The sequence below is a fragment of the Homalodisca vitripennis genome, chromosome 1 (assembly GCF_021130785.1).
Source record: "Homalodisca vitripennis isolate AUS2020 chromosome 1, UT_GWSS_2.1, whole genome shotgun sequence".
NCBI classification, from domain to species: Eukaryota; Metazoa; Arthropoda; class Insecta; order Hemiptera; family Cicadellidae; genus Homalodisca; species Homalodisca vitripennis.
This window is the reverse complement of record NC_060207.1, coordinates 64,750,041-64,862,438: the sequence shown is the minus strand read 5'-3', so window position 1 is coordinate 64,862,438 and position 112,398 is coordinate 64,750,041. Positions and strand designations below refer to the sequence as shown.

General features: G+C 33.8%; 2 protein-coding genes across 2 annotated transcripts; one reads left to right on the top strand and one right to left on the bottom strand.

The window, feature by feature from the left end:
• Positions 1 to 7,194: 7,194 nt before the first annotated feature.
• On the bottom strand, positions 7,195 to 86,620 carry LOC124363326. The gene is made up of 10 exons (XM_046818606.1): positions 86,245 to 86,620; positions 68,174 to 68,347; positions 57,290 to 57,461; positions 55,744 to 56,029; positions 53,562 to 53,640; positions 30,021 to 30,289; positions 18,541 to 19,099; positions 15,961 to 16,116; positions 14,834 to 14,998; positions 7,195 to 8,676 (listed from the first exon to the last, which is right to left on the bottom strand). The coding sequence occupies exons 1-10, from the start codon at positions 86,603 to 86,605 to the stop codon at positions 8,138 to 8,140; spliced, it is 2,760 nt and encodes a 919-aa protein (XP_046674562.1). The 5' UTR covers positions 86,606 to 86,620; the 3' UTR covers positions 7,195 to 8,137.
• Positions 30,863 to 39,121, top strand: LOC124363399. Its single transcript, XM_046818652.1, has 4 exons — positions 30,863 to 31,690; positions 32,877 to 32,975; positions 36,599 to 36,763; positions 38,385 to 39,121. Exons 1-4 carry the CDS (start codon positions 31,261 to 31,263, stop codon positions 38,933 to 38,935), a joined length of 1,245 nt encoding a protein of 414 aa, XP_046674608.1. The 5' UTR covers positions 30,863 to 31,260; the 3' UTR covers positions 38,936 to 39,121.
• Positions 86,621 to 112,398: the final 25,778 nt, after the last annotated feature.

The window sequence follows — 112,398 nt, the reverse complement described above, 5'->3', positions numbered from 1 at the left end:
AGACGTCATCATCACCCAGACGAAAAAATGCTATCAAGTCAGATCTAGTGTCAAAAAATGCTCATTTGTATTTTTGATGTAAAGGGAATTGTCCATTCAGAATTCGTTCCACCAGGCCAGACAGTAAATCAAGTGTTATATCTTGAAGTCTTAAGAAGACTATGGAACAGCATTCGTCACAAAAGACCTGATTTGTGGCAAACAGGGGATTGGTTTTTTTCACCACAACAACACGCCTGCGCACACAGCAATCTCTGTCACCCAGTTTTTGGCTAAACACGCCCCTTACTCACCAGATCTGGCTCTGTGTGACTTCTTTTTATTCCCATGGAAAAGTGGCATTAAAGGTCTCCGATTTGACAGTGAAGATGACGTCAAGAAAAAAACCACAAAGGAACTAGCAGCCATCACTGACGAGGAGTACAAAACAGGTTTTGAACAATGGAAACAACAATGGGATAAGTGTATAAAGTGCAATGAAGAATACTTTCTAGAATACTACTGAAGGTGATTAGTTTGTTTTGGAAAAAAAAATATATGTATATTTAAAATAAAATTCCGGTTTTTTTTTGGGTACCCCTTCGTACGTTGTCCACCAATCATAGACAGGCTTATAGTTACACTACCCCAAGTGAACACATGTGGGCATTTCCTGATAAGTCTGACTGTCAAATCTGGTATCCAACAATCATAGACAGGGCCATGGTTATACCACCCCGAGTGAACACATCTGGATATTTCTACTTGATTCTATCTGTTGTAACTGGTATGTATGTACAATGTCCACTCATCTTATACAGGACCTTGGTTGTACCACCCCGAGTGAACACATCAGGATATTTCTACTTGATTCTATCTGTTGTGACTGGTATGTATGTACAATGTCCACTCATCTTATACAGGACCATGGTTGTACCACCCCGAGTGAACACATCTGGATATTTCTACTTGATTCTATCTGTTGTGACTGGTATGTATGTACAATGTCCACTCATCTTATACAGGGCCATGGTTGTACCACCCCGAGTGAACACATCTGAATATTTCTACTTGATTCAATCTGTTATGACTGGTATGTATGTACAATGTCCACTCATCTTATACAGGGCCATGGTTGTACCACCCCAAGTGAACACATCTGGATATTTCTACTTGATTCTATCTGTTGTGACTGGTATGTATGTACAATGTCCACTCATCTTATACAGGACCATGGTTGTACCACCCCAAGTGAACACATCTGGATATTTCTACTTGATTCTATCTGTTGTAACTGGTATGTATGTACAATGTCCACTCATCTTATACAGGGCCATGGTTGTACCACCCCGAGTGAATACATCTGGATATTTCTACTTGATTCTATCTGTTGTGACTGGTATGTATGTACAATGTCCACTCATCTTATATAGGACCATGGTTGTACCACCCCGAGTGAACACATGTAGATATTTCTACTTGATTCTATCTGTTGTGACTGGTATGTATGTACAATGTCCACTCATCTTATACAGGGCCATGGTTGTACCACCCCGAGTGAACACATCTAGATATTTCTACTTGATTCTATTTGTTGTGACTGGTATGTATGTACAATGTCCACCCATCATAGACAGGGCCATGGTTATACCACCCCGAGTGAACACATCTGGATATTTCTACTTGATACTATCTGTTGTGACTGGTATGTATGTACAAGGTCCACCCATCATAGAAAGGGCCATGGTTATTACTACCCTGAGTGAATATATCTGGATAATATTTCTACTTGATTCTATCTGTTGTGACTGGTATGTATGTACAATGTCCACTCATCTTATATAGGACCATGGTTGTACCACCCCGAGTGAACACATCTAGGATATTTCTACTTGATTCTATCTGTTGTGACTGGTATGTATGTACAATGTCCACTCATCTTATACAGGGCCATGGTTGTACCACCCCGAGTGAACACATCTGGATATTTCTACTTGATTCTATCTGTTGTAACTGGTATGTATGTACAATGTCCACTCATCTTATACAGGGCCATGGTTGTACCACCCCGAGTGAACACATCTGGATATTTCTACTTGATTCTATCTGTTGTGACTGGTATGTATGTACAATGTCCACTCATCTTATACAGGGCCATGGTTGTACCACCCCAAGTGAACACATCTGGATATTTCTACTTGATTCTATCTGTTGTGACTGGTATGTATGTACAATGTCCACTCATCTTATACAGGGCCATGGTTGTACCACCCCAAGTGAACACATCTGGATATTTCTACTTGATTCTATCTGTTGTGACTGGTATGTATGTACAATGTCCACTCATCTTATACAGGGCCATGGTTGTACCACTCCAAGTGAACACATCTGGATATTTCTACTTGATTCTATCTGTTGTGACTGGTATGTATGTACAAGGTCCACCCATCATAGAACAGGGCCATGGTTATACCACCCCGAGTGAACACATTTGGATATTTCTACTTGATTCTATCTGTTGTGACTGGTATGTATGTACAATGTCCACTCATCTTATACAGGACCATGGTTGTACCACCCCGAGTGAACACATCTGGATATTTCTACTTGATTCTATCTGTTGTGACTGGTATGTATGTACAATGTCCACTCATCTTATACAAGGCCATGGTTGTACCACCCCAAGTGAACACATCTGGATATTTCTACTTGATTCTATCTGTTGTGACTGGTATGTATGTACAATGTCCACTCATCTTATACAGGACCATGGTTGTACCACCCCAAGTGAACACATCTGGATATTTCTACTTGATTCTATCTGTTGTAACTGGTATGTATGTACAATGTCCACTCATCTTATACAGGGCCATGGTTGTACCACCCCGAGTGAATACATCTGGATATTTCTACTTGATTCTATCTGTTGTGACTGGTATGTATGTACAATGTCCACTCATCTTATACAGGACCATGGTTGTACCACCCCGAGTGAACACATCTAGATATTTCTACTTGATTCTATCTGTTGTGACTGGTATGTATGTACAATGTCCACTCATCTTATACAGGGCCATGGTTGTACCACCCCGAGTGAACACATCTGGATATTTCTACTTGATTCTATCTGTTGTGACTGGTATGTATGTACAATGTCCACCCATCATAGACAGGGCCATGGTTATACCACCCCGAGTGAACACATCTGGATATTTCTACTTGATTCTATCTGTTGTGACTGGTATGTATGTACAATGTCCACTCATCTTATACAGGGCCATGGTTGTACCACCCCGAGTGAACACATCTGGATATTTCTACTTGATTCTATCTGTTGTGACTGGTATGTATGTACAATGTCCACTCATCTTATACAGGGCCATGGTTGTACCACCTCAAGTGAACACATCTGGATATTTCTACTTGATTCTATCTGTTGTGACTGGTATGTATGTACAATGTCCACTCATCTTATACAGGGCCATGGTTGTACCACCCCGAGTGAACACATCTGGATATTTCTACTTGATTCTATCTGTTGTGACTGGTATGTATGTACAATGTCCACTCATCTTATACAGGGCCATGGTTGTACCACCCCGAGTGAACACATCTGGATATTTCTACTTGATTCTATCTGTTGTGACTGGTATGTATGTACAATGTCCACTCATCTTATACAGGGCCATGGTTGTACCACCCCGAAGTGAACACATCTGGATATTTCTACTTGATTCTATCTGTTGTGACTGGTATGTATGTACAATGTCCACTCATCTTATACAGGGCCATGGTTGTACCACCCCAAGTGAACACATCTGGATATTTCTACTTGATTCTATCTGTTGTGACTGGTATGTATGTACAATGTCCACTCATCTTATACAGGACCATTGGTTGTACCACCCCAAGTGAACACATCTGGATATTTCTACTTGATTCTATCTGTTGTGACTGGTATGTATGTACAATGTCCACTCATCTTATACAGGGCCATGGTTGTACCACCCAAGTGAAATACATCTGGATATTTCTACTTGATTCTATCTGTTGTGACTGGTATGTATGTACAATGTCCACTCATCTTATACAGGACCATGGTTGTACCACCCCGAGTGAACACATCTGGATATTTCTACTTGATTCTATCTGTTGTGACTGGTATGTATGTACAATGTCCACTCATCTTATACAGGGCCATGGTTGTACCACCTCAAGTGAACACATCTGGATATTTCTACTTGAGTCTATCTGTTGTGACTGGTATGTATGTACAATCTCCACCCATCATAGACAGGGCCATGGTTATACCACCCCGAGTGAACACATCTGGATATTTCTACTTGATTCTATCTGTTGTAACTGGTATGTATGTACAATGTCCACTCATCTTATACAGGGCCATGGTTGTACCACCCCGAGTGAATACATCTGGATATTTCTACTTGATTCTATCTGTTGTGACTGGTATGTATGTACAATGTCCACTCATCTTATACAGGGCCATGGTTGTACCACCCCAAGTGAACACATCTGGATATTTCTACTTGATTCTATCTGTTGTGACTGGTATGTATGTACAATGTCCACTCCATCTTATACAGGACCATTGTTTGTACCACCCCCAAGTGAACACATCTGGATATTTCCTACTTGATTCTATCTGTTGTGACTGGTATGTATGTACAATGTCCACTCATCTTATACAGGGCCATGGTTGTACCACCCCGAATGAATACATCTGGATATTTCTACTTGATTCTATCTGTTGTGACTGGTATGTATGTACAATGTCCACTCACCTTATACAGGACCATGGTTGTACCACCCCGAGTGAACACATCTGGATATTTCTACTTGATTCTATCTGTTGTGACTGGTGTGTATGTACAATGTCCTCCCATCATAGACAGGGCCATGGTTATACCACCCTGAGTGAACACATCTGGATATTTCTACTTGATACTATCTGTTGTGACTCGTATGATTGTACAATGTCCACTCATCTTATACAGGGCCATGGTTGTACCACCCCGAGTGAATACATCTGGATATTTCTACTTGATTCTATCTGTTGTGACTGGTATGTATGTACAAGGTCCACCCATCATAGAAAGGGCCACGGTTATACCACCCTGAGTGAATACATCTGGATATTTCTACTTGATTCTATCTGTTGTGACTGGTATGTATGTACAATGTCCACTCATCTTATACAGGACCATGGTTGTACCACCCCGAGTGAACACATCTGGATATTTCTACTTGATTCTATCTGTTGTGACTGGTATGTATGTACAATGTCCACTCATCTTATACAGGACCATGGTTGTACCACCTCAAGTGAACACATCTGGATATTTCTACTTGATTCTATCTGTTGTGACTGGTATGTATGTACAATGTCCACTCATCTTATACAGGGCCATGGTTATACCACCCCGAGTGAATACATCTGGATATTTCTACTTGATTCTATCTGTTGTGACTGGTATGTATGTACAAGGTCCACCCATCATAGAAAGGGCCACGGTTATACTACCCTGAGTGAATACATCTGGATATTTCTACTTGATTCTATCTGTTGTGACTGGTATGTATGTACAATGTCCACTCATCTTATACAAGACCATGGTTGTACCACCCCGAGTGAACACATCTGGATATTTCTACTTGATTCTATCTGTTGTGACTGGTATGTATGTACAATGTCCACTCATCTTATACAGGACCATGGTTGTACCACCCCGAGTGAACACATCTGGATATTTCTACTTGATTCTATCTGTTGTGACTGGTATGTATGTACAATGTCCACTCATCTTATACAGGACCATGGTTGTACCACCCCGAGTGAACACATCTGGATATTTCTACTTGATTCTATCTGTTGTGACTGGTATGTATGTACAATGTCCACTCATCTTATACAGGACCATGGTTGTACCACCCCGAGTGAACACATCTGGATATTTCTACTTGAGTCTATTTGTTGTGACTGGTGTGTATGTACAATGTCCTCCCATCATAGACAGGGCCATGGTTATACCACCCCGAGTAAACACATCTGGATATTTCTACTTGATTCTATCTGTTGTGACTGGTATGTATGTACAATGTCCACTCATCTTAAACAGGGCCATGGTTATACCACCTCGGGACTACATCTGAGTATTTCTTAACGAGTCTTTTTGGTATGTATGTCCAATAGGGACGCACCGCTGATGGGGGGTGGGGGGAGACGAATGGGATCAGTCCCCCTTAAGAGCATTTTGTTTCTAAATTATCAATTGTTTAATAGACTTTTCTCTGTTAAAAAGATCACTTATTTTGCATCTTTTAAACAGTCATAATAAAATATATAAATTCAAACTTTACATATTTATTAATTTGCCACATACACAACACTACACATATAATAAAATCAATTTTGTTCAATACACGAAGTATTTGAATTGAACCGTCATGCCGCAACTAAGAAAGTGAGGCTAACTTTTACTATTTTATGTGGTTTGTACCTACTCTCGGGACTGACGAATATCCGGTACAAAACATCTGTTATTGTAGTTCCTATGTTCCTATTGTAGATCAAGTTGTCTCAGTAGTGACTGAGTTTCCCGAGTATGAGCAGTTCTGTACTGTGTTAGTTGTTATTATTTGTGTAACCACAGCAATACCGCCCTGGGTGCAGTTTAGCAATTTGAATGTTCAATTAAGCAGTTACTGTAAATTTTAAAAATCCTGCTCAATTTACACTGTGTTAAAAATAAAAGTTTTAAATATTGGTTTACAAAATTGCACACTCATGATAATGTCTCTTGGCTCCATAACGTGGCCATTACACAATGATATTAGTTTCTATCAATTTTTTAAATTTTATTAGTATTCTAAATTTATAGTTTAATATGTTTTCTAGTGGTATATGTCAATGTGTTATATTTTACAACTTTTCTTTCTTTGATTGTTAGTTTATTTCATTAAATGTTGAGTTATCTTATTTAAACTGGTGTATATCTTTTATTTCAGTGAAGATAAATATTTCTTAATGGTTACTGGTCACTAAAAAATTAAAAATTGTGTTCCTAATTAATAATTCTGTCCTCCTGATACTAATATACACATGCAAGAAACTCCAGCTCTTTTAACATTTGCTTTTAAATAATACATTTTAATTTTCTTACATTAAAACTATGTGATTTGATTCAAATACCACACTTTACATTTTTTTCCTATTTATTACAGAAAATACACAGAAGTTCACAATGCCTTTTATAGAAAATGAAATAAGTATAACGTTGTATGCCTGTAATCAACGATGGATTCTGTCATTTCAATCAGCCTTTCTCCGTCTCTCAGGTATCTGCAGTAGTCACAACTGGCTCTGATTCCTTTTTGGCTCCTACCCGCAACACTCACATGTGCATTCCCTGTGATTTCTTATTTAATTAAATCATTTATATTTACAACATTTTTAACTTTTACAGCAAAATATAATAAATTAATTTAAATACGATTTACAATACTTATAAAATAGTAAAACTGACATTTAAATGTAGCAGCTATAAATGGACTGACATTGAGTTATACCAAAATCATCATTAGAATATTTTAACATGACATTTATGCAGTGTTTTATAATTTTTTATGGAGGTAACATATTGTACAAAATTAGTCTAATATATTACAAAATAAAAAAGGAGTTTTTGTACATAGTAGTGTCGTTGATGACGCACATTAGGCAGGGGTTGTGTAAGTAAGTAGAGTATGTACACTGCCAGTGTTGAGCCCAGATGTCTTAACTTCTGGGTAAGCACTTTACAGCTGCTTTTAACCCTTTGACGGCCACGGGCCGATATACTGGCTCTCGAATTTTTTTTCCGAAACGGCCATGAGCCGAGATATTGGTATATAAAAATCAGTTCGAAAACGGCATCGCACCGAGAAATCGGCACCCTTCATTTGATAAAATTAAATTATATATATAAAGAATTCTTTGTTTTATGTCAATACACCAAACCGTTCCCCCACTATATATACTGCAAGGTGGTGTGCCTCACCCGGTATATACACCCTAACTTTTTTTATTTTGATCTATTATTTATTTTTACTTGTTTTAGTCACAAAAATTTTAAGTTGTTTGTTGACTGAAATTGTTGGATTACATAATGGGGTAAGAGGATTCAAAATGAGGCCATTTGGCTAACTCCTCAGCAAGCTTGCGCTCCGGTGACCAAGTGTGTTGCAGTTGACATTGAGTGATGAGTGAATAGTTCTCTTTTATCTTCTTCATTTTCACTCCCAATTCCAAGAGCTTGCGGAGTGCTGTCATCTGTCTGTCATTAGGCAACTTGCTGGTGAATGTACCGATCATGGCGATCCCTAGGGTGCCGACATTATGTCCCTTAGTGTGAGCCCCTTGCCAGTCCCAACCCCGACCGAAGTAGACGCTTCCATCACCCCCTATGAGGAAGCTGAAGCCTATGTCGAACCACTGTCGAGCCTCTATATGGTTCATCTGGATGTTCCGGATGAGGTTGCAGCATTCAGCTAGGGTCAGAGTCTCTTCAGTTGCTGTGTGACCGATTATCACTGTGTCTACTGGCAGCCTATTGGGGTTCAGCTTTCCTGTCGGGGGTTGTGCTAGCCACACCGACCGACTCATCATCCTGGGAGCTTCCAGCAAGAACTGTTGTGGAACTGTGAAAAGAGAAAAATAGTATTGCAAAATGCACCATGAAACTTTGTTTATCACTATTAAATCTTTAGAGATGAACCATTAGTGATGAAATTTATTTAATGTACAACATGAGATGAAAAAGAAATAATCAAAAGAGTTCAAGTTCAAAAATCTTTATTTAGGAAATCGTTGAATACATGTAAAACATAAATTCATGCAGAAGATTTTGGCAACTAATACATGCAGTTTTTTTAACACTCCCATGCACCTTTTTGGTGCGTGTGGGAAGTAAGTTGGCATAACTTGATAATTATAATAATATACTTAAATCTAGGCAGTATCAATTAATTTTATATGGTTAGTTTAGTTTTACTAACAATACTATTAAATATAGACATTACAACTATATGGCAATGTATAAATAAATAAAACTATAACAATGTAAATATCAACAAAAAAACAACAAACAACTACAAAGAAATAACAATAAAATATATTTTTAACTATTTAGAAACGTACAGTGATAAAATTTAGTAAAAACCTATTGGTATTTATAAATAGATCCATACAACTGGTTTCACCATACATACTATCTCTAAAGCTAAGATCTAATTTGAAATATAATTCAGTACTTTCATTTAAAATTTTGGTTTTTTGTCAAAAATAATTTCATTTCCAAGGCATTTTACAGTTTCATTAAATATTTTTGGTCCAATGTATCAAAATTGGTGTATGCTGGCTTCTTTATTAAAATTTGGAATAAATCATAAATTGTATAATCATATAAATAAATAACTGTATAAATTGTGATGCTCTAGTTTCCCTACCAGCAATTTTAAGATAAAATTTATTTAAATGTTTATGAACGTACATTAAGCAGCTTTGTTTATAAATTTGATCAAAAGTTAGAATTTTGTTTTCGTTAAAAAGGTAACTTATTCTATCTCTCCTGTTATTTACGTTAAAAATAATTTTGAGTGCTTTTTGTTGGCAACCAATTACACTTTTTAGAGTGTTGGGTAGGTTCGATGGTAATGAATAATCCTGTATCGCAAAGTACTCTCAAGCCAAGATCAATACAATCTTATTAAATATTTCAAAATAGCTCCTCATGTGATATAAAGAGTAATTAATCGATCTCAGCTTCCCACTCAACTTATTCATATTCTGATCCCATTTTAGCCTATTGTCAATAACCATTCCCAAATAGTTAACAGAGTCTACAATGCTGATAGGTGAACATTTACATGCATAAATACAACTGTGTGAGTGGCAATAAAGCTTAAGAAAGGTCCTGGTTCTGACCAGAGAATAGAACCTATTTTGATTTGGAAGAGTTTATTATCAGTTTGTTATTAATTAGCCAATTTGATATTTTGTTTAGATTATCTTGAATCCTTAGTTTTAAAGAATTTTTATTAAACGCTGAGCATACCAGTGCTGTATCATCGGCGTAAGCATATATATTTCAGTTTAATTGCAGTTCTAACAAGTTATTAATAAATATTAAAAACACTAAGAGACCCAATACACCACCTTGCAGTACCATATTTAATTTCTATAGTGTTACTTATAATATTATTTATTTTAACCATAATATTATAATATAATTTCCTACCTTTACAGAAAGACATCAGCCATTTGAGAGCATTACCCCCTATCCCATACTTTTTAAACTTATAATTTAAAATATTGATATCCAATACATCAAACGCTTTCTAGGGTATTACCACAGTTATCAGAAATTTTTATAATTTCATTAATATGTTTATGCACAGCTATATCAGTTCCTTTTCCTGGTAAAAATCCAAATTGATTTCTGGACAAGATGTTCCTATCACTAAAAAATTGTAAAAGCCTGTATTTAATTATTGATTCAAATATTTTAGCTATTGTACTGATTACTGAGATAGGACGGTAAGAGCACACTTCTTTGATTTCTCCTGACTTAAATACAGGAACAGCAGCTGCCGTTTTAAATTTATTATTAGCAATGACTTGTTCTGTGAGGAACAGTTTGGTTTTATGTCAGGAAAAAATACAATCAATGCGGTAGAAAATGTGGTCAGAAAAGTTCTGGCAAATTTTGAAAATAAACTGTTGTCATCTGCGTTACTGATTGATCTGTCAAAAGCTTTTGACTGCATTAATCCTGAGATTCTAAAACAAAAGCTTTTTGGCTATGGTATAAGGGACAAGGAGCTCAGTCTATTGATATCATACTTAAGTGACAGGAAACAAATGGTTGTCCAGGGGGAGGATAAATCTGTTTTTAGAAAAGTAGAGATGCGAGTTCCATCAGTCCTTGGGCCTCTACTTTTTATTATCTCTGTAAATGATTTTCCTTTCAATGTTCCTTGCCCTTCAATTCTATATGCGGATGATACAACGCTTGTTAATTGTAATAAAGATTTAGATAAGCTTATTATTAAAGAAAAACATGCCTTAGACATAGCAATAGAATGGTTCTACTCTAACTCTTTGATTGTAAATGACCAAAAAACTGAAACTATTGTATTTTCACTGGACCATTCTATTTATAAAGAATACAAGCCTGTTAAGCTGTTAGGTATTCATATAGATAGTAGGTTGGGACTGTCATATGGAACAGTTATGTAAAAAACTATCTAGAGTTATCTTTCTTCTTTGAAAACGAAGAACCTGTGTCACTCTTAATACACTGATAACTGCATATTATGCTTTCTTCCATTCCCATATGAGGTATGGGATAACTCTATGGGGCAACTCTTGTGGGGCACAAACTGTTTTTAAATGGCAGAAAAAGGCTCTGAGGGTAATTAAAAATGTATCTGCTAGGGAATCTTGTGTGCCATTGTTTAAAGAGTATCAAATAATGACTCTCCCTAATCTTTATATTTACTGTTGCGTGATGGATATCAAGCAATCTTTGAATAATCTTCCTACAAGACGAGAAACACATAATTATCCTACTAGGCAAAACTACCTTCTCGAAACAATACCAGTAAGGTTGGAAAAGACTAAATGTAGTCATGTGGGTATGAAAATAAAATTATTTAATAAATTGCCAAAAGAATTATGGTGTTTGCCCTTGAAGCAGTTTGAAATAAAACTAAAAAAGTTTCTAAAGGAAATTGTTTTTTATTCAATCGACGAATATTTGGCCTATGATATTGACATTAGTGTCTAGAGTAGTTTTTAGAGAATACGAAAGGTGTCTGAATCTTGTTGTTATTTATTTATTTATTGAGTCCTAGTTGTTAGTAAATAACTGTTGTTGAATAATTTGTTGATTATATTGTTACCATTTAGCTCTACTGTTGTTAAATTTTCTTTTTCGAGCATTACTCATGTAAGTCGGATTTGTTAATATTATTATTATAAGGCTTGACTTTGTTAATCGCACATTGTGTGTTTAAAAACAATAAATGATTCTGATTCTCTTTCATCAGGTACCACCCCTTCTACTAATGACTTAGTGAATAAATTATGCAAAGTCGGTGCAAATATGTTTACATTTTCTTTTATCACAATTATATTTATACCTTCAAACCACAACTAAACTTGTTTTTCATACTATGTATCTTATTCACTATATCCACGTATTGCACTTTAAAACCAGTAATTATGACATTATATTGTGTTTGATCCTCCAGAAATACATCCTGGCCGAACTCTTCATTCCTTAATCTAGAAACTATGCTAGTAAAATACTCATTAAAAGTATTTTCAACTAATCGCTCATTCCCCACCACATTCACTTCATCATCACCAATTACAATACTATCCATGCATTTCTTTCTTCTAATAGTAATATTTTTTACAACATAGTATTTTTTTGAGTCGCCATTACACCTATCTATAAGGTTGGAATAGTAATTCTTTTTTTCTTGTTTTATCTGCTTAGTTACTATTTTCGACAGTTGTTTAAATGTATATTTAAGAACTAAATTATGTCTATTTTTGGCATATTCTTTATACACACTATTTTGACGATTCATTAATCGAATCAAATTATTAGTTATCCATTCACTCCTCTTTTTGTTTCTACTGTTAATTTTTTTTAAGGTATACAACACGGTAAAGCATTTATTATAAAAACTAAGAAGTTTTGAATTGCCACTATTTACGTTTGGGCTGTTAATTACTAGACTCCAAGCGGCCAACAAAAATTGTATTTTTAACAAACTAGCATCTGATACCCGTACAAAGTTGTCATTATTTGTTTTAGTCATTGCACCCGACATACAAACACTTAAGGCATAGTGGTCGGTTATGCTCAATTCCCTGACATCACACTTAATTGCTTTGGAGTTACGTATTAATGCGTGATCCAGACAAGACATCACTTCCTTATCTACTCTAGTCGGGGAATTAACCAAATTTACAAAACCATATGAGGTGAGAGTGTTTAAGTTGGATCATGTTTTAATTCTAAAATGGGCGTTAGATCATTTTTTAATTCAAAAATGTTTTCCAAATCAGGTTTAAATTGATTATAAGTTAATTTGCATTGTCTATAGACTCCAAAAATTGAAAACTTAAAATTACGGTTATTGTGCGGAGCATCAACAATGACATTGATAAGCTTAGCTGTGGGCAGGAGGACTAGTAGGTGCGGGTAGGGCGTCAGTGTCAACGTACATGACAACGCCACCAGCCTGGCCGAGGTTGGAACAGCAGGTCGTAGCCTGGGATATTGTACCGCCCCTCCTCGCACTCCTTTACCCACACTTCTGTGAGTATTTATTATCTTATATTTAATTACAAGGCTATTTAAATAAACTAACAATTCATCAAAGAGTTTTCTAATGCTACGAATATTTAGGCAAAAAATATTGAAATTTAGATCTCGATTTTGATTCATAAACATGGTAAATAATTAATTTGGAAAAAACTTTAAAAACATTACGGCTGTTACTTATACTTAAGTGCTAATTATATCAAATCCAAGGTTGCGTAGGTCTTCCATATTAGTAATTCGGAATTTCTTGTCATTTTTGGACTTCCTCATGTAGATCTTGCCTTCCGAGAGCTATACGAATTTAAATCCAATTTCTCTTAGTCGTTTTGATTGGTAGAACAGGTTCTTGAAGAAAGGTGTTAGGTGCTCATTAACGTAAACATTTGTTTTAGGTACTCCTGCTATGATGTCTGTTGATTTGATTTCTTGATGTTTCGAAGCGGCTTTACTCTTTTGAAGAAATCTATCACGCTTCTGTCTGCTGGTGAACTGGAGTACAATTGTTGGGTGCATTTACGCGTTTTGTTGGATATACGATGCGCAGCCTGCACATCTAGGTTAAAGTCGATCGGCTCATCGATTATATCAGAATTTTTTTGGAAAATATTAATCATACTTTCCCCATTAACTTTTGGAATTCCCTAAATCTGTACATTTTTATTTCTATTATATTGTTGTAAGTTCTCAATATCTGTTCTAAATACTGTGGAATCACTCCTCAATTGGGAGTTCACATCTTGAAGTGATTGGTTGGATTTTTCAAGTGATTTAACAGTCTCCTTTAACAACTTAACTTCCGTATCATAATAATCAATTTTTTAGAAAAATATTCTAGTGAAGTTTCAATTCATCAAGTTGTGATTTGTGCTTTATTTCAAATTGAGAAAATAGATTCTTCATAGTTTGTTCCATTTTAGCCAAAAACTCATCTTGCATTTTAGTTAAAAATTCCTGCGGGATAATGTCCTTAGGTTTAACAGTCTTACCACAAGTAATGCATGCCTTATACTTCCACTCGTCCCGCCTCTTCTCGCCCATCCTGTTCCAAGTGGATTCTAAGATATCGGCGCAATCAAAGTGTAAACTCAAGGCACATATTGCACATTTAGCACAAGGTTTTTTTCTGATGGCAATACATCTCCACATAACGCACAATCACTCATGTTCAATAGTGCAAACTAGTGACGTACAATAGATAAGACGGAGCGACTGATATACAAGTTCGCAATGGTCGACTGCCAACTTAAGAGTTGTTAGTCTTTAAAACTTAAGATGAATTTGAGTGTTTTTGTGTTACTATAAAAGTGAACTTGCAGATGGAAAGCAATTTTTTTAAGAGTACATTTTTCCATTTTGATGTGAGGATCTCACTTCTAATAATTGATCATTGATTTAGGAAGACAAATTATAATATAGATAAATAATCATAGTAAAATAAGTGATAGAGTACTTACCAGTGTCTATATCTAAAGGACCAGTGTGAAATGAGCGTATACTGTTTACATATCTGTTGATTGAGAACATTGCTGTGGACACGAGATTTATGCAAGATACGGACACCAGGGCTAAGATAAGATACCACCAGCTTCTAGGCAGTACTATGACTTCTTCATGATTCCCTGTAAGATATAATGTTTATATAACAAATGTATTCATGTCATTCTTTGTATATTATGAAGAAGTGAATTTTTTCCTTACATAAATATTATAAGAATATGTTATGCTTTATACCAATCATTCAGTGGAAATATAATTGAATAATGATGTTTTTGGTTATAATGATTTATAAACTAACATGACATTAACAGTTCTGGTATACCACATTAATTTTAAAACTTCATTCCTTCAGTTGTTGTATGATTGCACCTCAAAAAACAAATATGGAAACCTAATTTCCAAGAGCTAGTAAGATATCTATATTGTCTCTATCATGATTGACTCTGGGGAATAGGACCAGGTTTTGAAAAACTAATTAAAACTCAACATCTACAACACCAGTTTGAAATAAGCGTGGTAGTCCCTTAGCATGGAAACTACAATTGCAAATTCTTTCACAAACTTCAAAATTTTAAATTTTTTTGTATACTAAACATACAATTATGGGTTTTAAAAAATTGTGTTTTCCTCTTTTAATGAAATTATAAAAACACCAACTTGCTATTTTTGTAAATAAATCTGTTGGTATTTGAATTTTTCCAGTTAATAAATCCATCTAAAATATATTCAGAGTGTGTTTGTGTTAAACTATTGAAAATGTGGCCTTCAGTGTTTTTATCCAAGTGATACATGAACATGCGTATATCATATCACCTTTTATTGTTACAACACAATCACTAATTTCTCTTTAGGAATTTGCTAAATAACGAAATTCTCGCTATAAAACTGGTCTGTTCTGAATTTTGTATACTAGGTAAAATAAATAAACATTTTTTTATAGGTTTATGGTTTTTTTTTTTTTTAAATATACGTACACTTTTGAATTTCCATGAATGATACAGCTTTACGGAAACAGTTTAATTCCTCATGTTCAAACAATTTGACTAATTTTTATTTAATCTGTTGTAAAATGTTAAAAACAAACCTTTGGTGGAGTCTCCAGCCTCTAACGACTGTGAGTCAGTATGTTCAGCAGATGGCCAGAAATGTTTGACAGAGAACACAATTGCTGACACAATGCATCCTGTTCCTGACAGTGCCACCAGGGTTATTATCAGATAATACCATTTTGTCTGGATACCTGAGGGAAATGTCATAGTTAACAAAAATATTTCTTTAGACATGTTATTGTTTAATAAGGCTAAGTTTTGTTTAAAAATATTCCTAGGACTTACTTCCTTAAATAAAAGTGATGCATGCAATATCGAAAAAAAATTATTCTAAGATTTTGGTGAAAATGTTCTTTTTGGGCTATCATGATTTGGAAATTTGGGTCTTTTGAAAAAACCTGTCATACAACAAGCGTCCATATCATCCATCCAATCATAGCCACTGGTTAAAATTGCATGGGGAGTGATTTTATGACATTATTATATGTTATAGCCCTAACTTTTATTTATATCAACAATATTTTCATTTATTACACAAATTCATGTATTCTGCCAAAAATTGAATTAGTTCAAAATCTACTTAACTACAATAATCTAAATGAATTAAATTTTCATAATTTATACTTTATTAGATGCTTGAAAGGTAGTACAAACAGCATCTCCATAAACGTTCAAATTACAATTTTTTGTACATACACAATATACATTATATGGCAAGAGTCAGGCATTTAATATCAAATTTTGTATTCATACTACAGTGTAACATTCACACACACAAATTTTGGACTAATTTATTCCAGTCACTTGCCAGTTTACACCATCTTCAATGCCAGGGTCAGTTTTCAAAATGGATGGTCTCACAGTTACATGCTAAAAACTCACTGACCTCTAGAATTCCATGCTAATGTTAAAAAGTGTTTAAGACGAGTTTTTGATGCTTTAGGCATTGTTGTCTCTGCCTCTAATCTCATATTTGTGCACGTCACGACCGTAATCCCTCTGTAAGTCTTTCGACTAGACTCATGACTGTGTCTTCTATTGATTTTTCCCATTAGTCATCAGAGAGCTGGTTGTGACAAGCATTCTTATCAAAAAGAGAATAGTCGATAGTTATTGATGGAACATGGACTATCTTTTTTGGAAATTGGAGTTACTTTAGCAATTTTCAGGAGCAGGAGTAAAACTCCTGTCTAGAAAAACAATGTTACTAATTGAGTTAGGGGACTCACAATATACTGGTCGACTTTTTATGAACCACACGGACATTAAATTGAAATTGGTTGATATTTTTCGGGGAGCTCTTGGATAATTTTGGTTAGTTCTCTGTCGAGAACAGGCGCCAACACCGTAGATGCTGCAGGGCACTGCATTCTACAACGTTGTCCAAAAGTTCATTCAATCGTGAGTGGATTTGTTTTTCCTGAATCCAATTTGTTTGCGATTCAAAATTTAACTATTTTCCAAATGGTTACAAGTATAACATATAAAACTTTTGCAAAAGTTTTACTAAAAACCAGAAGAACTGAGATTGGACGTTAATTGCTTGTAAGGCAAGAATTCTTTTATGAAAACTTAAATGAATTTGGCTATCGTCAATGAGGATGAGAAATTTCCTGTTTCAAATGAAAAGTTGGTGGATTTTGTGAAAGAGCCCAATATGTGCCTGAAGCAGCGTTTAAGTAGCCACACTGACATTCAGTTGATATCACCCTCACCCACCGAGGTCAAAGCTATATATATGCAACCCGTTCACCAAGGTCTCTCCAATTAGATTTGGGGTCTCTCGAAGGGCAAATCCTATGAAACCATTGTGACAAATTGTTTATTAAATTCATTTGCCATTAGTATTTGGTCTTCATCAATTTTGCTCTCAGTGTTATTTTTTAATGGATTTCTGGAGTAAACTCATTATTTCCATGCAGTTTTCTTAACATTTTCATGGTTATAAAAGGCTGTACTCACTTCATGGGCTTTAGTACGGTAGCTCTAATGGCTTTCGTATAGACCCCACGGTATCTTCTGAAAAATGGTTTGAAGTTCTCATTTTGAGTTTTAATACATGTATTATGAAATAATTTGAAATTTTCCCTCAAAATAATAATTCTTTTGGTTAACCATGAATTTCTTTTCGGTTTGTGATTTTTATGAATTTTTCTTTTTGAATGGGCAAGCGATGTCCAAATAATAATTAAAACTCTGACTGAATGCTTAATGTTTGTCATTTACGTCTTCAAATTGATTTAAAAATGTTCAAGACTCGTTTTTCAAACACTCATTCAGGTGGCAAATATTTTGAAAATGAATAGCCCTCACAATTTTTTGTTTCAAAAATGTATTTCTCAGATTTGTACCAATGAATCACGACCTCCTGGGCAGAGTATTAAAATATTAAAGTAATAATTTTTTAAAAGTAATGCGCTTTTATATTCGAAATTTAAATTCATTGTATTTTTATTATAAATCAAGTTAAGAGGGATGGGTACTTAACGTATACTAAGATCCGTACTTAATGTCTGACTACTACTGTTTGTTTTTCAGTTACCATTGAAAGTTTGAAGACTACGAATATCTCGACATTTACTAATATAATTAAATTAATGTTATTTCCAACTTACCGAGGGCACTTGTTACAATATTGTTTTCTGTATCATACACAACAGCAGAGTCGAGCACTGCATTTTGGCGGTAGGGCATACTAGGCTCTATATACTTCTTGACAATTTCATTCAGTAGAGGCTCACATGACACTGAAGTAGCGTCCTCTTGAGGAGTCGCACAATCAACTAAAGTGATATTAGTAACAGTGCCAATATGGACTCTGACATCTTTCCTGTCAGCTTTTGTCTGTTTTGCTATAACATTGACAGTTCCGATAAACAAAGGTTTCACAGTCTCCTGGTATGGGGGAGGATTGAGACATGGAGTTCCGTCTTCAGAGTCTAGACTGCTAACGGACCTGGCTAACGTGTTTTCTGACTCTGAGGGTTCGTCAACCTCTGAGCAGGCGTTTACTGCTTCTGGAGCACCGGTCATTGGCAAACTACTATCAGTATCCAGAAGTTCTTCGAGTTCTGAAGTACCACTGTTGGATGATGTAGACTTTCGGAACATAAATGTACTTGCTTGAGGTCTTGTAAACATCGTCAAGCTGGTAACCGCCATAGACCTTCTATACTAAGAGCTTAATAGTTATTGGCTGAGATTGGATTGCATCATACTAATACTATACACAAAGTGTAAAATCTTAACAGGAAAAAAGAAACAATACAACACACTAACCAGCTCACTCGCGAATGTGGCGAGACGTATAATACTGCCTCAACTGTAGAGTAGTCTACTCGTTATCTGACTCAGTCAATTTTATCTGCCAAAGATAACAAGTTCCTTCTTGTGGGTACGGCCTATACTTTAGCAATAGATTAACATTCAAAATAAACAATAGTCTCTTTGTACTTTTGCCATTGGTAAAAATATTAGATGTTCCTTCAAAAAACTAATTTTTCAATAAAAAGAGTTCATTGCCCATCGTACTATTTTGTTAAACGTGAAACATACTCGCAATTAATATTGAGTATTGTGAACACGCCTTTTCTTCATTAACAATGTATATTATAGTCAACAAATGGGTGTATTTTGAGCATTATAGAAGAACCATTGGCAGGATTTTATTGTTATATTTACATGTAAATTCCAAATATTTGCCATTTTGGCGAGAACAATCAATACATTAACCATGTAACTTACTAGTGAACAAAACACTTCTCAGTAGAGCACATTTCGTGGTCATACAGTCCCTTAATTTACTTTATTGTTATATTTACATGTAAATTCCAAATATTTGCCATTTTGGCGAGAACAATCAATACATTAACCATGTAACTTACTAGTGAACAAAACACTTCTCAGTAGAGCACATTTCGTGGTCATACAGTCCCTTAATTTACTTTATTGTTATATTTACATGTAAATTCCAAATATTTGCCATTTTGGCGAGAACAATCAATACATTAACCATGTAACTTACTAGTGAACAAAACACTTCTCAGTAGAGCACATTTCGTGGTCATACAGTCCCTTAATTTACTTTATTGGTTTTCCAAGTCTCTTTTCCAAAATCTCTTTGTACAAACTAATAGCGGATTTGATATCAAATATTCATGGAATCTAAATGGGCAAAAATGTGCTAGGGTTGTCCAAAATCTTATTTTTACACACAGTATTTCCTAAAGAATTTTAATTAGTTAATTATTACATTTTTTTTCTAACGAAAAGTTTTATTGTCACCCCAACCATCGTTAGGTAGATTTAATTGAAACCTTATGGTTGAATTTCGGGTGATTCTTTGCATTTCCTCCGACAATGACCCTCTAAATCAAAATCCGCAAAAATCTTAAAACACACACTATATATACACTATACATAATATTCAATAAACATTGAATCACAAAAAGTACTTGCTCTGCCGGGCAAACATTGTAAATTAAATTAGGCTATTGACATTTATACAAATTTAATTTATATTTAAAAATTTTATATTTATTTTTTATTTTTATTTCTTTTATTTATATTTATTATTTTTATTTATTTATATGAATATATATTAAGTAAATACGTTTTCTGTGTGTGTACAATATAACGTGGACTAGTAAACACGTGCCGTAATTTGTAATAGAGCCAGTCTAAACTTGGTACAGAGGAAATATTTGCACATAGCTTGAATGAGTTCGTTAGCCAGTCTTAAACAATAAAAAAATTTCAAGAAAGCGGCTATTCACATTGAAGCAAAAGTTTTAATTCTACTAATTTTCAACATAGTCTAAAACGAAACAAAAATATTACAGGTAAATTTAAGCGCCTTTTATTCTTTTACTTTTTAAATATCTATCAAGGTTTGTTTCATATGGGTGACATTCAAAGTTTGCAGAATGAATGGTTATATATGAGTTATTTTTCATAATAGCGCTAAGAAAAATGTTTTAAATTCTCAGGATATTTACTATAATGTTTGTTATTACACGCTTTTTGATATCTCTTAAGATTTCTTCTTAAGTAAAATAGTGGGTGTACAAGCTTTAAATAATACCGTTTGTTTTTGTTTGGTTATCAAAATTGACACTTTTCTTAATATTATCAAGCAATTTCAATCAACATTTATTATTACTTATTTTTCGATAACTCCAAAGGTTTCAAGATGGTGGCCGTTTTAAGTTGTAGTAACCGAAATGTAGAAGTAATTGAACCGTTATAAGTGAATATGCTTACAAATATAGTTTCATATTAATTATAACTAGATCAAGTTTGCGTTTTTACAAAGAAAGTTTGTATGCTTATAACAAATTTTCTGTTGTAAGGTTTCGAGATTATAAGGTTGTTTGGAAGTATGGTCTATATTAACATGCCAACATTGTGCGTTATTATCCCATCAATGTTACGCAAACTAAACGTCTAAACTAATAATACATCTTCAGTTTTACATTTCGAGATAGTAACGTGTGAAATATATATTTCTTCCAAATGAGCCGGACGGAACATTTACAAATGAATTCTAAATGCTAATGCTAACTTTTCAAATCTGGTTTGTATGTAGAGAAGCGAAATACTAAACCATTGAGTAAGTGAAAATATAATGTGCAAAATGATACATACTTATGTTACATATTTTATGTATTTTACATACATATGTTTTTAATGTTCATTTGATTAACACAATCCAATATAGTATTAATCAATAATGATGTGGTATATTCGACAGTAGCTCGTTAAATACTAATATTTTACGTTCGAATAATTACCAAAAATATTATTATTATTATTTATTCAAAAAAAAAAAAAAAAAAAAAAAAACAGTAGCTGTCGTGGGACTGCCGATAGAAGTGAAAACGGAACTATTAAATTGAGAGTAATTAACAATATGTTATAGTAGCAGTACATCTGTAATTGTAAATGTGACGCGTTTTTAATTTTCCAATTTTAAAATCCACGAAAAAATATTATCAAATAACTAGAAATATATTTTACCACGCTAGTAAGATAAATCTTATACCGTAATAATTACTCATTTCATGATGAAGAGGTTAAATATTAAAAACATAATTAAAATGAATAATGCTAAATTTTAAATACAAATATTCGTGCAAATATTAAAAATGTTTAAAAATATATTCGTTGTTTTCATTATTCATTTATCTGTATAAAAATATGTTGTAATTGCTCAATATTAATAGTTAGTTAAACATAGAATACAAGTGAGTAGGCTAAACACCGAGTGAACAACAGTGAGTTGAACACCGTTGTAAATAATACAGTTATTGCTACGGATAAAGTATATAATTGCAATAACAATTAAACCCACAATATTTTTAAAACTAATAAATTAGTTAAATTAACTTGGTTCTTTCGTAAAGGTATTTTTATTGCACAATAAACTAATTTATTGAGTTAATACGGTATCAGTGAGCCAATGCGCCAACTACAGTTCCGGCAGAAACGTTCACTCATCACTTCATATGCTACTACAGGCTAAACTAAACTTCCAATAAAAAAATGATAAAATACAAAAAAAATATTCATCTATTTTCACACAACTTTCTCGCTGACAAATTTTGTCTGACCAAAAAATAAAAAAAATCCTCGCTTACTACTTTTTTCTTGTCATTGTAAACGCTATGTAAAATGTAAACAATAATCAAAATTATTTCGACATTTTTTTAATATTTAAAAATGTAACCAATAGATTGCCAATATTAAGAGCTTTAATTTGACGCATCTTACAGAATTGTACGACATTGGCGTCACTTTTAAATCGCGAGAGGAAGCCGTAAAGGTCACTGATTTTCGCAGTCTGTTTTCATACTCCGCCGGGACAGTTTTAACACAGCGAGACTGACTTTTTCATGCAGGTTAGTATCATTAGCAGCATGTCGGTGACGCGAACCGAGGATTTTACCCTCTACCAAAACGCTCAACGCGCCTAAAGAAGTTTTCACTTCAAAAAACTGTCTTTAACTTGTACAATGCATTGCTAGAAGAACTTGGCCATATAAAGATCAATAATAAGAACCTGCTCACTATATAAAAGGACGACCTCACATAACAAACTCGTTCCTTAATATATTTAATTTCCGCGTTGCCAAATCAAATGAAATGTTTAAACCGAAGTCTTCATACTATTTAGCAGTGAGACAAGCGTAAGGTGAGGCCCCCCTCTCACATTTGAAGTGGTACGGACAGTTTACATTTAACTTATGTACAAGCTGAATTGTATAAGGGTGAAATTTATTTTTTTAGTAAGCGTACCACTGACTCTTGGGGAACGATACAAATATTTGCTACTGATCTAGTGGATTGCTTCGGATCTTCAATACATTGCGCTATAATTTTAAACTGTTTGTCTTCTCCTAAAGGAGACTGACCTGAGCGTGGAGGATTTTAAATGGATCCAGATAATCGAAACTTATTTACTAAAGTATTTTCTTGTCACAGGTATATCAGGTTGTGCAACATTTAACCGCCTTTCTTCCTCATGATAATTTTCTTTTGTAGCCCCGAAAATAAATACCTTTTTAGAACAAAATAGAGGAGGTTCCTGACTTTCTATTCGCCCTGTACAATAGTGGAACCCCTGACTGACCAATTTCATATTCCTCGTGAACCTGTGAGTTTAATATTAGGTCGATTTTCATAACCCGTCCGCGGCGGAGCTCAAATAGCCTAAATTCTCTATACGTGAATTGCGTTATCATTTATAAAATATTCTCTTAAAATGTTGTATATAAATGATAAAATAAGACTAAATATCATTGGAAAGTAAACTAAAATTGAAAACATATCGGTTTTAAAATGCTCCAAAATACTTAGATTATTATTGGTCTCTTATCATTCGTCCCCTCCCACTCGCAATTAGTAGTCCTTTAAGTTAAAAAGTGGGCACCTGACCACTGTTCTCTCAGTACTTTTTTTAACTAAGACCATCGAGAGTATTACGGCTTACAAGTCCTGACATTTGGTCGGAATAGCGTACACTAAAGGAGTATGTATCTAAGTCCTAGTTACGAAATTTTTTTAATTCTACCACGTTATTTTTTTATACATTAACGTAGACGTTATAATATTTATCATATTCTGAAATTGCTTTTACGACGCCAATAAAACAAATAAACTGATTTTTACGCACTCTTGTATTTGTAAGGAATCCTCTTGGTACTCTATTGAGAGTGATGTTAAATATCACATCTAATTGAAGGATCCACGACCATGATTCTCAGGCACTAGAAAAAAAGTTAGGTTTTACGAAATCTTTATTGAGCGCAACCATAGCCTATATCTTTTTCCTGTGGTGCAGCTAATGCCTATCAAGTCATTTTTTATATTTCTTAGTTTACACAGGAAGGCATAACTTTGATACCATCGATTTTTGTTGGTAATTTAAACATAAACGTTTATTGTAATATACAAGGTATGACCACGTCACACACATGTCGTAACAGGCTTCGTTGTGCTTGGAAAATTTCAAATCTATAGCTCATTTCATTCTCGAAGTTTCCTAATTGACAGATAGACAGACAATTATATAAAAAAGAAGTTCACATTAAAAGTACGTATTATAGAACTCATTCTTGTTCCAATGCAAAATGATGTTCCATGTAAAATTTAAAGTATATATATATATATATATATATATATATATATATATATATATATATATATATATATATATATATACATACATACTAGCTGTTTCCCGCGGCTTCGCACGCTTTTCGTAAGTTTTGCCCGCGTATGAGCATTTCTGGTTGAAGTAAATTATATTTCCAACCCCGATGTAGATTTTACCTTGATGTCACGATCAAGAAAATATGTCAAAAATGTATTGTACATGCATAATGTATTTTATTACAAAGTGGTCTACCACTCAACCTTTAAGTTCAACCAAAAATTTAGTTTAGACAATTATACATCATAACTTAGCGCCTTCAAATAGTGTTTCACTGTTTAATATACGTATCTATCTCGTAATTGCAGGTTATAATGTGCAGGCGCTTTGAAAACTTTTCTTCATTTTATTCGTTTATATTCACGACATAAGCGAATAATTCAGATAATAACTATCCTATCTTCTAAGTTAGACTAAATTACGGATACATGTGAAATTTGATTGAAATTGGTTCAGTCGTTTTGGAGTTTATTGGCAACATACATCGTGACTCAAGATTTTTATATATATAAGATATATATATTGTTCATTACATTTGTTTTCATATGAATGTTAAAGTAATAAAAGTCTACTTAAAAAGTAACCATTATCAAATCAAATCAAATCAAATCAAAATCATTTATTTCTCATTAACATTAACATGTATCGAGAATTGTCAATATGTATAAAATAACTAAATACTAAAAATATTGCTATATCTGGTAAAACTACAAATTAAAAAATATATTGAAAAACAGTACTAATGATAGTTTTTACTTGTAAGGTTGGGTGGTGCACAAAAATTCAGAGAGTGAGTAAAAACAGTTTTTCACAAGAAAGTCTTTTAGTTTGTTTTTAAAAGATCAGATGCAAGTGAAGTGCTGGCTTTTAAATAATCTGGCAATCTGTTATAAATTGTAGTCCTAAATATTCTATTGATTTGCGGAACATATTGTTACTATGGTGGGGGTACTGTTAAACTATTTTTATTTCTGGTGGGATATATATGATTGTGGGTAGGAAAATCGGTAATGTGTTTAAAAGTTGTAAATTGATACGGAATAGATAAAAATGGAGGGGAGGGTTAGTATACGTTCTTGGTGAAACACTTGCCTACAGCTCTCCAGGCCCCTCAACCCAAACACTAAACGAATAGCCCTCTTTTGCAATTTGAATACTCTTTGTAACAGAGACGATGAAGCAGTTCCCCATGACATTATGCCATATGACATCACAGAGGAAAAGTAACCATCATATACCATTTTCAGTGCACTACTTTTCAGAAAATTTGAAAGACATCTTAAGGAAAACAATATCGAGTTGAGCTTAGAGCAAAGGGCCTCCACATGCTGACGCTAAGAAAAACCAGCATTCCAGATGAACGCCCAAGAAACATACTGAATCAACCTCAATGATGTCAAACCTCGTCTAAAGCAATAAAACCCTTAGAAACTGTCTGAGATCGAAAGTGAAGAATGGATGTTTTGTCAACATTGAGGAATAAATTGTTTGCGAATGAAACCAAGAGTTCATTTTTTCGATTGTAGTGTTTAATTGAAGATTTAAACGCTATTGAAGAGTCTGCCCGAACAATGACCGTGGTGTCATCAGCATATTGAGTGACGCGAGCCTCAGGGACACAAGAGCTTAAGTCGTTTTACATATAAGGCAAAGAGAAGAGGTCCCAAGATAGAACCTTGAGGAACACCCATGGAGACCTCAACGAAATCTGACTGTGCCGTACCAAAGGAGTTGGTAACCTGGACACTCTGGTAAACGATTTGAAAGGTAGGAACCTGAACCACAGCAGGGGACAACCTCTGATGCCGTTAGAGTTCAAGCTTATTAAGGAGTTTCAGATGGTTAACTGTATCAAACGCTCTCGTGAGGTCGCAAAAAACACCAGCTACGTGATTCTGATTGTTTAAGATGAGTAAATACATATTTGGAAAATTGGGCAATAGCATCGGTGGTGGATTTAGAAGGAACAAATCCAAATTGGGTGTCACTCAGAATGGAATTTTCTGATTAGAAAGTCTGTTAGTCTAACATGAATGAGACGTTCGAAGACTTTGCTGATGGTTGGTAAAATTGATATGGGACGATACTGTTGAGGCGAAGACCTACTGCCTTTCTTTGAAAACCGGAATGACCTTAGAGAGCTTCATATCCGATGGAAACTTCCCCTGAAGAACTGAGTTGTTGAAACAATTGAGTTAAAGGAGGGCTCAAGGGTGAAGCAACCCGTCTAATTACTGAAGGACTCATTCCAAAAACGTCAGGTGTTGAACTGGTTTTTCAAAGATGAAAATAGTATTGAACATTTCATGGAGCGTTGTTGGGGCTATGAAGAAACTTGATGGACAGTGGTGTATTTTAGAAGAGCTGTTTAGTGCAACTATTTGTTTCCGTTTATGGTTCTAGCCAGTGGGGCACTCATAAAAAAATTGTTAAACATTTCAGCGATATGACGTGGGTCAGAGACTGCAGCTCCATTATCTTGTAGCTCCTGAATATGTCTTTTCCTATCGTTTTGCTTTCCAGAGTTTTCAGACACTATGTTCCATACAGTTTTGGCAACATTCTTACTCTTATTCAGACGGCTTTCGATCTGAGATGTTTTATACACTTGTAGTTTCTCTTATTGACCTTATACAATATCCTATGCTGTTCAGAAGGATAGTCACGCTGCCCAAAATATACAGGTCCTTGAGATGTTCTCTGGCCAAGAGAACTTCTCCTGTCAACCAACCAGGCCTTTGACGTTTTTTACGCTTCGATGTGACTAAAGGAAAGGCCTGGTTAAAGCAGGATGATACTTGACTGAGGGAATAACGAGTATTGGTCATTTATGTCCTCGTATAAGAAAATATTATCCCAATCAACTGAATCTAAAAGTTCATAAAGAACATTAATATTTCTGTCTGAGAAAACTCGGTAAGGGGCAGAGTTACACCCCTTAGATGTAATTGACTGAATTACGGCTGTAACAAGCTGTGCTTCATGATCGGACAAACAGGAAGGGACCACCTCAGCTCTCACATGGTCAGGCTCGATATTAGTTAAAATATTATCGATGCATGAACCTCCTGTTGGTGATGGGCGGGTCACTGATGAAATCTGAGCTCTAATTGAAAAACTTTGAAAAATGTCGGAAAATAGTAAAAACTGCCTGTCATATTGCCTATCAAAAATGAACATTGAAATCCCCACAGACAAATATCCTTCGATCAGGTTTATGTAGGATTCTAAGCGATTCCTCAAAACATTTCAAAAACAATGAAAAATCGCCCTGGGGGGATCTGTAAATAGTGATGATAGTGGTGTTTAATTCAACTATGTGAATGGTGACGGATTCAAAATTAAGTTCTGAGTTCAGGTGAGAGGTAACCTGCTTTTCCACAACGGTATACGAAAAAGAATCACTGACCAGAGCACATACTCCGCCCCCTGATCCTATCAGACCTGCAGAAGCCACCTGCCACCCAATAGCCCTGAACACTCAGCCGCAGCAAAGTTGTTTTTAGATAGCCAGTGCTCGGGTTACACAAGCAATGTCGACATTCCTACTGTGTAGCAGAGCTTCTAAAGGACCAGTTTTGTTGGAAATTGATTGAATGTTTTGGTGCAGAATCTTGATAGGCGGAGTCTGTTGGACTGACTCTATAAAAAAGAGTTGCTAGTATCCGAGAAACATTGGCGAGGCCGACGGAAGAGCCATGGGGTCAATTTGCTCCTTGTCAGAACAAGAGATGTTGTGATTGTGGGTATTATAGGGAGTTGATGCAGAAGAAGACAGGTCAGACAGAGGATATGATGTGTCAGGTGGAGAGCTGGTAAAGGTACTGGGACTGGAGGCAGTTTGACAATTGTTTTGGTATGGTATAAAATTTGATCCGGGGTGGCCCCTCAACTGCTGCTCAGGAAACAATGCATTCAGCCACTTAGATAGTTTAACACCAAAAAGACTCTTGCCTGCTTTACTTAGATGCTTTGCCACTCTTTGCCAAAGAGCCTCTTGGCCAGGAAGTGATTTAAAAGAATCAGAGGGGTTTTTAGTTGTTACTGACAGAGAAATGTACATATTGTTGACACACTCTAATCTCAAAGGCTTTTGCAGGATGCTGTTTCAGCAGTTGAGGTACTTCGGTAAGAAACTATTTTACATGAAAAAGTATTAATTATATGTAACAACATTCCCTTAACCTTTAAACAGTGACCAAGGGCTTGTATTGTTAGTGCCTCCAACAATTATAACAATGGTCATTTTCATTAAAAGCTTTCCTACAACTGCTTAGCTTCGAAAGAACAAATGCCATAGGGGCGCCTGGGTAGCAATGTTCGAAAACCTCTGCATTTTTTAAAAGGGCTGTAATGTTTCCTTAAGATCCCTGGAGTGACTATCGCCATAAATATGAATTTTAACACTTTGGTGTCAGTCCGGCTCATTAGACAAAACAACTTTGTCCCATGGGGTATTACTGGTTGGTGATGCTTTGTTTAGTATTACTTTACTAGAGTTTCCATTAAGAGCTATTGTTTTATTGTATTTAGAGGACATATGATTTGGCATTTTTTTATCAACTCAAAACCACAACTAAAACTGTCTTTTTGTTGCTTACAATTTTTTTTTCTTCAAACGAAATGTTTTGGTTACTGAGGACTTTGTCAAGGCTGTTACAAAAATCAAGAGCACAAGTACTGTTGACTCCTCGCAGGGAATCTAAGTGAACATACTTGCCCTCAACCCTGTTCAAAATAATCAGGCTCCAGTGAGTGCCCTCACTGTTACAGTGTGATTGTAAATTTTGCGTGGAACCATGCTTAGGAGGCAAAGTAGAGTTACTTATGGGGGCTAGCAAGAGTTTAAAATTAGAACCTGTAATAAAGGAGGGCTGAGACTGAGAGTAAAGAAACCTAATATCAAGGCACTCAGCCGGTGACAACACTAGTACCTCGTCAGAATTCAGGTCCCTGATACCATCCCAAACCTCCTCATCACTCAGCCAAGTGGGTGGGGTGTTCGTTTAACTCTAGAGTTCCCAGTCTTTGGCAAGTTTTTATTCCTCGAACTCATGCTTTGGGCACCGTTCAAGGTTGAGCCGGAGGAAGGCGGCGGGACAGGAACACCGCAGCCCAACAGGCGCCACAGACGGTGGGTGGAAAGGTAAATCAGTCTGCGTCGCTGTAGAACTCAGAGTCACTGGCAGGGGATGCTGATGCTGGCAACCATCATCATGAACCACGCTGGACTGCGGATGGAAAAGGTAACTCAGTCTGCGTCGCAGTAGAATTCAGAGTCACTGGCAGGGGATGCTGATGCTGGCAACCATCATCATGAACCACGCTGGATTGCGGATGGAAAGGTAACTCGGTCTGCGTCGCAATAGAATTCAGAGTTACTGGCAGGGGATGCAGGCAACCATCGTCATGACCCACACTGGATTGTGATGCCGTAAGACCAGCGATCATCTCCTGAGCCCTCTCCAACTCAAGAGTCAGACGCTGAATCTCGTCTACAAGGGAAGACTGTGCAGACCTCAAGACCTGCAGTTTATGTACCAGATCGTCCTTAGATTCCAAAAACAAAGAATCTGTCTCCGTGAACGCATTTCTGGTGTCTTTCTTAATGATCAGCTGGGAGATTAGAGGCGAGAGGGGCAAATCAGAATCTCTCACACACATGTATTTAACACACACATTATGTATTTAATTTTCTATATATTGGTGATATTAAAGGCTACACGTTTTAATTTGTCACATGTTTGAATCTCTTATGGATGTGTTGAGTTTGTTTATGCATTTATTTACTCTACTATTTTCTCGTGACCATCATGGTTACCCATAAGACCATTGAAAAATATTTGCTAACGCTCATGCACAATTTCAAGTCCATATGTCAGTTTGTTTTCGAGATATCTTGCGGACAGACTAAAACTCAGCCAATAGGTTTCATTGATTTATTTTATGTAAAACTGAGTTTTAAAACTAAACTATAGGCTACCATATTCTTATCAAATGTCTTCATTTTATTTAACCTAATATCCTAATGAAATTTAAATTATAAAATGTTTGAAAAAAATGAAAATTTTCAGGGTTATAATTCTTTCAGTCAATTTTTGTTGATATTAGAGATTAAAGATTTAGCAAATTGTCTCTTGAGGAGCGGCCGACACATTCATGATGAGTAAGTTGCAAGTCACGTGGTTAGCTCAAGGTCAGCTGGGCAGGCCTATCCAGATCACCGCCATCCAGCGCAGTAGACACTGTTTGTTGTAACTCAATTCGTTCCATACACAATTGCGAGCGTTCTTTATCAACCAGTGATATCACTGAGTTAAGTGTATAGTGTGCATTATTTCTACTATAAAGGTTTCTCTCATACAGATATTTATATGTTCTTTTCCGGTACATCGTGTAAACATATTGACCCTAAACAAATGGGTGTGTGTAATATTAGTGCTGTGCGCAACATGTTGTTGATATCAGCTGATAAGGATTTCCACAAAGTGTAGACTGGGGCGTGCCTAGCATGATTCCACAAACTCAGATCTCCAGTTCTGCTGACTAAAAGATTTACAGTGATTTATTGAGCTCTCCAGCCTACCACAGTTCTGTGAAATATCCTTTGCGACACCGGAATATGGGTCTTAATGATGATGCTCGTCGTAGTTGTGAAGATCTCGAAGCTGATGACGGAAATACTGATCCACTCTTAGGCAGAGGACAGCAACTGAGCACTTATGCCGGTAGCAGTAGTTCATCTCTAGACGTTCACGAAGCAACTTACCCACCCTCGATAGTGCCAATGAGGATCGACTCCTTGGTGGTTAACCCGAGCGATGACGGCCACAGCAAGAACGTGGTTGTCCACATCGGTGATGACAACAAAGTGAATGTGAACCACATTTTCGTATGTTCCAAGGACCGCTCAGAGTATTCAGAATTTTCAGATTCGGCAAAGACTGATATTGAACGAACTATTGCCGAAGTCATATCAAAGTCTTGTTCCGCTAAAGTAAGGCCGCAGGATAGTCTAGTCACACATAACAGAGAGAGTGGCGCTAGTCCAGGTAATCGATGATAGTAACAACTAATTTAATAATTTTCGTCTGAATTTAATTTAAAGCGTCATTTTTGTAGTGTTCAATGGAAACGATGCTTTTTACATCTATGAAGGATATTGATGTATTGTCATATAACATAGAGTATTAATGAGGTGTAAGTAACCCTTTGTACGCTCTAAGAGCATAGATGATTAAGTCTTCTCCGAAACCGTAGAAAATACTAAAGCATGTCTTTATTCATATCTTTATTCAAGTATACTTCTGCCTTACAACATTGTTTTACATATAGATTTTTATCAGTTAATTCTAAATTTAAGATAACATCTAAAAATATTGTTTATAACATATGAAGAAAACAAACCAGAATACTTAAACATTGTTTTAGTCGAGTGATGTAATGGTCTAATTTTCATATTTCCTTTGGAATTTCAGCCGGTATTTAAGTTTGCTTTAACCCCTTATTCCTGTCTTCCAACACTTTCTATATATTAAGAAAATGCAATTGTTGTACCATATCCGATATTGTAATTTACATTTTACAAATGAAATAAAGATCTATTTCTGTCTATTTTGAATCTGCTACAGTGAAATGAAATTATTGTTTAAATAATGTAAAAAAAAAAAACATGTTATCCTTACACAGATAACCAGTATTTTCTCATTTTGTGGACTTTTATTTCTCTTCACATATCAAAGGTATAATGCTAAAAATCACATTATTTATTCATTAAATTTAATATGGGTCTGTATATTTGTTTGTGTAAAAATATATTTATCAATAAGTATTTAATCCTATTTTTAGTTATTTAACCAAATTATATACTAACATTACTATTCTAAGCTTATAAATGTATCTTTACAAAGTCGGCTTTTGGTAGCTTAAACCACAACACTATTATTTGGTTTAAAACATAGGACAAATGTAGGCTACTGAATGTTTAGAACTTTTTACTTTAAATGGATTCTAAACAATTAAAAATAATGCTAAAAGTACGTAGATGGTAACACAAACAATGCAATAGTCATTATGCCACGATAAAATATTAATCATAATGTAAAATGTAAAAGAATTTAAACTACTCGTGAGGGCGGTGACTATGAGAGTATTAACCGACTATTAACCAGGTTGAACACCGATAACACCACCTTAATAATGTTATAGTGTTTAAATCAAACCTAATGTTTGTTTCAGAAGGAAAATCAGGTCTACAGTCTAAATTGTTTTACTGGGTGATCATTCTAGTTGCACTGTCAGCATCAGCCTGCGTTTTACTAGCTGTAGTTTCCGCAGGTAAGCATAAATTGAAATAGTATTGCAAAATATGAGTTGTTTTAATAGTACAGAATTAATGTAATGTAATTTTAATAACCAAAACGTTCAAAAATGTTAAATTACACATTTCATTAATCGGTAATATGTCTCATATTGTTTAATATTTGGTATAACCTGTAGTTATAATGCTTAAAAATGAACCCTAAAGATATGTGTGTTTTTGTTTGATTTAATGTAAATTGCCTTGTTTAAAAAAATGACTTTTACAACGCTTTAAGTTTATTTGATCAAGTCGACTCTAACACGCCACTGAGAATCAGTTTAAAGGATTATATATAGGACGAACCAATACATATAAAACATACGTATTTCAAACTAAATTTCACTTGGAAAGTGGTTTTTTATATTCATAAGCTATTTAGGCTTGTCATGTTCAGTATTTATTATAATCACATATTATAAGTATAACCCAGAAGAAACTATAACCCAGCCTTTGTCTTTTCTGTTATTTATTGCAGCATGTTAGCTCAATTCATTTATTATACTTATTCTAAGTTGGAAGCTTTATTGAACCTTTTTTAAAGTTTAAAAAATTTAAAAAGGAAAGTAATAAGTTTTTAAATTAAACAAAACAAACAGTGTTTTACTTAAAGGCCTCGAGGATGAGCGAGAAAATTCATTTTGAATTTGTATAAAAATGTTGCAACTGATTAACACCTTCATTGCGGCGCGGCTCTGTGCTGAGTGACCTTGAGAGGACTCATCAACCAGCACACCCAAAGGTTCGATTTAAATGCAGCACATTTATTCAAGTTTTTACGTAAATATTTAAATTTATAATTGACACAGAAAGTGTAATTGAAAAATTTGAACGTGATCTATTCCAATTTAATGGGATATTCTGAAATATGATTACATGATTTTAATTTACTACTCCATAAAAAGTACTATCACATGAACCCCACTCTTGATACATAATTTTGTAATCTTCCTATTTAGATTCTATGTCAAATTAGTAAAATAAATGAAAGTATAGCGTACAGAGATTCAAAATAAACTTCATCAGTTGATTTCTATATTTGGTTTGTACCGAAGTGTCTTCTCACCTTCCTGATTATCAGAAATGTACTGAAAAATTATAGCATATCGTAAAATGATTTAAAAACTAATATTATTTACAAGTGTTTTGTTTATTAATTTACATGGTTATCCTATTCAGTGTCGTCAGTGATAAGTTTTATGTATTAAAACAAATACTCCAGAAACTATTTATGTGCTAAGTAAGTTCGTAAACAATTGTACTGTTCATTTAATATTCAACACTAAATTAAACCCATCGCAAATATAACATTAAAAAGGTTTCGATAGGAAAAAGGATATTCATTATTCATTAACTCCTGATTATAAAATAAAATAATTACATTTTTAAAATAAACCATTTAAAACTATTTATACTTTGTTAAACAAAACATTTAACTACACGGAAACTACTTTTATTATATTTAAGTAAGCGACAAACTGTTTCATATTACAAATTCTAATTATCTAAAATTTGTTTCACCAAAAATGTTTTTATTCTGTGATATAATAAAGCAATAAAATTATTAAAGTAAAATTAATGATCTTGGTCTGCACATGAAACTTTGCAGAATTCAGTGCTACGGCAATGTATCTAATATGTCAGAGGTATTTGCAGCACTACAAGCCAAGATACTGAAGATAAGTCCTAAAGCGAGAATTACGAGCCTTGCACCAGCCACACTTTGAACTTGGTTGGCAATAACGCTGTCGAAAGTTGCAGTGACTCGTTATTTATTTTTGACTTAGTTAAACACGTGTACTTATTTTTAGGGCTTCAACATATAGATGGGATTCATGCACTTAAAAAGGCTTTACAGAAATACAAACTGTTCTTTTAGAAACACGCGCAATCATGCACATGATACACATGAACATGAAAACCCCACAGTTAATCAGGAACACTAGAGCTTGTCAAAAAGTAAGTCCCCTACGAAACTGCCGTTGTGACAATTTCATGAAACCGCTGGTACCATGAAGATGGGAGTACAGCTGTTGGAGTCATTGAAAAACTATGTTTTGGACGTACTTGAGAATTTCTCAGCAATGGAAATTAAACCCCAAAGTTTATTGTCACTGTTGACAGAAAAAAAAGTTTAATGCAAAGATTAAATAAAACTATTGAAATGAAGAAAGAAATTTGATGATGAGGCCCTATCCTTAACAGATAATATTACAGGAAAGAGAGTATACATATTCAAGAGAGTATAAAGTAAGAGTATAAATATTCAATGAAGTTTGTCTTTGTATTAAAAAACAGGCAATCAAAACTGCAGCATATTTTGAATAGTTTTCAGAACTTGTTTTATGTTTAAGGTAATTAACTTTCAAGAATTCATCTGATAAATCTATCTGAAGTTTATTCAAATGACATTGAAGGTTCATTGTTGTTAGATGAATTAAAACACTCGTGTGTAGGAACCAATATACAGTATAAGGATATAGGAACCCTTCTATATCTTATAGGCCCACCGTATGTGAAGCAACAGATGTAAACGTGGGTAAGAATTATCCAGGAGAATGGTATAAACTTATAGTGACAAACAACGGGCTCAAAGAAACCTTTCCAAATCTAGAAATTATCTTGAAAATCTTTTTTTACAATTCTAATACTTCGGGTGAGAGATCCTTTAGTGCTTTAAGGAGAATAAACAACGCACGACTCTTTCAGATCATCTGAATGACTTGGCAATTATCTACATTGAAATTTACTCCATTAAAAATAAAGTCAATAAAAAATACAGTCTACGAAAAAATTGTAGACACTTTTGCTCCTCAAAAAGCCTGAAAAAATGTATTTAAACTTTTGCTCTACAAAATCTAAATATTAATAATTAGCTACAGTTTCTTATAATTGTATTGTCTTTAAATTATTACTGCATTTATTATCTGTGGATCCTTAAAACATTTTATGAAATTGTTTTCTTTAAATGCCATTAAAATTTAATTGACAAAATACCCATTATGAAGCTATAGTGCCAGTTATTAATACACGTATTTTACAATATACAAAGCTTATTTATTGGAATTCATTACTATGGGTAAATGTAAAATGTTATTTAACTGCAGAAATGTGCGACGGGCCCCCAAGTATCTAAATCCGTCACTGAACATAATACTTTATACAACCCGCAGTCTAATCTTGTCATGTAAGAGATTTTATAAAATATCACACATTTTTGTTACAATATAACATTATTCAGGCGCTCGGTCGAAAATTGGTACGGCCAACAGTCATGCTGCTCTATCACCATTCGTTTATAACATTGTCACTGCCGTAACACTCATGAAAACCATTTTTAGTCATACAGTATGCTGCAATAATGCATAAAACAATTCATATAAGTTTTAGTTCAACAATTAAAAAAAAAATATTTTTACCAATAACGATTGGATTACAACATTCAATTAAATTCTCTAAATACTTAATACTTAGGATAATCCGGAACTTCGAATAACCACATTCCGAATAAATTTCCTAGTGCATATTATTATATTTAAAAAAATTGAAAGTGCACTCATCAATTAGGCTACTACAGAATTGATTTTTTATTCTTTTTCAGTAAAAAATAGGTTCATTGGTGCCCTAAGTGACGGAGGCCTCTGGTGGCTGACGATGATGGGTGGCGTAATCGTGTCTCTTTCGTGCATCAACCTCGTCACTAACGTGGTATTCTTTGTCAACAGGCTCCTCACCATGTATTCCCAGCATAGTGACAAAAATAACAGTGAGTGTTGTTGTTTTTTACATTCGTTTATGAAGAATTTTGCAAACAATGTACTTGACTGCAAATTGATAATTTTATTTTCTTAATCAGTCACGTTAAAAATTAAAGAGCCACCGCAATGGCGGCTATCTTAATTTTAGCTTTATATTAACAATGTACTACTACTACTACAAACACTTTTTCTACCTTATTACATTTTCTTGTTGATTGTAGGGAATGTGATATTTTAACGTTATCTAAAACGTGCAAAGACGCACTTAAAAGTTCTCTGATATTGTTATTACGTATTTTGGAAAAATTTCAAACTTTTTACTTTGTTTATTAAACATTCGATAGTATAACTTTATAAAAACTGAACGTAATTTTAGTGCGTACAAACTAATGAGACGTCTCACATAATTCTATTAATAATAAAAGTATAACAGTGTTTGAGGTTTAACCCTATTTTATTGAGTAAATATCAATAACCGTTTCACCAATACTCCAGGCTCTATGGGCTAGTATTCATTGAGCATGCAATGAAAGTTTAACACAGTCTGACTTCTGATTATTGTTGGGAGCACCAATAAATGAATAGAATCGAGGTACAGGTAGTAGGTGCCTCCCAGCTTGTGCATAACATATGTGGGTCTTGGGGGAGGGGTAGTTGCGGGCGTGAACCTTTCACGTAAACGCTTGTATCTTTGTAACGGTTTAGAACAAAATAATATGTATATATATATATATATATATATATATATATATATATATATATATATATATATATTAATATGTATTTTGTGGTATGACATTTGAAAATACAACCTGAAATAAATTACTGTCAGTTTGTAATTTTTAAAACGTATGTATGAATATTTTACGGCAATCAGTAATTTTATGGAGAAGGTATTAAACATGGAAAAATGTCAATAGTTAGAGATTTTTATAATACCTAAGTATAATGGAAATAAAAATAAAATTAATTACATTTATTTCAGTAAAATCAAAAAGTATTATGTTATATTATTTGAATATATTCTTAATCAGAAGACTGCAGTGAGTGAAATAATTCAGCTTTTTATTTTACCGTTTATTCCGTTAGCCATGACCAGAATATATGATGATCAGTCATACAGTAACTGAGTGAAAGCGAATCATCTTGCATTCTGAATTGTATGTCTAAAATGAGTGAGGGTGCGCTGTGTATTCAGGTTAATATCTACTGATCCACTGGTGAAAAAACGAGCATTATCTCGTTAGTCAGTGAAAATATATCATGCTGTATATCGTAACGGGGGTTCCGAACCATTTGCGTATTGTTATGATTGTATTAACTAAGAGGCAAAGCCAACAGATACTCTTGCTGTATTAGAGAACAGAAAAACTTCCTCTACTTGACGAAATAAACAATATGTCATATATCAAGAAAGGTTTATTATATACTAGTTTATCAATATCAAGTTTACATTAAAATATGATTTAGCCTGGATGATACTAAAGCAAAGTAACTATTAATTTTCCAGCAGATTATTTTATTATTAATGGATGGGTACACGCTTATCTTCTCACATCTGAAATAATTTATGGTGTCTTTAAATAAAATGTTTAAAAGTATTGATTGTTATTTTCTAATAATTTTCAGGTCTTCCAGAGAACATGCCAGATGGTCCACGACTGATGGTTCGCTGGAGGTGGGGAGCCCAGCCTGCTGGGTATATTGACGATAACACTTTACCCATAAAGAGGGTAGTCATCATTCACACGGCATCAGAAGAGCTCCTGGCTACCCCCAAATGTATCCACTACGTGAGACAGGTGCAGTCCGTCCATATGGAAGGAAGGGGGTGGAGTGATATCGCGTACAACTTCCTGATCGGCGGTGACGGCTCCGTCTTCGTAGGTCGGGACTGGGACAAGGTCGGAGCTCACACGAAGTCAAATAACATAGGCACTTTGGGAATAGCATTTATCGGCACTTTTATAGACCGAATGCCCAATAATTACCAGCTAGAAGCACTCAATAAACTTCTCGAGCAAGGTCTTAAGCTGAAGAAGCTATCAGAGGACTACAAGATTGTAGCTCAATGTCAGCTACAAGTAACAGCATCTCCTGGCAGAATGTTTGTGGAAGAGCTACGATCCTGGCCCAGATTTGACTCGAGTTTACCCTTTAATTTTGGGGATACTCCATAATAAGAGAGTATCATAAAAATAGTTATCCTCCAATATTTCAGTAAAGACTAGAAACTTGACTGCGTATTTCATCGTACAAAATTAGACTTAGGGTATTCCGATAGTTGCTCCATAGAGTATCTGTAACGTGTCTATAGTAAGGTTAACTTCTATAAACCAATTACAACTATTTTTGTTTTAGTATAAGAGCGATTAATGGTATTCTAAACTAATAACCCTTTATTTTTAGAATGCACAAGTTCCAATGGAATTCAATAATCAAACTCAGTATAAATTAATAACATTTAATAAAAATTTGAAATCAATAATACAGCACAGCCAAGCTATCTTTCTTTACTTTTAATTTATTCTAAATTATTTTTAACCCATCAAAAGTTCACAAGTCCAGTCTTAAAATTAACAATCAATCAATCATTCAATAATTGTGTCATTCAAGTTCTCAGTGCTAATGTTTTCAACACAAACTCAAAATAAAAATCTTCATTAAACTTCAAAATAAAATAATCTTCTTCAAATATAAAATGAAACAAATAATAAAATAAGACTTCTTCTCAAAATAAAAATCAAACAAATTAAGGTAATATTAATAATTAATATATTAACCAAGACAATGTCCAACCAGTTAAACTCAAAGTTGTTTCAATCACAAAGTACTTATTTGCAGTAAATTTCCAATTTACAAGATTATTGAACTATCCTGAATAATTTGCTTGGCTTTCAATATTAAATTTAGGTACTAGTAAAAATATATATTGAATCTCAGAACATAACATAAATTTTCTTTTTTAGTAGGCTATTCCTGATTTAACCAACTTGAACAGGAAAATATCATCAAGCAATTTTCTATTTAAATGTTAAATTCTAACTTTTCACAGTATCTCACAATTTCCAGAAGACTTCACCAACAAACAAAAATAACTGTTATAGATTAATCAATTGAAAAAAACAAACTTTAAATTTTGAAGAGAATTTTAATCTTAATACTAAACCTTCCTACCGAAAAATCAATACAGCAAGAGTAGGCTATCACTTTACACGAACTTCTCTCTCTGAGCACACCGCAAAGAATCCCCTGAAAACGTGGTTGAATCCACCGGAAGGATCTAGATCTAATCCATCTAATCAACCTAACATTGGCCAATCAAAATTGAGCAAACACAATGTCTGAATTGGATGGTACCTATCCAACCCAGACCTGTAACCTATGCTCAATACCTAGATACAAAAGGAAGCTTCTAGGCATTCCTCGAACCCGACTCAACAAGAAATTCAGCACTGCTGAAAGGATAACAATTCTTACAATTCAATTATTATATAAGTTTACAATTCTCTTAATTAAAAATATAAAGATTCCTATAAATAATTAAATAATATAGGAAGCATCCTATAGTATCTTTGATTACTGAACAAATAGAATCATTGTTTACATTTTCAATAGAATTGATAATAAATTGATTTAAATTTAAATTACATTATTAATTGATTTTAAATGAATCGCGGATAGAGATCTTTGGGTTCTCTTAAATGTATGAAAATTACAGCTTCCACTGGTTAATAACTGAGTGAAAAATATAATTTTCTGTAGATATTTTCTATCATTATGTTTGTACAACAGGGTTAAAACTAGGCCTTGTTTCACTATTCAATAAGTGGACATAGTGAAATCATGACCTTTTGTCTCACTGGTCACATGGTGTTTTGTTTTTGCTTCATCGTCCATGAGAAGAGTTGCAGAGAAAATAAATAAATTATTTATTACATTATAAAAATCTTGTAATACTTTGTTGGTTATCTGGTATTTCTATAGCTATATAATCAAAAAGAATACATGTAAAGACCGTAGAATATTGGATTTCCCACATTTGGGCATTTCCTACATTTAGTCTAGTCATAGTAATAATTTATTTATACATGATTACAGAGGCAAAATAAAGAATAAAGAATGTTATTTTCTTAAATTTCAACAGTTAACAAAATGTACACTTTTATTTCAACATTTAATAATTCTCTCGTCAGGCTGACCATTCTTTTATTACTTAACTTAGTAGTTTTGCTTGAAAACAGCCTTAACTATTACAATATACAGTATGTACATACTACAGTATCTGTATATGTATACAGCTCACACAAGAAGGAAATTTAAGAAAATCTAGGGCCTCTAAGGCAAGCCTGTTCAGAGGTTCCTTTACAGTACAGTACTTACAAAAAAAAAAAAAAAAAAAAAAACAATAGCACTCAGAAAAAATTATTTTTTAAAGAAAATTGACAAAGATGGTCTAAAAAAAAAACAAAAATGTTGTGCCTTAGCAAAAAATTTATCCACAGTTAACAAAATAAACAAATGCAACCTGCAACAAGAGAAAATAACAACACCTGACTTCCCGTACCACCATCCACAAGGAAGCAGAACATAGACTACAGACACATAATAAAAACAAAATTATTGACTTCACAACTGTATTAACAATAAATAAGTATTTACATACAAATATTAACCATACATTACTGATAAACACTGATCATCTGAATAAGTAAGCTATTGTATAATATTAAACAAAAACTAAATATCTTCCAAATGAAAGAGCCATGATTTTAGTCTATTCAAAGAAATATTTTTGTTGTATGAATATTTTATATAATCAGGTATTTGGTTAAAAATCTTTGGTGCGATAAAATTATATGTTCTAGTGTAAAAAGGTATTGTTGGCTTAGGTATTGTAAATTTATTTTCATTTCTTAATCTCAATTTATAGGTATTTAAATTGGCTGGAATATTTCCACTTCTACAGTAAAAAAGTTTTAAGACTTTGAATACATATAAATATTTTACAGGAAAAATTTTTAGGTCTAAGAACAATGGACGAGAAGGTTCATATTTAGTTTTATTTGAGATTATTCTTACCAAATGCTTCTGCCGTAGATATATTGAGTTCAAGTAAGAAATATATGTATTGCCCCAAAATACTATTCCATACTCTATTCTGCTCTGCACCATTGAAAAATAAACTGTACGCAAAACTCTCTCACTACACATACTTTTTAAAAATAGAAAAACCTTAGGATTTTATTTATTTTACTATTTAATTTACTTATATGTATCTTCCAATTCATTTCACTATCAACATATACACCTAAATACTTTATTTCACTGGTTTTACCCAAAACAGAACATTTACTTTTTTTACAATGAATCTGTTGACTAATACAATCTGCACACCTATATAATATTGGTACTGAAAAATTAACTACTTTTTTTAAAGACAAATTTATGTATTTTGTTTTTTCAACGCTCAGTTGCATATGATTCACAGTGAACCACCACTGTATCGCATCAAGATCACGACTCATTGCTACTCGTACTGAGTCCAAATCCTTGCTGGCATAGCACAAGGCAGTATCATCCGCAAAAGATGTTAAAGTACAATGAAAGCTAGCATTACAAAAATCATTTATATATATTATGAATAAAATAGCTCCAAGAACTGATCCTTGTGGTACACCATTTTTAATTACCCCCATGTCACTACATACAGCATTAATTTTGACACATTGTTTTCTCTTCAGCAAGTAACTCTGAAACCAATCATATACAACTCCCCGAATGCCACACCGATAAAGCTTTTCCAAAAGAATATTATGGTCAACTGTATCAAAGGCTTTTTTGATATCTAAAAATAGGCCACTAACATTTTTTCCGTCATTAATTCCATCATAAACATTGGTCATAAAGTTTAATAAGGCATGTTCAGTGTTTAGTCCGGATCTAAATCCAAACTGTTTGGTACTAAAAAAATTTGTTTTACTTAAGAACTTCATAAGTTTATGCTTCATTACCTTCTCAATAACCTTAGAGAAACAAGAAAGCAATGATATCGGACGATAATTATTGCATAATAAACTGAAACCACTCTTAAAAATGGGTATGACAACAGCATTTTTTAATTTAGTTGGAAAAATGCCAGTTTGAAAGCTAAGATTAATTATATACAGAAAAACATCTAAAATATTCTCAGAAACTTCCTTTAGTGTACAAGTGCTTATTCCATCAATACCAGGCGCAGTGTTATTCTTTAGAGATTTTATAACACACAGCAACTCTTCAGCTAAAACTGGTTAAATAAAAATCGAATGATCTTCCATTCTACATGGAAAAAAATTGTTATAATGCATAGACAAGAAATTATCATTCACATTTTTGTTCAAATCTAAATTATTCACTATATCTAAGAAATACTCATTGAATCGATTTGATATAATGTGTGAATCAGAAACTGTCATATCGCCTATTTCTAGCCATATCTGACTTCTATTTGCTTTATTTTGTCTTGTTACTTCATTTATTACTCTCCATGTTGCTTTAGAATTTCCTTCACACTTATTAAATTTGTCTCTATAGAAACGATCTTTTAATAATTTTATATCGTTCCGTAATTTATTCCTGAATGTTATGTAATAATTTTTTAGGCTCTCGTTGTAAGGATGCTTTTTAACATGGCTGAAGAGTAAGTTTCTTCTCTTAATCCTCGAACAAATCGCATTATTTATCCAGGGTTTAATTTTCTTATACTGAAAAGAGTTCTTGACGATAAAAGTTGATTGATTTAGCAATAATTGTTGAAATATAGAAAGGAAAGAGTCAAAAGCAGCCGACACATGAGAATGTTTGTATACATCCGACCAGTCGGCATTATTTAACATCTGTTTGAGGAGAGCGTAGCATATATACGTGAGCGGGCCGCGGGAGGGGTGGAGGGCGAGACCGGCTCTGCCCCCTCCCCCCCCCCACCAACCAACAACAGCACCGCCACGCTAACCTGAACCATAGAGTGATCTGTAATGCCGGCATGTATAACCGCGGCATCCACAGAAACCGTGTTCTTGTTGGCCACCCGGACATAAACATGATCAATGCAGGTCTCGGACTGATCTGTTACTCGTGTTGGCTCTTCGACTAAACACTCAAACCCGTTTACTGCCATCACTGTTCTATAACTGTCAGTATCCGCATTTAACTCCCTCGCTCCCACTAAATTTATATTTACATCTATCCAAATTACATTTCTAATATTTTTAAAATTCATATTTACATTGCAAAAAAATTGTCGAAGTTCATTTATAAATACTTCCACAGAGTGAAAAATTAATCTATATATTGCTAATTAGAGCCACATGATTGAAAGTCGTATAATCGACGATCTATTTGAGCCATGAGGACTCTGGAGGGCTCTAGGAGCACTTGTTTTGTGTGAAAATAACTTGGAAGCTTGAGGTATTTGTGATAAACTTCGTCTCAAGAACCATCTGCCTCCATTATACTTCTACTTCCAAATCCACTTGGAATTTTAGAATGTCAAATACTAGAACATTTGACTGAAAAATTCTCTAGTCTCTGTGTTATATAACTTCAGGAGTAACCTTAGGTGCGTACTAATCTCTGATGGTATTCTAGGTATCCCTTACATCTGTTGATATCAGTTAGATGTATCCATGTGGATTTATGAAGCCTTTAGAGGTGTTTACGGACTGATGATATTTTGGTGCTTCAAGAACATAAAAGACTAACATAACAAATTTGTTCACCAAATCAATTATAACTCAGAAGCCCTTTTGTTCTATGCTCAGTCTTTGCAATATTGGCATAAACGTGGCATATTATGAGCAGTCTTAAATTCAGCTCGTATTGTTTAATCGTAAACATTCCACTAACAAAAAAATTATTATCTTTAAAATAAAATATTATTCCATCATTTGTCTCATTTAACACATTAAGGTTTCTAAGATCCACAGCGAGAACAAAATATCTCCAGATTTATCAATGTTGTGACTCGTAGTCGATAAAAAACCCTTTGGTGCGTCATCGCATTGGCGGCGTATGCCTAAAAAATATTAAAGATTACGTTATCATTTGTTCAGACACTCTCTCCTGGGTTGTAATTTGTTTCGTACAAAGGTTACGTCAAACCTTCTTAAGTACACATTAAAAAATTCTATGAATCTGAGTTTCCGCTCCTGTTTGATTAAAGACTTCATTCAAACCACAAAAGAGGTGTTTCCATAAAATATCCATGCCAATTTCTATTTAAATTCATGTATCTTTAAAACTAGATGTCCTGTTCAATATGGAGCTAGCCTCTGTTTTAAAGATCATTCTCGGTTTTCAGTTATTTTATAGACGTCTGTGCCGAGTTTTGCACCTATAACAATGTAAAAGGCACCTTCCAGGATGATAATGTAAAACACGGCTTTATCCATGGATACAGCATTTGCTCCGAAAGTATTCAATAACCATCCAAACTATTCCCCTTTCAATGACCATTGGATAATACTCTTGGCCAACTTTGGCTGAACCCATCGATACGATTTCTAAGATGATCATGTAAAATAAGGGCTGTTGGCCATCTACCTCATACAAAATTTATCGAGTTTGAGTATTATGAGTTTAATTGTGATAATGTATTTAAATGCGTAAATATAAATTATTGGTTATCACTAACACATTTTAATACATATGTTAGACTATCTAAAAATTCACAAGTAAATTGCACCTAAGATATAGTTATATAAATAGTATTTTATAAATGAAGCTGTTACATTTTTTAAATAATTTTCAATGTTCAAATTATTGTAACAGTTATGTAATTAAAATGTATAATTAATTCTACATTTATTTCTTAATTGTTTATCTTATATTGTTAACTATGAGACATATTTTACTTTTTAGCATTAAATAGTGACGATAAATATTCTAAGTTAAAATGTTTTGAAGGTGATCAAATATATTTGTAACAACAGCAAGTTTGGTAGTAGAGTTATAATATATGTCTAATTTTAAAGATATACTTAGTACAACCATCAATTAATTTTAATTTATATTTGTATTGGTTTCTCAGAAAAATCTAACTTTTCTGTACTTTATAGTTTAAATACAAATCCACTTTGCGAGAAAATATAAAACAACGTATAGATCACTTCTTAAAATGAGACACCTTCCATATTTTAATGATCTACTATAAGTGTTTGAGATTTAAAATTGTTCTTATATGGGAAAATCCCAAGGTCGTTTCACCACAGTCGACTCATATTGAAAATTGAGCCCTTTTCTATGGAAAAGGTGCAAAGTTCCATTGTATATAGTTGAATATGTTATTACTTATGACTAGCCAGGTATAGTAAACTATATGAAGGCTTCTTTACATATTGGATTGTAGGTAACAATAGCGTAATTATTTTCAGTTCATTATATCTCAACTGTGCAATTAAATATTTGTTTGGTCTTTATCGATTACATGAAAAATATAGTTACACTCTTATAGTAGGATCATGTAAGAACAAGAATTACTTACAATTTCTCTAGTTATCATTTTATTGTTTTTGAACTGAGTGATTTTTGGTTAAAACAAGTAACCAAAATTGAAATCAATTATCGGAACATTTAGGATAGCTTAAATTTTACATTTGTAACTGTGTTTTGAAATTAATACAGAAACACATTAGATAATAAAACAGCTACTGTTTTATTATCTAATACCTCAAATGCCCACAGAAATACTAGATCAAAGGGAAGTATGACAGTGAAACTTGAGTTACGTATGTCATAAAATGGCTTCTAATGGTGGCCATTGGTTACATGCTTAAACAACTTACATTTATAATAACAACTTGCATAATAATAAAAACTACTGGAAGTCAAACTATCCTAATCCTAATAATATTATAAATGCGAAAGTGACTTTGTTTGTTTGTTTGCTTTCATGCATAAACTATTCAACCGATGATACTAAAATTTTACATGGACATTCTTACTCCCTAGGATGAATATAGGTCTATTCGTATTTCAAAAATCCCTCAGAGCTACGTCTATCTAAGGAGTAACTATTAATTTTCACACCTTTTTAGATTTTAGCGATTAGGTAATTACTCATTTACCTTATAAAATGTCCTAAAACATAAGAATTTCACTCCAAAGACTCCCTTTAAGTCTTTGCAAAAATTATTCTAGATGGAAAATTTGCTAAACTGTGCTTTTAAAAAACGAATGTACCGATTTCAGATCTAAATATTCTAAAATATTAAAAGATATTTTTCAGTTTATAAATAATCATACACATAAATATTCGTAGGGTTATTATTAACGTACTTTTAACTGTACATTTATAGCAAATATTAAGTACGAGTATTAGATATAATGGACAAAGTTACTATATTACTTTTACTGAAAATTTAAAAGACCCATTTGTTATAAAACCCATTTAGAAACCAGACGGGAGTAGGCATCTCTGATATGTGTATGTATATATTTTGTCTAGATTGTGAAACAAGACAAAATTAACTGTAAGAAAAAATGCTAAATTACAATGGCCAAAACTATAAACTTTTTACATATTTTCTTGATCGTGGTAAGAAGGCAAACTCAACGTTGGTGTTGGATTCTTTGTTTGAAGTTTATTTTTGACGATGGAAGGATTGTGAAGGAATCAGGATTTTTCGGACATTTGCCATCGTTCAGTGAAACAAAAAAATCAGTAACAACAGTAAAGTGTTATTGATGTCGGAAATATAATTCACTTGGACCAAAAATGCTCATAAGGGTGCGAAACGTATGAAATTGAGTGCGAAACCGCGAGTAACTGTAAACTAATAAGTACTATTCCATTTTAGACTATTCATTAAATTAGAGTAAATCATATTCCGTTTTTCAGTTTCTGCATACAAATTTCCTTATTGTGATATTTTAGTATTGCATTTAAATTTAATTAATTATATACTCGAATATAAAAAAGTTATTGTTACCTAAATATTATAACTCAAATTTAATAGCTTCAGTGTTTACATCGTTCACCTATCACGTTCGAAATCTTGTTACAGTACAAGTACTTAATTATTTTATTTTAAAACTTCAGGAGTGCCACATGTCGCTCAACAGTGTTCGCTGAAGTTGCATGCATCATGCAACATCTCAGGTCTGATGTGTAACTCCTGACTTGCAGTCACAGCTCGGTATTATATTATAGTTTTTGCCTCTTATCATTAATAAAAGTTTGAAAATGAACTATCCCTTTATTATAAAAACGTCTGCTATTCATATTTCGTATAGTGATTTAACAAGAACCCACAATGTATGCCAAATCTCAAGTTTCCACATCCAGAAATTCAAATACTTCAGTGCTTCATTGGTCACATTCGGCTTAACTCACGTATTTTTTATTCCTGAACAAGCTAGTCGGTTACCACTAAAGACAGACTTCAGGCAGTGACCTAGTACAAGGCGGTGGAACAGAATGCAGTACATTGTGTCAAGTAGTTAATGAGGCCATCATCTACAAGTGGCCTTGGTCATCTTGCTGATCCGACATTCAATTGTCAAATGGCTCGCGTTACAGTGCCTACATAACCTACACTATCAGATCACATGATGCTGGAAATGTACCTATGCCGTTGTTTTCCAGGGATAGCTTATTCCTGTTATGTAAATCCACGAACAGACGCATGTACCGTGTACGCCAAGAATTTTGCCAGGCTCGAGTGCATGGTTACATTTATATTTATTGACGTAGTGAATACAGGTTTTTTAGTATTTTGTTAACGTGTTTGGCTCCTTAATTACCTAATTACTTGTAAAAAGGCAATGTAAACTTCCACTAGGCATTCAAAAGTACATTTTATTTGGCGCAGTTTTGTTAGAAACGAACTTTAAATGTGAATATTATTCAGCATTTACGGATTTTAATTCTGAGGTGGAAATCCTCCCAGTTACCATTTTAAAGTTTTGAGTCATGGAAAAATACAGCCATGCATGGTATTATTTGAAAGCTTGAGTCATTAAGTTTTGAATACAATTGTATTTTTGTTTGTGCTCTCATCACAGGAGTAGCAATAAAAACAAAAAAGCAAGGTTTTATTTACTTTAGACCACTATATTGAAAAAACTTCTTCTCTATTAAAATGCAAAGAACTTCACAAGTTTGTGAACTATTAAACGTGTTTTTTAATTTGAAAGTTTTGAAATTCAAATATGTAACCCTCTTTTTTACAGAGTTGCAATTATTCTAAACAAATTCTTTAGGACATATTTAATGGAGAATCCTTTTAAACTAAATCTCTGCAGTTAGCCAATAGACATATGAGGCAAGTGGTCTGAAACACTCTCTGTATTAGTTACAGTTGTCATTGTTTATGTTGACAGACGAACTGATCCTTATTAGAATAACTTTTATTACATAAATGTAATACCTGTTTTTAGTTTTACTAAAACAAGTACCCAATTTAGGCTGTAGTGTATACTGTGAAGGCATCATTTTCATTTAGGCGGTGTCATAAAAATTGTATACGATATTTAAATTAGATAGTAATTTTTTTTTAAGTATTGAAAGAAAAATATAATACTAACTCTTCCAAAACATAACCATGTCTTGATGGTCGGACAATAGCGGTCCCAGCATCTCGAGAGATTGCTTTAATTTATGCAATTTTCTCGAAGGTATGTATATTAGATAAACGCCTACAAGAATTTTACTTATTCTAATTGGAATAATCTCGTGATCTATTTAAATATAGTCCTAAAATCTAGGGCTTTGTAGATAATGTAAAAGTGTCTTGCAGCAAAAGTACTGTAACATCCGAAGACGTGAAGTTTTAGAAGTCCTAGAGGTAACGCCATCGTTCCCACCACGTTCTTGTTGGAATACTGAACTGTCATGATTCTTAGGCAAGATAAACTCGACAGCTCGAACAAACTAGAATCAGTGATTTTTGAGAAGGTGACCTTCCGCGAGATAAATGATACGGCTGACAAATAGTCTGCCTGCAAGAAAGGTTCATATCTTGTCCCAGAAAGACTTACTGTCATTTTTCATTTTTGGGTTAGACTATCTGTTTAGTTTAAAACATTGTACAAGTGTTTTCGTGTTTAGTAAATAAATAAATGGTCTGACGGAATTTAAGTTATGGGCATACACTAGTTTAATATAAATATAAATAAATGTTGCTTTTGATTCGTGTTACAATCTCAGCATTCGGGTCATGCCAGAGAACAGCACTCTTGTGGATTCCAATCAGATGTACGAGTATGTTAACAGTATAATAGCTGACTCCCTTTAATCTTTAACTCGATAAAATGATGTTCCTAGAATCTTCGTTTAAAGCTTATTGTTGACTTTTTGATTACCACACCTTGTCTTTGATGTTACACCAAACAAAGTAATCTAATGATAAACCAAGTAATCCTACAGGAAAACGATTGTTGGAAAAAGTGTTGTTTAAATATGTGCGGAGATGCTGTCCGTGAAGTGCAGGGCCTAATCTTGCTTGAATCTGACTTGATTGAATTTATTCGTTTCAAATTGGGCAAGCGGAATATCTGATTTTTCAGCATTAACAGTCTTTTCCAGTATTACAGATTCTCTCAATAAAGGGTCCAGCAAATTGATCTAGAAAGCGTTATTCCAGACTAATAACAATCAACAGTTGTGGTGTAAATGGCGCGAAGTTACGTTTCGTCCAAGAAAACAAAATCGATAAGTGTACTTGTGTTATGATAAAGGCTGATAGTCATAAACACACGAAACACGACTCGGCGCGGCGGACGAGTAGTCTCCAGACAATTCATTTTATGGTTTAAAATTTATTACTTTGCACAACTAAATGCCAACATGCAAAATATTTACAATTCATGGAAACGCATTACCACGTGGTGATTTTCTACAGCAGACGGATTGCAAAACGTGTGCTGCATTAGAGTAAAAAATGATGTTTAATATTTAGTTTGCTGACTCTCTTATACCTTGTACTGACTTACTTTTCAAGAAGTTTTGTGAGATTTTCCCTACTGATTTTAAAATAAGATAGCGATTAAGAAGTTCCTAGCCTTTGATAGAACCCAATCAGATCTCCATAACCTTACATTAACAACATGGCTATGGTTCTTTTATACATAACCTCACAATCTAGAATTATATAGGGGTTAGAAACAAGATAGCAGTTACACGTTTCTATTCACATTAGACAGTTGGAAACTTTTACGTAGCACACATATATTGAGGAAGTCAATAGCCTGATAGCTACTGTGGAGGTCTTGTAACAATAGATTGTGTTAATAATTTTATTACATTACTATGTTTAGTACTTATTTCTAAGTTCATTTTTTTAAACTGAACAACGTAAGTAGATCTAAAATATACTAATAAAAATTACAGGTGACTAGGAGTATTAGAAAATACACCGATCTCGAATTCACTATATATTTTTATTTACAAAAATGATGGCTCTTAAACCTAAATATCCTATTATTTTATGATTTTATTGACTGAGTCTGATCAATACAAACAAATGGCAGCTCATTTTAAAATATATGTTAACTTCTGTCTAGGTCAATTAAAAACTTGCAATATATGTAGTATGCATTTATATACTTTTTCATTTATTGTAAACTTTGAAGAAAACAATACCTACGCCAATAATGAAACATGGCACAATGCTATGCCGTGGTTTTTGTTCCGTTGCTACCAGAACATTGAGCGCGGTCTTTGTTATGAAGAAAATTCATTTTAGGAGCTGACTGTACTTGAAACTTTTACAGCATTATGTTTAGAGATAGAACTACGGGAGGTAGTTGATTTTAAATTATAAATATGCATCTAAGCGCTTTTTAGTTTCTTCTGTATTTTTATTGTTTGTTCAGGCAAAAGTCTCAAACCCTTTTAGTATTCATCAATACAATTTTAAATAGCATACTCGTTACCAGAAGAACTGAAAGCGTTTGATGCGTATTATCGTATCTTTAAATTCTAAATACCCCATAATTCTACGATCAGAAATAAGTGTAAAATTGTTCTTGTAGGATATAACACAAGTTCGTTTCACTCCACTCTCGGTTCTTGAGTATAACTTGTAGGTTTTACAGTGTACTCTCGAAGGACTAAACCTTCTAATACATGTAACATGAGGATCTTCGTAATAAATCGTAGAGATAAAAGTACTAGCCATTTATTCAGATCTTAGACAAATTATAGAGTAAAGTAACATTTTAAATTGTGTACACTCTTATGAGGTATTGCTAAATATAATATTTACATCGTAGAGAATGTTATTTATTACATAACATCCCACACTAGGTCCTATGTTTACTCTGCGGGAAACTATTACACGTTATCCTCTTTATTTACATATTTACAAAAAGATTGGACCTTGTCCAAACTATCTAAGACGATTTATTGACAAATTATAAAAGTTAAATACAATATAATATAACCCTTATTATATTTCAATCAAAAATTGAATGAAATATTTAAAACTATAAAAACTTTTACACATTTTTGTGATATGGATAAATGTTATGTACTTTTTTTGTGATATAAAATATAATCATTGATCGTCAATATGGCGTTATATAGTTACAAGTGGAAATTAATCCATTATTATTTTCTAAATAAGAAAAGTGGAATGTGTAATAAAAATATCGTTCAGGGCACCTTTAAATCACCATCGATATGAGGAGGGATACACATCACACTTGTCCTCAACGCGTCGATATCAGTTACCCCTCTTGGTTATTTTCATAATCTTTTTATTACATGTAATGAAGCGTCTTCGTTGCACTAGTTGTGCACAGTTCATTTTATACTACTTGAACTTTTAATATCACATTCGGGTGTATATGAACAGTATTGCTACAGTTCCTTTGTTAAAATTACCCTGACTAGCTTATGGTGGTAGAAACGTTGAGGGAGAAACAGAAAGCTTTCACGCTTGGCTCTCTTCTGATCATGGTGTATAATTTCAATTACAATTGTTTAAAATTTTAAGACCTCTGGAAGAAGAACACTAAGTGCCTCCCTAATTAGCTCGAGGTCTATCATTAACATTATTTCAAAATAATGTGTGAGTAAACCGGTTATAAATAATTCGGTAGTCTTGTTGATATTAGTCTTGGGTTAAACAAATGAATTTTAGATAGTTCAAGAATATGTATGAAAAAACCGCAGCGACTATTTTGTTATATTATGATTCATTGAACATATTATCGCACCTAATTTGGGTTTTAAAGGAGTTCTTTCTACGTTGTAAATAACACAAGTTAACGCCAAGAGCAATAATTAAAGAATTCAAGCAAATTTACCTTTAAATATTCGGATTGGAAACATTTTGGTCTTTCCTTGTTATTTTTAGGAGATTCTTTTTACACCAATACCATTTTGATTGTACTAAAACTTCCTAAGTGAAAAAATCAACCCATTTGCAATCTCCTCAGAAAATCGACCTGTGCCCCTTTGGTTAGAGAACCGCAGCCCTAACCATACGCTACGATGAAGTAGTTTTATAACAGTAAGCTGCAATAAACCTTTCTTGGAGGTTCTATAGCATTCAAAACCACCTAACGTATCCTCTACTGTAGTGAGACGGTTAGTAGTATGTAAGTGGCTTTTACAGTTAACACAGCCGCCATCACATATTCTAAGCTCTCAGATGTTACCAGAGCCAGGTCTTCTGAAGAGCATAAACTCTAGATAAGAGATCTTTTTCATGTAAGAAGAGTTTCAGCTCTAAATTGTAGATAATTGTGAAGGGCGGCCAAAATCCTAAAATACTCGGAACTCCAAATTATCTTTTTAGGACACACCGCCGTCAGTACATCTGATCTTCAGGGAAGTGTCGAAGTGTGGCCAGGACTTCATGTTCTGCGCCAACATCAGCCCCGGGGCAGCAGTCACCTATAACATTACAAAACTCCAATTACACGTAGGTCACATACTGTAACCAATAACACTGTTCTTGAAAAACAACGTGATCAACAATAGACAATATTTTCAGTTATGACAGTTGTATAAGAAAAATGAAATGTTAGATATCTATAATACAGCATCAAATACAAAATCATCAATACACCATAAAGTAATATCAACAAATAATTGTGGTTTTGTTTAGTAAAACCTAATAGAAATATACAATATCCTTTATCATATTTATTAAATTTTTAGAAGTTGATATAAAAATCAATGTAAACTGTCAAAAAATTGCTGAAAGTTACTGAAATATATACATTTCTTAGTATCTAAATGCAATAATGTAATATAAAGTATAGGTCTATATAAAAATAAAGAATAGTGTGCTAGGAACTTCAGGTAGTTGTGTGTGACTTTTGCAAAAGCTAGTGACTGACGGTCTAATGTTCTGAAGTCATGTCCTGTTTATGTTCATATATTTTGTTATGCACACATTTTTAACATTACAACTATCAACAGGAAATGTACAAGCACACTTGTCCCACATGCTTGCTTTCTCATAAGAAGGATTCAAAGACAATTATTTTTTACAAGTAGCTTGACAAAGCGATTATTTAAAAGCATGCAACTTTCCACGTGTAGGATAAATACCAAATCCGGCAACAGGACAGTAGACAGAGGCAAGTTGCAAGCCACGACCTTCCAAGGTCTGCTTATATCACTGTCCAGCTGGTCACAGGATACATGACCACATGTGACTCGCTTCTGACCCCGTTTAAACATTTACTAGCTTCCTAAAATGATTTATTTCTAGTTCAGTGTCTTCCTTGCAGCGTCACCGTTGTTCTCTATTTCAATTTTAATTAAGGTTTTAAACCTAATCCCATACAATCCTCAACAGCTATCTCAGGAATGCCCCATATTCGTCTCTTTGTGCTTTCTAATCTTCAATTCTCATCTTGTTCTTCTTTCTAAAATTTCTACAATCCCCTTATCAATAACGTCATTAATCACCTCACCTACTTTCAACAGTTCATCAGTTCAGAAATGATTCAATACAGCAACTGAAAAATGTAATCAAACTAGTTTCTATACGCCACTTGTAACAAGCATTGTGTAAATAGTCCCAAGGCAGTATATTAAAATTTGAGCAAGTGACATGGACAAGTCTCGTCTAAATTTCTCTTTCCGTTTCATAGCAATACGCCAATGTTGCTATTTGTAATCTGCTCTTTGAAAGGTTAACAGGATTTCGGACATTTGCCATAGTTATACAAGAGGTATAATATTGGAATATATTCTCTTCGTCAGGTGGGAGGGGGTAATAAAACATACAAAAATAAAGAATTGAGAGAAGAAAAGTAGAGAAAGAAAATTATGTTTGTATGGATTAATACTTACTCCCTTACCTGACGAAGAGGATAGATTCCAATCCTCAAAACGTTGAGTTATACCTCCAGGATGAGGTTTATGAAATACCGTAATTCATAAGTTATTAGTCGATGCTCCTTCCTATATTCTGAAAACCACAAGACTTGAACGATAGTCTACTATCGTTTTCTTCAACATGACTGCATTTCGTTGAGAGATACGCATATTGCTGAGAAATTGAGGATCAGTTTATCACACATCACTATTATATACCTCCAGCAAGTGATTACTGTAAGTCCTCAGGAAGTATACCGATTTATGAGATTTGCTAAACCCAGATTATTTAGTTTTAATTCGATTGTGGTACTCAATAGGCATATCGTCAGCCTTTCCTTATTAAACTATTCTCTTCTGTATCCTCACGACTATATACCACGACAGAAGAGGTCTCTTGTTATTCTGATACGCCTTATGTAAGTTGTAAAGTCGTGCTGTATTTATGTAACCATTGCTCTGTTGTCACAGTTAACATTGTATACAGATGATCCTCATCCTGTATTCCATATTGATGCTCAATCTCAGACTTACACATTCAATGAAATGACATTGTCATATTAGATCAATGTGCACCCATTTTGAGCCTTATCAGTAACTCATATTCCTTCTTTACCCCTAACATATTTTAAAGTTGTATAAAATATTGAATATTTTTAACAATACCTGCAGTTGACACTGGGCTTGGAGTTTGTAGTCGTCGGCAATCTTGCCGATACGAACCCCCACGTCCACCAGCTTGTGGAAGGCCTCGATCTGCAATTCGTTGGGCAACTGGTTGATGTAAGTCCCGATGAAGGCCACCCCCAGAGTGCCATTGTTGTCCCCCTTTGTGTGGGCGCCCATCTCGTCCCAGCCTCGGCCTACGTACACGACACCTTCCCCTCCTATTAGGAAGTTGTAGCCGATGTCTCCCCACTTGCGGGATTCCACATGAAACTGCTGTATATACCTGAGAAAAGAATGGAATTCAGATTTTAAATGTAATCTATTTAGTAAATTTAAAAAGAATTTTCCACACTGAGTGTCATAATTTTATATTTTAATTTTATGAAATTGTTTTATTATATTGTGACCAATTTCCCTACCACAATGTACCTTTTCACAACGGAATGATTAAGATAGTTGTCTGAGTCCAATAAATATCTTGCGCATCAGTCGAATAGATAGTGCATAGTACAATGAGTATTGTAAGAATGTAGTAAATAACATTTTTTAACTTGATAATTTTAAGATTTACTTTATTGCCATCTTGATTTGCACTATGCATAGTTTGAACCATCTGTTTACTTCATGGAAGTTTCTATAATAATATTATCTAGTTGTGCAAAATGCCCAAATTCAAGCGCGTTAATAAGTATATAATTGATTAGTTCCATCATAAAATTTGAAAATCTTTAAAACCATTTTACTCAGAACGAAGATAAATTAAACAACCGTTTTGACGATGGTGATGAAAGCGGCTTACTCTTACAATTTACTTAACTTTATATTTTACTTTTAAAATATTCTTTAAACAAAATCATAAAAAATGTAACTTAGCTCCTAGATAAGCTTAGAAAATTGAAGGACTCAGAGTTAACACACCATCCGACTTGGTTCATCGTTTTATCTTATATACTCGGTTATTGTATGTAACAATAGTATTAAATACAATTGGTTTGTAAAATTAACTAAAGTATTAATAGACAGTAGGAAATGTATGACCATATTGGTATTAGATGAAACTGAGGCGTTTATTAAAACAAAAATTAAATCAAAAAAGGACTCTTGGAAGCCTTGGGATTATTTGTGATTTAAATAAAATTTCTCATATCCCTATGTGTACATTTTTGTTTACTTATTATTGAATTGATTCTGTTACTGTACTGTAATATTTACTTGAGTGTGTAGTCCGCGATGTGACTATATTGCATTTAAGTTTAAAAATTAAATTATACTTCGATAGAAAGTAGAATCGTTTTATTTAATATTTTGTGCATTGTGTTTATTTGTTTATTCATGTTAAGTGTAATTTTATTTGTTTTGACAGCATGTCCATTTTTTAACGATTCGATGACGAGGTTTGACGGGACAAGGCTCCCAAACTCAGCAATCGTCATTACAAATAAGTTGGATTGACGACGGAAAGGTAAGTAACCTCATATGTTAATAGTCTAGTGCCAATCCAGGAGGCACATATAAGTTAATTTGTACTCGTGATAACACTGACCTCACTTGCAACGTGCAGTCGGGTGTGGTCTGGCAGGAGTCGGTAGCCGTGTGGCAGACTATGATTCTCTGCACTGGCAGGGTATTGTTGTCCATTGGTTCTGCTGGGGGTTGGGCCACCCAACCTTTCCGGCTCATGATCCTAGGGGCTCCGACCATGTCAGCCGGTACGACTGTAAACCATGAGAATCGTTAAAAACCTGAATAATTTAATCGTTAAAACATATCGAGTAGTGTTCGAGGATTATGAAAACACTTATTGTTGAGAAGAACCCGTATTATGAAGCTTTCCGCGACCTTGAACGTTTGACCTCACATTGTGGAAGGAGAAGTCTGTTGTCACTCAATTTCAAATTAAACTTGCCTTTGAACATTTACAATAAAAACAAGGTTAATGTGGTGAAATCGAGTTTTTAATTAATTGTTGTTAGCCCAAGATCGATTTTAATGACTAAAATAAAATAGGTTTTATATCCTATTAATTTAATCCAAATTCATGTGGCCATAAGATTACGGTGACAGGTTTGAAGATATCCTACAGGAAACATCACCCGTGATCGTGTTTATGTCTATGAGCGAGTGATATTTATTTATTTGTATGTACAGTATATTGTGTTGTGTTGTGTAATTTTAATTTTATGAAAGAGCAATCCACCACCACGGCTACTGACGTCTGATGATGGAGGGTAACCTTCGAAACATGTCACAATAACCATAAGACCTGAATTTAGATTGAATTGACGGTAGGCTATAAAGCCTATTTTATCTTATTCAGTCGAGTTTGGGCTTAGAAAGTATTTCTTATTGTCGAAGCACTTTAAGATAACTTCACTAAATACAAAAATGTTAAATTTTTACATTATGTAGCCTACATGAATTATAGCTGCAAGGAGTGACATGTTTTATATTTATAAAACATTACCTATTTAAGAAACAAATCTTAAAAAACAAGTAATTTTCTTTAATGGTATTTTATCCCAAGTATACAATTTCTTTAAGCTATAAATAAATTAAAACTATAAACTGAAACTATAACACACGAACATATTGTAAAACTTTAACATCGTATTTTCACGCTATTTTACTTGGGCCTACTTACAAAACGAAATGCCCTAAATTTCCTACTTTATACGTATACCTGTCTATTTTTGCCGATTTCAGGAAAGTTATTTTAGATTTTAGCAGATTTTAGCGGATAATTTTAGAAAGAGTTACGATTTTAGCATTAATTCATATTTCCAAACCCAAAATCGACTGTACCATGTTAAATGATCATTTAGAAATACTTTGTAGTGGAAGCCCCGATTTGGTTTCTTATCGACTCTAAACCAAATCTCTGCAAGGACTTGGTTATCTTATCTGCAGTGATAAGTCCTGTGATCCGAAAATGGAGCTGATATCACGTGTCTGAAAAGCGTTCGTCCAAAATTGCCATACTCTCTAAAGAGGGAAGATTGTTGAATGTATAATTTTAAAATTATCGTTCTCCCTCCACTTAGCGTTTCTTCTGTATAGTGTGGCTTGTAAACAAAACCTACATTAACTTACTAATCACTTTGTACAACTTTGTCGTATCATTGCAAGATTCAAAAATTAGTTCAAAAAGTTCGTTAGGTATTTGTGATGGTTTTAATAATTAATTGACTCTGTTTTTTATTACTCCAGGGATCTTAGTTTCAACACTGACAAACAGGCAATAGTTCTGTTTTGCCGTTTCTAGTCTTCTTCTTTGTGGTAGAATTATCTTACTTGCTTACGTGTTATTACAATGCGATGCAATTCTAACAATACTAATTGTATTGCTAATAATTTAATAATAAACCAAAACGTCAAGCTTTTGAAGGTTGAAGAATAATATGAGAGAAAAATACAACCTCACTTGTTCATTGATTGTGTTAATGTTATGTATTCAGAAACACTTACAGACTAGCGAGGTAATGTTGCCTGTAAAGATAAATTACAATAATTCAATTATGGCTTTCAATATGTCAAGTCATTTTTCTCATGATGTAATGCAACAAAATAATTGCGCATGTTATTTAACACGGAAATCCTGTCAAAAACGGTGTCTCAGATGTTGTTATAAGTGTATACAAACATATAATTCGTAGATAAGAGTATTGGCAGATAATATTACCTTTAGATGTACTAGGAGTACGTTTTGAATAATATAACATTAACACCGTACACTAGGAATATTTACAGTTATCTCAGTATATCTTCGCTCTAACACAGCGTAGAAAGAAGTGGATGATAAAATGCATATAACACGTTTACTTACTACTTTATTTCACTTAGTTCAGGTTAAGATCCATACTTGACAAAGTTATGGTACAAGACCAGTATAACTGTACGACATCTGGCTGGTGGTTCCGTCCTTGAATGAAACAATACACTAGAGCAAAAATGACTTTTAGTTCATTAAATTTAAATTTTAAATTCGTTTAAAGTCGGTTAACTCTTCAACAAACAAACATGCAGTTACGAACATTCGCAAACAAAATTATGCTTTAATTAATTTAGATCATGATTGTAGCATGTGAGTTCAGTGAGTGGTATTTGTCCTGCACCTTCCTGTCTGCCATACAAGAGACCTTGACTCGGCCGATGCGGGAAAACCAGCTGCCAGCAGCGTAACTACAACTTGTGCCAAGAGTGAACAGTGAGCGCCCAGTACTCGGGGATCCTGAACCATGTAACTCTTGGCTCTACAATGGTTTCCTATTTATTACTTTACCACTTTGAGGACAATATTGAAATTAATCGAAAATGTCTGTGAAACGGTTTAGTGATTTTGTAAAGTCTTAGAAATATTTTAACCCTTTAGTTGCTTTTAACATTGCACGACTTTTATATTATTTGCAAGTACCGTTCATGTTCTTAACAAAAATATTCTGTATTTATAATTACAATTTTTCTTGGATCTAACACTTTATAGCAGATGGACCATGGTGCCAACAATTATCACAATAGCGTTTAAAAATATTTCACTATTTTTTAAACAATAATCTCGGTTTAGGTTTTAGGTTTGCCCAAAACCCCTAAAGGATCTACTAAAAAAGACAGTCTGCAATAATCTGTTTCAAGTACTAAGTAACACAAAAATGTATTTTACTACTACTACTACAAAATGCAACCTATGAATTCTTTATGATTTGTTTAATATAATTCTGGTGATTACTAGTTCAGAAATCAAAATGTGATTTCGTAGCAAACACAATAGATTATTTCAACAAATAATGTATACTATAAATTTACACATGCACGTATCAGTTCTTAACTAATGTTCATTTAGACAGGTCTGCTATTTAATTAGTTATCCGTTTATTTCATTAGTTACCATATTACGTCGATGTTTGAACTTAATTTAATTAAAGGACTATTGTTGATTTATTTATATTAGTAATTTAATTTGTAACGTAATTTGGATGAAAACAAATATTTTTTTCCGTTTTATATAATATTTTTCTTCTAGTTATATACTTCGAATTACATTCAAAATTTGTAAGTTAAGTCCTTGGCCTTTTTCAGGATCATTTTATTTTAATAATAATACTCATAGTATTACTTTCTCGCCAACTTGTTGGACAAAATAAAATTATTGTTACTCCTCCTGGAATCATTTTAACCTTTCAGAAATGTTTACTCATTTAACAGTTAAATTATTCTTATCGTTTTAAATCCTTCAAAAAATGTGATATTTCATAATAATAATTTGATTAATTTTTCTTATAACGGAAGGACTCTTTCACTGATAAAATTTAACGCTGATATGATTGGGTCCCTATCTCTTTCTTGGATTATTTATTACAACGGTTACACTTAATATATGTATAATTTTAATAAAATGTTTACACAGAATATACTACAACCTCTCAATAAATTATCTCTTCTTCCTTATTTTCGTATTTTAAGACTTAAAGGAGTCTTAAATTACTTTTTATATTAAAATCTATTAAGAAATTATTTGATTTTGAATTTACACCAGTATTTAGCCAAATAAACCTCAAATGTATGGAAGTACAAGTACGTCGCTTTTGTGACCTCTTAACTTCTAAATGCCACAAGTTAGTATCATAATAAATCCATAATATTTGTTTATTTTTCACGGCATACATTTGAATGTTTTTTAATTGGTTATTTCAATATTTTATTCTAAACGAGCATTTTAAAAAGTGATGATATGATCAAATCATGTAATAAAAATAAACTTGCGAATGAAACTTAATAAATAGACTACTATAACCTAGTTTCAAGAACATATAGTTTGGTACAGTTTTAGTTTTATTTCTAGGTATAGTTGTACGAGTCTAAGTGTGCTGTCTTTGTTAACTACTTAGCTTCTCGAATTTTGAATGATTTTGTAAGTGCTTTTGATAAAGATACTTCGAATAACAATCTACGATCTGAAGTGTTTTGAAAATTGATAATTACTCAACTAATTTTAAAGTGATAGTAAACTTGTAAAGTTCGTCCTATTGGTAGGTTCGGAACCTAGATTAATATATTTACGTTCCTTTGTTAGAACTGAGAAATCACGAAATAATACTGATGTTTTATTAAATGAGTGGACTATAAGTTTACGAACATAACAATGACTAGTATTGTAAATATTTTGCTCATAATTATTTTACAGAATATTCATCCTGTGTTATGAAACCGCTACGCGATAAAACCGCGGTATAACTAAGCCTTGTGACTCGGCAACAAGCAACAATATTGTAGAAGACTTTCCTCATTCTCTCTCTCTCACACACACGTCACACTTGCAGAGGTACTACAACTCTTTAATCTTGTACCTAAATTTGTCTCGCATTCAGATACTCAAATTTAATATTTAGAAAATTCAACAACTTATTAATCACTTTGTTCAAAGCTGTTGAGCAATTAACACTTCGAAGTTATAGATTTTATATACTTGTGTATCCGATTTCATTTAAAAATAAATGTTGAATATTTATTTATCTATATCTTCTTAATAGCTCGAGTCAAAGTATTGATTGAAATGTATAAGTAAAATATATAATTCAATATTCCTAATCAAAATATATAATAATCAGCATACTCAAAATGAAGGGGTCGAGGGAAAAAGGGGATAAGTCCATGTTTTTTCAAATTAGAGATATCAATGCCACTTTATTCTTAGGTAGCAAATACACATTTATGATGATTTCTTGTGCAATAAACGGGACCAGTCCACCAGAAAAAAATAAATAAATAATTACGCTCAGGGCAAAGAAAGGGATCAGTCCACGGTCTAAGGGCAAAGAAAGAGATCAGTCCATGAAACGAACTACGAAGTTGCAATAAAGGGATCAGTCCTCGCGCTCATTTGGATTTCCCATGGTCCTCTGCGCCACAGACTGGTTGGGACTTGTCTTTTTATGGACAATATTCTTAGTTTGTTGCTTGCTTTCTTGCAGAACAGTTGATAAGATAATTATTGTGTGAATTTCAATTAGTATATTTCCTTATGGTGTTGTGAAGTGTTTTTTTTTCAATTCAGATTTTGTTTTGTATAGTGATTGTGTTGAGTGAAGTGTTGGTAGGTTATATAAGTACAAATTATAAGTATAGTGACATGGAAAACATTGATGTTGATGAAGGTAATGGGGTGAGTAGGGGAAGTAGAAAAAGAAAAGCCTTTGGAAGAATTTCTGATGTAATGAAAAAAATTAACTTATCGAGTCATGAGTTAGGAGAAGACTGCCATTGTAGGTTAAAATGTTTTGAGAGAGTGCCAGACGATGCAAAAAAATCAGTCCTAAATGCCTTTAACTTGATGGCTAGCTCTGACGAACAAGACTCCTACTTATCCGGGCTAATCTCTGTTGTACCTGTTGCTCGTCGACGGAATAGGAAACCTGAAGAGAAAAAATGAAGCTACTTACAAGTACAGAGTAAGGGGGCGAATTGAAGGTGAAACAAAAGAGTATGATGTATGTAAAAAGGCGTTTGTGTCATTTCATGGAATAGGTAAAAAGAGAGTTGAGCGTATTGCTGCTGCATTAAAAGACACTGGATTCAGCCCAAAAAATAGAAGAGGAAAACATGAGAACCGCCCACATAAAATTAGTGATGAAGTTTTAGACAAGATTCGCACTCATATTACGTCATTCTCATCTAGAAACTCTCACTATGGGCTGAGGGACACCAAAAAAGTTTACCTTGACCAAAACCTCAATGTTACAAAAATGCACAGATTTTTCCAAGAGAAAAACCCCCAAGTTAAAGTATCTTTTGACAAGTATAATGAGATTTTTTGCAAAGAGTTCAACATTGGATTTGGATATCCACGTATAGACACTTGCTCGGCTTGCGATGAGCTAAACTCAAAAGTTAGTTCCATTGAATTGGAAATAAATAATTGTAGTGATTTAAATCAAAGAGATGAGCTACAAAAAGAAGTAGGGAAAATACAAACTGAACTAACTTTGCACAAAAGAAAAGCAGATGCTTTTTATAATAGGAAAAGAGCTGTGACAAAGATGTGTAGAAAAAATCCACAAGAAGAAGCAATTTGTATTGATTTTGGACGCAACCTGCCCATCCCAAATGTCTCGACGAATGACGTTTATTATAAGCGACAATTGTCTTTGTATGTTTTCAACATAACAATCTTGTCAACAGGTGAATCAATATTTTACTTGTTTACTGAAGCAGCAGGGAAAAAGGAAGCGATGATGTTTGCTCTCTTGTACACGACTTTCTTTACAATCACTTATCAATGAATGTAAAAAAGCTTCACATATTCTCCGATGCCTGTGGAGGCCAAAATAAGAATTTTACAATGTTCAGATTTCTTCACTACCTTGTACATTTTGAGAAGCGGTTTACAAGTGTCACAGTAACATACCCTATTCGTGGTCACAGTTACCTCGACTGCGACAGGCACATGGCTCTTCTAAACCCTAAAGCGTGGTTGGAAACACAAAAAGATTGGCAAGAACATTTTGAGGCAGCTAGAAGGAAACCAACTCCGTTCGTTGTAAACTCCATTGATCCAATCGATGACCAAAATCCAGCTACAAAGTGTATTTTTATGAGTTGGACCAAACATCTCGAATCATTTTATGCAAAGAGAGAATTCAAAATTAGGCCAATAAGGGAGATTATGTTTGATGATAAGAGCTTTGAAAACATGTTTTATCGGCACACATATCATGGAGCTTGGGAATCTACAGGAATAATAAAGAGGAATCAATCAAAGAATCTTGCAGCTGAATTCACACTGCCTGAGGCTAGCTACAATGGTGAGTTACTATTTTAATACAATATTTTGTATTTCTTTGTATCCTAGATAAATGATGTAACTAAACTAAATTCTGTAAACGGCCTTTGAAGTTTTAAAATTTAAAATTAAATTGTCAATAATATAAACATTAAAAAACTACTCCATAATTTTACAGCACTTAGGAGGTATGTGCTATGTTTCAGGGCCACTTCCCATAAGTGCGGCTAAGTATGCTGACCTGCAGCACTTATCAAAGTTTTGTGGTCCAGAGGCACAGGACATATTCAGGAAGTTGAAATATAAGTAAAAGTGAAAAAAAAAAAACTTCTTTAGGATGTTTTCTTTTTTAAATGTATCTTATTTTATAATAATGTAACAATAAAATTAAGTTCTGCTTTGAAAGTGCATGGTCTAGTCATTTATGAACAACAACTGGGGAATGAAAGAGATAAGTCCGTTGTACATATCCCCTTATTTCCCCCAGTATATGTAAAATATTTCATAAATAACAAAAAGTATTTAACAAAGATTTTATGCACTTTTTGCGCAAGTATAATGTTTCATATAACTTATAACATAAAAAACCGGCTTTAACTCTTTATTTTACGTGAAAACAGTTGTGTACTTAGGTTTAGATATCGTAAACTGCTGTTCCTGAAAAATTTTCAAAAGTGGACTTATCTCTTTCTTCCCCCGACCCCTTCAAATGTCAACTTTTGCTATAACTGTTTAAAGTATATATACGTATATATATATATATATATATATATATATATATATATATATATATATATATATATATATATACGTTTTTCGATATTGTTCATTTTAAAAGTACGATTGGGTTCACAGTAATAAAGTTTTTATTACGTAATTAATATTTATCGTCGAAATTTCAAAACGAATTTCCTTTAATGTAAGATAATTCAACATCACTTCAAAACATTTGGATTAAGTTACTTGAGTAGCTAAAAAGAAAACTGATCAATAATGTTTTACGTTTATATCACATTTTCTTTAAATTTTTAACTCAAGTTTAGCCTTTTCATTAATTCAATTAAAACTATTAAAATATCCTTTTCACTAAAATATTCTAATGTGGAAATATAATAGATTGTCGTCCTCTACCTTAGACATAAATACAGTGATAGCAATTTTAAAACATTCTGGAAGTCAGCTGGTCGTTAAGATCGTGACGTCTGAGAGATATTATTGACGTGACGTCTGAGAGATATTATTGACGTGACGTCTGAGAGATATTATTGACTTGACGTCTGAGAGATATTATTGACTTGACGTCTGAGAGATATTATTGACGTGACGTCTGAGAGATATTATTGACGTGACGTCTGAGAGATATTATTGACGTGACGTCTGAGAGATATTATTGACTTGACGTCTGACAGATATTATTGACGTGAAGTCTGAGAGATATTATTGACGTGACGTCTGAGAGATATTATTGACGTGACGTCTGAGAGATATTATTGACGTGACGTCTGAGAGATATTATTGACGTGACGTCTGAGAGATATTATTGACGTGACGTCTGAGAGATATTATTGACGTGACGTCTGAGAGATATTATTGACTTGACGTCTGAGGGATATTATTGACGTGAAGTCTGAGAGATATTATTGACGTGACGTCTGAGAGATATTATTGACGCACGTATCAAACTTGTTTGTATTTCACTTGTATTTCAAGTAGTGAAATCATTGTTGATAGTTTTAAATTAGAAATTATGGAACGGGAAGCCCTTCTGAAAAATAGGAACACCAATAATAACAAAAGGTTTCTTTAAAAAAAATAATTTAAACTAAATTTCCTTAAAAAAACTGTTTTGGCTCAGTTACCTCGAATACTATATTTGTATAATTTTGTTATATGTACCATTACGAAGCCTATTAATCAAGGGATTGGGAAACGTTCAGTTCTATCTGTCTGTCGCCCGCACAATACCTCGAAAACGTACTGACTTAATTTTGCACGAACTTCATTTCTACATACATCAGAATAAGTTGTATAATGGTACCATCTATTGGTCCTTCCATGGGATAAATACGAGGGTCAGTCAAATATAAACAGGACTTTTATTACTATACCCAACGTCCAGGTTGTAGCAGGTAGCCATGTTGCAGTAGTGGTAGGGGGCAGCCTTGGAGAGGGGGAAAGCTGCAACAATGCGTTCTCAGTGCTGTTTTGTTTGTCATTGTAGCCATGTATGAACAAGAGGTTGTACCTGCAGTTGCGCAACGAATTATTATTAAGTTCTTGACAAACGAAGGTGTTAAACCAAGTGAAATTTTTGTTAGACTGACAACTCAGTTTGGGGATAAGACTTTATCACGTTCTCAAGTGTACGATTGGGTTAAAAAGTTCAAAGGCGGACGTGAATCAGTTGAAAATGAAAGTCACAATAGGCGTCCAAGGACCAGTTTGACTAATGAGAGCATTTGTGCTGTTCATGAACTTCTTGAAAATGATCGACGCTTAACGATAGATGAAATTGCCAGTGAAGTGGAAATTAGTCATGGGGTCCCTCGGCTTCTGACTCTCGATCAAAAACAAACCCGGAGAGACATTCGCCAAAGGCTTTTGAATCGGCTTGAGAGAGAGGGGAATGGTTTTTTAAATCGCATAATAACCTGTGATGAAACGTGGGTCCATCACTACACTCCCGAATCCAAAATGGCGTCAATGGAGTGGCGAAGGAAAGACGAAACTCACCCTGTGAAAGCCAAAACACGGTTGTCTGCTGGGAAAGTTCTTGCCACCATCTTTTTTGACTGCAAAGGCGTTTTGCTTATTGACTTTGCTTATTGTTTTTTACACGAACGTCGTACTGTGAACGCTGCTTATTACTGTCAACTTCTTGAGCAAGCAAAAGCAGCCTTTCGGAACAAAAGGCGTAATCAGCCAATCAGAGATGTCATTTTGCTTCATGACAATGCTAGGCCTCACACAGCTGCCTTGACCCAAGAGAAATTTCGCCAAATTCATTGGGAAACATTGGAACATCCTCCCTACAGCCCAGATTTGTCTCCATGTGACTTTCACCTCTTTGGTCCTCTCAAAGAAGCACTTGGTGGAAACCGTTTTGAAAGTGATGAGGAAGTACAGGAATTTGTGTGCAATCGGTTCAAGACACAACCTCAAATCTTTTATGAAGAAGGGATCCATAAGCTATCCTCACGCTGGGAAAAGTGTGTGAGAGTTGAGGGAGACTATGTAGAAAAGCAGTAACATGTAATCATTGTATTGTTTAGCTTTAATAAACGTATAAGTTAAAAGTCTTGTTTATATTTGACTGACCCTCGTAGCTGAGCTGCATTAAAGCCTAACGCACAGTAGATTGGGAAAATTTATCTTGATTTTCTGCTGAGGATGTATTTTTCTGCCCGCAGAACATCTCAAGTATGATCTGAGTTATAGACTTGAAATTATGCATGCAATCTCTGCGAAGCTTTTTATGCAACACATGGTGTCACATACTACTGCTTTATACATTAATTTAAAGCCTAAAATTATTTTCATGAGATATATACATTAATATACATTAATGAGACATATACTGTGCGTAAAGTCTATAATTTTTATATATGGAAAGCATGCTGAAAGAGTTTTGAAGTAGAACACACTGCAACTTACTGGACGTTTCCTCGAGGGTGGTCATCACGGTGGGCGGAGGGGGTGGGCTGTTGCTATGGAAGCTGCTCAGCGAAAATATCGAGGTCGAGAGTAGAGTGATGAAGGACAGAGATACTAGAGCGCCAATAAGACAACACCATCTCCTCTGCAGACCCGCTAGATCCTCTTTGTTACCTATAGAACAGAATAAAAGTTGGTTAGAAGTTGAGAAATGTAAAACTTAATAAACTGGAAGAACAAAGATTTGATTAAACGAAAATTCGTTTAATAGCGAATAATATTCTAAATTGTCTTTTATTTGTGAAGAACTTGTGTCAAGAGCAACTATTTCACTTTACGACTTTAAATGTTAACCCATACAAATAATTTTAAAACTAAACACTAACTGTCTCCTGTTTTGAAGTAGGATTGTGGTATATGTCTTGTTTTCAAGATATGATTATTATAAATCCAAACATTTTTAGATAAAAAATGTATTGTTTACTCAAGAAAAATCTTCCATGATTGCAAAATAAGAGGTTTATGCTGTTTGAAATTTAAAATTGTCCTTATGGAGTAAAACTGATATTTTTCAATACAGTCGGCGCTTAAAACATTGAAATAAAGTGATAAGAATAAAATCAACAGATCTCGTATTAATAATATTGTACTATACACACACAAATATTCGGCTCCTAATACCTGATGGTTTTCCTTTTGTAAGATGCATAGGCAATTTTTTTTATATTTAAGCCATGAAATACAATAAGGTTTTATATTTTCTGAGTAAATGAAAAACCAATATGCTCCTCGATGCGAATCTGATACATTTCTCAGGAATTCTACTACTAAACATAAGGTGTATATATGATATTACACTGGAAATAACTTAAACTTTACACTATGCTGAGTTCCATAATACGGTTGTTATTTATTTAATTAATTAATAATCTAATTAAATTATAAACAATATTGTGTTTATAATCGATTCCGGATATTTGGTTAGTCACGTTTCGCTTAGTCAAAACTATAGTGTAATGTTAATACATTATTGTGTGGAACCAATAGGAAACCAAAGGAGACAAGCTAGTGACAACTGATTTATTGCAATTAGATGTAACCTCACTTACCGGTTATTTAAATTTGGTTGACTTGGATTGAGCCATTAACTTAGAGATACATGTCGTTTCTTTTTTTGCAGACCATTCACACTAGCTTCATCGAGTAACTAATTCTGGACCAGAGTAAAACCAGCATTGGACAAAGCCCTCGTACAATAAAACTGACATCACGGGACCATAACTCTGTTGCCACTTTGGGCCATATTACCTGCAATGGCAGACGTATTTCGTTAACTGGACAAGCAGTACATCCAAGGGCTGTAGTATTGCCTAGTATTGCCCTTATATTGATGTGCATATTCTTCTTAGAATAGTTCAGGTAGTAAAAGTCACTGTAAGAACACCTAACCTAGTCTTTTGTGTAATGACAAATTTAGAAGGAACCAATTGTTAATCGTGCTAGTTTAAATAGGAATTTAAGTGGAAAGACATCAAATATTTAAAATGACATACTAATTTTGTCTCCATATTTTTTACAAACTTAAAATCAACCGTGAAACACGTAAATAAAAGCTAAAACAGTATCAGCCCACGATATACAGGGACTGAAAGATTCAGTTTTCAACCAGTGTTGCCCTTTGTATGCATTTCATACTACTGTCAATGTTGTGAAGATAAAACGAAGAAAGTCAATGCCACACAAGTAATTAAACTTAAACTATAACCAACTGGTATAGGTGAGCTGCACTCTAGATTCTTTATTTCAAACTGGATACAATATGGTTTTGTAACAATCATTAAGAATTACCACGTGACGTAAAATTTTATAATTCTTGTACATAGGCCAGAAATATTTTATTACGTCTAACCTAAATGCATCAGTTATAAACGTTCATTTAATAAACAACATACGCCACGACACTGGTCAAACTATTGGAATTTGACGGACATGTCTTAAAATTTAGGAATTGACAACAGTTTTAAGATTAGAATGACTTTTTTTACTCTGTCAGTAGAACCTATACTGGGAACAGCATGAAGGAATGTTACTTTCATGTGGGTGATATAATATACGAGTGTGGGCAATGTTACGCTCGGATTGGCGCACCAGCGACCTGCAAAATATTGGAGTAAGGGAGAACTTGAGGGGAAGTTTATGGTTGTGGAAGATGGTTTGAGTGAGTAGGACTACAATTGTGTTAAAAAGAAACGAAGTTAATAAAACAGAATAGCTCCTATGTTACAATATACGTGAAAGAATGTTGCAATGTCATAGCGCCATTAGTTTTCTGCCACTGGTATTGTAAAATGACACGAATATCCCGCGCCAAACGATACAATGTAAACCGCGACTGCCAGTAGAAGCAAGGACACTTGGAGTGGTTACTGCGCATGCCAACGATGACACATTCGTGACGGAGATGGAGAGCAGCGCTGTTGGTATTGTCAGTCTGTGTATTCGTGCACATGTCGTTACTCAATCACATCATACTCAAACTACAGTAACATACACAGTAGGCCTATGCTTATTTCGAAAATACGTCCGGGCTACACCCCTTGGTGTCTAAAGTTGCATTACAGCAACCAAATATTATTAATTGTAACAGGCTGTCTAATGTATTTAAATCTGTGTGAACATTGTTTCATGACCATCTGTTTTATTAATGTAACCATTTTTAAATTTATTTACATTTATGGTCTTGACCAGCGTAAGCTTGATAGTAACAACACTTCTTATTCTCAACCTTTTCTGCAAGCACAGTTGAACACAGAGTAAAAAAATACCCAGATAAGAAAATTAAAGTTTTAGTAAAAATATATTTTTAACACTCCGTTTTAGCAATTATTATGTTGCAGTGCTTGGTCAGTACTGTACTGCAGAAACTTCTGTTGGTGATATTATTTATCATTTAAGTTTCTAAAGTCAAATAACAAAAAAACCCAGGATAGTTATATAAAATTTACCAGAAATCAAATATTTAATACATTTGATTTCAATTCTAACAGTACTTATTGTAACGAAATACAATAAGTGCATAAGCGAGCACGACCACTTTAAAGGTACACTAGCACAAGCCGGGAGCAGTAAACATTTTGTCTTTTATTAGGCATCAGCTGTTTTACGTAAGTTATAGAAAAGATGAAAGATACCAACTATTTTGCAATTTTTATAACATTTCCAACGGTATTTTCATAAACAAAATCCGTCAGCGCATAAGTGCGCACGACCACTTTAAAGTTACACTTTCACAGGCCGGGAGCGCCAAACGTCACAGATGAGAGATATCAGTTGCTTGTTTATTTTTATATTCTTGGTCGGGGAAACAAGCCAAAATAACTATGTAAAATTATTATATCTGAGCAAATTATAAAGGCCTTAAATATACAATTTGTGTCATATTTTCTTGATCGTGGCAACAAGGTAAGCTCAACATTGGCCAGGAGTGCTTATACAAGTGTAAAGCCTACGAAATTGCAAGTGATATAAGTGATATTGTAATATTTGATGAAATAAGTTACTAAAATGAAAAGTGTAACCGATATTTCCAATGGAACAAGAGTGAGTTAGTCTTGTGTGAACTAGATTAAAGAAATTGGACAACAAAACAACTGACGACTCATGTGGGACCCGTTGCTGGTACAAGTTGCTAGTTGGCAATCATGGCTGCGAGTGCTGCGTTGTCACATAATCAACACAGACGACCTTGACAGCAGCTGTCAGCTCGCCATATCAGTGAAAACTAAACCATACGTGCGGACATTTTTCGGAGACCGGTAGTTAGTTGGCAGTCATGGCTGTGACTACTGCATTGTTGACTCATAATCAACAAAGACGACCTTGACAGCAGCTATCAGCTAGCCATGTCAGTGAAAACTAAACCATACGTGCGTGACATTTTTCGGACACCGGTAGTTAGTTGACAGTCATGGCTGTGACTACTGCATTGTTGACTCATAATCAACACAGACCTTGACAGCAGCTGTCAGCTCGCCATATCAGTGAAAACTAAACCATACGTGCGGACATTTTTCGGAGACCGGTAGTTAGTTGGCAGTCATGGCTGTGACTACTGCATTGTTGACTCATAATCAACACAGACGACCTTGACAGCAGCTGTCAGCTCGCCATGTCCGTGAAAACTAAACCATACGTACGTGACATTTTTCGGACACCGGTAGTTAGTTGACAGTCATGGCTGTGACTACTGCATTGTTGACTCATAATCAACACAGACCTTGACAGCAGCTGTCAGCTTGCCATATGTCAGTGACATCTGATACAACAGTGAGATCCGTTTTTCGTTCGTACAAGAAACCTTCTCCATTTGAAAGCGTCTTCCCTAAGCACAGAACATCTATTTTGCATCCATACAGCAATGTTTTTTATTTATTTCGTTATTTTTTAATATAGTTTTGTAATATGGAATAATATGCTTTTCATTATTAAGAAATAATATTATTAGTGGATGTCATTTTAACTTTTAATATTGCATTGCAATACTAATTAGTCCTAGTTAATTACAAACTCATAGGGCATATTACTCAAACTTCAGCAAGACTTAGTAGCGAGTATTGATTTACAAGCACTTTATTCCGTAATAAAACCTGTGAGGTGTCTAGATGAATATATTTAAAATTACGTTTCTCTTTCTCAATCTTGATTTTGTAAAAAAATTATCTCACCATTTGTCCTGATTGGATGGTCTCATAAGTCTAAAAAAACTCGTGTCAACCCTTTTGAACAACAGTTCAATTTCTTCAAACAGACACAAAATAAAATCTAAATCAGTGTATTATTGAAGAGAAAGAGAAGGTCCTGTTCTTCTAGACAAAAAAATATCAGCTCCAGCCCGATTACCTAGGCGGGAACAAAAATTATTTTAAAAACCAGTCACCTTGCCTATATTTCCCGCTTGCACACTCGTGTATAATGCGTTGATTAAACAAGTCGCATTGCACTGTCAGTGTTGGAATGTGATTAGCCTACGGGCAAAAAGATATCAGCAATAAATATGAATTGATTAAAAACTGGTACTTTTCAAAAGGGGATTCACAACAAGCGCGGTCTTATAAGGTTAATTATAATTACGGTGACGTAATACAAGACCAAAGCACAAGACACACTCGTATCTCAGTTTGCGACGACCCGTGACCGAGTTGAGATTATTTTGACTGTGTTCCCATTCGTTCTTAGAAACCGATAAGCTTAAGTGATATGCATTCTGATTAATTTTATTAGGATGTAATTAATGAAACATCAAAAATAAGCAGAATCCAAATTAGAAAGAAGTTTATTCAGTAATAAAAAATAATTTTCAATTGCAAATTAAACCACGGTTTTCCTCACAGTTGAAATGAAATTATGTATGATATTTATAAATACGTTTCACCGCGACGAAGCAACTGCTAGAATTGCATAACTTGAAATCCTTGAAATATTATAATTCAAGATATTGTTAGCCAATAATATGAAGCGCGTAATATATTTAATAAAGTAATATATTGAATAAATAATAAATAAAAGTGAAATAAAAAACAAAAATGTACAAGTCATTAAATAATTTGTAATACGTTGATCCCCTAGTGATATTTTATAAATTTTGGGAGTGGGTAAGTGGAGAAAAGTTAAAGGTTTAAACAATTAAAATCTTAGAACTATCATACACACACTCAATTAGAGATAATTTTAGCTTAGTGCACGACCCAAGAATGATCTTTTATAAATTTAAGATTGTTATATGGGAATAAATGTGACATACATATATAAACTACACTTCTATTTTTTATAATTTGTTAAAATTATGACCTATTTTACATCTTTATTTTTTTCGGTAAAAATTTTATATATACCGGGTACTCAAATCGTACTGCCTTAATACTACTTTATGTTACCGAAGAATATTTAACCTATAATACGGTGGTCTAGAAGTAGTAAAAGTAAAAAAAAAACTTGCATGGACTAAATTTGTATTTTAAGCTAAAAACAGTTTCATTGTTGCAGAACACTTTATCGGTTAAATGTTAGTTGCCAAGCCTTGAAGTGGTGATAACACGGAGAATCGGAAGGTATTTTGCACAAGTTTAAACGTGAGTAAAGATAAGATAAGGAAACCTATCACAACACTGTTGGTGTTGTGAACGTAAAAACTGTTCACTAACATTAACTACTAGTTAAATACTGGCTGAACATAACCTAATTCAACAATGTAATTATAGTACGAAATTAAACGTCCTTATTACAAAACAAGTTTTTTTTAAAGTATTTTTATGTTTTTACTTTCTTATGCACATATTTCTATTGACAATTATATTCAATTAATAAAACAATGTATTATCATTTGAAACTAAACGCACGTTCTATACAATTTAAATGTTTTTAACCTCAAAAGCCTCTAAAAATTGAGTTAAATTTCCCTTTATTCAAAATACAATAGATAACAATTAGATCGTTTTTTCTTGATTAATATAGATAGAGTTTTTCATTTTGGGCGGGTAGATGTTGGCAGCTTTCGGCGGCCATGTTGTTTTGGTGTCGGCTGTTTCATTATTGTAATGTTGTTCAGTAAGTTCTGCCATTTCACTACAATTTATTTCATCATGACAAGTTACACGATTGAGCAGCACGTTCAGATGATTAAACTTTATTATCAAAATGAGTGTTTATCAGTTAAAACGTTACGTGCGTTGCGACCATTTTTAGGCAGACGCGAAAGCCCTTCAATTTCAACTCTTCAACGTTTGGTAGCTAAATTCGAGAAGACCGGTTCGGTAAACAACCAGCCTACACCCAGACGTCAAAAGAACAGCAGATGTATCGAGAACGTCGCCACTGTCCGTGAAAGTGTGCAGAGGAACCCGAGGCAGTCAATTTCTCGCCGTGCACAAGAACTCTGTCTTTCACAAATTTCAACTTGGAAAGTTTTGAGTCTGGATTTAGACCTGCATCCGTACAAAATCCAACTGACCCAGGAGCTCAACATTTATGACCATAGACAACGCCGTTTGTTCACCGAGTGGGCTTTGGAACGTTTGGAAGAGGACCCTAATTTCGACCGAGAAATTATCATCAGCGACGAAGCACATTTCTGGATGAATGGCTATGTTAACAAGCATAATTGCCGTATATGGGACAACGCAAACCCACATGAGGTTCACCAGGTAGCGGTGCATCCACGAAAAGTTACTGTTTGGTGCGGATTTTGGGCTGGCGGTGTGATTGGTCCGTATTTTTTTAAAACAACGTTGGTGAGGCCATCACTGTCAACTGCGAATGCTACAGAAAGATGATAACGGATTTTTTGGCCCAAATTGAACTATATGGATGTAAACGACATGTGGTTACAGCAGGACGGCTCTACGTGCCACACAGCGACGGAACCATGAACATTTTGCACGAACGATTTGAGGGCATGGTTATCTCCCGCAGACGTGAAGTGAATTGGCCACCGAGATCGTGCGATTTTACGACCCTAGACTTTTTATGGTGTTTTCTGAAGTCGCAGGTCTATGCCAATAGGCCTCAACCAACCGATGAACTTAATACCAACATAACCCAGGCCATCGCCCAAATTCAACCGGATTTATGCGGCAGAGTAATTGACAATTGGACCACTCGAATCCGTACCATTGTGAGAAACCGCGGTGGACATTTGAACGATGTTATATTCCACACATAATGGCATACATGGGCCTTTCAAATGAAAAATAAATTTCGTTAATATATCATACATATCTTGTTTTATTTCATCTCAACATCTACCCGCCCAAAATGAAAAACCCTTTACAATGTTTTCGTTATTTTTTTTAATTTAACGATTTTCTCTAAATATATATTTATTATTGACTTTTATGTCTAAATGCGGAACAAGAAGGCTTTGGCATATTCACATAACATCGTTATTAGTGGATCATAATTAATTAATAACCAATGTATGAAATAAAACGTCTTGTTACACGAACTTGTTTGAAATATTATATTTGTGTTTTTACTTTAACAAGCACACATTCGTAATAGGGTAGATACATTTAAAAAAACTTTAATAGTATTTTTTTAATTGAAACGCAGTTTTCTATAACATTTAAGCCAATAAAAACACTATTCAAGCATATACAACGTAGAGTTTTTAATTGTTATTTTTTATAATCCAACAACCTTTTTCTATTAACAACTTTCTCTAAATAACCGCTGTATATTTACAGACGGACTTTTATGACCGATGCGGAACAAAGTGGATTTGACATATTCCCTATAAAATTGTAACACCAAAACTTAAAGAATGGATTAAAATACAATAAATCCATTATGTTACAAAATTAAACAATGAAAATCAAAATTGTACATGTAAGAAAGGGACTTTTGAACGCTAAAATTATATCAGGTTAAAAAAATAAACATACAAAATAGAAATAAATGGCATGAATGGAGTTTCTGAATTTTATTGAGATGTGAAGTTTTTCATTTCTCGTTTTTCTCACTTTGCACTTTGCACTTTGCATATTAACTATAGAAAAATGTTTCTTACAAATACGAGTATTAGAAAATATTAAGTACAACAGTAAATTTGTATTAATTTGTTTATGGTTTTTAATAACTCATTATATTACTTATTGTATTACTGACCTACCACACGAGGTCTCGAGTGTCCTTATGGAAACTATCTTTAAAGCTTTTAGAGGCTAACTAAACTAATATGTAATGTAAGACATACGGACGACCTACTGGAGCTATAAAACAAACCACAACCGGTTTGTTTTATAGCTCCATATAAATATATAAAAAACATATAAATCACTTTGTGAAAGTGTGCTTAATTTCCATTCGCAAACCTACATGCTCAAGTACTAGAATGATTAGAAGAACAAACTATTTAGCCTTTAAGTGTTTTCAAGATAACAAACATAATTATGGAAACAAAACAAAATAAAATTTATTTATTATTATTGAGAGTAGAATAAAAATACTCAAACTGAAAGTACCTTAATATTTGTTGCTAATTTAATTCAACAGGAATTTTAAATCATATTTGTAGATTTATAGATCATTATATTATAAATAACTATAATACAACAAACCAAACTGCTAACCACTCGTCAAAGCGGTTTTGTCCTCAAAGCGAGCAACTACAGTAACTAGAGTTTACACACTCGTAGAGGTAAAGGTGGTAATATGAGCCCTGTAGGTATTATGAGCCCCCAATATATCTGGTCATACAGCGCACGCAATCTAGTGGGGATCGATGGAAACACTGTATTAAGTTCCTGTTTTAGTGCCGCTAGAGCACTCTGGTTCAGTTATTGATGATAGTTGGTGGTTGCAACAGGTGTGTTCGTATTTCTCTTCAACTAAGAAACTTTAAAAAAGGTACTTTTTAGCCATTAATTATGATTACTATTCGATTGCAGTAACTCTAATAGGCTAAGTAATCTAATAGAGTAGGTTTTAAGCTTTGATTTATTGTGGGTGATAAATAATTCAGACAGTAACAAAGATAGATTATGGATGAAGGAAATTCAATATGGCGATGTCGGTAATATGAGCCCCCTTCTGTGCCTGTTATATGAGCCCCATCTTTAAGGGGCTCATATTACATGCACTACAACTTGTGTTCCCCTACTTTTATTGTTTCAGATGCCACGAAAGAGTTTAAGCAAGGCACCTAAAAACCTAAAAGAAAAAATTGGAATACCGATGATATGGTCATGGCAATAAATGCGATTAGGAACAAAGAAATGGGATTGAAAAAGGCTTCTCAGAAATTTTCTGTCCCAAGACCGACTCTGCAAAGACTTGCTCGAGGTGACAAGCCACCAGAAGAAGCAGCTGCCACTCGTCTGGGAAGGAAAACTATAATGGGAGACCAGCTGGAAATGGAGCTTGTTGAGTACCTGCTTCAGATGGAGAGCAAGTTTTACGGTTCTCACCAGACAAGATGTTCGCAGAATAGACTTACCAACTTTGGTGTAAGAAACGGGATAAAAAATCCGTTCAAAACAGAAGGGGTTAGCTGGTAGGGCTTGGTTTCGACCATTTTATAGAGGCGGCACAAGGATGTATTAATCTGTATTGAAACCTTCAGCAACTTCATTTTCAAGGGCAAATGGATTCAATGAAGAGGCAGTAAACAATTTCTTTCGACATCTTAGAAGCTGAGTATAGGAAAACACAAATACCCAGCCGACAGAGTTTTCAATGTCGACGAGACAGGGATATCTGTGGTTCAGAGTAAAATTCCCAGAGTGATTGGTTTACGGGGGAAGAGACAAGTGGGAGCTCTTAGCTCAGCTGAAAGAGGCTCTCTTGTGACTGTCATCCTGTTGCATGAGCGCAGGGGGGCACTTTCATTCCGCCCATGTTAATTTTCCCAAGAAAAAACATGACAGATCTGCTTATGAAAGGTGCTCCACCAGGGGCGATTGTAGGTGCCACCCTTCAGGGTGGATACAATCAAACCTGTTTACAGACTGGCTACGCCATTTTATTGAGAAGACTAAGCCAACAAAAGAAGATCCTGTACTTCTGATCCTAGATGGTCACAACTCTCACACAAAAAACATAGATATTGTGAATCTTGCGAGGGATAACTTCATATCAATCATTAGTTTGCCCCCACACACGTCACATAAGCTACAATCCGTTAGACAAGTCATTCCTGGGGCCACTAAAACACCACTACAGTGAACAAATACGCCGGTATATTCGACATGGCGAAAAAACGAGTGGGACCCTATGACATTGCAGAGCTTCTAGACAAGCGTACCTAGCTTGCCAGACAGGGTCGATAGCTGTGAATGGGTTTTAAAACAACCGGATTGTATCCATGCAACAGGAATGTCTTCACTGCTGCAGACTTTGCACCATCATCTGAAGAGACATTCGACATGGAAACCCTACTGCAAGCAAGAAAGAGAAAGCCGACACAGCCTCAAATGGTACACAACTTTGAACACTCAGAGGAGGACGTCGATGATCCATGAAGAGATTATCCAAAGTCTAAGTGAGGATAACCCCCCCGAGACCGAAGCCCACCTACAACCCATCACATCCACCTTATTTCGACCGTCCACTGAAGACCTAGACCTTGCAGGTCCATCCGGTGAATGTGGAAAACAACAACATTCGACAAACTGCTGTGTCACCAAAGGATATATTGGCCTGTACCCAAACCTAAGAAAAAAGTTTCAAACAAAGGACCGAAACCGTCAAAAGCTTGCTCTGGTCACATCATCACCCTACAAAAATGCTCTGCTAGAAGCAGCGGAAAAAAAGAAATTGACTGACGCTAAAAAAGAAGAATCAGAGAAAAGGAAAAAGGAAAAAAATCCAGTCTGCAACAAAGACAAAAAAAAACACTGTCAAGTCTGTAAAACGGAAAATTTTCGGAGACAATGACTCAGATGAATCGGACTGCTACCGTTCAATTCCGGAGAGTCAGTTTTGGAAATGCCTGTGGGAGTTGATAATCCCGGAGATGAGCATACGCCCTGTATGTTTTGTGAAGGACTTTACTCAGCCGATCATCGAGGAGAACTGTGGATCCAGTGCATGATGTGGGTGAAATGTGGGCCACACAATGATTGTGCTGGGGCTGAAAAAGATGTGTATGTTGTGACTTTTGCAGACCATAAAATATTTTCTGTTTGTTTACACCTTTTTTACACTGTTAAAGTTTTGTAATTAATAAAATACAATTTTCATATAGGATATTTTTGTATGACTGTCATTTTTAACACTCTTTTCCATGTATTTACTTTAGGGGCTCATAATACCAGCACAGAAATTTTTTTTAAACAATACGTCTTGTTTTGATTTTTTATTTTTTATTTCACTTTATGTTTTAATTAATTGACTGCATTATTTATAAATATATTCACCAAATGTTCTAGTTGAAGTCCAACACAAATAATTTGGTAAAAATAAAAAAATAAAATTGATTATTTACAAAAAAGAAAGTAGGGGCTCATATTACCACCTTTACCTCTAACTATGCTGAAACGTGATCCCACAAACAACAAACAGAACCAGTACAGGGTTTACTTAAACGTTTAAGCTGTACAACAAGTAATAACAAGTAACTCCATTGTGGGATTATGTGGATTATCGTGGATTAATGTTTTTAAAGATTACAAACAATTAGGTAACAACATGATTTTATGTCCAGAATAGAACGTACCATATTCATTATCAGTATTCAGATGTTCTCATCTCTTGCTTGATTTCATTTAAATAAATAACGAACGCTAGAACTATTAACTACACATTTTAATAATGAAGGGTGTTAGCATTTGTATTTTTTATCATTAATACAACAGTTCCTTTTGTGACAGCTCCCATATAGCAATTTTAAAACTATAATTACTAAAATTTTAAACAAAACGGGTTTTTTAATTTCCATGTCGTATAACTACTTTTGTAGCTAACTTCGTATTGCACGAAAAAAACATTATTATGTTTATTTGTTATTCCATACTCTAACATAAACACAATGATAACTTCAGAAACAACTTAAGAATTATGTTGTCAACATTGTACAGCTCTTGTTGAACTATACAATAAACTGGCTCCCAATTCTGTATCTCAATGTATTAAAATCATATTAATAATAAATAAGGTCATGAATTCGACAACTCTTCTGAAGTTAAATTTAAATATAGCTGTATTTACAAATTTTAACTTCAGTATAAAATACGTTTTACTAGTTATATGTTTTCTATTCTAACAAATACTGTGTCGATCGCGTTTTCCTTTAGGCTCATTTTCTGAAATTTGTCTGTTACATCGGTTTCTGTTTAATATTTATGAATTCTTAAGGTACCGTAATTTTTGGATTTAGTGGAAATTTCTAGTTTGTTTTAAAACAAGGTTACGTTTTTATAAGTCTTAATTAATACGATTTGTTATTAACGTGTTGTTCAGCTGTCAATATTATGTATAACTAACAAAATTAATGGTATGAGTAAACATGGCAAAGCTTTAAAACGGCAATTTTTATCTGATAAGAATAACATAACATTATAACGTCTCTTTTAGTAACGCTCAAAAGTTACACTTTTACTACATTTTAATTTACTACTGCTGGTTTCATTCTCCACTTAACTAAGCTGTAACTCATTAATAAATGAGACTGTCTGTGTTATATCATTACAATAAAAAACTCAAAAATAAACATATATTTTTACCCCAGATATTGCTACTGGAATGTATTATCTAATGGTTGTAAATATCGTCTAATGTTTATTCTTTTGAGAAGTCCAACTTATAGTTGATTCAGCACGGTTAAAATTACAATAATTGTTTTAGTAGAACATAAAAAATAGGAACAACATCGTTATCTTTATTCATACAAATTAATACATTTTGTATTTTTAGAATTGTGAACATTTGAATATTATGATGATTTTATTTATAATACTAACTGATCATTGTCTAATACTAGTATTTTTAACTAATAATGATGTTACTTATATCATTATTAGTGTTATATTACAAAAACGGACTTGAACTAAAGTAGCTTTGTTGCCAACTGCAACACTTAAAATTCCCGATGGCTACCAGCCTTGGATGAGCGGACAAGGAAACGGCTCGTCGACAATGTTTAATGACTTTTAATTGCTTCACTCGAGTACATCATCTGCTAGTAGGAAATTGTCCTTTCAGTATTGTAACTCTAATACCAGATGAACAGTATAAACCAGGCAAGTAGACACTCGGGAAACATTATGATATCATAACTCCTACATTGATTAAATTATACCACAATTTATTGTGATATGTTTAAGAATTTTTAGATTTTTAAAAGCATACCGTCAATTTATGCAAGCAGTAACAGCATAATAGGCTCAATGCTTGGGTTAAGTCTGGAGTGCATAGCACAGCTTTAATAACAAGACAGCACCAGATTATCGAAAAGCTAGCGAGCAACCTATGATGAAAAAACCATATTTATCGCTGATTGCTCAGATTGAGGTTTAGCCAATCACGATAAAGCTCTGTCCCCACCACTTGCCTTTTAAGCGGACGGCATTATTTACCTTACCAGTTTTCTTTCAACATCTGTTTACTAAAGTTAGATCTCCATAACTAGGCCAACATATGCCAGGATTTTAATTTGGTTTGCAACGCAGTATGAACAGAAAGTAACTTTAGATATTATATTTGGGTTTATATTATGACATGTATAATATTAATAATGATATTAATAATAATAATAATATTATTATTATTCTTTTTGTTATACATATATGACATTTAAAAGAAGGAAAAAGAAGCTTTTTTGGAAGTCAACTTTAAGCCGTTGGTCCCCAGGTTAAGTGTTAGAGGGGGATTCTTAGCCCTAACTACGCCTGGTTAAATAAGACTACTTTAATTTACTTAACTTTACTATACTTTTACATATATTTCGATTTATTTTGTGCTTTAACACGAGTCATTATCCTTATTACTTTTTTCACAAGAAGATATATATATATATCTTCTTGTGAAAAAGATATATATATATATATATATATATATATATATATATATATATATATATATATATATATATATATAAGAACCCGGCAAGTGAGAGATCCGGGTTCGAGTCCCGGCAGAGCAAGTACTTTTTGCGATTCAATGTTTATTGAAATAAATTAAATTCGGCTATTGCCATTTATACAAATTTAATGAATGTAAATATAAGTCATTTGACAGGTATTTGGTCTTCCGATCATATGTTAGTTTGGTTATTTAAACACATATGTGAAAGAAACGGCCAAATACAAAATAATTGAATCGTAAAAAGTGAGGGCTCTGTGGTGTAATGGTAGCACATTCACCCGGCAAGTGAGAGATCCGGGTTCGAGTCCCGGCGGAGCAAGTACTTTTTTGCGATTCAATGTTTATTGAAATAAATTAAATTCGGCTATTGCCATTTATACAAATTTAATGAATGTATATATATATATATATATATATATATATATATATAAAGGTATTACTTGAAAATTAACTTGAAGAATCCTACTCTTATTTTAAACACCAAAACGAACTACGTAATTTTTAATAAAGAACGAATGGTTAACAATAAATATCATGTCTTATGTAGAAAGGATACACATGAGAACTCCAATAATACATCATAAATAATAGAATGTATAGTAATGGATTCTATAAAGGCAATCTTTTTGCTTTCAGTTGCTCAAGAATTTAATGAGAATGATTGGGCTCAGTGAAAGTCCTTGCACATGAGACAAGAGATTAAAATAAGTAATAAATTAATATGCCTAATACGTATTATACTAAGGCTTTAAAAGTGCTGATAAAGGAATTAAGAGACAACCCACATACCAAATCATAACGTTATAAGGTTTATGCAAAACCTTCTACTCTTATGTTACACTGTATGACGTAACTTCAATAAAACAATAATTTAAAATAAATTTTAAATCTTTACAGTTTAATTCTTTACAAAGATAATTTGGTAAAAATTCAAGGTCTTAAGATCTCCCAAGAATTTATTTTATTAAGTAAAGAAAACATGATATGTTATGGTCTTGTTACATCCTCCTACACTCAACATGTGACTGTATGAGGAGGCATCATGATGTTTTAGTTTAACCTCCCCCACCCCTCCAAGTGGATCATGTTGGACTTCGCCTCTTTAGATTTCGTTGCAGTTATCAAGATTTCGCCCTCGAAATAACCAACTCAAGGCCCTTGATTGACGTTGTCATAAAATTGAATTGTTTCAAGTTGAGGAAATGTATACTTCAAAGTTTAGCTAAAACCCAATGTTGATGAATAATATAGACTGTGCAATTTATCTAAACACAATTAGATTGTGTATACCCACAAAAGTAAAACAACGTGTATCCAAAGGACTGGAAGTGCAGGTTTTGCTATAAAAAATGACAAGCTACGTCAATTGTATCACTATATCACAAAGAGATGTCTATATGGTTCTTACTAGATTAGCTATGTTTTATGCACTTTCTGTGAGAAAGAATGTGAAGACTAAACTGACAAATAATATCTTGAAACTAAATAAACCTTACTCTAAAATACTGAGAAATTTATTATTACATCGTCGAAAGTATGTAAACTCACCAGATGATTTATGCTCGGGAACCTCAATGGGGAAAAACCTCGAATGTGTTTCCGAGTTGATTTTCACTGGCGGTAAATCCACCTGGTCGCCACCGGGTACAATATACTGGTTGTAGGTGACGGTTGTCAGGTTGCCGTGGTGGATGTTGTTGTTGTCACCGTTGACGACCACGGATCCGACACTGAAGGGTGGGAAGGCCTGTGGCGAGGGCGAGGGCAAGGGGGAGTTATCAGCACTACCACAGTCCAGACTGCTGCCGCAGCTGCTGCTGCTGGCGATGCTGAGTCGCGGCCCTTCCATGACGTCACATAGTCACTGCTGACACTCGCGCTAGACTGAACCGACAGCCGCTCACTCACGACGGTGCAGGTTTCACGGGTTTTCCTTGACGTCGCGGCCGGTGGTGGGGTGTGCGGCCTACCGCTCGCCTGGCATTGTTTTGGCGACTTGACTGGCAACCTTTGCACGACATGATTTTCCTTATTTTTATTTTAAGGCAACAGTGGCCATATTAATTTAAAAACTAGTTATTAACTATTTAATTTATAACACTTTTGTCAATGCAGTTATAGCCTACAGCTAAGAGGATTCTGGGAACTCAAAAATGTAACATCGTTTACTCTAATTTTCTTTTTGTCGAATTTAAACGTCATTGCAATTCCTTGTATATACAGGGTGTTCACAAAAGGGTGTCACAAAAAATGTCATATACACATAGATCGAGAAATGAATGGCTCGTTTAGCCGCGAGTCACCATTTTGTATTTTTTATTAAAAAATATTTTCTCTAAAACTAGTTAAGATGAAGAAAGTAGAATTGAATAGGGAACGTAGGATAGAATAAAAAATAAAAAAGTAGTTTTTTTTCTGTAATATTAACAAAATTGCGTCTGTTGAAGATTGTCAAAGTAAAATAACGTAAAAAATAAGTATAGTTTTAACAAATGTACTAGAAATCAGCTATTTGAGCAGTTTCATTACAATTTCCATATACTTCATTGCAATAAAAAAACTGTTTCAACGAAATACGTCAATGCATAGGCGAGTACGACTACTTTCAAGAAAGGCGTGTACAAGCCGGGAGCAGCAAGCATTTTATCTTTTATTAGGCATCAGCTGTATTACATCACTTATAACAAATGTATTATTTTACTATTATTTATTATTTTTAAATTTTTATAACAATTCCAATGGTACTTTTTCCAACGAAATCTGTCAATGCTTAAGCGAGCACGACTACTTTAAAGATACGTTTGCACAAGCGAGGAGCAACAAACAACTAATACCTCTCAACATGTTTGACTAGACTAGACTAGACTACGGAAAAGTAGCCAAGTATCTGAAGAATGTTATACTTTATTACCCAGTTGGTATGAAAAAAAATATTTACATTCAATACAGGTCATCGATTTAAAATTTTACCTTCGTTTTCATATACACCACCTTGAAAAAATGGATACTTACATTTCATTTAACAGCATATAATCATTTCCAAATGATGCAATTACAACCCGATTATGTATGCAATGTCTAAATTTTAAGTAGAATTTTAGTATACTCTAAGGTTTGTATTAACAGTTTGCAACGTTCAATTAATTATACCTTTAACCAGGTTTGAGGATACCATTGACCTATATGCAAACAATCATTAACAATTATTTGAAAGTCTAATTATATTACTTCACATAATGTGGTAATATATTATTTTATATGTACAATAGAACATCGATAGCAAGAGTCTTTAAAGGAATTGGAAGACTCTTGTTATCGAGGGACTCTTATAGATGAGGTGGTGCTATCATGGCTGAATAGGCCTAAGCTAGAATGTTAATAGTATTAAAAATAAATTGGGGTGAATATAAAAAAGACAAGCTAACAGAATTGCATCTATATGCGCATGTGATTTTTTTCTTCATCTCCCAGTGCGAACGTTACTAATGACTTACCCGTGCTCTGAATGGTTCCATCAGGGTTCAAAATCACTGTACAACTTTTTGAACTTGTCTCTACAACATTGTCTCCCAATAGTGTGGTCTGCTTTATGTTGAAGGTGAAAAAGTCCTTCCGGATTATTTCAGCGCCCCCTTGATTCACAAAACGGTGTATACGGACCGACTGGGTGGCGGGGAGGGGGGGAAGTTTACAGTAAGGGCTCACACTGTACTCTGTGTCATCGTCGATCAGTGATGAAGACTCCGAGTCCAAGCTGCTGCCGACGCTGAGGCGAGAAGCCCTTGCCATGATCCGACACTCCAGCGACAAGTCTAGAGGCACTGCCGGGTGACGCCTGGGTGGTGGTGGGGACATGCCAAGAGTGGGGTTGGGAGGATGTCTCTAGATTAGCGTTATCAACACCGCGCAGTGGTAAGATTGCTGATAATTATTGAGTACTTTTTATGTGCTCGAAAAATAAAAAAAGGTATGTGAAAAACTTTATTTGAAAATTGCCGTTAAATAATCATGGGCAGGATTGATGGAATGGTGTGGTGAGAGGAAGTTTTTATGATACTTGAACTATACTGATGCAAGCTACACGATGTTGTATCAACACTAAATTTGTTGGTTGAACGTTACCCTTAACACTCAGTTAAATGGTGATATAGACGCTGTAAGTTAATGTAATCTGCATTTATTAAAAGTTAACTATATTGGGTCGTATTTGCTGGAAGAAAACTATATGCACAGAGTACCGATTAATTGACTTTATTCCATAATTGCACTGTCTTCGCTTTATGATTGTCAAACTCAGGCGATGGACCCCATAACACTTATACATTCTGACTTATATATACTATATATAATATGTTGTTATATTTAATTGTTTTTGTGGTGATTTATTGACTTCATTCCATAATTTCACTGTCTTCGCTTTATGATTGTCAAACTCAGGCGATGGACCCCATAAAACTTATACATTCTGACTTATATATACTATATATAATATGTTGTTATATTTAATTGTTTTTTGTTGTTGTTATATTTAATTGTTTTTGTGGTGATTTATTGACTTCATTCCATAATTTCACTGTCTTCGCTTTATGATTGTCAAACTCAGGCGATGGACCCCATAACACTTATACATTCTGACTTATATATACTATATATAATATGTTGTTATATTTAATTGTTTTTTGTGGTGATTAATTGACTTTATTCCATAATTTCACTGTCTTCGCTTTATGATTGTCAAACTCAGGCGATGGACCCCATAAACACTTATACATTCTGACTTATATATACTATATATAATATGTTGTTATATTTAATTGTTTTTGTGGTGATTAATTGACTTTATTCCATAATTTCACTGTCTTCGCTTTATGATTGTCAAACTCAGGCGATGGACCCCATAACACTTATACATTCTGACTTATATATACTATATATAATATGTTGTTATATTTAATTGTTTTTGTGGTGATTTATTTAAACATTTAAATATGTTACCATTAATAGAGTAAATATCAGTTATAAAATAAGAAATATTTACTAACTAATATTCATCAAATAAAATAAAATTTAAACTATTTCTTACTTTTATAAATTAAGATCATTAAAAGTTTCATATTAATTTTATACGTAATCAATTATTTTAGGATGTACTGTAAAATCTACAAAACAAATTATCCTTAATAGCTTTTTGTTAAGGTTGAGGTTTTCGTGTTATTTAAAATCAAATATATTGATGTGTAAATGATTTTTAGAAAGTAATTTGAAGACACCCTTTTAAGTTTAAGTGGGTGTTTTTTCATTTATAATCATATAAAACATTGCCAAGGGCTTTAATGGACACCTTGTGTATACAGCGACTAAACTCATTAATTAATTTTAGTCGAAGTATCCGTAGGTATCTTACTTAGCAAATATATAACTGGATAATACACTAGTGCTAAATAGAATACACGAGACATTTGTATTGATGCATGCATTTTAGCACTATTGTGAAGCGTTCAAAATCCTAAATCTCCATGTATTTGATTGATATATGTTATTTAAAAAATGCTTAATTTTACAGCATTGCAATACTGGTTGGTTATATATCTCAATAAATGGTTTGCGTAGTGCACTTTTTATTGCGAAGATTAAAAAAAAAAACATTGTATTAATAGATTGTTTAAATATCGGTGTTAAATATAATGGATATCTACATACATTCGAAAAAGGCATAAAATAAAACTAGAGGATTATTATTACTGAGTGGCATTTATTTAAATATTATCACTATACCAGAGTACCATTTATTACCATTTTATTTATGAAGTACATGTTACCTCGAGCGAGTATTATTTTAATATTTAAACATAGAGTAACAAGTTATATAATATGTTAATATGATATGATATGTTATGGTATGATTTGAGTATCTTCCGACTGCAGATAAACAAAGACCTACTCGTCGCGCCTGAAGAGAATTGTGGGCTAACTCTGTATGAGCTCATCATGTGTGTAATCTTCTCTTGTAATGAAGGCGCAAAGTAAATTGAAAAGCGGCAAGTAAACAGAGCTGGTGAAATTAGGTAAGAATTAGTTTTCCCATATGGATAATTAGTTATTTTAGTTTTGTCATTTTTAATTTATATTCATTGCAAAATCTATTAATACTAACGTACAACTTGAAAACATACAATCAAAGTAAAAATCTTTAAATGATATAATTATAGCTTACCTTGAAGACGATGTCGTGAAGTGTGATTGGAGGTTCGGAATATTAGCTATTTTAGTAGTAAGTAATCTATTCAAGTAGCTAAGTAATCTTAACCATGTAATTGAGTTGTATTCACAAGCTAGATTGTAAACTTTAAAATTAGTTAAAGTTAGCTTCATAAGCTGCATTATACAGTATAAGGATATTCAGAAAGGAGGTGAATTTCTCTATCGGTTCTATGTGAACTTCTGATCAGTTATAGTTACGAATAAACGGTATTCCATACAAAATGTAATCTGGAGAGACGAAATTCCCCAAAAACTGTATTTCTTATACTCAATATTCCATACAAACTGTATGGAACTGTATGTATTTATACCAATATTTCATGTAAACTGTATTTAAGATAGACGATATTGCATGTAAGCTGCACTTCAAATGAATGTAAAATAAATGCATGATTGTAACAAACGGATAAATAATATTCGATTTTCCCAATATTTCGGATGAATGATATTTATACTAACGGTATATAGTATAAACGATATTCTTCCGATGGTATAAATACTGCATCAACAGGTAGGCAGCACTTTGTGGCCCTTCGCGCTTATTTCAGATTTGAGAACATCTAAAAGCTAGCTGTCACTCCTAACGAAGATAGCAAGCTCATTTACTAAAGTTAAAACTTCCCTTTTGGGCACGCTCTCCTTAAATTCGAATTTTCTGAAAAATCCCAGACACAGAAACATGAAAGAACTACACGCCTATTCATTTCCGAACCTGGAACATGTTAGGTAATCCAAAAGTGTCATAATCAAGTTTATAACCTTGTAACATTTCATTTTTTACAGGTGCTTAAATAAGACATTTTTTATTTTTTGAGAGGAGAATTATTTTTGGTTTAATGACATGTTAAGATCTTTACTTATTCCACCTACAATTATACTCTAGTAGCTCAACATCAACGCAGGAGACGTCAGCTGACGAGGTCCGGCTCGACCGGGTAAGAACCAGAGTTTCAGGATAAATCCGCCGGAGTTCGCTTCAAGGGCTGAAGCGCCTTACAGAGGACGACTCATGTACTACAGTACGTAAGTACGCTGTGCCTGGCTGCCTCGCTCTCTCTGCCGGAGTCTCTCAGTCGGAGTCGTCGAGTCGGAGTCGCCGCCCCCACATACGCCACGATAAGGTGCAAGTAAGTAGGTACTTATTTACCTGCCAAAACACGCTTTTACCTGCACTTGCATAGTCACCAACGATAAGATAAGTACATGACATTACGTACTTAAGCCGCAAATAGAATATAATTTTAGATATAAAGTATAGCAAGAAAATAGATCAGTACGAATAGGATTAGATTCTATTACTAGTAACGAAGAGTTTGAATTTAGCTTTTATTTAGTTTATCGTTTCTTTTCGAGGCCGCTGGGTCGCTTGACGTACGTTGGCACCAACGTTCCTTAGCATCGGGCTAGGTGTAAGCTTTTATTTAGTTTATCGTTTCTTTTCGAGGCCGCTGGGTTGCTTGACGTACGTTGGCACCAGCACTCCTGAGCTTCGGGCTAGGCGTAATTTAATTTAGTTTTACTTAGTTTATCGTTTCTTTTCGAGGCCGCTGGGTAGCTTGACGTACGTTGGCACCAGCGTTCCTTGGCATCGGGCTAGACGTAAGCTTTTAGTTTTAGTTTATCGTTTCTTTTCGAGGCCGCTGGGTTGCTTGACGTACGTTGGCACCAGCGTTCCTTACTTTCGAGCTCGAGTCGAGCTAGGGCCGATTTCGGTGAACTAGTGTTCGCATTTAGTTTTTACTCAGTTTATCGTTTCGTTTTGAGGCCGCTGGGTCGCTTGACGTACGTTGGCACCAGCGTTCCTTACTTTCGAGCCCGAGTCGAGCTAGGGCCGATTTCGAGTGAACTAGTGTTCGCATTTAGTTTTTATTTAGTTTATAGTTTATTTTCGAGGCCGCTGGGTCGCTTGACGTTCGTTGGCACCAGCGTTCCTTACTCTCGATCTCGAGTCGAGCTAGGCGTGATTTAGAGCAAACTAGTGCTCGTATTTAATTTTTATTTAGCTTATCGTTTCTTTTCGAGGCTGCTGGGTTGCTTGACGTACGTTGGCACCAGCGTCTCTCATTTTCGAGCTTCAGTGGAACGAGCAACTGTCGTATTAGGGAACGTTTAGGTAGAACAGTCATCCTAAAGCAAATCCTGCCTTTTATTTCCTTTCGTTTCCGAGTCTGCGATGATGAAAGCCTGTTGATCCATTGATCATCGGTGCTGTATTTGCTTCGGCTTTTGGTTTTAATTCGGGTCTGAGCTGAACTTGGAAACTACCTCTCCCTTTTCGAACCCTGGATTTTACCCCTCTCGACTGTTCTATCCGGTGTCTTAGGGTTATATTTTTATAAACTATCCTTGACCCGATTAAACGTTATAACCTGTAAAAAAGACAAAAAATATCTTCATCAAAGGTTTTCTCTAGGACAGTCCCTAATTCTTCCTACATAAAGACATCTTTCCCTACCGGCCAGCCGTTGTTTGCTTTGACTTTGCTTTTGGATACACCTTTTAGAGCCTATAAACTGCTTATTAAATTGCAGTTCGCCCTCTTCATGCACGGTCATCTGGAGTCACATTCCTGATCTCCATATGTTCCCAACCAACATTAACAGGCATTTATCATTATAGTTCTTTGATAGTCTCTTGACACTGAAAGCAGCCTTGAGGTTATCATTACGTTTGTTTTGATTACTGCGTATACTCGTATCAGCATATTCCTACGCACGAAGGAAATTCCCTTTTTGTATTTATGTATTGGTGATTTAAATAATGTCTTATATCCTTCTGGTATGGCAAAATCTGCATTCTGGAAAACCTTACGAAAGATAGATAATATATAGAAATATATATTCTATCACAATATAGCTCCACCTTGGAATCATCTGAGTACAATGCCTGTGATTTCATCTCTATTAACTTCTCAATCGTTCTTTCTCTAATTCCGATAGGGTTATATTTCATCAGCTTTATTATTAGGATTTATTTATGCATTTTAGATCCAAACTTATTAAGAGTATAGGGTTAAAATTGCGTGCGTCTACTACATAATTATCTATTTCCATAAAACTAAGCTTCTATCTCAATAACCCTGTCTTATGACGTATCCGTTCCTTGTATGAATACATCCAAAAGAGAGAGGCTCTTTGGACCTTCCCTGTTCTGTATATAGTTGAAAAAATACCACATATTTACAACACGCTATACCTTAAAAAACTAGGAAGTTATATTATTTTTATTTTTCACTAAGAAAATCTATTTTTTACTAACTATATAATTTTTTTCATTCTTATAAATTAGGCTTTTAATAAAAAAGTTTTACCTGGTGTTGGTTTTTTTTATAGTATTAGTTATAACATTCTTACAAGAATACAAATAAAACTAATCTTCAGCTAAGTTAAATTAATTTTAAGTGCAAACTGTTTCTTAGAAGTAAAGTTGCAAAAGTTCATCATTGCGGAAATTATCAACAGGATTCAAATTCAAATTCAAATTTTCTTTATTGCTGTAGACAATTTTTTACAATTGTATTGCATGCGTCTAACTTATTATAATACAAGTTGAGGTTTAAAACATGAATTTTAACAATGTTACATTAATTAAACATTCTTTTACAATCGTCAGCACAAAAATGTTATTCATTTCGGCAAAGAGTTAACAAAGTAATTTTATCATTCCCAACGATTTGACAAGAACGCATCAATGGAATAAAGCGCATTCGACACTAAAAGATCTCGTAATCGAGCTTTGAAACGTTTCTTTGTTGCCAATTCTTTGATGCACTCCGGGAGTCAGTTGATCACTTTAATACCAACCTGCGATGGAAGTTGTATATAAGCCATCGTTCTGTGAGACTGAACTCTCACGTTGTCCCTTCCCCTCGTATTATATCCGTGGACGTCACTGCCATGTGTCAATCCGCATTTGTATCTACAATACAGGGCAACTTCCAGGATATAGAGGCAGGGCAAAGTCAGTAATCCAAAACTCCTGAAGGCATCTCTACACGACTCTCTAAATTTTAAATTTGCGATGATTCTGACTGCCTTATTTTGTAGCTGAAAGGCTCTTTCAAATTTGTATTTTCCGCAGCCACCCCACAATCTTATTCCATAAGAAAAGTGTGGGTATACTAGCCCATAATAGGCCATTTCAATAATTTTTTCAGAACAATATTTTGCTAAGTTCCGCAGAGCAAAGATACCATTGGCAACTTTGGAACATAGCCCGTCGATATGATCACTCCAAGTCAGCCCTCTATCGAGGTGCATTCCTAGGAATGTAGTAGAATCGACTTCCTCTATAAGAGAACAGTTCACTATGACCACTGGTAAATTTTCATTTTCTTGCTGCCGCAAGTTTAAATTAATGAAGTTTGTTTTTTGATTGCTTATTGCAAGGTTTTTTTCTTCAAAGAATTGAATGCATGAATTAATTTCCATTAATTTCCATTTAGGTTTCTATTTCCAAGTCATTTTTTGACTTAGATCTTAGACAGAGAGTCGTGTAATCTGCGTATTGACCCCACTGTCCATTCTTATTTTAGGTGAGATTGAGTTTTCAATTTGGACATACTGATATCTGTCTTCAAGAAAAGACTGCCACATGTGTGGCAGCCCCCTAATACCGCAATGTTCAAGTCAGACAACAGTGTAGCATGATGGACGCAGTCGAAGGCCTTAGACAGACACTGAGTGAGTACTCTCGTCTATCAAAGCCCTCAGCTATCAGGTCCACAAGCTTGTTTATTGCATCAATTGCATCAATTGTGGAAACATTTTTTCGGAAGCCAAACTGGCTAGGTGAAAATATATTAAACTGTTCCACAAAGTTTAACAATCCTTTCAGAAACAATTTTTCAAACACTTTACTGAATAAAGACAAGATTGAAATTGGTCGATAATTGCTGGTCAGGCAAAGATCTCCCTTTTTGAATTCTGGAATTAACTTTGAGAGCTTTAGATCTGTCGGAAAAATTCCCATCTCAAAGGATAAATTAACCAATTTTGTTAGTGGTTCTAAAAAGTGGCTATAGCAACGTTTGATCAACCACATTGAAAAGCCATTAATGGCATCCGACTTTTTGGTTTTGCACTCTCGAATAATCCAATTAACCTCCTCGCAAGTCACATGAGTCAACGCCATAGATGTCAGAGGTGGTTTGGATGGCACATGTTTTGACCCCCGATATTGAAATCCAGGAGAGTTAACTCCAACAGAGGAAAAAACTTTTGAACTGTTGAGCAATGTCCGAAGTCTCAGTAATTACAGTCTCGTTAACTTTTATTTAGTTTATTTTTCTCATTTTACTTTGAATTGTGGGTTTTGATTTGTTAATAACATGCCAAGCAATGTTTGAAATATTTTCGGCGTTTTTCAATTTTAAATGTATACATACGTCATAAGCTTTTGCGGCCTTTATGACTTTTTTGTAAATTCTTTTGTAATTCTTGTAAAAAGTATTAAAATTTTCATTGTCAGATTGGCGATATAGTGAATGAAAAATTTTTAATTTTTCTCGCGATACAAGAATTCCGCGGGTAATCCAAGAACTTTTGTGTATCTTTGCTTTTACTTTTGAAGTATTAAAATGATATGAATAATCTAAGTGATACAAGAGGCATTCATGAAAAGCTTTAAACATGGCATTGAATGAATTGCAATTATTAAAAAATTCCACGATTTTCGTGCCTTTTTCTAGCCTTTTATTCAATTCTCTAATGTTTTGGGGAAGAAATACTCTTTTATGACAAGTCTGGGCCTCTCTACCAGTGGGTCACATCCCAAGACGACTACCTCCTGTGCAAAATGGTCGGATATAGTCAAATACGGATACGCGATAATCTTTTAGATTCGTAATTACATTAACAATGGCGATGCTCGATGTTTTGGTTATCCTAGTTGGTGAGTTCACTGACCATTTCAAATTATGTGAATCGGTGGGTTGGTGAGATTCAGTAAATTGATGTTAAAATCGCCAATAAGTAAGAATTTATGATGATAAAGAGAATTTAGAAGTAAATCTACTTTATCTAGGGATATACTAAAACGCCCACTTGGAGATCTGTACAGTCCAATAACAACAAAAGTTTCGGATAAACTGACACCCTCAACCTCAAAGTCAATTTCCGAACTGTAGTAGACTTAAAAGGGCTTGATTTTCAATTTATTTTGCCTCACAAAAATAGCTACACCCCTCTTTTAAATCGTTCACGGTAAAAAGAGTTTGCCAACTCAAAAATGTTTAATCGAAAGATGATGATGACGATTGACACTGTGTTGAATTTTCAACGTGGGATTTTCATGTTTAGTGTATGAAACTTATATGTTCAACTATGCAGAGCTCTAATTATTATAATTAATTAATGTAGTGCAAATGCCACGCGCACGCACGCACGAGGAGAGAGAGAGAGAGAGAGAGAGAGAGAGAGAGAGAGAGAGAGAGAGAGAGAGAGAGAGAGAGAGAGAAATTAAAAATCTCTTTGTCTGCATTCACTTTGTTTGATTGCCGAAATGTTCTTTGTAGAGTGAATTCATTTTAGGTCTCTAAAAAATTAAAAGATTGAGTAAGAATGCACGATATTCATAACACAGTTTAATTCCCTAAATGTATTTGTTCACGATCAGAGTTACTACACTCAATTTATTAAAAAATATTTCTCGCACATCCTAGAACAGGCAGTATTTTCCGTCATTTAAACGAACGTTGTTTTTAGTTATTTTAATGGCCAAAGGCCCTTTTTAAGTCATTAGGTGTTGTTCAAACATTGGCAAACTTTTAAGATGTAATAATTAATACTGATACAAAAACGTATGTCAATTTAAAAATTATTAATATGTTCGAATCATTTAAGGCCACTAAAATCCCCGAAATCAGAGCAAATCATGCAATATACACATTATGAATGGATTTATATGGCATCCGTCTAATTTTACAATCTTATCGGAAATATTTATTTTTTAGAAATCACATATTGGAATGTAATAAAGTGGGTCGAATCCTTTGCGAGGCTCTGATTTCTATTAAATCTATGTGTGCCTACTAGATAAATAAATGTTAGAGAGGGAGTCAATAAGTAATGCAATTAAATCGGTACATTTTATATAGATATAGGTAATTAATTCATTCCGTTAAAAATAAAGATTTTTGTCAACTGTATAATTTTTATTTGGATTATTTTAATGTTGTAAAATAGAGCTTTTAAAAAAGTAAATACTGAATATTATTCAGACTATTAAGTGAATATGTGGCGTAAGCTGGAAATAATTTGTAGGATTCTGAGTAATTTTGTGTTATTGTATACATAATTACGGAAACCAGGCATTATTTCTTAAGAGATGAAGCATGACATTGCAATTGCAGACTTTTGATAAAGTCGTTGAGAAGATTATAGTCACTTGATGTATAATACAAGAAGCAATTAATGCAATTACGAGTATTTTACAGCATCAAATCGTAAAAGACTACAATAAAGACAACATTCAGTGATCTCGTTGGCTGATGCTGATTTAACTGTTTTTGACCTAACCATCATTTAATTTTTCCTGTTCAAATTGCGTAAAAACACTATTAACGTAATTAAAACAATGGTATATTTACGATTCTCCTTGAAGAGCCATCTGTTAAGTGTTAAAATACCAATATAACATATCCGCTTTATAGGCAAGTTGAGATGGGTGGATCTATACCGTTATTGGCAGAAGCTTAACAAATTAATAAACAATTTAGCCATATAACAATCAATAGGTCCTCTTTTATCTTGAGCTTTCAGCTTTTTAATAATTTGATGCTATCTTATTAGTTAAAGTTATTTTTGTTCTGGATTCTTTCTTAGGTTTCTTTTATCATCCTAAGAATAATATTGAGCTAAGATATATATATATATATATATATATATATATATATATATATATATATTAGTATTAATGATATTGAACATTGTGTACGCAGTCTTGGTTATCGAGTGAAATATACTAGAACATTACCAATAATTCATCTTTTCCTTAATTCAGATATATGAGACAGTTGACTCACAGTAAAATTTCTTATAGAAATCTGCACAACGGTCTACTACTGGACGTCCTTGTGCTACTTAAATGGTTCCGGGCAGTTTGTGTTTTTCCATCATGATTCTTGGAAAACTAGAAGTCAATTTAGCTTCATCACATACCAAATTAGTGAGACGCAATAAAAATCTGACCACAAATCTTGATCTGACCAACTTCGGTGTGTAATTTTCTGTAATTTGACGTCCTTTCTCATATCTCAAATGGTTGTGTGGAATCTATGGCCATCAAGCGAGGAGAATACCGATGCTCACCACCAGAGTGCTGTGTGTCAATGTTCAATGTCGACGAGAAAAATTAAGCATTTTCTCTTTGGAATTAATATTTTTGACAAAGATTACGACCACCAAGCGAGGAAAATACCCATGCTCACCAGAATCGGTGAGAGACGGCTGTGCGTCAATGTTCAATATCGACGAGAAAAGAATTACAAGTTTCTCCTCAGAATACATATTTTTGACTAAGCCTAAAACCACCAAGGTAGGAAAATATCAACTCACCAGAATAGGTGAGAGATGCCTGAACGTCAATGTTCAATATCGACGAGAAAAGAATTACAAGTTTCTCCTCAGAATACATATTTTTGACTAAGCCTAAAACCACCAAGCTAGGAAAATATCAACTCACCAGAATAGGTGAGAAACGGCTGTGCGTCAAGTCAATGTTCAATGTCGACGAAAAAACATGTTTTCTTCTGAATACAGTTTTGTAACTAAGCTTACGACGAATAAACTGAACTGAATTGTAAATTAGAATGCAATAAATTCTACCACGATTAACAATTTAAAATATTGCGTGCTTAACTAATGTCTCGGTTAGTTGGGTGTCATACCGAATGTCGCTGTAAGGCATTTACTCTCTAAGCCTAGATGAATGAAAATATTAACTTTATTTATATATTTGACGAATACTGTTACGGTTACAACTATTTATATCCATGATATAACATGCAAATGCTAGATAGCAGTGATAGAAAAGAGACATACAAAGATAAAACAATGACGCTGTTACTCTCAGCTGATTCATAAGTAATAACTTTTAAATGTTAATGACATACAATCAGTGACATATGTATTAGTGTGCTAATCTTGCAACAACAAAAACTGTTCAAATACAAAGAAGTGAACAACTAAGCATCTTGTTCGCCAGCTATGATTGTGCAGGTAACATACAGTTGAACAGGTACGGTACATACAATGAGGACAATATAACTTGTACATAAGGACAAATTAAGACAGAACAATAACAAATGCACTTAACCTAATAATACAATGCAGCGACAAGACAACCAGTGACTATAGTGTGGTAAAAGATCGTTGACAATACATAACAATAAGTGGAGTTTAAGAGTAAAAAAGGAAATGAAAAACAATAAATAACAACAATATTAAACACACTTAAGAAGATAATGTTAATATGAAACGTAACAATGACGAAAATAAATAACACTTACATTATATTGTGAATGTATTCACCACTGCATGCACAAACTATGCTCTAACGCAACCACCGACGTATGAGCCCATGTGTGATGGAAAGGCACAACTTAAGTCATCACTAACTCGAGATAGTAGAATACAGACTTTCCTCTTGAAGGTCAGAACACTGACTTCGCTGAAGGATTCGAACCCCCGAGAACACGTCTTTTCCCCAGTCTGATCATCCTCGGAAGAGGAGCCTTAATAAATATATGGACATTCTCCCTAACTTTTCGCTAACGTTGTATTACTACCTCGCCTGTGTTGCTCAATTTATTAACACGTTTAATATTTATTGTTTTACGTTACATTCCTCTATCGTTTTGGAGCTAACAATTCATTTATTTTATCAAGTTCCTCTGGAACATTTACAGGGGATATATAATGTAAATGATGGTGGATGAAAGAAAACTCACCATTCCTTTACTTTGGTGAGACCACGAAGTTCGAAGTGAAGTACAAAATAAAACCTAATATGTATTAATATTAGTGAGAAACTACTTTTGTCGGTTTTCTCAAATGAAAGGTAAATGTACCTAGCACTGTTCTTTCATAAACTGTTAATACTTGTAATTAAAAATCAACTAGACTAAAACGATGAAAAGTTTTACTGTCGTCCGTCTATAAATGACATGTGTATATACCCTTTTTCCGAAGGACATAAACAACTCATCTAAGTTCAATCAGGATGAAGGTTGGCGTATTTTAGATCTTTCGGAAACAAGTGTCTCAAAGTCTACGTACGTTATAAACAGACTATAAATGTTCAGTTGGCACATATATGAGCAGTTGGAGTATAAATGAAAAAAACATTCTGTAAAATTTTAAATTTCCGATTTCAATGAATTGTTACGAAAGCTGATTGACCAAGAATTCCATTATTTCATCATAATTGATTTAAATGTATATTCATTCCGGCAAGTTTGGTAAAAGGTTAGTTTCAATGTATGTCTGAGATCTGAAATTCCACACTTAAATTGTATTGTTAGTACTGAAAATTAATTTCTACTATACTGATGGTATGACAACTCCAATTGTTAACAAGTCAATAAACACTTTCAAACATATAGTACTCCATAATCTTGAGATACAAATATTACAATCAAACAAGTCGTTTCTAAAAAAGCGTGGCTTATTGGAAATCAAATTACAATTATGTTTGTAAAACAAATGATTGTAATTTTATCGTTTGAAGCGGAAGGTATACAAATCAGTCTAAATTTTTCTGGAAAACTTGTAATAATTGGCGTATATAGATCCCCGAACGGATGCTTCACAACATTTTTTGAACAATTCGAGTCCCTTCTAAATTTGTTACGTTCCAAGGCATTGAAATTCATAATTACTGGTGATTTCAACATTGATGTATTAGACCACACCAACCCTCAAACCCAGCGGTTTCGCGATGTTCTCACTTCTTTTGACTTAGTCTGGTCCGTGAACACACCAACTCGAGTGACTGCCAGGTCGAGTACGGCCATCGACAACGTCATCACAAACTTTCCGGGCGTCTCTGTTACTATTCTCGACGCGGCCATCTCTGACCATTTCGCACAGGAGACTGTAATAAAACAATTCAATCCTAAATACGAACCCTCTTCAGCAAAATGTAAAAGAGATTTAAAAAATGAAAACATTAAAATTCTCAACAGATTCCTCCAAAGAGAATCTTGGTCATTTGTGGATGCTTTTGAAAACGTAGAGGAAGCATTCACTGCGTTCAATGACTGCCTTAATTATTACCTAAATATTACTTGCCCATATAGAATGATAAAGGAGCGATCTCATAGGAAGAGTAATGCCTGGATTACTCAGGATATTCTCTACTTGAGAGAAAGGCTCAAATTTTACCATTCAATTTATTTAAAATCAAATAACGAAAACTTCAAAAATTTTTATAGAACATTTAAACAAAATTATCGCAAGGAAATAAAAGCCGCTAAAGCACGAGATATTGAACAAAAATTGGAGAACGCAGAAAATTTTTCAAAAAGTGCGTGAGAAGTAATAAAAAGCGTTACATCACAAACAAATAATTCAAAACAATCAAATCCGAAACTAAAAATTAACGGTAAATTAACAGACGACCCACTTCTAGTGGCTAGCGAATTTAATAATTTTTTTTTCGACTGTGGCTGTACCAAGCACGTCTTTCAGTTGTGACAATCTTGTAGAAAATGTAGTAGTGAGACCGGTCTCTTCCATGGTTCTGTTTCCTGTGGGGGAGGTGGAGATGGCAGTCGTCTTGAGAGACCTCAAGCCGAAGAAGTCCAGCGACATCAACGGAATGTCCGTGTGGCTGATCAAGCGTTGCTTCAAGCACATTTTGACACCACTTACTAAATTGATAAATCTGTCCTTCGCCCAAGGCGTTTTCCCTTCAGCTTTGAAGACAGCAAGAGTGGTTCCGATCTTTAAAAAGGATGATCCTTGCATCGCAAGTAATTACCGTCCTGTATCCATTCTTCCTGTCATGAGCAAAATTTTCGAAAAGGTTTTCATTAGAAGGCTTGAAGGTTTTCTTGAACAGTTTGAAATTCTTAACCCTGAGCAGTACGGATTCAGGAACACCAAATCGACGATTGATGCTGTAACAAAACTCATTGACTGTGTTGTTGATGGCTTGAAGAGGCGAGAACAAGTGCTCAGCATATTTCTCGACCTTTCAAAGGCCTTTGACTGTGTGCATCATGGGACATTGTTGCATCAGTTATGAACATGTGGTGTTCGCGGTCAGCCGCATAAATGGCTTTCGTCATACCTCAGTGGCTGAGAGCAGTGTGTGCAGATCGCGAACACCCTGTCAGGCAAAGTAAAAATGCAGTACGGTGTTCCCCAAGGTTCAATTTTGGGGCCCATACTTTTTCTCATTTACGTCAACAGATTGAATTCATCAATTCAAAATGGAGAGGTGATTTAATATGCGGACGATACGACTCTCTGCATCAGATCAAGTACGAAACAAGATCTTGAGATCAAAGCCTTTATTGAACTAAACGCATGCATCGAGCACTTTTCAAAGATAAATCTAAAAACTAACTATGCCAAAACTAACGTAATAAAATTTTGTCTCCGTCAACAAGAAGACGAATACAGACCAATTGTGATGGCGGATGAAGCTATCTTAGATGAAGCCGAATCCACCAAGTTTCTGGGGATGTACCTGGACAGGGGACTGACCTGGAGCGATCACATTGACAGAGTTTGCTCAAAGGTTGCCTCAGGCACTTATGTCTTACGCAATCTAGCAAAATTCTGCTCGTTTGATGTACTGAAAACTGCCTACTTTGGCATAGTACATCCACATTTGACCTACTGTTTGAGACTATGGGGCAGCTGTTCTAAATACAAATTTAACAGAGTATTTAGGACACAAAAGAAAGCTGTTCGAATGATTTCGAAATTAAAACCCAGAGAGTCGTGTAAAATTGCCTTCAGGGAGCTTGGATTTCTAACCTTACCCAGCCTCTATATTCTCGACGTTGCCCTGTACTGCCGATTCAAATGTGAACTGGTTCAGGGCAGGGACGTCCATCAGTACGAGACCAGAGGCAGGAACAATTTCAGAACTGAACAGCATAGAACGGCTATGTTCGAACACTTGCCATCTCAAATGGGTGTCAAGTTAATCAATACGCTCCCTGGAGATCTCAAACGAATTAATGAACCCAAACAATTCAAATCTCGATTAAGACACTTTTTGTTGTCAAAGGCATTTTACTCCGTTGATGAGTTTACGATGGGCCGCTGGGATGAAAATTAATATTTTATTATTATTATTCTATTTATCCTTTTCTGATATCCAAAAAATGCAAAATACAATATATTGTTAGGTTCACACATGAGTATGTGGAATTAACTGTTCCTATGATAAGATAGGTTTTAGTTTATAGATTTTTAAATCAAAATGTTGAAATGACGCTTGCAATGCAATTTTGTTAATTGTTTTACTGCAATAAAGAATTATTATTATTAATATTATTATTATTATTATCGTATATTTCACGAAACGTTTTACGGTTATTACCTTAAAACCTTACGATAAGTCGAAAACCATGAAAAGAAACATTGTTTTGTTGACCTTAAGAATTTTAAAGTCAATTTTAAATTACCCTAATTTTTTAAACTTACTTTTTGTTTCCTCAGCGATGACTAATAACTTAGATCAGACTTTTAACAATCACCATTTCAAAAACTAAGTGTATATTTCAGATTAAACTACTTTGTTCCTTTGGATCGCGTAATTTTAATGGTTGTTTATTGTATAGCTATAGAATATTAACGTAGATATGGTGGGAAGGATTGATTCAATAGAGTGTTGAGTAGAGCTCCAATTCACCTTCTCCTCAGTGCAGCGTCTGAAATCTGACGTCACAGTCTTGACTCCTGGAATCTGTAATCAACGTTCGTCTGGAGAGATCCTAAAAAAATTGGCGATGAAGAAGCTCATAACGAATCCGTTGCATCGTTTTGACACGAGAGACATCTGGACTACAAAAAATGTAATCTAGATGGAGACGTGGCTCATTGTCTCATCAGATGGACAATTGAACACAAATTCAATGGAGTTGAACTCAACATTCGTATAGCATATCATGCTGTGTACGGGGCAGTAAGAATATTCACACGTACACGCAGATATGTGATCAGTTTGTTAACTTTGGCTTACTAGTGTAGGAGTTTATGTTTAAAAAACAAGTATATAATGCCAATAAAGTAAACCAACATTATTACTGTTATTGCCATGTAATAACTTATAAAACGACATAAATCTTAGGGTAAAAGACTCGGTGTTTTAAAGGATCATAGTAACGTTGTACGTATGTATATCTTGTATAATTATCTAGCTCAAATCATTTTAGGCAGTCTTATTAAAGAATGTTATGTTATATCTTAAACAACATAAATGACTTTACTTCTATCGTTAAGGTACCTCTCTAATCGTCAAGATATGGAATATTTAAGATGAGGTCTAATGAAGTACATCTAAACAGTAATCTATTTGAACAGCCTGTGAATAATACTTTCGCAAACTAAATTTTCTTTGAAAAAAATACAAAACTACGTTTCAAGGTTTGGAATCTACTCTCTCTTCTTCATGTGTCAAACAACTGAAAGGCGTGAGAGTAAGCATTAAAAATATATATCTTTTGGCCTACGGCCTTATTGTTATTTGGCATATATTTATTGTTTAGGTTTTAATTTTTTTTTTTTTTTTTTTTTTGTATGCTTAACACTGTACCGTTTGATTTTTTTGAGAACTGAAGAAGTGAATAGATTCGATTCCTCAAAACGTAGTGCTCAATTATTTTATTATTACATTGGCAAATGTCCGAAGATATTTTATCATTTCAAATCATTTTTCGTCAGTACATTTTAAACAAAGAGTTGATTTAACACAATAGTAATCACCAAATTGACTTAAGATTTTAAAGAAAACGATTCATTTATCTCAATCAGAAAGAGTCTAGAAATGTTCCGTCTGAATGGGATTGAAAGTTGACAATTCATGGTTCAGAGAAAGAGAGAAAGAAAAGATACGTTTTTCCCTTGTAATTTGTGCAGTTGTAGTGATAATGAAACCCAAACGTCACGTTGGATAAAAAATATCGGACTGGCTATTATTATTCATGGTTTGTTTAATGGAAATTGTGGTTGAACTGATAAAACATCAATTCTGTGTATCAACTTGTGTAAAGAACATGTATGATGCTATCAGTGACTCATTTAGAGGCATAGTCAGTGAAGAGTTTTATTTGCAAAAATTACAAAGTAATATATTATTATTTTTCTGAATAAATTAAATTTATCTGCCTTTCCTAATCTCCTTCTAGATGGAACTTTTTAGTTTTACGTTGCTGTAATTGCATAAAATGAACCTAATGTATTTGTGTATAAACAAATGTAAATATTATAAACAAAAATGAGACGCTAAATGTGTTTCTAAGCGCCAATCTAGAGAACGGCTTAACCAGTTTGGCTAATTATTTTTTTTTTAATTCGATGAAATCCGAGGGAGGCTTACATGAAGAGGAAGATCGGATATTTCGGAATACGTCAACGGTCGTAAGTAGACACGTTTAAAGTGAGTTAGGTTTCTTGGTTGTAAGCATTCAATATCGTAATGTAAAAGTATATTTCCCCGGAAAAAAATATTCGGCTGGGCCCCGCCCTGAGGGCCAGGGACCCGGTAAAATTGTCAGTCAAAACTGGTCTAAGAGTGGGCCTGGTCCTAAGTATGTATTTTGTATTATTCGTCGAGACAAGGCTAACTCCATTATGTTACTAGAAATATTTTAGACCGGAGGTATATGAAATGGGCTATAAGTAAACCGAAGTAAGCTTCCGAGACCTCTATTTGTATTTTCTTGATCAGGGCAAAAAAGCAAACCCAGCTATCGCATCAATTAATACATAATTAATTAGAACCAGAAATCCTCCTACACGTACAAAACACGATAAACTGGTCTAATGAAACTCCAGTCCTCTTAACCATGATAATTAAATAATATGTACCTGATGTACGCCTACTTAAGGTACCAGGTGCTTAATTTACTCAGGATACAAATATTTACAAAGGATCGATTTTCACTATTTCACTGCCCTTCGGTACTAGTTATTCATCTTCACTGATGTTCTAATTACTTTAGAAACGTTTAGATACCACGTTTAGCACTGAATGAATATAGGGTTCATTTTCTTTCCTCATTATATCCCTTTCCCTATTTGTTTCAGTTCATACTGCTAGTAAACAAAACTGATTGTTGTTAGATACATTGTTGTCGTTTGCAATAATATATATTTTGAAAGCCATAGTTTTTATCAAAACAAATCTAAACGAAAGCTAAACAAAGTTCATCGCCGTAATAAATATTGTACTGGAAGTTCCAAAACGTATTTAATGCTATTATAGCACATGGACCATTAAGGTAGCTATTATCTGAAGATTTTGGTATCAATTTACACCTAAATTACAAACCAATTAAACTTTTGTCTATTTTGCCCAGTACATTAGCTCCAAACTGTACATAAAATAATATAGAATTAACTTTTAAAAGCTAGCAGAAAAAGTACGAGAGAAATTATTAATTGAAAGTGTATTTTTTTATGAGTAGACTTTGTTGGTTTTGGAGAAATTATTTTTCATTCTATATGTAATTTGAAAATTAGATCAGCCATTTGTAAAATAAATTCAGTAAGACCTCCAATCAGGCTGTGCCTTGGAGGAGTCTATTTCTCATAATTATATTATATTATGCATTGTACTTGAAATATATTAATTTTATAGGATCTGCTTGGCATTGTTTTAATTTTATTGTTATGTATGTTATGTATTGTATTGTGCCAGTGTACAATGTTCAGCATGATTTGTAACATATTTGTTGTTTTGAGAAATAAATTTATTATTATTATTATTATTATTATTAGAATTAAATAGTACAAACATTTTATTTATTTCAGGAATATTTGACTTGAATAGTTGATAAACCAATATAGCTCTAACTTAAACAAGTAAAATATACCAGAAATAGGGATCCTAAATTACAGTATGTTGTATATAAGCATACATGATAAAATATCATACATGTATTTTTAATGATTTGGTCTTTAGAACGTAATCCAGTATTTAAATAATATAAAGAAACGCTTTATGTTTGCATAAAAAGAATCAATTAATAAATTACAATATTTCAATAAGTAACTGTACCATTTTAGTGTATTAATAAAAGCTATAATAATTTTTAAATAAAAATTACTTACAGATAATGATGACAGTATTGTCATTTTTCAAAACAGAAAATACATCTTCCTTAGACATCGCTCCCTGAATAGTGAGTGGACTGCGCTGCGCTGCACACTCCCGCCGGTACTGACTGACTGTGACTGCTGACTGCTGGCTACAACTGGGCGGCGGACTCCACGATACACTCTCATATCAAAACTTACGTAACAAGACGAGCCCCGGGGAACTACACTGCCTTGTTGTGAATAACCACGTTTCGGCCGTCAATTATAGTAATAGCGTCTGTCACCTGGCAGTATTTTGTATCAATCTAAGTATTTTAAGGAAAACAACTATTTGTCATATTTTCCTCGTCAAAGCTTATATTTTAGTTATTGTTCTTTTTATCGTCTTCAAGAAATGGGTTTATCAGCTCACTGAATATGTACGTTTATATATGCACGTACTCACAAACCTGCCATGATTTTAAACCTATACATGCGAGCATATGTGTTATGTTTCATTTTTTCTAATTGTAAAGACGAGTTTTAATGAAAGATTTGTTTGATAAACAAGAAAATCTTACCAGAGCTTTATACTCTAGATATAAATATCATAAGATATCTAAACTGAGAGATTCTTACTGACAAAAATATAACTTGCACTATACTCTTGGAAACAGCTCATATGGGTGATGAAAGCTGTTACGTTCGCATTTAAATAGCTAATATCAAACAATATATTTAACAAAAATTGTATTTTTTATGTGAAGGTCAAACACCCAGATTTGATTACTGCTTATTAAGGATTTGATTAACATTAAGGAGATGCAATCTATTTTTTTGCTAGGAAATCGTGTTGTACTTTTAGTCCATTGATATTTTAATTCATATAGGTACCTTTAAAATTACTTAAATGAAAGGTATAAAAATGTTTTTGATCACTCTACGAGGAATTACAGGCAACTGAAATTAGGAAAATTTGTCTTTTGTAATTAGGCCTAAATAAAAATAACTGTAGTTAAAAATGTGAAGATTTAACTTTATATTAGTATTTTTATTTAATATAATTTAAAGTAGGGGGTAACATTTTAAGGAGATTATATTTTATTATTACAAATAATTTAAGAAGACTAAGTGTTTTAATAATTTTTCATAAGAAAATTACATCGTTATAAATAAATAAATAAATATATATATATATATATATATATATATATATATTGTAAAATGTTTACATTTCCTATCTTCAACAGTTTTTCTTTGGCCTATTTATAATATATCCCACATTCTGCTTTAAATTCCTACCACTCCTCGTGGAATAACGAATATGTTTGTTTAATTTCTCCTGTCTTGAGAAAAAATGGCACCTTCGGACAAAGATTTTATTCGAATAATAAAAAAACTATATTCCAACCGAAACCGATACACCCCGATAGCAATTTTAAAATTATTTAAACTTTTAAAGTTGTAGTGGCAATGCTGTAATGTGGTTTCTAGAGTTGCTTCTTCATGAAATGTTCACATCTTCAATATGCTTACTACCCGTAAAATCGTAGTGTAGCCATATGGAGGCAGTAGCATGCAGTGTTTACACCTGAGTGTGGCACTCTTAAAATTTAGTCTATCAAGAGTTAAGCAAAAACTAAGAACGATCCTAACTGCCATTATAGCTTAAAACCTCAAGAAGAAACTACTGGGGCATCCTTAGATAATTCAGCGCACAGTTTCGATGAATTCCTGTTTTAGTGATTCTTGCCGTGAATCCTTTCTGTCATTACTGCATCTGTAATGAAAATAACTGTGAAAAGTTTTGCGAAACGCCATGATAAGTACGTTCTTAACAATGAAACCTACATAAAAGGCTAAGAAACTTTATTGTGTTTTTGGGTTTTTGGTAATTTTTTTCATTAAGCATAACAGACAATTTACGATATTCCTAAATTCATCGTTATAACGCCTTTATTGTAGATCCTAGAATCTCCGTGCCCTTTTAAGCGTGTGGGAATCAATCCCAACGGAGATTCTCAATGCAGAGAAAAGTAATCTTCTCAATCGCCATCACTTTCATTTAGGTTGTTGGAGTACAACCGAACAATTAAAATAAGGCTTTTCATATAGCGCCTTGAAGGGCTCTAAACTGGAGGAGCAGGGATTGGACGTCTAAATAGAACGATTTCGATAGCATTATTTCTTAAAATTAAATTATACCTTAGGATATGGTTCTATTACAAATATGTGGTTTTATTAAGACATTTGTATTGGAGTGATACTTCTCAGTGAATGATTTATTTGTAGCGAACTATGTCCTATGTCTAATTTACCAGTAAGTATTATTAACGAGCATGAAAATTATGCCAGGAAAAATGGAAGCTATGGGTAACAGCTAGATTTTCACGATGCCAAAAAAGATTTCTAAAGCAATAAATTTTTTTTTCTCATTGTTACTCATAATATGTTATAAAACAATCCTTTTAACTAAAGCGAAGAAGATTTATTAGACTCCTCTTATATTTTCCCCAGACTCAAAGACGTTTCATAGATAAACATATAATACATTGGTTTAAATATTATAATGAAATGAAATAATTTTTCAATGTTAATACTGAATGCACCAAACTGGCAGTTATAACTGTTTTTTTAATTAGGTAATGAAAGTTCATATGCAATCCACTTTTTACAGAGTGTAAAATGCTGTTTTAATTTGTTTAGATTTGTTTGCTAACTTTTAATAATCAAGTTAGCAAACTACATTACAAAATTATTTTTATCTTAACTCATGCAAATTAAAGAAAGTAATAGTTAGGTACGGTATATATAAAAATATAATTGCCTAATATTAGCGAAAGCTCGAGAGTTTGGAAAACCTTACATTTATGTCTTTCTCTATGCCCAATATGTCACAAACGAACTGAACTAAATATGTAGACTTTCATGTATAAAGTATTGGTAACACTGTGTTATATGATGGTGGGTGTTTAACAATGGAATTTGGTTGGCATTCTTTCACTTATCCAGAATTCTTCAGCCTGTGACTTAGTAGGCCGAAAAGATGTAAACATTTATTGTACGATTTTCTGTTTCTTTATATGTCCGCAGGATTTCTCAGGTATTAAATTAGCTATAGCTTTACTTAAATTAGCTATAGCTTACTTAAATTAGCTATAGCATGCGACCTCAGCGAAGTCATGACAAGGTGTGTTGTACTCATACTATATAACATATATACTACATTTAATTATATATATTATTAATTAATGTGTAATGGTAGCACATTCACCCGGAAAGTGAGAGATCCGGGTTCGACCCCCGGCGGAGCAAGTACTTTTTGTGATTCAATGTTTATTGAAATTAAATAAGGCTATTGCCATTTATACAATTTAATGTATATATATATATATATATATATATATATATATATATATATATATATATATATATATATATATATATACATTAAATGCAATACTTAAATTGTAAATAAGAATAGGGATTTTTGCCAATTTATTTTGTAATTTTAAGTTATTTGTAGTAGAGTACACGATTAGATATCAAGAACTTGGTTCATGGTCCATTGGTTAAGTCGTGGCCCTGATAAAGAAAGTAAGATGACATATCATTTTACAGCGGTCATGACCGTTATAATTGATTATTACTTGACCGTTCTGTTAATGAATATTTTTACGTCAGACACCAAAAACTTCCAGTAAATGACAGAATTTGCATTTATAGTGTTTTATTACTTATAATGAGATCAATATAGAAATCAAACTTAAACATTAAAAATCTCTATGTCTGCATTCACTTTGTTTGATTGTCGAAATGTTCTTTGTAGAGTGAATTCATTGCAGGTAGTCTCTAAAAATAAAAAGATTGAGTAAGAATGTACGATATTCATAACACAGTTTAATTCCCTCTAATCTATTTGTTCGAGATCAGAGTTACTACACTCAATTTATAAAAAAATATTTCTCGCACATCCTAATTATAGAACAGGCAGTATGTTCCGTCATTGAAACGTTGTTTTTAGTTATTTTTATGGGTAAAGGCCCTTTTTAAGTAATTAGGTGTTGTTAAAACATTGGCAAACTTTTAAGATGTAATAATTAATACTGATACAAAAACGTATGTCAATTTAAAAATGTAAATTAATATGTTCAAATCATTTAAGGCCACTAAAATCCCCCAAATCAGAGCAAATCATGCAATATAAACATTATGAATGGATTTACATGGCATCTGTCTAATTTTAGAATCTTATCGGAAATATTTATTTTTAGAAATCACATATTGGAATGTAATAAAGTGGGTCGAATCCTTTGCGAGGCTCTGATTTCTATTAAATATATGTGTGCCTACTAGATAAATAAATGTTAGAGAGGGAGAGGGAGAGGGAGAGAGAGAGAGAGAGAGAGAGAGAGAGAGAGAGAGAGAGAGAGAGAAATATAATAATAACAATAAAAAATAAAATAAACATTGTAAAAAATCTGCTACAGAAATATTGCTATCATACTGCATTAATTGCACACCAACTGCATTAATTGACTAGCACTATAGATATATTTTTCTTCCGTTTTTATATTGACGTATTTTGTAACCAGTTACTATATGAAAATGTACAAAAATAAAAATGAACAAAGTTAAAAATATCAATTCAATTTAACTTGCGAATGCATTTTAGTCATCCCGTTTGTAAGAGTTTAACCATGCATTCAAATACAGGCTGTGCTTCTATTGTAAGTGTTATCGACTGCCAGTAATGAATACTAGTAGAGTTTAGGGATCCACATCGGCTAGGGATGGCATTCAAGTCTCAGGGATAACTCCCTGAGTTATGTATTTAACAATAATCCATCAGAGATCAAGTCATCGTAGTCGACAAATTGTTACGAGTGGGAGTGACTTGTCAGTTGCGCGATGATTTTTGGAGCGGGCTGTAACCGGTCGAGCGCGGTGGTGAGGAGGGGGACACGTATTTCTCCTCGTGACGCGATTCCTGCTAAATTTCGGTCTGTATTTTATGATATTAGGAAAAAAGAGTAGAAACGTACTCATAAACTAATCGACCTTTTCAATTTTTATTTCAGTTGCACTGACGGTCATCTTGAGTTTAACACTATAAAACACTGGTAAGCCGCAAACAATTTTACGATCTTATTTTTGGTCTTGGATTTATGTGACGTAACCAATGTTAAATATATTATTACTAACCATACAAGCGCTTTCTATTGTTTATGATATTGTTATTGATTCTTTTGAAAAAATAGATAAGACATTTAGTCTTTATTACTTTATGGTTTAGATATTCCAAAAACATACTTTTTAGAAAAAAAAAACTGAAAGTAAGAAGCATATTAATCATACGTATTTAAAATGAGACTTGTTCATAATTATATGATCAATACTGAGGTTTACCGTAGTTTCAATGGTTTTGGTCTTAAGGTCGGTTCATTACAATGATCGTGTATATTTTTTTTCATTGCACTGACAGGAAAATTTCCAAATTCCATTAGATTGATAATCCTCAGTCTTAAATCCTGTACCTGCTATAAATAGCATTAAAAATTGCATTTGGTATTAAATTAACTGAAAATAAAGCGTCAATACATGTTCTGTTCATTCAAATGTCATACAAATAAGTATGTTTCATAATAGATTAAGCAAACTTGATTAACATAATTACACTTAATGTCGTTGGAATGTTTGAATCTTCCTTTTATTTCATTCTGATGTAGTAGAAAACATGTCAATAATATTAAGTAATTACTTCAGACTGTAAAACAATTAATGAAAAGTTATTCACCAGCCCTACTGTGCGGTAAAAGCAGCCCATGAAACACTAAAAAAATACAATTAATCATTATGGTTTTATTAACTAAGCCGTAAATTCCTTGGCATTTCCTTCCCAAAAGGCTTTAAATTATCACATATGATTTTAATTTTAGGAATAAAACGAGAATTCAGTGAAAAGTTTTGAACTTAGTAAACTTAAAACAGTATAAACCATTTAATATAAATATAATTATTTGACACACCAAATTGGTGTTATAAATATTATAACCAATAAATGTAACCTTGTATTATAATAATGCTTACCTTCTCTTCATTAGTGCTCGGAATCTTTCTCGGTAG

Bases quoted from the DNA above. Each gene is read 5' to 3' on its own strand.
- LOC124363399 (XM_046818652.1), top strand. From the start codon at position 31,261: ATGGGTCTTAATGATGATGCTCGTCGTAGTTGTGAAGATCTCGAAGCT. The intron at 31,691-32,876 runs GTAATCGATGAT...TGTTTGTTTCAG, and splicing joins AGAGAGTGGCGCTAGTCCAG to AAGGAAAATCAGGTCTACAG. The intron at 32,976-36,598 runs GTAAGCATAAAT...ATTCTTTTTCAG, and splicing joins ACTAGCTGTAGTTTCCGCAG to TAAAAAATAGGTTCATTGGT.
- LOC124363326 (XM_046818606.1), bottom strand. From the start codon at position 86,605: ATGTCCCCACCACCACCCAGGCGTCACCCGGCAGTGCCTCTAGACTTG. The intron at 56,030-57,289 runs GTCAGTGTTATC...TTCTTTTCTCAG, and splicing joins GACTGCACGTTGCAAGTGAG to GTATATACAGCAGTTTCATG. The intron at 30,290-53,561 runs GTACTGACGGCG...TGTGTGTGAGAG, and splicing joins CACTTCCCTGAAGATCAGAT to ATTCTGATTTGCCCCTCTCG.